Consider the following 144179-nt stretch of genomic DNA (forward strand, 5'->3'; position numbering starts at 1 on the left):
AAAGAAATGCTCTTATGAATGGTATGTATCCCCTTCTAGCCGAAGGACTACCTAAGGCTGCTCCAGAGATGCCAAAAGACTTGCCACCCCCATTATTTCCAATTAAGGTACATCCAAAAGGGCATCCCAGAACCGCAGAAGATGTTTTTCTTTCCTCATATCTAGACGACGCAGCTCCCGAGTATGCTAACGCCGCACCACATAGACCGTCTGGCGGAGGGGTTCAACGTCAGGATCAGGTATCTGTACCCGTGCAACAGCAAGTCCCGACGCAAGCGTCGGCAAGCACATCTGTTTCCGCATCTGTCTCCGCAGTCGATTCTACAGGGGTGTCGACGCCCATAGTTGCTGTGTCACGTTCAACGAACCCATTCACACCCGACGCCCCAGATGGGGCCACGGGAGGTGCTAGCAGTACCTTTACACCACCCAGAATAAATAAACTTGTCTTTCAAGAGTCAGCACATTCACGTACACCTAAATTCGTAAGTGAACGTACGCTTAAAGAACTCCTTGTAAATTGTAGATATGACCCGGTGGTTGGTAAAGAGGATGAAATGGTCCTGGCATCATTACGTATCAGGCGAGCCGCAGAGTATTTAGCGAGGTTACCAGGGATGATTACGCATCTAGATAACATATATCATTTTGTTCAAACAGGACGAGATCCAGGATGTATTAACAGAGCTATGGAATTCCAGAAAGTAGAGATACAGGGGGAACTGTTACGTTTCCTCATAAACTGTGTGATCAGAAATCAAGACCGCCCGGGGGTAGACCCGAATGCAATACTTATTCTTACAAAATGGAGTCAGAATATATCAGAAGGGAGACACGATAAGCAAAATTGTATAATAGCCATGTGCCGAAAAATCCGTAAAGAAATAGAGCGTATTCATGAAGAGAGATTGGGAACAGACGAGTTTGAGCAAGATGAAGTGTCCGAATCAGGGAATCCCGCAAGACAGTCAGAGACCATAGCCTATGTAGGCAGAGGAAGATCCTGTGAAAATACTAGATGTTTTTCTGATCCCATACACTCTGTATGTCCAAATAATAGCAGAACGTATCCGACGCCTGTAATAAATCTGAAGTCTCCTGAACATTCGTTTCAAGCCGCAGATAAAATACTACGAGAACGAAGGGGTTACCACCTCCTCGATTCCATGGATGAGCAAGATTTAGCCAGATCAGCCGTTCACTGGATTGACAGTCCTGAAAAATACGGTGATGAGACCATAGCACACACGTTTTTTAATCTCAGTACAGATGAACAACGTTTAGCTGGAATATATATGATTCAGCAACTCCTCATATTATATAAGAGCCAACATGCTGACCCTGGTCCTTTACCTGATATATTAACGGAACTACTCACGAACAGATGGAGAGGTTCTAGTAACAAGCTAATTAAAGAGATATTAGTGTCACGTAAGCAGTATGTCCTTTTTGTAAGTCCGGATTCTCTCTCGCTGCCCCGCAGAGAGAGAGCGCCGTACTATATGGATAGACAAAATCCCTTACGAGAAGTGCACCCAATAAAAGGCGAAGACAATGAGTTTCACCGTGTATTTGTTTACACACCCATATCAAAAATGGAATTATTGGAAATGAAGAAAGTAGTACCTAGTCATGATAAAGACCCAGCGGGTTTCCACCGAGAAATTAAAGACATGTTACTAATGGGAGAGTACACCTTTCCTGATATTATGACGATATTAAAGGTGCTTTTGCCTGCTGGCATTTATGAAAAACTGAAAGAAAAAGAGTGGGAAGTGGGAGACCAAAAGATAGACTGGACAGCATTAGCAGAGGAAGAAAGGGGCCGAACTGCAGGTTCAGGGCTCGGGGATAAAGTTAAACTGTTACCAGGTTTACTAGTACAGGTACTGCCACGTTTATTAACTACAAAAAAGGAAGATTGGGGTGCAATCACAGCCTGCAAACAAAAGCAAGATGAAGACACAAGCGATTATTATGCTCGATTTGAAAAATGTTTTGGTATAAATAGTGGTATAAAAGCAAGTAGTGACTCATATCCACATCTATTTGTGACAAAATTAGTGGAAAATGCATTGCCCCCAGTGAAGAATAGAATATTGAAATTCGAGAGTACCTGGCAAAGTAACACTCCGTCGCAAATGCTACAAATGTTACAGTATCATCACAATAGAATTAGGGATGAACAAGAACACGAGCATAGACGCATGAAGGATACAAAAATGAAAATGCTAGTTTCTCAGACAGTACCAGCAGATGGTCACAAAAAGGGTGTGACACATTCTGGTGATTCTGCAGTTCCTGTAAAGGGAACCTGCAATTACTGTAAACAACTAGGCCATTATGTACACGATTGTCCAGTCCTGAAACGTAATATAGCTACAGGTATTGCAAAGGAGAGACCACGATTAGTTAGACAAGATCAGAATGAACAAGGAGCTATGCAGCATGGACAGTCCATGCCAGTTCAACAACAGTCCATGCCAGCCTCACAGCAACCCATACAGTTTGTGCCAGCTGCACCACCGTTGCCTGCTACTGCCACACAAACCACAACACGACAAATGTATCAGACTGCACAGTATGAATACCCTGAGTATCAGCGTTACGCATGAACAAGCCTAGAGAGGGAAGTTGACTTACCGCTTATCGAGATTCCTGTAGATCAAGAAGGACCTTATGTACATAGTGAATTATTAGGTCAAGATAGAAAATTCTTACTCGATACAGGGGCAAGTCGAACAACTATAAAACGTAGTGAAGTTCCAGGGGCACCCCTCTCAGGCTCTCAAAATGTTTCCCTTGGTTTTTCGGGAAAACCTATTGTTAATGAAGTATCACAGCCTCTACCACTTACGATAGGACCTTTGACACGAACTACAGATTTATTGCTTACTAAATCATGCCCAGAAAATCTGTTAGGAATTAAAACTCTGAAAGCACTAGGAGCCATAATATGTTGTTCTCCGGAAGGAGTAAGGTTGTTTTTGCGTGATTTTAAAGGTCACTATGTGTCTAGAGACATGGATCCCCGACTACAGACTTTACCAGTACATCTATGGGCACAAGGCCCTACGGATGTTGGCTGCATGAACATTACACCCTATCGAGTCACACTGAAAGCAGGAGTGGTACTACCACGAATGCGACAATACAAGTTACCGCATGATGCTGTAGTGGCTTTGCTGAAAATCATTGATGAGCTGATTGCCCAGGGAGTAGTTGTAGAAACAGACTCCAATGTATGTAATTCACCGATAATTCCGATTCTTAAACGAACTGATCCTACTGCCCCACCAGTGTACCGATTGGTTATTGATTTGCGTGAACTAAACAAGTGTATTGTACCACAATTCCCTGTGGTCCCTGATATATCATCATTGTTGACAGCAATTGATTCCGAAGCAACATTCTTTACTGTAATCGATCTCAAGAATGCCTTTTTCAGCGTCCCAATAGATCCGGAAAGCCAATATTTGTTCGGATTCAGTTTAAATGGGCGCAGCTTTAAATTCTCACGCGCTCCCCAAGGATTCACAGAAAGCCCCAGCATTTACAGCCAAGCACTGAAACGAGAACTTGACAGTATCCACATGCCAGTCAATACTGCACTGCTTCAATATGTCGATGATCTGCTGATCACAGCGAGAAGCGAGCCAGAATGTGAAAAAGCTTCTCTGACAGTTTTACATTTCCTAGCCGACAAGGGGCACAAGGTGTCTCCTTCTAAGCTGCAATTCTGTGTCCAGCGAGTTATTTATCTTGGTCACTCGCTGTCCAAGGAGGGAAGGCAGCTTACACCAGATCGCATCCAGTTAATTGCTAACATGTCAATACCCCAGACACAAAAGGAGGTGCGGGCTTTCATAGGCCTCACTTCATATTGTAGGCAGTGGATCCCTCAGTACGCATTTCTAGCAAAACCACTCATTCAGTTAACCACACAGGAGGCAGCCACATCGACTGTTCTCCCTTGGACTCAGGAACATACACAAGCTTTTGAAAGCCTAAAGGAAGCTTTATGTCAAGCACCGGTTTTAGCAACACCATGTTATAGCAAACATTTTACACTCTTTGTTACAGAACGCGAAGGTACTGCCTTGTCAGTACTCACTCAGGATCAAGCAGGATCACGCAAGCCATGTGCTTATTTTTCCAGTACATTAGATCCCGTAGCTCAGGCTTTGCCTGCATGCCTGAAATCAGTGGCAGCGACAGCTTTAGCAATCAGACAAAGCGATGCCATAGTGTTAGGACATCCATTGACAGTACAAGTACCACATGCAGTAGAGGTTCTTGTGAACCGAACACAAACACAACACTTGACCATAGCAAGACTTACCGGTTATGAACTGACATTGTTTCAACCACACATAGAGATCCGACGGTGTAATACATTGAATCCTGCTACACTATTACCTGTAATTGGAACAGACCCACTAGCTCATGATTGTGTTGAAATCATTGAAATAAAGACGAAACCTAGACAAGACTTGACAGACGTTCCATTGTTAGATCCAGACCTGACGTTGTATGTAGACGGATCGTGCATGAGAACAAGTACAGGAGATTTAGTGGCCGCGTATGCAGTCACAACAGACACTAAAGTTATTGAGACAAATTGTATAGATACTTTGTCAGCCCAAGCAGCAGAACTTATTGCTCTAACACAAGCCTGTATTCAAGCCACAAATAAGAAAGTTAATGTATACACTGACTCACGTTATGCATTCGGAGTTGTACACGACTTCGGCGTGCTGTGGCGAGAGAGAGGTTATTTAACTTCCCATGGTGCCCACATTCAGCACGGACCCCTCATTCATGCTTTATTAGACGCAATACATCTACCCACTGCTATATCGATTATGAAATGTAAAGCACACACGAAGGTTACTGATACCATTTCTCAAGGCAATGATTTAGCTGACAGAACAGCTAAACAGACTGCTCAGAATCGCACATTAGACATGACAAAGCCAATAGTTCAGACACCAACACAGTGTATGACAATTAAGGATCCCGCACTTGACGTAATTGACATACAGACACATGCCACAGCAGAAGAAATAAAGAAGTGGACTGAACTAGGAGGGATCCAGACAGATCAAGGATGGATGACGAAGGAGAAATCTGTATGGTTTCTCCCTGATTCCATGGTTCAAGCCATTATAGCTACAGTTCACAGTCCAGCACATTTAGGAGAGAAGGCTATGCTAGACAGCATTCAGCACATTTGGTTCAACAAACATTTACGAGCAGCAGCTAAACAAAAAGTTCGTACCTGTATGATATGTTGTCAGTTTAATCCAGGAAAGAGTGTTCCCGTAGAGCAGGGTGGATTTCAGCCTCCTGACCATCCTTTTGAAGTCCTCCAGATGGATTATATTCAGATGGAACGTTGTCGAGGATTCAAATATGTTCTCGTAGTTGTCTGCGCTCTCTCCCGTTGGACAGAGGCGTATCCCGTATCAGATTACACTGCCCCGACTACTGCCAAGCAGTTAGTTCGAGAATTCTTCCCACGGTACGGTTTACCACGTGTTGTATATTCAGATAACGGTCAGCCTTTCTCATCCGAATTAATGAAACATGTCTCACTTTTGTTGGGATATCAGTGGAAATTCCACTGTGTCCGACACCCCGAGGCAGCAGGTCTCGTGGAACGACATAATCAACTTTTAAAAATCAGATTGTCTAAAATATGTCAGGAAAAAGGTGTGGACTGGATAGTAGCCTTACCAGTTGCGCTATTTTACATGAGAATGGTAGCACACTCTCGAACAGGGCTATCCCCTTATGAGGTGATCTTTGGTAGACCACCGAATATGTGGGGGACGCCTATACCCCGTAAAATAACTGATGTTGACTGTAATATGCTGACAGATTACCTGGCTTCCTTGATGTCTGCACTACAATCTTGTCGTTCACAGGTAGTCGCAGCTTTTCCCGACAACACCGAGGTGAAACCTCATGATGTAATTCCCGGCGATTATGTTCTCGTCAGGAATTTCGATCGGAAAACCCAACTGGAGCCAAGGTGGAGGCTTCCTAAGTTGGTCCTGCTGACGACCAGAACAGCTGTGAAGATCGAAGGAAGAAAAGGCTGGGTGCATTCCAGCCATATAAAGAAATTTCATGGACTTCCTCCTGACACAAACAGTGCTCCCCGTGTGTCTTCCCCCATTGACTCAAAGCTACCCTTGGCTGAAGCCAGTAGCACCGAACTCTATAAGCAGAAACTCAGGTTCAGATCCAAACTGTCGGACGATTTGATTGTTTAAGTCCTCTCCAAGGTGAAGCGGTTGAATCTGTCCCGACATGTATCCCTTAGGTCTGAATGATGTAGAGTCCAGAATCATAATGAAACGACATGCTTATTGTAAATTACTGCGTAGCCACTGTATTGTGACTTTATTAATTTTGTTTTCCTTGAGTTTTTTAATAGTTACTGCAAGTATATGGTTGCATATGTATTATCCTGTTTCTAAACGTGCTTTCAATATAACTGATGAACATTCTTTTAGTGACCTACCCCCACATGAGTTGTCCTATAGACTTGCGCTGCGCAACAACACCTTCATTAGTATGTTACATCATTCCCATCAGACTAGTAATGCCACCAATTGTTGGGTGTGTGGCCGACTCCCTCCCTATCAGAATAACAAAGGAGTTCTGCCTTTCTTTCCACATCCGTTCACACACAATGGCTCCTGTGGAGCATGGTTTAGTTTATTAAATTCCATAGACCCAGACACAGCAGTTTATCAACAACATTGGATATGGGGAAATCTGAATCTAGTTTTATTCAAAGTCTGTCACCCTAATAAGGAGGGTCACCCCAGTAGAACAGGAACTGATTTAGAAAATGAAGTGTATAAATTAGGTAATTTTACGCCTAATCTTATGATTTTGAATATCAAAACCGAAGTTGAACTAATTCTGCCCACTATGTCAGTATTTCCAGTTAAGGGTGAATTATGTGTAAGAAAAGTTGGTTCCATACACATGGGCCATAGCCAATGCGTTACTACAGTAGAATATAGTGATCAAGGTAAATCTTCATTTAGAGCTTCTCGCCATTCTTACTTTATATGTGGTCAGACTGCATATATGCGTCTGCCTCTAGATTGGGATGGTACCTGTTACATAGCATTCCTTTTGCCACCTGTTTTTCTAGCTCCCCCTGATTATTATCGAAATGTTCATTTAGTACACAATAGAGAGCGAAGAGATCTCCCAGTTGTCGATTATACTGAGACGACATGGGACAAGTATGTAGATTTCAATAAAGGTATCTTTCCCTATATAGGTACAATATCAAATAGTAAGCTGATACGCAGACTCACCAAGACTCTTGAGGCTGTAGTAAACGAGACTATAGCCGCCCTAGGCAATCTGACAGAGGAACAATCAGTGATGAGAATTGTTGTTCTCCAGAATCGTCTTGTCCTTGACGTCATCCTGGCCGATAGGGGCGGAGCTTGCAGGGTCATCGGATCCAGCTGCTGCATATTCATACCAGAAAATTCGCCATCTGTATATAAAGCTATATCACGCCTTCATAAGATTGTAAGCCAGATACACGAAAATCCAGGCACTTGGACGTGGTCCGGGTGGTTTTGGAGTGTGATATCAGCCTGGGGATGGAGAGTTCTATCCTTCCTAGGTATTGGCCTTCTTATGATCTTCAGTTGTTGTTTATGCCTGCAATGTGGACCAGCGATTTGTGGTCTGTGTGCCACATCATGCATTCCATATCACAGTTCTCGTTCAAAATGCCGGAAGAAGAAGGAAGAAGAAATGATGCTCCATGAGCAAATCGATGGAATGATGAAGATTGATATCTCTTGAAGGGCAAGTAGGGGACAAGGAGGGAATGTGGAAATGTGGATTTTCCTGATCAGTTATGTCCCCTATCTTGGACCCCAACGGTTCTATATGCATGTTACAAGTACATGTATGTTCCCTCCAGTTCCAGTTTCTAAGACGCAAACATATGTGTGTCTACCGTCGACATGTTCTCTGTCAGATCCGCCATCAATGGGCTGGATATTCGATTCCTAAGTATGAAAGGCCACCGACTTTATATGGCTAAGTTACTCCATTTTTACAGTTCAGGCAAGTAGGCCCGATTCTGTCCTCAAAGCCTTTCCCTGCTCTCTGTCTCTGACAGCTTCAGCTTGAGCTCGCATCTGTATCCATGAACTTTGTCCTACTCCCTGTGCAGCTAACGGTGCCTGCCTCGGCCAGTTTTCGCCTGCCTGCCAAGAAGCTGTATTTCACCTTCGAATTATCTATTTTGCTCTCTAGCCGATGCATTCCTGTCTAGTGATTTAGGTAAACATTTCCTTTAGCTCACAAGCAAAGGACTCAGCCTTTTCGTCCTCCTGCAAGTGATTCATAGCCCTGCTGCCATGGAAAGTTTTCTGCCTCTCGCATCTCATATAGACACTTAGACGTTTGTGCACGCACACAGTCAGTATAGACTAGATTCTGTCCGAGAGTCCTTCCTTGTGGATAACATAGTTCTCTAAACATAGGATGTTAGATATGATTTGGGATTAGGTTGACTTGACCCCCCAGACTTCTCGTCTCCACATGTAGAGCTAAATGTCAAGTCCCCTTCACCCCCTAGTTGCACGTCACTCACACGTCATGCTGCTGCGCGCGCATCTATGCCAAGTATTATCTTATAGATCCACCTATGTCTGATAATCCTAACCAATCATGTTTCTTTTATTCCTTATTACGCCTAGTTTCGATTACGTACCTGTTTTGTCACTTTTCTTATCAAATGTTACGCCTTCTACATTCGTTTCATTGTAATGTACTTATTATAAAAATGCATGTCTGTCAATAAAGTATTGTACTTCACTTCCTGAACCCTCGTGGTGACGGAACCTGAAGGCCGCGACTCGAGTCGGCCATTTTTGATGGAATAAAGCCCATTTAGAAAACCTCTTATACCACGGATTCTGCCTCTTGTTATTTTGAGCTATTTTACTTTATTTTAAGATTCCGTATGAAATTCAGTCCGGTAAAGAAGATTTTATTTACCACAATGTGCCCAATTTCGGGACGCAGACCATACACAAATCTGTACACAAAATGACTCAGGTCCTTTTCTCCCAGACTGTCATCCCCACTAAACTGTTTGAAAGCCAAAATTAGCCTCTCATAGGACTGACTCTTTCGCTTCCTGATGTGTTCGATCTATTTTAACCCAGTCTGTTTCTTTTGGAGGCACTTTGTTTTTCAAAAATACCATGACCTGTTCATATTTCTTCATGACCTCTGGGTCTGGGGCTCCTGTTTTGGGATCTCTCGGGTATTCTTTGTTGGGCCAATCTATGACTATCTTACATTCTGCCCACAAGTCTGCTGGCACTATTATATCAAACAGACTATTCAAATCAATCCCCAGCACATTTGACAATTTCACAAATCTGTCTACCTGTCTGTACCACTCGACCGGCTTTTCCCGTATCGTAATCGAGGGAAGTCATTTGTAAATGACAAAATGTCCTGTCTGGTCCATGGGACATGCACATATCCCCCTCCTGGAATCTGTCTCAAAGGGAACAGCATTACCACCTTCTCCTTTTCTCTCACAGGAAACGCTGGAAATGTTCTGTCTGAGGTGTCATCCCGCTTCCTATACAACCTGCTCTTCCATTTGTCCACATCTCCCCATTTCCTTAATACCGTGATTATGTCCCTAATCTGCCCTATTCATCCTGCAGCGTTCAGATTCTCAATGTCTTTTTCTGTAAAGTCCACTCTGTATGGTTTCTGTAAAGCTTTTACCTTGTCCATGTCAATTCCCATTTCACTCGCTATTTCTGCTAGTCTGTCATGTAAATTCTTTGCTCTCCAAGTGACACTTTTACAGAGGAACAGTAGTTCCTCATCTTTGTAATTTTTCAGCTTTTCTGTGGGTATAGTCCCTACAATCAATTCTTCTAACACCATCCGTAATTTCGCCACATCAACATTATGAGATTCTTTTTCTTTATCCTGCAAGTTTTTTAGCCATACATTCAATTCTTCGGTAGCTATGCTCACTGATTTCTCTACATTCCGTGGTTCTGTCAATCTCTGTGGTTCTAATATTGATCCTCCTACCATTCTGCTTCTCTCGGCAGTATCTGAACAATAAAATGGGTTCTTTGACATATGCAATTCACCTTTACCCATAGTATGTTCCCAGAAATTCTCTTTTGCTCTCATCAGGGGCTGTTCTTCCTGTCTACTGTTTACATACGGGACTGTTAGTCCGTGCTCACTGTCTTTCTGCTTCTCAAAAATAGGCATAACAGGACCTATGGTCACAGGGACTGTAACTGCTTCTAGATTTTTCGTCAATTCTCTTATTTTCTCTCTCAGTTCTAATGTGGTTTTTGCTAATTCCTTAGAATTTTCACTCTCAGCTCTATTTTCCTTTCCCTTTTCCTTAAGAGAATTTCTTCTTCTTACTTCTGGGGTCACAACTTCGGTTTTAATGATTCTCAGAGTTTCCCTCACTGGTGTACCTGCGGTTGGCGTTTCCGGTTCCTGCCTGTATGGAGGCGGACTTTTGTAAAACATATCCTCTAGGACATCGTCATCCGTTTCATTAGCCCAATACCTCCGGGTTTCTACATGATTTTTCTTTTCTAGACATTTCCTTCCTCCACTTTCTCCTTCTGTTCTAACGGGAAACAATCCTTCAGTCATACTAGCATCTCGCCACCTTCTCATTCGGTCACAATGAGTTTCACGATCGTTTGGCCGTCCGAACATATACCGATACCTACTGCCATTTCTCTGTTTCTCTCGCTCATGCATCTCGTCTTCCCACTCTGTTAATTCCTCAAACTGCGTAGGCCTAGGTCGCGGATCTAAGCTCATCATCCTCTCCCGTACGTTCCTCAATATTGCCAAATTAAAGGACCCATCCTCTGGAAACGCTAAGACTCCATCTTCCTTCATATACTTTGCCCAATTGTCTAACCAAATGCAAGTATGGTACCCATATTTCGCAACCATGAAGGATGCGGGGGTCTTCGCTGGGGGAAGTAACTGTCCTTCCCTAGTCACAATCTCTTTGTCTTTCACAAACCAATTCCGCATTTTACTAAATAATGATTTTTTCTTCTTTTCGGGTGAATGATAATACATTCTCCTTCCTTTCGTGAACCCCTTTTAATCGTCCCTGCCACAGTACGATCTTTAGTCCAATAGCAACGCGACTCTTACTCCTGCACCAATCCTGGCGCGTCTACGTCACTGTCACAATTTCCAATCCTTGCGCGACTCACACTAACGCACCAATCCTGGAGCGTCTACGTCACTGTCACAACATCCAATCCTAGCGCGGCTCACACTAACGCACCAATCCCGGAGCGTCTACGTCACTGTCACAACCTCCAATCCTAGCGCGGCTCACACTAACGCACCAATCCTGGGGCGTCTACGTCACTGACTAACTGTCCCATGCCAGCGCGGTCCTCCTGACGTTAACAGTCGCTGCAGCAGCTCCTGCTCCTGTCTCCTGTCTACAGTCTACCCCTCCTTTACAAGACTACTCGGTAGACTTTGTTTCGATTTTACAATACTTGTTAGTTACAACATACAAACATCTCCATTGTCTGCTCCGCTAACCACAGAATAGTAAAAGATCTTTCCCACGAGAATTCTGTCTTCCCGAGAGCAGCGCTTACCTCTGCCCTACTACAGAATCATTATGCCCGTTGGCAAAGTAGCACATCCCTCTACTTCACCCCTCTTTCAAGCATCAATTAACTGTTTTCTTCGGTATTAAAACACATAGGTGGACACGCAATGCTCCTGAGAAATAAAACCAGAGTTCCGCAATTAATCCGAATGCTATTTCATTCACGCACTTTCACACAAGAAAATACCGTTCATTCACACAGAATCCGGCTTTCCTGAGAACGCAGCGCTTACCTCTACTCTGTCCTTCTAACAAGCTCAGAGAACACCTGCTACCTTTCAGTGATAAGCCTTATCGGCATACCAATTGGTTTCCTGGTACTTAAGACCAAGATTTCACAGGTAACTCTTTGCTATCATACGCACTTCTCTCACACAGAAATTGTCTCTAATGGCAACACAAAGCGATGTCACCGAATCGAACCCAGACAATGCGACGCGCAACTTCAATTTTTACGTGTTTTCCCCGTGTACCTACGGGCAACCACAATCCCGTCTTTCCCGAGAACAGCGCTTACCTCTCCACTACTACGGAACTGTCACCGACTTCTTACATCCCAGAAGCCGTACAGACAACATAAAACTCAATACGACTTCAACATATAGTATTAATACATACATCAATACCAATCAATAATCGATAAGCTATATATACATGCCAAAATCATCAAAGCAAAACAATAAAAACCATCATCTTGCTACCAGAAATACTGGTGCAGTTCAGAAACCAAAACCTCCTCCTGCTTCCACGGACGGAATGACTCCTCAGTCACACACACACACACACATCACACGCTGGTGGGGCCCATAACAGCAACATTCATACTCATCAAACTACCCGTGTCTTACAGAGGAGGGATATCCTGATCCCGAACTACAGTTTCTTCACTTTGGATAGAGGAAACACATCTATTGACTTACTCTAACAGTCCCTCCATCCGGAGGTCGAATAGATCATTTACTGGCACATGCATCAACAAAGACTTTTGCGATTCCTTAATTGCGATTTTTAAGGAATCGCAATTAAGGAATTGCAAAAGCCTATGCATGTAGGAATCGCTATAAAAATAGCGATTCCTACAAATTCCTTAATTGCGACTTGCAAATTGCGAGTCGCAATTAAGGAATGCCGTCCCATCCATTCCAGGCCAATAGGAATGAATTGGAGATTGCATGAGCAATTTGCGAGTACCAGTAGGTACTCGCAAATTGCTCATGCAATTTCAAGGGTGCAAGGGTGTCAAAATGACACCCTATTGCACCCCTGAAATTGATCTGTGCACATATGTTGCACACACACATGCTCTAAGGGCATGTGTGTGCACAACATGAAACTTTGAAAAAGGCACAAAAGTGCTTTTTTCAAAGTTTTTGCAAATTACAATGAAGTTCAACTTCATGGTAATTTGCTCCCCCTATTAGCGAAATCGCTAATTTTTTAACTTTCATGCATTGCATTTAAGAAATCTCAATTTGGGATTCCTTAAATGCAATCGCAATTTAAGGAATCGCAATTTAGATATTCCTTAAATTGCGATTTTTGCATTTGGGATGATGCATCCCAAATGCAAAAATACCGGTCGCAAAGGGGCAGATTCTGAGAATCTGCCCGTTTGCGACCGGTTTTTACATTGATGCATGTGCCATTAGTTGATTTGGTATTTGATAGAAAACACTTTAACTCTTATTTAATCAATAAAATATTACAAGAAATAATCACCCGACACAGTTCTTCAAATAATGACTTTCTTTATCTAATTAAATTGCAGGTTAAATCCTAACAATGCCATATTATCTTTTGTCATATATACCTATTCTGGCTATTTGTCGTTTTCTAAGTCAGCACCAGTCCTCGGAAGGATCATCAGAATTCTAACGTCCCGTCCTCTGCTGTCAGCGTGGAGTGTCGCATAGAGTAGCATCGATCAGGGTGCGTCTCAAGCTTTAGGGTGGTGACCTAATTTCCCTCTCTAGACTACTAATATTTATACCAAAATTTACATATGATAGTATCATTTTATTATTTCCAGGCAGTTGATTGGCTGAATTCAGTCCCGTCCCAATACTTTAAGAAACATTTTCAAATTTTCTCATACGGATGATGAATAAACTAAGCTCATGGTAAAAGTCGTTCCCAGGTCAGGAAAGTATCAGTCTATTTTTTTCTTTTTTTTTTTTAATTTCTCCTCATATGCCTCAAGAAAAGATAACCAGATTCCATTTGCACACCTAACTGGACATAGCCGTGGCCCTCTGTGCTTGCGTGCTGGAAAAACCGGAAACAGGAAGGGGAGGAGAGGATGCTCAGCTCTATCGCTTTATGGCCCGGTTTCTCCATTGCTTAATGTACTTTAGTGTGGATTCAGTCGGCAGCCATCTTTTAGTAGGCCGAAATAGTCAACTTAAGTAAAAGAAACACAAAATCGTAGTTAATACATGGAAATGAATAAAACAGTGTTATTCCCGTACTAATACCCTTATGTGTATGCATTTATCTAGCCATATGCAACATTTAGAGCCGTTAATGCTGGTTTATTTAAGCGCAAATTACATTAACACCGCTTAAGCCAACATATAATTTTTAATATGCGTACAACTTAGTTATTTTAGCTATGCAAATGCATTCCCACGTGTATTCTCTTGGTTAATAATATTGATTAGTTTAATATCACAACACTTCATTATTCATTAATATTAATATTTAATCATTTTAATATGACAAACATAAATGGATAGGGTATACTAATTTTTTTTATTTTACCCGCTCCATCAATGTTACATCTGCAGGATAATCCTACTCAGTATCTTCAGGTAGACCACCAGCCGGTGGTAGAAATAAAGGATCAGTAACTGTATGCATCTCGATGGCAACATCAGGCATGGTGTTAGGAGCCGGAGCCAAAACAGAATTTCTCAGCATCGCAGGGCAAGAGACCGCTGGAGTCATACTAAGAAGAATCGGCCACTCGCTGTAGTTTGACATTGTCAATGGAGATGTACCTGTTATCCTTGCGACCAGGAAGTGGAGGTAAAATGACTGTTCTTGTACCCTGCACGCCAAGCACTGGAACCGGGGCACGATAAGAGGGGCCGAACTCCTTCTTGTTCTCCACCTTCTCACGGACCAGGTCACCAACCCGAGGTAGCCAACCGACTACTGGAATCTGAAGCGCAGCATCAGATGTGGAGGGCAAGTGTTCCTTCGCAAGACTATCTCTAGTAATGATCATCATTTAGTCTTTATTCGATTAAAAATCATAAAAGACACAGCGTCACAATATGTAAGCCACATCAATAAATTAAGTAAGAGAGCATTAAATACACCAAGACTAGTATAATAACAGTGAATCAATAATAACAATATAATCTCATAACCCAATAATAGCTTTTACGTTTGCAGGTGATTCAGATGATTCCTCCTTATGACCCAACACATGGACCAGAACTTCGCCATAGCAACCACAATCACCTCCTTAGTATCACACTTAAGGATACGCAGAGCTGTTTGCGCTGAGCTTATGCCTAACTGTTTACACAGAGGCTTGATCCATTTCATACGAGGAGCTCTATATGCTGGGCATACAAATAACACATGTGGAATTGTTTCAGATAACCCAGGGCAACAATGACAGGAGGAATCCGCATTTGAAGCCAGATTGTTTCCCCATTTTTTAGTAAAAGATTTTAGGGGCAAACATCCAACTCTAAATTGATGGTACAACTTCCTGTCAATGGTTCCAATAATAATGTCCCAGTAGGGTTCCAATAAATAATCGACCTTATGGACCATAAAGAGATCAGATAATGAATCCCTGGGAATCTGGGCAAGGGACCTAAATTGGAGCATCTCAACATACAATCTCTAGTCTCTTGTAGAGTCTGTAACACAGCACAATGATCATCTATGTCAAAGGGCGCGGCAGACGCCGCCATGTCTAGACCATCAAGGTCCGGGACAAACATTTTTATGCCAAAGAGCATCATGTATGGGGTCCGCCCACCCTGAGACCTTCTATGGAGATTATTAAGTTCGTTAAGTGCAAAATGGGCTAGCCAGTTCCGACCTTTGCCTAAAACCCTAGCTGTCAAGGATTGCTTTAAGTCACGGTTCATCCGCTCCACTACACTATTAAACTTAGGTCGGTATGGAGACGAAAATTTGACTTGGACCCCCGAATTTTTCATGGCTTCCTTGTACGCCTTAGAGGCGAATGCAGGGCCCTGATCAGAATAAAAGGTACCACACGCAAAACTTCCCACAAAGACACGCACATCCATGATGACAGTACGGGAATCAGCACTCCTTTGTGGCCATACCCACAGAAAACGTGTGCACGAATCCACTGCAACTAAGATATACTTGTACGCAGTATCAGAGGAGAATGGACCGCAGTGATCCAAATAAACACACCCAAGTGGTTTATTGGATATATACAACTGAGTTTGTGGTGGACGCGCAGCAGTTGAAGGTTAAATCTGCTGGCAAATGTCACAATCAAGAACATACGTGTGAGCTTGTTTATATAACCCACGCCACCAGTAATGTTGTTGTAACAGAGAAACAGTTGCTGCAATGCCGGCATGGGCAGACGCCATACCCTCGTGAGCCGCTGATATCAGAGATGGTCTGCAGTCCGTGTTGGGAATCAATCTGTCACCAACGTCGTTAATTCTCACTAATGGGACTTTATCAGGACTTAAGTGATAATAGTAACGAGAAGGGAAACCTCTCGGGTAATTACTTCCCTTCTCTGAAGCAGCAATAGCTGCCAAGATGTCATCATTGATCTTACTTTTGGATCTTGTAACTGCTGCTACTAAATATGTCACCACTGCTGTTTTCGCTGCTTCGTCAGCTAAACTGTTACCGACAGCGTGGACACCAAATCGCTGGTGCCCAAGAGTGTGAATTACATTCACGAGAGGCAGATGTTCTTTAAGTTCTGCCACTCGAACCCAAAGCATTTTATGCTTGATTGTGCTACCTTAGGAATCACGATATTCTGACTGTACACAGTAAAATGAGTCACTTACTATGAGAGTAGTGACTCGAGGATCAGCAAACTCCAGTGCAAGCACCAGAGCATGTAGCTCCGCCAATTGTGCTGTACAATGACCAAATGACTGCGTATGCACGATATCAGATTGGAATTCACCATTTACGAAAGTACCTGCTACAATTGCGCAAGCTGCTGAATAGGCGTGCTTCGACCCCGTCGCCGGTTGCGCCGAACCATCAGTATAATTGACACAATGGTAATCTTTAAGCGGGCACAAAGACAGAGGAGCCGGATGAACAAATTCATATTGCAAGTACTCCTGGGTCTGTAATGAGGCATCAAAGATGTAAGTGACATCTGGCGATGTCAGAGAAGTGGCCCATTGTATCCAACGTGGATGCAAAGCTTTCGAATTGGGTACACTGGCTTTCGTAACTGCCTCTAGGGCAGGGTACGGTGTAACCACTAACATGCGTTTCCCTTGCTACAGCGCTCGTTCTTTAAGGATCGCCATCTGCACCGCAGTCAAAACTTTTCGACAGAGGAAAAGCGCAGTTCAGCCGAAGTGTACAGGTGTGATTTGTATGCAATAGAGACTGTATCGCCCTCATTGAACGTTAAGTACGTGAAACCCACTGCGCCTGGCACAATTCTTATTACCAGTTTTGTGTGGTTATCACGCGTCAGTAAGTATTTTGAAGCAAGAAGATCAGCCTGCAATGATTGCAAAATGGCTGAATGCTCTGGCAGCCAGCTCGATTTGGAAAAAGTAGGTTGTACCAAGGCATATAGCGGCTTGATACGCTGGTCATAATCAGGAATGTACGTACGACCGAAATTCAGAAAGCCCAGTAAAGACTGTAATTTTTTCAAGGTTGTAGGAGCATGCAGACATGCGCACTTTTCCAGAAAATTAGGAGCTAAACCTCGACCCTCATTGTTAAGCTCGTAGCCCAAAAACAACACTGTATACTCTGCAATGTGAGACTTCGCAAAGTTGAATTTGTAACCGAAGTCTGCAAACATGACAATAATGCGATCAACGCGACACAGATGCGGCCACAACTCGTCATCCGTGAGATAGATATCATCAACATACGAGTACGCATGCGGGTCAATGCTCTCCAACAGAGAGACTACACGTGCCGCAAAGACGCCAGGGCTATTTTTATAGCCTATGGCTAATCTTTTAAATAGTTTTTGCTTGCCGCCTGATGTAAATGCTGTCCACTGACTAATAATAGAGGACAGGTTATGGCTGTAAAAGCCATTTGATATGTCAAGTGTGGTTTTAAACCTTTTACGCACAAGACTATCAACTAGGGCTGAACTGTGGGTATTCTGTACCGCGCACGTCCGGCAATAGGAGTTTAGGTGCCGGTAATCCAAAACTAGGCGGTACGACCCATCTGGCTTCGTTACAGTGAATAAAGTATTATTCATTGGTGACACACATGTTTCAATAACACCCTGATATTCCAATTGATCAAGGATTTCCGCGACGTGAGATCTAGCTTCGCGGCGCATGGGATATTGGGGTTGTGGTTGAGGCATAGACTGTAAGGGAATCTCATTGCTGGGGGACAATTTATCCCAGCCTACCTGAGTATGATACAAAGCCGGTGCAAGCACCTGAGCCCACTCCTCGGCAAACCTTTCAGCATGCTCCTTCGGCACAGTATACGCAAAGGACGGGAGGATTACCTCCTCCCCTCTAGGAGCATCGAAAATGAAAGTCGGGGCCAGTCGCCTCTTCCAAGAGAATGTCATAGGAAGAGGTCAGATTATCCCAAATAATCCCTTGTATTGTACGTTGTATGTCACCTTCAATTAAGAGGACTATATCATATAGTCTGTCAGGGGGAGCCACTCTAGTGTCCGCAGTTTCTACAGTAACGAACATGACAGTTGCTGTCGCGTCCAGATATGGACGTAGTGTTTGCCGCACTACTGTAACCTCCGCTGCGCTGTCGAGCAGCGTTATCGCCCATGTCAGGTTCCAAAGCTGCATCCGTACTATCTGTGGCATACCTCGCTGTTAGCGCAGCAACCTTCTTCTTTTGAAACGGGGGACGTTGACGTGCAAACTTGTCTTGCTTGCCTCTACCTTCAGCCTGACGGGGTTGCTCACGACCTTGCTGGGCACCCCGACCTTTGCCACGTTCTCCTCCACCGGACTGCGAGGCCAATGTTTCCTGTGAAGAACGAGGAGAATGTTCAGAAACCTGAAATCTATCAGGTGACTTAATACTAGTGCGATCGCGCAAATCACATGTGCGCTCACTAGTTGGCTGTGTGGGAGACGCAGGGCGAGACCCCTGTTTCTGCTGCTGCTTTCCCTGTTTCTTTTGTCGCCAATTTTGCTTTGGAAAATTTGGACGATCGTCTTTAACAGACGAGCTCACCTTAGTTTGTTGTATCAGGTCAGGAAGGACTATAGTTAGTTTAACCCCTAAACTACTGCGGCCAATTGTTCTATACGCCTCTGCAATAATTTTAGGCAACTCTTTCGGCTAATCGAGTTCATCGATGCGGGCTAAGCCATTAGCCACTTGGAATTGTACCACATCTCCCTTGAGGTTACCAAGGATGAGAGAGGCAACTACGTTGAATACTCCGACAAGTCGCATTCCCAACTCAACAGCTGCCTCCGGACCGTGGTTATCTTGAACATGTTTAATGACGGAGGGAAGCACAGCCATGGACGGAGTGCCAAAGCACTTCGAGTAGACCGCGGCAAAAACCTTACCTCAGTTGTCACAATCGGACACTTCTGGGACTAAGTCTTTCGGCAAACTAATGGTGAGTATTCTGCGTTTCTCCACTGTCGTAGAGTGTGGAAACACTGCTTCCAGTTGGTCAAATTTCTCAGCAAGCCAATAAGGCAAATCGTCCTTCTTCTGGGGGCGCTTACCCATCACCGAATTAACTATGACTGGGCTAATAACAACCGCAGGATGACCAGCTGGTAGTCCCGCAACAGCAGGTGCCCCCACCTGCACATTGCGCGAAACGTATTTCACCAAAGCCCTATAAACTGTAATTAGGGCAGTATGGAGTGTACGCAATTCATCCACCGCAATAGTCAAATAGCGGGGGTGAGGCATAAATCCGGCCAGCACCGGCCACGTGGCCCCTGGAATTGACAAAGGGCCGAGTCTAGCCGGTGCAACCGCATGGGGAAGGGCACCATTAAACCAAATGCTATGCTACCAGGCTGACAGGGGAATCTCCAGGGTCCTGTATGGCGTATAATTGCTGGGACCCGTGTGTGAGTATATGAGTGAAACGTCTTATCATTTGCATTCACTTCCGGCAGCATTACCCAAGAGTAAAACAACTCATAAGGGTGGGACGCGTCCGCACTCACCACAAAAATTACGGCCATCCCATCGTCCGGTACCCCATACTGCGTTAAATGGCGCCGCAAAGGAGTACGACTATGTGCTGCAATTTCGACCGCCATAAGGACACAGAGGAGAACAACAATGGATTTTACAGTAGCACATGGGTTCAGAAATATAAAAACACCTTTTTAATTTACAAGCTTGTATGAACCTATTAGGTTACTAACAGGTAGGTGAAATCCGTCACTCCCATTATCCGGAAACAAGAGTGAGGGTGTTGTGGACTAATATAAGCACTACTAAGGCGTTTCAAATCAAAAGACCAAACGTTAGGTGCGCCATGTTGCAGGGATTCTGCTCATGCACAGAACTATGTGCAGGAACCCAGGACCTCAGTGAATTTTGGTGTACCAAAAACTCACCTCAGTACCCACAACCCCTATCCGACCATCATCAGTGTCCCATTCGTTATCCGTATTATCTCAGAGGTCCCAATGTATAGACAACCCAGAACAAGCGACTTAGAGTATTCTCAGTAATGGTGGGAATCAGAAATACCTGTTCGCTATTATTCATATATCAATCCACAACAAAGTAATCAGAGACACGGTAAAGTTTAAAAGGTTTATTTTATAAACTACGTGTTCTAAGATGCAGTACTTTGGCTAACATAAGCAGACGAATGATTATAGTGAAAACCATCAGCATTGTTACAATACCATAAAAAATGAAAGGAGAAATCATAGTATAAATGACAGTGGAATGCAGCCACCTTCCTTTCGCTAGTAAACTAATATTATTAGACTAGTAGAAGGTCTCTAGGCTTGAATGGGGAACCCCATACCGTAAAGATAAGCTTAGGTGGATCACATCAGCTTTGCTCTGCGCCTGGAAATGTTCTTCTCCAGAATGTGTTTCAAACGCATGCAAACTGTAATATTAAAGGCTCTCGATATTCAGGTATTTGCAGCTGTGTGCATATTATGACTAGAGAGTGGGCCGATCAACCTGGACTCAAAAACATACATTGTCTGGCGGCTCAGAGTGTTTTGCACACAATGTTCAGACCAAGGTCGCAGTGCACGTCTAGGGAGGTGAACAACAGACAGTTCTCATGTGAAGAAAAGGCAAGCAAGAAGTTCTCAAATAATAACATGTCTCAGCAGTGTCGTGTGCAAAAGTGGCAAGATGGCTTTCTAAAAGCTAACGCGCTTATGCTAACCTAGCAATGTATGCATCTAAATCGCTACCTTCACTACACCAGGTGTATAAATGTGGTATCTGGCGTGGAGCATCTCACACAGTTTGCATCGGCAACTAGGCCCATTTTGTGAAGGGCTAATGTAGTGTGGTATATTCTATGTAAGAATTTGAGCTATATCTGTCTCAGTCTGTAGTTAGGGGAGAGTCTTTCAGTCTGCTTGCAGCAGTATTGCCACTGGTCCTCGGTCAGCCCATTGGGCAGGTCTGCCGCCCAGGTACCATGGGCACATTCAATGTTTGCTGGGTAGGCTGCCAGTGTAAGCGAGTAGAGCCTTGTAATATGTTTGCAGGGTGATGTGGTTATGTATATATACTCAAGGGCCGTAATGACCGGAGGGGCATGTGGGAAGTCCTTGTTAGTGTGCCTGCAGGTTGCCAACATTTGTTAGTAAAGTAGGGTGTCCAGGGGGAAGGACGTGGTTTCAGCCATGTGTGCAGGGGGGAGAAAATGGCCATCTGGGTAGAGGTCTGAATGTGTGCGTATGCCCAGTGATGCGGCACGCCATCCCTTTGTTGTGTAGTGGAGGGATTCTAGCATGTATTTTAAGGGCATTCCACAAATTTCGTGATGCCTTGGAGCAATTGAGTTCGAACCATTTAGTAGGCTTTGCGAACTTTTAGGAAGCAAGATTAAAAAAATGGTTTCTAATGCAAGTTGAAATTTTGCTAAATGCATGCACCACTTGTAAGCCACTTGTTTGTGGGTCTAAACATGTTTGGATCTCCTGTAACATTTCCTCTACAACCAAGGGCATAAAGGAGCTAGAATCAATTTTTTCCCATTTTAAAGTAAAATCGTTCGACCCAGATAAAAGTGGTTTGTGTGCATATAGTGGGCTTGATTTACTAAAATATGACCGCAAAATGGTATAGTGAATTAAGGCAAAGATCACTAAATTCTTTCAGCTGCACCAGAATATTCTTCACATATCTCTTAAAGTTTACAGGGAAAATTATAAAATCTATAGTCAAGGTAAGTCCTGACCAGTAAAAAGTTGGGCTCACTTGTCCTGTGGAAAGATTTAATAGATTTTTTTAAACTAAGTTCCAAATCAGCAAAAGACTATTTAAAGTATTACCTTATTTGTGATGATTGAAATGGGTGATCATAGACTCACGCAGGTCAGTTACCCCACAAATTCATTGATCAGTTTTACTACAAATATGCTTTTTAAAATCTCCTGCCCAGATAATAAAAGTTGAAAATAACACAATCATTATCAATGTTTTAATGTTAGGCCCTGTCCAAGGGGTCCTACGGGCCATGATCAGGTGATTTTGGATAAGATTACCTATGTTTTAGGCTTGTGACAGCCAATGCTGAGCTTTGGCCATTAACTGCATTGATGAATCACATTGATTATCTCGAAGTAAAGGGACATTAAATAATATTAGTACGAAAGGACAAGCTGCGGGGGTGGTTCACGTAATGATGGGTGTTCCTTATTGATAATGAGGGTGAAGAGGGCTTAGTTTTAGGCTTACTCCAGAGATATGCTTCTTAAGCGAATTCTCTCTGCAATGTGATTGAGAAAAACTGCGTCTTAGGGTTGTTTCTATATGACTAGAATTTGAAACCAACAATTTTGTAATATTGGGAATGTTAGAAGGAGTGACATCCATTGGAGGACCTCACACAGGATATGAATATGGAGATTACATAATTTACAAAGTGTAGCTGGGGTAATTGAAGCAACAAGTGCAGGGTTAACATTAGCAGTATTACAGTTGATACCCCCCAAAGAGTGTTGTGGGATCCTGCAGGGTATTAACCCTTCAATAGAACAATCTATAGCAACCAATCACTCATGAATCGGCAGAAATAATTGATTACATTTATCTTGGAATTCATGCCAGTTTATAGTCAGTGTTATGTCATCCTGATTTTGGCTGTTGCTATGTGGCGAAACCAGTACTCCCAATGATGGAGCATCCTTTGTTGTTTCTTTAGCAGGGCATGTGAGAATTGGTTTAGCAGGACCTCTTTTCCAGATGGCATGAGTAGGAGAGGGGTTCCATTAAAACAAAAAGCTGTAGGCAATACCACTGTGGGTTGAGAGACAGGCAGAGTGTCTATTAGCTGTTCTTGCAGCTTGGTTCCCGGAAGGCCATTGACCCCCCCATTAGGATAATAGGGGGCCATGAGTTTCCCGCCCCGACCCCACTCCCAACAAGAGCCTTCTTTGTGTAAGAACGATCTCCTTTTCCAGAACAGTTGTCGCCTTAGCCAAATGGTGTCCAATTATGTAGTAGTTACCTCTGCAGCAGGAACAGGGGTGGCTTTCTTCTGACCCATGCTGTGTCCCTGATTGTCAGCGTTAGAGGGGGGCCTAGCTCGGCAGACTCCAATAGGCATGGACGGGCCCGCCTTTGGCCCAGGTACGTCCCCTCATGCGTCCCGCGCCACGAGATTGTGCCGCACTTTAAGGTACTGTCCTTCTGCTGATGGGAGATGAAGTCCCCCCCATGCGGAAGTGAAGCAGGACCCCACGGAGCGGCACCAGGAAGCAGCAAATGGCTGGCGGTAACACTGACCGCAAGATTGTGGTGCGCTTCAAAGTGCTGTCCTTCTGCAGGGGCTGATGAGAGATGAAGTCTCCCCCAGCGGTGGTGAAGCAGCTCTTCCACAGAGCAGCACCATGAAGCAGGTGAGTGGCTGGTAGCAACACTGACAGCGAGATCGGGGCATGCATTAAAGCGCTGTCCTTCTCCAGGGGCTGATGAGAGATGAAGTCTCCTTCGGCGGCGGTGAAGTGGCTCCCCCACAGAGCGGCACCAGGAAGCAGATGAGTGGCTGGTGACTGGAGACAGCATGTCCTAAATCAACTTCCCATAAGGATTCTGATGATGATGTAGGTCTTAAAGATGGGGAAGAAATTAACAATTAATACATGCGAGTAGCCTCAGGCCTACTGGATAAAATTTGGAGTAAAGAATGAATAAATGGATCTTCAGAAGACGTTTTAGATAAAGTTGCCTGAATGTCTAAAATAAGTTCAGTAATATAGAAAATTTAGATTGTAAGGATTGAGGGCAATTACATTTTTGCTGGATTTGGGGAAATGAGAGTAGAGTATCACCATCAAATAAATTACCAATCCAGCTGATTCCTTTATTTTTCCATTCCTTTCAAAAAAAATAGGCCTATTATTAAGTTGGATGATCTTATTATATGGTTCAAACCTAGGTATATGAGACAGGGGTCTGAGGCAAGATGGCGGCCGCTTGTTCGGCCGACTAAGCTGGATATCAGCACTCTCCCGGAATCACCCCCCCCATTGTTTTCTTTGAAATGAGCAAATGATTTTAGTAAAACGAAGGATACACTGGAAAATGCGAATTTGCGTAAAGCTGGTATGCTGCGGCAGTATCTCTCCTGGTGTTTGACTTTTTTACAATGTTCTAAACACGTCTTTACTGGCTCTCTGCTTTGGCGGTGCCTGGCGCTATGCGGAACACCGGCTACGATGCCTCCGAAGAGTTTGGCTAAGTGCGCTAGGATCCGGGCACCTCCGGCAGGCACAGCTCCAGCTGCAGGGAGTCCGTCGAAGGGCAGTCTTGGGAAAGGGGACGGCGGTGCCCGCCGACACATAAACAACTCCCCGCCAGCTTCGGCAGCAAAGGACGGTATGTCTAACCGGAACCGGCATACGGTCCCAAGTTTGTTAAAAAAACAGCTGGGTAAAGGCAAGATCTCGGTGAAAGTTGCTGACACGCCGTTGGATGGTGGCAAAAATACCGCAAAGAGTTCTGGAAACAATGTTGCCGCGGGACTGACACGCAATGCAATACAAGGTATTGAATCTATCTCAGGGAAGACTTTGGTTGAGGTAAATGGTGGCAGGGGGGCAGCCCTGGGTTGTCTGGTGGGCTCGAGAAGTGCTGTGCAGCTCTCGGGGGTTATAAAATGAGGAGACAATCAAGTGGTTATTTCTTCTCCAGAGGATGAGCTTGGACTGGCAGGAAATGAGACTTTTAGAGTCGGAGCATTTGAAAATGATACTAAGGTTTCTGTCTCTGCAACAGCCCCTAGGGCTAACTCTTTGGCGACCGCTCAGGTGAAGGATACCAGTAGCCATAATTTGAAGTTGAATGGTAGCCACCCGGAAAGGGGGGAAGAAGGTATTCAGGGCTTGCACAATCTGATTCAGTTAACTACCGTCGGCACTAAAGAGGCAGACTCGGGTGACAAATTCTACTCTATGTCGGACCCCTCTAATTCTTCTGGGGATGAGAGCCAGGGGAAAGACTGGGCAGATGATAGAAGTGATACAAGTAGCCTACGGCTGGATGAGGAAGAGCTGAGTGAGGAGGTATCTGTAAATGATGGGACTGTCCAGAAGCAAAAGGGGATGCGTGACTCTTTGGCAAACGCAGGTTCTTTAGTCTGGGACTATTCTTTTTCTCCACAAAATGTTGATGAGGTGGGGCAAAGGGAGACCCCTAAAGATACTGCCGGGTCAGGCATGCCACAGGAAATTACCCTCGATGCCATTTATCAAAGAATAATGGCTCATCGAGAGGAGACCAGGGTGGAAGGGTTCTGGACCCAGGGGGCAGTGTGCAAATTGCAGAATGCTGTGCTCAGAGTTGTTAAAACTTGCTCAGACTTTGCAAGTAGAATCGGAGAAGACGAAACCAAAATATCAGCATTGGAAGACGAATTGGCACAGCAGAAGGTCATTACTGAATCCTTGAAGGCTCAGAAAGATGATACAGCTTGGAAGCTGACCGAATTGGAAAACCGATCTAGAAGGAACAATTTGCGGATTTTGGGAGTACCCGAAGGACTGGAGGGAAATGATGTCCGGCAGTTTGTAGTTGAACTTTTCTCACAGGCCCTTCCAGAGCTGCAGCACTGGGACTGGAAAGCTGAGTTACAGAGAGCTCATTGGTTCCCAGTTAATCAAACAAGGGGGGATCAATTGAAAGGCCAAAAACAATTTTGATTTGTCTTAACAATGTTTTGCTACAGAAAGCAATATATAATTTGGCACAACCGGACAGGAAGAGAGGGGGCAAGGGATGCACATTTTTTGTCCGCCCTCATTTCTGTCAGGTCACAGTCCAAAAGAGTTGGTACCTTCGGCAAATAATTTCTTTATTTCAGGCTAAGGGGGCTCAGGCATTTGTACTAAATCCAGCCAAATTGAAAATCATTCATAGTAGTCAGACACATTTTTTTGTGTCTAAAATTCTAGCTAAGGATTTTCTGAGTACAATCCGAGATGGATAAGTGGCTGTGCTTCTATGCTTTGCTTCTATGCTTGCTTCTATGCTTGCTTGACGTCTGCATTGCCCTTCCCCATTTTCTAGCGTAAAATGTATCTCTTTTTTTGTGCTGATTGCACTATTTTTCTGATTATTTTAGGGGGGGGGCCTGGGGGAGTGGTCTATTATTCGCTGTCAATCACAGAGGACCATGGTCCTGATGCCTCATGTGGGAGGGAGGGTGGGAGGGGGAGAAGATGGTTGGGCTGGGCTTGGGGTAGGGTGGGGGTGGAGGAGGGGGGAGGCACTGGTGGAGTAGGGTGTTGTTTTCTTATTATGGTTATGGTACATGTTTTTTTGTGAGCTAATACAATTTCTTTCATGTTCAAGTTCAAGGCACTTAGCTTTCGGTATGGGCTGGTCCGACCTGAGTTGATTTCCTTCAGACGCAATGGTGATTGGTAGTCTATGTATCTGTTCTTGGAATATATGTGGTTTGAATGATAGGAAGAAAAGATGGGTGACTGCTCAAATTTTACAGGTTATGCACATCGATTTGCTCTGTTTACAAGAAACCCATATCCCCTGGAATAATCAAGGGTGGCTGAGGGATTTGGGTTTGGATGTGCTTGCCTGCCCTAGACAAAGTACCACGATTAGAGGGGTAGCCATACTGTCTAAACAGTCTAGGTCTAGGAGTCTCTAAACATGTAAAAGAGAATAGTTTGGGGCGGTGGGCTATAGTTGAAATTCTTGTTAACGGCTCTTTTTTGTCAATCTGCTCCGTTTATGGATCTAACCTAGATGACCCGGAAATGTTACATTATTTGAGTGTGGAACTAGCATTATGGCCTCATCCCGTAATCCTTTTGGTGATTTTAACTTACATTTAGATAGCTGTTTTGACATAGCGAGCAATCTTTCATACAGGGGAAAAAAAGCAAAAGTTTTCAAAGCTACACAAGGGTTAGTTAAGGAGCTTGGGCTGGCGGATGTGTGGTATAGGCACAGAAGGGATAATTTTGGAGCTACTTATTATTCTGCTCCCCATAAAAAATTTGTGCGCCTTGATTTTGTTTTTGTTTCTGTGGAAAAAGCTGAGAAAGCTAAGATAGAGATCGTACCCAGGGTTATTTCTGAACATAACCCGTTAACTTTCGAAGTTCCAGTCAGTTCTAAGAAAAAGCCAAAGTCTTGGACTTTTGAAAGAAAATTACTACTTGATTCGGCATACTGCCCGCATATGGGAAATTGGATTCAAGAATTTTTTTTAATTAATAGAGACTCAGCTCCTGATCCTATGTTTGGGACGCCTTTAGGGCCGGGGTACGGGGGGAGACCCTCAGTTATTCTTTATCTACCCAGCGGAAAATGCTTGGAGAAATTAAAGGCTGGATCGAACAATTAAGATTATTAGAAATAGAGCTCATGGGGAAAATAATAAGGCGTCAAAATGATGAAGAGACTCACAAGGCTACTACTATTTGAAAAATGAAAATTCATCAACACTTGGCTGAGAAGGTGGCCGCCAAACTTTCCCTTTATCGGGCTCAACTGTGTGAAATAGGGGAAAATACTGGTAGAATACTAGCAAAGAGATTACAGCAAAGGAAAGTGGCTAATCGAATTGATAGAATTAAGGATCATGGTGACCAGATTCAGGATTCCCCGGAAGCAGTTCTAGGTGTGTTTAGCAGATATTATCACCATTTATATACAGAGGGAGAGATTGTTGAAGGAAACGATATGGTGCAGGAATTTAGTTTAGGAGTAGAGACAAATAAGGTAATATCTGACCAGAATGTGCAACTGGCTGCACACATTACCTGGGAAGAAGTGGAGGGAGCCATCGTGTTTTTAGCTACTGGAAAAGCGTTAGGGCCGAATGGTATCCCCCTTAAATTCTTTAAGACGTTTCAACAGGTGCTGCAACCAGAACTTATGTTACAATTCCAAGCTGCTCAACGGGGTTCAGTTCCAGATTCCTGGCGTAAAACTTCTATTATTGTTTTTTTTTTAAAAGATAAACCAGAGTTGCACCCTTCTTCATACAGACCTATTTCTTGGATTAATTCTGACAGCAAGATTTTTTCAAACATTCTGGCTTGTCGGTTGGGGAAGATTATTACTTCTTTAGTTTCTGATTATCAGCATAGGTTCATTCTCGGAAGGGATACAGTCGACCTGACCACGTGAGACGTGTAATAGCGCTGTTAGACTGGGCTCAGGCTACGGAGTCTCCACTGGGAGTGATCCGGTTGGACTCCGAAAGGGCATTCGACAGGGTCTCCTGGCGGTTCCTGTGGGATGTTATGCACTGGAAGGGCTTTTGCTTGGAATTTCTACAAGCAGTAAAAGCTTTATATATCAATCCAGTGGCGGTCATACGGATCTCTGGGCAGGAGTCAAGCCCATTTAGTATTAGCAGAGGCACTAGGCAGGGGTGACCATGCTCCCGCTTGCTTTTTGCACTTTATATTGATTGATTTCTTAACAATCTTAATTTGAGCGCTAATATCAAACAGGTTAGAGTTCACCATACTGAACATAGAGCATTGGCGTATGTTGATGATATTGTGGTTCTCACTTGTGAATATAGGTAAAACTCAGATGCTTCATTCATGCACAAAGGCTCCGGGTAGGTATATCGACAGAGATTGGAAACATTTTCAGATGACCTTGATATGTGGAATGTTAAATGGGAGAATAAGCTGGGGATTGCCGGTATAAACGTAGAAGAATCTTTAGGTTTGGCGAACCAGATTTTAATGACCGGTAGACTAAGGAGTCAGCATCTGATGTCTCTTTTTGATTTATACTACAACCCAGGGAAGATTGCTAAATGGGGGGCATCAAAGGGGGATAAATGTAATAGGTGTGGACTACAGGCTGCAGACTCGGTCCATATGTTATTCTCCTGCCCTAGATTAGGGATTTTTCTGAAAGAGATTGAGAATTGTTTGGGCATGTTATTTGGGACACCGATAAAAATTACCGTGGAATAGGTAATTTTGGGTGTGGGATTTGATAGGGAGGGTAATTCAAGGCCAAGGTCTATGATCGGTTTATTGTTTATCGCTATGGCCTTGGTACGTTCATGTATCACCAATGAATGGATTAGCCCCGATCCACCCACCTTTATTAATTTAGAAATCTCAATCAATAAAACTAAGGGGAGTAGAAAAAGGGCCTTGGGCTATAAAATTGGGGCTCCTGTCACGGATTGGGTACAGTATATTTTGAGCAGGCTGTATGACAAGGTGGTAAGAAGGCTAGGATGCCCGTATCTGCTTATCTGTGCAGAATTTTTTTCTTTGAAGGATGTCATGTTTATGCTAATAATTTACGGGAGGGGTTTAGGAAACAATGCTAGGTACTATAGTAATACACAGTATTCTGTGGTGGATAACCAGCCCAAAATGGGTAGTGATTTCTTCATTCTTTTTTTCTGTTGTTTATTGCTTCTGTTTATTACTGTCTTGATTGTACCATAAACATGCTTATTCGGGTTGTGCCATGTAAAAATGAAAGCTTGAAAACCTAATAAAACTAATTTAAAAAAAGGTTGATCTTATTATACCACACAGGAAATTGATAATATATGACATTATTAATAAAGTAAGCAGAAACTGGGGAGCGAGCACCGTAGACGTGACAAAAATTCAGAGAAGATAAATGATAAGGGTGGGAGCATTGGGTGAAATATTCTTCAAAAGAAAACATGCAAATACGAGAATTTTCTATAGTTATAGCTTGACTAAGAGAGAAAGCCTTGTGGTACTGTTGGAAGTCAGGAAAGTTCACCCCTTCATTATTTTTACTGCATTTTGAGTTTAAGTAAAGTGATTCAAGCTTTCTTTTTCTTCTATAAAAATTTCCATTTGGTAAGAAGCAAGTACATTTTAGAAAGGAGGTCCATGAGATTATGGGAAATAGAAGAAGTAAAAGAATTGGTAATCCAAAATCCAATCCTAAAACCCCAGGCAAAGATCGAAGAGCTTATTGATTGTTTATTACAATATTTGTTCCATGGTAGAATTTCTGTTTTATCAAAAATAATTTTATATCCTCAGACATGTGAGAAAGAAAACATTTCTTGAGAAGGAGCTGGTAAAGAGGTTTCAGAATTAGAGATGAAAAAGAAAATGTTGTCAGCATATGCAGCTAGTTTTATGATACAACTTACATTGGAAGCCAGAGATCAGTGCGTTTTGTTGAACTTTTTAAAGAAATGGTTATTTCGCCAGTATAAATAAAAGAAGAGACAAAGAACGGCCTTGTCGGACACCTCTTTGAAGTCTGCAGTATGAAGAGATGAATCCACTGACTGTAACAGAATTTTTGGGCGAATTGTACAGTGGGATATGAGGGTAAGAATCTTTCATCCAAATCCATTCAATTGCAAGACTTTAAACATATATGACCAATTAAGTCAGTCAAAAGCTTTTTTTGCATTGATATTAATGGCAGCAAGCAGGGAATTACGGGTAGAGGCATTAGCTAAGATATTAAAAATAGCCTAGTATTGTCAAAATCCATATCAACCTTAATATAACCAGGTTGCTGTGGGCCAATCAATTTGGGTAAAAAGGATTCTTACCATGAAGCAAGTATTTTAGCAAAGATCTTATAGTCTAAATAGCTAGGGAAATAGGGCAATAGTTTTTACAAAATTTAGCAATTTTACCTTATTTTGGAATAAGGCAGATAACTGCTTCTAAAAAGGTGCCTTTCAAAGTGGTATATGGAAAAGAAGGAAATAAGTGTAACCGTTTGGGTGAGAGTGTAGAATCAAAGTGAGAGTAACATTCAAAAGAGAAACTGTCAGGTCCAAGAGTTTTGCCCTTCTTTAAGAGACAATTAGCAGAAGTTTATTCAGCAAGGGAGATATCCTCTTCTACACTGGATACATCAGGTGAAGAGGAGGTCGATATGGTTGAGTGTTTGAACAAAATAATCTATAGCAGATTCATTAGGTTGATGATCTGGGGTATAAAGTGTGTCATAAAAGGATGCAAATTCATGTAGACCATCAAAATATTTGTAGATCTGATTATCTGAGCTAGGTTTTAAAGATTCTACTTTTGCACTATATTTTCGTATTTTGAGATAGTTACTGAGAAGTTTATCTGATTTATTACGACTACCATAATAACAAGTACTACTTCTTAGTAAGTATGAGTAGTCATCTTCAGAGGAAATTTTATTAAAGCAGAGTTTAGCTGCAACTAAATCATGTCATACGGTAGGTGCTCTGGAAGAGATAAATGTTGTAACTGTTTATTAGTAGTGAATATTTGAGTGTGTTGTTTATGCAATGATTTATTTTTGTGAGAAATATAATCGATAATAAAAACCAAGTGAAGTAGCCTTGTGAGTATCCCATACTAAGTGTGGGTAAAAAAGAGGATCCTTATGAACTGAAAACAAGGAACTAGAGGTGAATGCAAGAAAGGAGGAAGAGAAGTAGGTGTCTTTCAGTAAGGTGTTATTAAATTACCATTTACTAGGTGGTTTGTGAAGGGAAACAAGTCAAGGTCGGCTAACACAGGAGCATGATCTGAACCCACTATTGGAGCAATTTCTACTTCATGTAGGTTTTGGGTGGGTGGTTTACTAAGGAATAAGTGGTCAAGTCTTGTAAGGGAGTTATGTGGTGAGGAAAATAATGTGTATTCACCAGTTGTTGGGTTACATAACTGCCAGGATTCGACTCATGACCTGTGGCAGATGAAAGAACAGAATTATTTGTGCATTTTATGAGGTATAGATAAACTTAACTGGGGATTGTCCATCCAAAAAGGAATCAAATAATTGATTGCAGTCACGAGCCAAATGAAAGTATTCATCATAAAATTGAAGGCTGATCTCAATATTAGGCCAAAATAAAAAAGCATTTTGAGTGAGGCCATACATATTAAAAAAGTTTAATGGAATTTTGTTAACAGTGAGCTTAGTTACAATCCATCTACTTTCATTATCATTTTCTTGTGAAAAAATAGAGACATCTGTATGCTTTTAACACAAATGATAATAACACCATATGTTTTGCTTCTAGTGGGGAAACTTGCATAGTACCCACCCAAGATTTCTTATGTGTATGCGCTTCCACACCTGTGAAGTGACGTTCTTCAAAAAGTCAGGAGTATATTTTGCTAAATGGGAGAGAATTCTCTCACGTTTAATAGGGTTGTTCAAAGCATTAACATTCCTAGGCATAACTCTAAATTATGACAGTTTAAAACATGGTAAGACAACATGATGATCCAAAATATGTGTGCAGATATACGGAGATGGTTACAAGAAGAAACAGGGTGAGGGCATGGTAAAAAGCGGAGAAAGTAAGAGTATAAAAAAGGAGACAGAACAGGCCGCAAACATGACAACTGTAGGGAATACCTGTTTGGATTGAGAAACAAGGAAGAAGGTGGTGACAGCACATCACAAGGACAGAGACGAGGAAGTCCGCATGTCAAACCACCATTGACAACAGGATAATGAAAATAGAGCCCCATACAACCTGTAACAAAACAATATATATATTAATAAAGTTAAGGAGATAAAGGTAAGTAAACAATATAGCAGCAAATTCCTTAGTATTAGAAGAAATATCAGCTTATGTGTAACAAATACAAAGCATGCAGAAGAAAAGGGGACATAGTAAGTTAATTCAATGACTAAAAGGACCAGCAGTCAACATTGAACCCGGTGAGTTGTTCTGAAGAAATTTCTCATGTTTTGCCGAATCTGTGAAGGTTAACAAGTTATCCTTATATGTGACTTTGAAAGTACAGGGATTAAGAAGGTAAAAATGGGCTCCCATGTTCCTCTAGGTTGGTTAAAGAGAAATAAATTATTTCCGCATATCAGCAGTAGACTTGCTGACATCCTGTGTAAAAAATTTTTATGACCAGACCAAAAGGTTTGTTTAATAGATTTGGTAGCTTGTAAAATTTGGAGAAGATCCATCTACTTTAAGAAAAGGATGACCATCCTGTAGGTTTGGCTGAAGCAGAGCTTTTCACGACCAGTACATTGTAAACTGAGTTTGGGCAAAGAAGGAAGGTTTACATTGTGGCAAGAAAGTGGTGAAGAAGGAAACTGGATCTTTGCCCTCAATATCTTCAGGACGACTATAAATGTGAAGATTATTGTATTTAATTCAATTTTCAGGATCTTTGGCATGATGTTTAAGGAGGGTAATCTCTTTCTGCATTACAGCAATCTTGGCAGTTTCATTTTAAATGTCACTGATTGTTTGTTCAGTTTTTGTAACTCTAGCTTCCAGTGAAGACCATTTTACATCCAAGTTCTATATCCTGATAATAGTTTTCTGCACAAAGAGTTAAAGAGCTCATATATCATCTAACAACATTTTCATAGATATGGAGTAAGAACATCTATCAGGAGAAGGATGATCCTGTTTAAGGTGGGTGGACGAATCTGTTTGTTTGACAGCTGAAGGAATAACATATTTCCAAGGATGCAGAAGTTGCCATTGGTTTAATGTTTTGCAGTATAGTATCGACAATAAGACGAGCAATGTTTCATTTATTGACAGGTTTAAGTTTCCTCAATCTCCCCAGTCCAAAAAGAACAATTTCATTAGGAAAGCAAAATAATATTCATATCACATGTAAGGCATGTAATATTTCTAGTAAATGTTGAGCCCGGAGGTCCAATACACAAATAAACACTGTTATACGACCAGCAATATTTGAGCAAAAGGTACATGATTAACAATACCTGTTTTAATATGATGCAGACATTAAAAAATGTTAGAAAATGCTGGAAGAGTATAGCATGAAAAAAATCAAAAATATCTTTAGTTTAGTGACATATGTCATGATAAAACCATAGTTCTGTGGTAAGTTATATGTAACATGTTGGAGAGAAAAATACCTCAGTCAAAGAAAGAGTTACATTTGCTTCAGGACTGGCAGGAGGCACTGTCAGCATTGTTGAAGGGAAACAGGCTGGCCACCGCAACATTGAGGAGAGATGCAGGCACGATTAGGAGTACTTTGCTTGAGACCAGTAACAAAGCAAGGCAGGCAGCTGCATCTCACAGGTGCTGATGATTTGCATGCATAGTTCCTGTCTGTGGTGAACAGCAGAAATGCAGTGGAAAGGTGCATAAAACAAAATATAAGTGGCATAGAACTGAGACTCATTAACCCGCAGCAATTCTCCTGGTCGACGAACCCTCCTAATGGTAATTTTACATGGCTCATTTAACACTCCATGGATGTGTTATTAAGTGTTAGATCTGTCAGCCTTGCGGTGGTCTCCCCCCAAAATGTTGCCGTCTTCCTCCATTTTTTCTTACTTTGTTTTTGCTGGCCTCAGGATTCTGCACACTTTACCACAGCTAATCAGTGCTAAAGTGCTTTTGTCTCTACTCTAAACTAACCCTGGGCAGAGCTTGGGTAGTGACTCCGCAGAATTTCAGAGTTACTGGAAAACTCTGTGAAATTCAACGGAGTTCCGTGGCCTCGCGGAGTAATTTATTCCACTCCCCACCCCCGCACCCCCTGCTAATCCCCTGGCCTCCTGCCGCCCCTCCCACTAAACACCTGTTCCCCCGCCCCCCTCCCACATAATAAGGCCTGCTGGCTGGTAGACTTACCTTCCTCAATCGGTGTCCTGTTCCTGTTGCTGGCTCCACTTGGCTTCCGCTGGTCTGGTTCAATTAACAGGAAGAACTGAAATGGGCATGGCATACATCGTGAAGGCATGCCTTACCGTATGAAAACTCATGATAGGGTCAGGCATGCCTTCACATAGCATGCCATGTGCACTGCAGTTCTTCCTGTTAAATGAACCGGAGCAGCGGAAGCCAAGTGGAACCAGCAGCAGTAACTGGACACCGATTTGGGAGGAAGGTAAGTCTCCCAGCAGCACCGGTAACTCTGCTCTGGAGTTTTGGAAAACTTTGCACTCCAAACAGAGTGAGGAGTTCTAAAACTCCGTAAACCTTGCTGGCATAGCAGACTTAACTGCCCAGGATTATTTGAAACATGATAACATTAGCTTATACCCAATTGGCATATTTAATTTACATATATGTCCATAGAAACATGGCACCACATGTTCCCAGGGCCTGTAAATTAAATGCTACTCGTGGGCCTGCAGCACTGATTGTGCCACCTACTAAAGTAGCCCTTTAAAGATCTCTCAGGCCTGCCATTGCAGCCTGTATGTGCAGTTTTAAACTGTCATTTCAAGCAGGCAGAAATTAAAACTTTTCTCTGGCCTTCGTGTTCTTTATTAATACATATAAGTCTGCCCTATGGTAGGCACCGGACAGCCCAGAGAGCAAGGTGCAGTGTATCTAAAAGGTAGGACATGCACTTGTAAGTACATGTCCTGGTAGAATTCTAGAATGGTAGAATTTGTTTTTCACTCCTGCAAAGTCTGTCCCTCCCATGCCATAACATTAAAAATGCCTTATTACATTTTATAAGTGTTATTACCAAATGTGAAGAGATGGCCAATTCATGTTTGGTGTATCTGTAATCACAATTTGAAATCCTAACTTATGGTGAAGTTGAATTTTGAATTGCAATTCTGAAAATGCACCTCTTAGAAAGCTGGCATTTTTCTGCCTTATCCCTTTAGTGCCCGTAGCCTGTCACATGACCTGGTAGCTGACAGTTGGGCATTGTGCATTCCTCCTAGACAGTCACACACAATAGGGAGCTTAAGTGTGCCTGGAATAGCCACCACTGCAAGATGGGAGGGATAAGATGGGCAAAGTCCCACTTACACTTCAAGAGGGTGTGTCCTGCCTTCACACAAAGGGCTGTATACCCCCCGTTGTTAGCCTGGAACCAGGACAGAGAAGGCAGGATGCTTGGGGGTTTTAAAGGGAAACATCTAGAAGCTTTCCACCCAATTTATAGGCACAACTGGTTATAAATACTGGACTTCAGACACCACCACCTCTGGACCTGTGGATAACCTACTAGGATGAAGGATTGCTCTGCTGCTGAAGGACTGCCACTCTGCTGGACTGTTCTCTGCTGGACTCCTGCTGCACTGTACTGACCTATTTCATGCTGCCCTCTTGCCTGAGTGAGAAGGGCTGTACCTGCATCTTTTGAACCCAGAACTCAAAGTGACTCCTAGGGCTAGGCGTCTTTCCTCATGATCTGAAGCCTCAGGGACATAACAGGATTGCCACAACTTTGTATCTGCAACTGAACTCTGTCATCTGCGATTTTACTTAGCCAAGTGGTGACACTCCAGTCCTGGACCCTTGGAGGTGGCCTTAAAGTGCTTACCAGCCTTTATGCTTCCAGCAGAACTGATGCATCTCAGCTGCCGGATGAATTGGACCCATGGCAAAGACCCTCATTTCCGCTGCAGCCTGCTTCACCTTCGGGATCACTGCACGATACATTCTCAGTGCAAGTCCACGCATTCTTTATAGACAACCGTCTGGATGATGACACAAAACTCTGCATCACAGATTGGTTGCTGTTTGGAGCTGATGCATCAATCCGACAGTGCTCCGCATTCTCAGTGCTGGATTTCACAATGCTAGCCCTCGTTGATGGGATCTTTGATGCAGACACAACAGGGCCTCGCACGGCAGACTCGCTGCATCTCAGAACCGACGCATCACTTTGGCTGATTGAGACATCTTTAAAGGGGATCCCCGCAACACTCCACCACCCAGGATTTAACGTACTTTTGATTAGCGGGCCTCAATGGCTCCCTAGCCAAACTTAGCTCCATCGCAATCGGCCTGAACTTGTGACCTTGTCCCGGTGTGGCACGACAAGATATCCACTGTTGGTGCTTGGTGCCTTTTGGTGCAATTTTAACTAAAACTTTAAAATTCAATATCTCAGGTTCTGCTAATTGGATTTTTGTTGCTTTTGTCTTGTTTTATTTATTAAAAATGACTCTGTTTTTCTAACTCTGTTATGGGGTGTTTCCACTGTGTCACTGTTTGAAGTGTTGCAAAAATATTTTACACATTGCCTCTGAGTTAAGCCTAACTGCTTTGTGCCAACCTACCTGAGGGTTGAGCACATGTTAATTTAGGTTTTGCTGGGACTTCACCCTGAGAAGAATTGTGGTTGCTGTTTGAGAAGGGATTTACCCCCACCAATCAGTAACCTAATTTCTTACATTAGGCATGTAATCTAGGATGTGGAGATTCATTTTTAATTCGATGGTCGGAAAGGTGGTGGCACACTATGGTGATGCAATATCCTAGCTATTACTGAGCAAGTGATGTGTGCATAAAATGCAGTCAGAGACAGAATTTGACAAGTGGAACACTACACCAATGTTCTTGGCTAGGGGTGGGGGGAGCTTGAGAAGTCATACTATGCAAAATTCAGCAGAATCGACAAAAACTGCACCCCACTATGCGGAATTTAGTTTGCATGCTAGGGTTGCCGATTTGCCTATTCGCATTGCGCAGGGAATGTGGAGTGCGTCAGTATTCCAAAATGGTGCATGAATGGCACTACGCAGTTCTCAAGTGTGTTGTTGCATTCTAAATCAGGTGCCTGCATGGGCACAACCATCTTGCTTTTCTGCTCTGTGTTATGGTGCCGGGCCTAATTATTATCGATTCTTAATCTTTGTAATACTCCTCCTTTATTACTTTTCTACCCCCAATTTTTATTTTTTATAATAGTGTGTGTGTTTGTGTATTTAATGTTTTTGTTTTACATTTTCTTGTGTTTTTGTGACTGTTTGACTTTATTTCCCCTTCTTTCCTTCTTTCTTTCTCCTTCACTTTCCCTTCCTTTTACTTCTTATTATTTCTACCCCACCCTGCGGCATGGCAGAGGGATGACTTCCTTGCGGGCACCACCATCACGTAGGTGGGCACACCTGGGCACTCTTTGGAGAGGAGGAGGTGGCAGCACTAGTTTTTTTTGTGCAGCACCACCTCCCCTCTATACTGGCACCAGGCGGCAGGCCAAGTAGTGGCTACCCCCTGCTGGACCATTGGTGGCACTGGGGTATGGTGTGCCAGTGTGCGCAGTGCACCAGCCAGCTGTGGTACACTGTACAGCAGCTGACGCACCATTGGGCGAACATTCTGGACCGGGAACAGAGCTTGCTCAACCTGATTCTGTGGCTCAGTGAGTATTAATTTTTTGTTGTGTTTGTGTTCTACAATAATAAAACTTTTTTTCCGAATAGCATGCTGTTCACACTCTGATGTGAGTTATGTTTAGTTTACGCTGGTATATTATTATGTGATCCAGTCTCTAGTTTCTGTTAGGCAGGTGCTCAGTGCTACCTAATCACACTGACGCACTCATCAGGTACTCGCTTTGAGTGATTAATTTTAGAAGCCAAATGCAGACTGTTCCCTTTTCACTATAGTGACTCAGTGAGCAGCGTGTTCTCTCTGTGACTTTGTTTATGTAGCTCGTACATTTGCAAGTTATTTAATTGAATTCCCAGTTATGTGAAGTATGCATCTATGCTTTGCAAAAAAGGGCGACTGATTTGGTCCATCAAGGGTGTTTGGAAATGGGAATACAATCAAAGATTATTGACTGTAAAACATTAGTTCCAAATGCAGTTTTTTTAAAGGAAATTTGGAATATGGATTTAACAACAGTCATAAGACTTGATTTGAAACTATTAGTACTATAGGTAATCTGCTTTACCAAAGTATGTGGCTGCGTTTGCTTTTCATAAATTATTTTGTTGAGATGATTGACTGAATGACTAATCTATTTCTCTTAATTTCTTTCATCAGCACCCAAGGGCAAGAAGAGGGATGTTTCTGAGGGTCCATGAGAAGCTGGTCATTCGGCACTGACCACCAGCATAACTGCAGAGGGTTTTACTGATTCCAGTAACTCTTTATATGATTGTTGTGTACTTCTTAGGGAAGAATCTTGGGGTATTAGAATGTTGGTGCTGTCTATCATGAAGATTTAGATAGCAACTAGTATTATAAATAAAAATCACCATGTATGTCTGTTGAGAAGGCTTTCCTTTTCATGCTTATGCCTAGCTCTAACACATAACATCTGTGATGCTGGCTTCATTGCTGCTCCAAGAAGAGACGGGTCAGTTGGAGGGGGAGAAGCGTAAGCAGTGATGGGCACTGATAAGTCACATAATTTCCTGCAATTACTATGCTCTCCAGCTATTGCCATGGTGTCAATAGTCGTCATAAAAAAATTACAGTGAAGTGAAATGCCCCCCACCTTTACCAGCCACAGTGATGGTTGAGTTATAATGGCCTGTTCTATCTGCAACTCAGCAAAATCTCACATAATGAGCTTTGATGGCTTGAGGGAGACATGAAAGAACGGAAGATAATTTAAATGAAAGGAAATGATATATACATGGAAGAGTGGGTGGGTGAAGGTGTGCGCGGGTGGGTAAAGGATGGATGGGTGAAAGGATGGTTGAAGAAACAGTTGCTATTGAATGGTTGGATAATGGATTGGAAGTTTTGGTGAAAGACTAGATGGGAGAAAGTAAAGCTTAATCATGGTGCTTATGGCTGAATTTGACTGAAAGGATGAATGAATATTTGTATTGTTTGGATGAATAAACAAGGCGTCCCTCCTTCTCATAAGGCGCATGCTGCTCACCTACTTTGTTTACTTAGTTTATGTAGGGTTATCAAAATCATTCAAAGCAATGGTTCTAAGTGGGGGTTATTTATTTGTATTCTTTATTCTATTCCCTTGACTTGCTGTATTTGTTAAGTGAGCCAGATCTATCCTACCTATCATTCATCATCCCCCCTCCCCACCCATGGCATTTTTGCCAACTAGGACCAAAGTGCTGTATGGCTCAATCTATTTGTGACTGCAGTGTTGGCTGTGTAATGTGTGTCTGCTTCAGTTAATGCAGCATTTACAATGTTGTCAGTACATTGCAAACCAAACACACAAGGTGTGCTGTCCCTTTGCCCTCACAGTCATCTCTTAGTATTTCACTTCCTTCATTGTTTCTATGGTCTTCTGTCTCAGCCTACCAAATTGGAAAATCCATTCTTGGCATGTGCCGCTTTTAATGTGATACCCATGTGAAGTGATTCCAGAATATGTTTCATAGTTTCTCCTAGCAAATGTAATTTACACTTGTTCAGATTTTTCACCTTTCAAATTGCACCATGACTGAATAGGTCAAAGATGATGAATTGATGATCACTGTAGTGGCCCCCTATTATATATATAAAAAAACTCTACACTACCTGTCTAATCCCTCTACCCTATTCCTGCACTAGAGATAATCAAGGTTTCTTTCATTGGTTACTGCCCAGCAAATTATGGAGCAGAGTCTGGACCAGCTCGGGACTGACATCCATAATGCCCTCTACTAGTCTTTTTTAAAAAAAAATTGCATTGGTGGAGGGACTTTTGTTTGTTGGGGCTTGATGGAGAGGGTGGAATGGGAGATAGAACTGGAGAGACTATTTCTTGGACATTTTGAGTTCTGGGATGTGGGTCAATTTTGCTTGGGGAGAGGGATGGACATGTTGTTTGGGTGAAGAGGGTGGTTTTCTTTCCAAACAATTAAAGAGGTAAACTATTTTATTCAATGTAAATCTATGTCTGAAGTAGTTTTTTTAACTTTTACTTTGCACTACTGCCTTCAGGTACTTTTAAGCAGCCAGTATATGTGTTTGTAATTTAAGAGACAGCGTAGCAGTTACTTATAGCGTCTAGATTTATACTTTTCTAACTATTTTGACCATTATGGCGAATGCGGCCATGATGACCTATATTGTGTACAACTATCTAGATAAAAGCAGTAGCAGTTAATGTATTTTTTACTAAGTTAAATGTCATCCATGCTAGTTGTGTGACCTGAATATACATGCAGCAATAACAGGGGAGGCATCACAACTTCACAAGTGAGTCCCACTTCCGCTTTCACCCAGGTGCGCTCCAACTGTAGGATTCATCTGAATGATTGAGATAATATCCATTGTAGGCAACTAAATGGAAGTAGAAAGACTGAGTGGGGAACAACCTTTACAACGCAACTTTTACAACGCACTACCTTTACAACGCATTTTTTACAACGCATAATCCATTACAACGCATGACATTACAACGCATGACACTACAATGCATTTTTAAAAACTACCTTTACAACACATTCCATTACAACGCATACTACCATTACAACGCATACCATTACAACGCATAATATTACACTACACTATCCAACACTTACCCTACTGTTGCACCCCCTGGAGTTAGAATAGTAATTTTTACCCCTATACTATCCAACACTTACCCTACTGTTGCACCCCCTGGAGTTAGAATAGTAATTTTTACCCCTATACTATCCAACACTTACCCTACTGTTGCACCCCCTGGAGTTAGAATAGTAATTTTTACCCCTATACTGTCCAACACTTACCCTACTGTTGCACCCCCTGGAGTTAGAATAGTAATTTTTACCCCTATACTATCCAACAGTTACCCTACTGTTGCACCCCCTGGAGTTAGAATAGTAATTTTTACCCCTATACTATCCAACAGTTACCCTACTGTTGCACCCCCTGGAGTTAGAATAGTAATTTTTACCCCTATACTATCCAACACTTACCCTACTGTTGCACCCCCTGGAGTTAGAATAGTAATTTTTACCCCTATACTATCCAACACTTACCCTACTGTTGCACCCCCTGGAGTTAGAATAGTAATTTTTACCCCTATACTATCCAACACTTACCCTACTGTTGCACCCCCTGGAGTTAGAATAGTAATTTTTACCCCTATACTATCCAACACTTACCCTACTGTTGCACCCCCTGGAGTTAGAATAGTAATTTTTTCCCCTATACTATCCAACACTTACCCTACTGTTGCACCCCCTGGAGTTAGAATAGTAATTTTTACCCCTATACTATCCAACACTTACCCTACTGTTGCACCCCCTGGAGTTAGAATAGTAATATTTACCCCTATACTGTCCAACACTTACCCTACTGTTGCACCCCCTGGAGTTAGAATAGTAATTTTTACCCCTATACTATCCAACAGTTACCCTACTGTTGCACCCCCTGGAGTTAGAATAGTAATTTTTACCCCTATACTATCCAACACTTACCCTACTGTTGCACCCCCTGGAGTTAGAATAGTAATTTTTACCCCTATACTATCCAACACTTACCCTACTGTTGCACCCCCTGGAGTTAGAATAGTAATTTTTACCCCTATACTATCCAACACTTACCCTACTGTTGCACCCCCTGGAGTTAGAATAGTAATTTTTACCCCTATACTATCCAACACTTACCCTACTGTTGTACTCCCTGGAGTTAGAATAGTATTTTTTTCCCCTATACTATCCAACACTTACCCTACTGTTGCACCCCCTGGAGTTAGAATAGTAATTTTTACCCCTATACTATCCAACACTTACCCTACTGTTGCACCCCCTGGAGTTAGAATAGTAATTTTTACCCCTATACTGTCCAACACTTACCCTACTGTTGCACCCCCTGGAGTTAGAATAGTAATTTTTACCCCTATACTATCCAACAGTTACCCTACTTTTGCACCCCCTGGAGTTAGAATAGTAATTTTTACCCCTATACTATCCAACACTTACCCTACTGTTGCACCCCCTGGAGTTAGAATAGTAATTTTTACCCCTATACTATCCAACACTTACCCTACTGTTGCACCCCCTGGAGTTAGAATAGTAATTTTTACCCCTATACTATCCAACACTTACCCTACTGTTGCACCCCCTGGAGTTAGAATAGTAATTTTTACCCCTATACTATCCAACACTTACCCTACTGTTGTACCCCCTGGAGTTAGAATAGTAATTTTTTCCCCTATACTATCCAACACTTACCCTACTGTTGCACCCCCTTGAGTTAGAATAGTAATTTTTACCCCTATACTATCCAACACTTACCCTACTGTTGCACCCCCTGGAGTTAGAATAGTAATTTTTACCCCTATACTGTCCAACACTTACCCTACTGTTGCACCCCCTGGAGTTAGAATAGTAATTTTTACCCCTATACTATCCAACAGTTACCCTACTGTTGCACCCCCTGGAGTTAGAATAGTAATTTTTACCCCTATGCTATCCAACACTTACCCTACTGTTGCAGCCCCTGGAGTTAGAATAGTAATTTTTACCCCTATACTATCCAACACTTACCCTACTGTTGCACCCCCTGGAGTTAGAATAGTAATTTTTACCCCTATACTATCCAACACTTACCCTACTGTTGCACCCCCTGGAGTTAGAATAGTAATTTTTACCCCTATACTATCCAACACTTACCCTACTGTTGTACCCCCTGGAGTTAGAATAGTAATTTTTTCCCCTATACTATCCAACACTTACCCTACTGTTGCACCCCCTGGAGTTAGAATAGTAATTTTTACCCCTATACTATCCAACACTTACCCTACTGTTGCACCCCCTGGAGTTAGAATAGTAATTTTTACCCCTATACTATCCAACACTTACCCTACTGTTGCACCCCCTGGAGTTAGAAAAGTAACTTTTACCCCTATACTATCTAATACTTACCTTAAATGCAATTTAATATTATGCGTTGTAATGGTATGCGTTGTAAAGGTAGTATGCGTTGTAATGGAAATGCGTTGTAAAGGTAGTTTTTAAAAATGCGTTGTAGTGTCATGCGTTGTAATGTCATGCGTTGTAATGGATTATGCGTTGTAAAAAATGCGTTGTAAGTGCATGCGTTGTAAAAGTGTGTGTTGTAACGACATACATCCGACTGAGTTAGTGGGTTGTATATTTATCAATGATTTACAAAGAATTGACACCACCTGAGTACTACACGATGATACAATGAGAATGCCTGATTGTGCTAAAATAGAAAAATAGCAATACTAATAAGTTAGGGCTAATGTGGAGCTAGCAATTTTATTTGTGAAATGTTCAAGCTATAAAAAATGAACTCAAAGTCTGGAGTGGAGAAGCTTAGGTGTTTATGATTAGGAAACACAAGGCTTGAAAGATGATGCTGACGAGTGATGTTCTTCATTCTTTATCTAAAATATGGATAATTTTTAATGCGCACGTTGGTAATGGGCTGATGTGGGATACTGCTTAGAAGATTCTACAGTAAGTTGCTGTAGCTTTCACTACATCTGTAAATACTTAGCAAAAATGAGTTAACCTTTGTGTTCCGCTCCTATTATCCTTCTGTTTTTTTCATCATCTAGCATGGCTTCCCAAGACAATCATTTTGTTTACTAGACTTCCAAATTGCAATCTGTTGCTTTCATTAAAGGGGAGAAAGTGTACCTACCACCATGCTTGGAGTGGAACCGGTAACCATTGCACCAATAAGTGATCAGATTATCGAGTGACTGTGAGTGATGATTTATATGGAGGCTCAAAGTGAGGGAGGGTATGTTTACCTGTAATATAGGAAATTTCTGGAGATGATTATTGATTTGCATTGTTTGGGGTTTAAGTAATGTGTGCTCATTTTTTTCGTCTGTAGGTGATCATCCCCTTTACACTAAAACTATGAAGAGTACTGCAATTCTGTTTTTCTACTTGTTCTTCAACATAAGTGTACTCCACTTCTATCTTGCTCGGGCCATTATGATTCATGATGATGATGACTTGTGTGGGACAGCATTAATCAGAGTCAGGAGGAGGATCTTGGAAGAACTTAGGGCGGGAGCTGCAGGAGTACCTCATCAACAGCTAGAAGCAAGACGTTATTGAGTATCGACTTCAGTTCAAAGTTAAACCAAGAATCTGAGGCCTAGTACTCAGCTGTGTGAAATAGAAAGAGGCATGTATGTATAATGCTGCTCTGTATGTGTATATGTGTGTATATGTGTGTGTGTGTTTGTGTGTGTTGGACTTGTGGCAAAAGTGAAACTCTGAGTCCCTCTTGTTTTTTTTGCTCTACCTCTGAGTCTTCTTGATACACTCCACATAAAGCTTACCTTCTTTCTTTCCAGTTCCTTGACTCTAAACTACAGTTTCTATTTTACATTCTGCAAGCCTTCTTCTAGTCTCCTTCATGAACGAAAGGCGAAAGCTAGCGGAATTTACCAACACATCTGCTTACATACCGGACCAGTGCAGAGAGGTCCCAAAGAATGGACATTCCCGAGGAGAATATAGATGCACCACCCACTTTTGCAATACAGTATCATTGTTCCTTCAACAATCACATTAACTAAGAGAAGTGGGTGGATGGGTTTGTTCCCAAACCTAGAAGACAGAACATTTAAATATCTGAAAACTTGGGTCACAGGGGCAGAAGGACTCTTTGCATTTCATTTATCTGTACTCTGTCACCCATTGAAGGACTCTTTGCATTTCATTTATCTGTACTCTGTCACCCATTACTTTGTTTCCTTCTAACAGATTGATGTAAAATGATGTGCTGCTGCTTATTGCCCAGAGGAATGTTGTCCTTGTGTTGTAGTGTTTGTCTTTGTTAAACCTTTCCCCAAATCCCCTTACCCATCCATTTATCAAACCCTTAACCCTCTTCCCCCAAGCTGTGTGATTTTTTGAGGTGTGGCTTAAATTAAACCATTAATGGATTACACACTTGATGGGCAGATGTAGTGAAAGCTACAGCAACTTACTGTAGAATCTTCTAAGCAGTATCCCACATCAGCCCATTACCAACCTAGCTTTCCCAATTTCATCCCCACCTCTTTGAATGCCATAGTCATTGATTTGTTTGTACAACTCAAACAGACATTGCAACATGTAAAAGGTGGAATTCCAATGTGTTGGGACCTCCTGAATCAGGGCTTTAACTGGTGCTCTATTATTACGCTGAATAATCTGCAGCCGCTTCCGTGCTTTAAAAGAATGCTGTGCAGATTCTTTGGCAGGTGGTCAGTTTGTTGCTGACTATGTCTTTCTTTTTGAGGAAGTCTTGCACCACCAGGTTTATGCAATGTGCCAAACACAGGACCCTGAAATAGCCTCCGTCTTACATGGCCTTACCTATGTTAATACCATTGTTCAAGGCAACAAACCAAATTCTAAGACCACTTGTTTGCAGCCATTCATACACCTTGCTGTTAAATTCCTCCAAGATGTTTACAGCTGTGTGCGATGTCTCCATCGCAAACATGGCCATTGTTGCATGCCACCAAATCTTTTAAAAATGTCTTCAGGGCCAAGACCTGAAGATATTTTTTGTTTTATCCTTGTAAAAGAGACCCAGTGTGCAGTGATGCACATATAATCAGTCGCCTGACAACTGTTCCACATGTCTGTCGTCAGGTGGATGGTGTGAGCAACTCTTTACTGCAAGGCTTGTCCAACCAACTGCAGCACATCATGATGCAGTGCTGGAACAGCCACTCTGGCAAAATAGGTGCTACTTTCTATCTTCAATTTTGGGCAGATGGCTGCCACAAATTTTAAGAATGTCACTTCTTCCACAAAAGAAAAATGAAGGTGGTCCAGCACTAAAATGTTTGCCAACTTCCCATTGTACAAATGTGCAGTTGGGTGGTTTTACTCATTGGGCCCCTCCTACCTAAACATGACCACAATAGTAGCCTAGATTTTCTTCTTTTCTTGAGGCACTGACACAGTCGTATTTTGAGAAGTAGATACTAGTGGTAGACTCAATGTGTGTCATAGTGGTGGGACAGTCACTGTAGACAGTGGTGTCTCCTTCTCACTCTGACTCTTCTTGTGCCATTGTGAAGTCAATGACTTGGGTGAATCTGCTGGCCCACTGTTGGGGACCAGTCTGCTTTGTGTGAAAATGTTACCCTCTTCTTCCTCATCATCACCTTCCATCATGATTGGAATAGTAGCTGATGTTCACCAGCTTTCACCACCCCCACTACCATGTTCGGCCATTGTTTTAAGCTGCTCCTCACACTTAATTGTGTGGTGTTTTTTTCATATGGGTCGTCTATTCTCCAGTACCATAATTTGTACCAGGCTTACCTCAACGAAAATTTGTGTTGCAAATGGTGAATACTGCTGATGTCTCCTGGCCTCTGTTGGTGCAGTAGTACCCTTCCTATTCCCTGCATGAGATCTGTGCGCCAATGTTTTTAAAAGAGGAGGTTCAACTTCTAGTTCAGAAGGAAGCTCAACCTCCTGTTCTCCTCCAACATCAGACAACTGCTGGCTGTGGCTGCTGTCCACTTTGGAACATGATTGCACTGGTTGCCTCACTGACAGAGATAGTCCTGGGCTAATGTTGAGGTGGTGGTGCTGTTGATGTAGGAGTGCTGCTCTCAGCTTGCTTGCCGGAGACCAATGCGGCAGGTACAAACTTTCTGAAAAAGGTTGCATACCGACATGCCAGTAGTGGAAATCTGCTTCTTCTCCTCCCCACTAGCCACTTTCTTGGCAGCACCTTTCTGTGGGGCCATCTTAAAGCTGTCAGATGGCAGTGGCACTTAGTGTCACAACAATCTGAAGAGATTACCGTGTTGCGTAGCCAGTCACATGTCACGTTGTGCACAGGCCTTCAGTCTGACAACACTGTGGGTGATGTCTCTTCTCTTATGCACCTAAAAGTAAACAAGCAAGAAGAAGATCACTGAAACATGGCATTGTTGCAGTTCAAGTAGTAGTACAAAACAAACAATATCATTTAGTGTGGTGACTTAGCAATAATACAGTCTAACTATCCTATTGTAAGACCACATCAACATAAACTGTCATTGTGTGCAGTTAGCTCAAGAAGGACTAGAAAGAGCATCAACAGCAACATACAGATGTAACTTTTTGCTTTATGTTCATTCATGAGGTTGATGCCAGATGTTAGGAAAATGGAAAAAACATTTTTTAGCTCAAAATAAAAAAAAGTAAAAAAAATATTATTACATTTTTTAAAATAATTTTTGAAGAAAAAAGGGAAAAGTTTAAAACAAATTAAAATAAAAAAAGTTAAAATAAAACAAAAAAAATTCAAATTCAAAAAGCAAAATTCAAAAAAATCACACAAAATGGCTGCCAGCCAGTGCCAAATGATCATCAACAACAACTGACACTGAGCAAGGAGGCATGGCCATAAACAGTGAAGACATTCTGCCCATGGAGAAAGAAAACTGTCTGGCTACACAAAATGGCCACCAGCCATATTGTCAAACCAACAACAACAACATGCAGGGAGACTGCTCAAGTGAAGAGCGAACCTGTACCCTTGACGAATGTGTGACTACAGGGATGGTCCACCCCTGAATCTCCCTATGAAGTAGGTAAACTTACCTAGACATCTTTGACCATACAAGAAAAAGGTCCTTCATGTATGGTCTGTATAAAAACGTGCATGGCTTTTTGAAAACAATACAATTGCACAAGCTAATAGGCTTTTACTAATATATTTGGCAAGGTAAACGAAGTTCCTGAAGAAAGCCAAATGACCTATTGAGGCAGTTAATTGGCTGAAAGATGTCGACCTAAATCAACACCTGGGATCATTATATCTCTTTTCGAATATATTTGCATGACAGAAACAGAGAATGGGAGAGAAGCACAAAGCATCACTAATTAAAGGTGCCACATATAAAACAGAAAAAGCTAATTACATAAATGTAAACACAAACAGAGATATCATGGGTCTAGCAAATTATTAATCCCACTGGAAACTACACCACACCCTTTTAAAAATTAACCAAGAGTGTGGGCCTCTAGCTTTAGCTAGTGCTAATTCCATTTCATACATTTCTCTTATTAAGACCCAAAATTCATTAATAGTCGGGCTCTCCCTTTGAATCCATGCTCGGGCAATACATAAACGGGCACGCACTATAATAATTGAAACGATTGCTCTTGAAAGAATACCCCGATCTATCGCTACCCCTAATACTATTTCTTTCTCTGTGATCTGGTTATAATGACCGACCAATATTGTAAGCGCCTAGGTTATATCAGTCCAAAATCCGCTCGACCTAGGACAGGTGACAAACATATTATGCAGGTCAGCAGCATATTCTTGACATTTCTGGCAGTATGACCTAACGGACGATTGAATCGTAGCCCACTTAGAAATAACCGCTGGAGGGTCGTAAAGTGTAAACATAAACCTATATTGCTGAAGTTTCAGATTAACTGATGAAACTGCAGCGTCTATAGTCTCCAAAGAATCCTGTACATCCTCCTTTGTTAGATTAACTGCTATCTGTATGCCATCGTCGCTAACAGCAGCTAAAAGTTTCTAATATGCAATACCGATAGTTTGACGACCAGAGGTTTGAAAAAAAACAGATAGTACCTCAGAGGGACTCAGCATTTCTAATAAGCCTTGACCACGTATGAAATAGTCCCTTAATTGCAAATACTTTAAAAACATATTCTGTAACAACCCAAACTCTTCTCTCAGGGCTCGAAACGATCGAAATCCTTGTACATCATACAGCTGACCAAGCTGTACTATGCCCTTACACTGCCATCCTCTCCCAGCGTGATCATGAAATATATCGGACAGTATAGGACTCCCCCACAGCATCGTGTATCTATGCAACTCTGACAATGTATACACTTTACAAATATTGTGCCATATCCTGGTAGTATCTCTAATTACCTTAAACCGGACCAGCTTGTAGTAATTATACAATAAGAACCCCGTATCAAGTCCACAGGCTAGTTGATATGATAGCCACACTGTGCCGGTGTCAAGCCCTTTAAATAAGCTTTGAAGTTGACCTACAAATGCAGCCCAAATATACAATTTAAAGTCTGGGAGCTTAAGACCACCTTGTTTATATGGTAATTTAATATACCGAATAGATCTCGTTGCGCGCCGGTAGCCTCATATAAAGCTGCCTACGACACCATCTAAACTCTTAAAAAACATCAATGGCACCTTTAGCAGGATAGTGCGATATAAATAAAGACATTTTGGAAGAATATTCATGTTTACAACATTGTACCCCCCAGATATACTAAGTGGAAGCAGGCGCCAACTACGCAATTTCGCCACCACCTTTCTTAACAATGGCTCGTAGTTTAATGTGACAACATCATCAACTTGGCTGCTACGGCAAACTCTAAGATATGTTGCCGTTTTAGTAATCCCTAATGTTGCTGGGGCCCCTACAGGTTGAAAATTTTGAATTGTCTGGGTCTTGTTCAAATTTAATTAATAGCCAGAAAAAGAGCCAAATCGCTGAGCCTCTTGTGCAATTTCTACTATAGCTTTTACTGGTTTGGAGGAGAAGATAGCAATATCGTCTGCATACGCAGGTCATTTTAATTCCAGACCATTAAAAGACATAGGGAAAATCCTAACATTCTGCAGCAAGTGCTTTATAAAGGGCTCAATATAAAGAGCAAATAATAATGGGGACAGTGGACACCCCTGCCGCGTACCCCTTTGAACAGTAAAGGAAGATGAAGAGAGACCATTAAGTTATACTGCCGCTGTCGGGTTGCTATAAAGCCTCTGGACCGCCGAGAAAAACCTTTGGCCGAGACCGAGTGATGGCATTGTCAGCCATAGTGTTCCCCACACCACACGGTCAAAGGCCTTCTCGGCGTCCAACTACAACATCCCAATTTGCTGGATTAATTGACTAGAGACATCAAATGCAGCTATAGCCGTATTAATGTGGGCAGGCGTGTCTCTACCAGGGACAAATCCATGTTGTTGCTTCAAGACTAAAAGATGAATAACTGGAGCCAAACGGGAGGCGAGTATTTTTGAGAAAATCTTTGGGTCCACTTTAATCAGCGATGTAGGCCGATATGAGCTCATTTCCTCTACAGACTTCCCATTTTTTGGGAAGACTATAATATTAGTAATATTCCATGAGGAAGGACCATCCTCCCCTTGAAAGATTTTATTACATAATACAAGAAAGACAATTGCCAATCCTTCTTTAAAGATTTTATAAAATTGCAACGGAATACTGTCTTCACCAACAGCCTTACCTGTTGGCAAAGCACTAACCACTTCCTCAAGTTCCCCGAGATCTACATCCTTTTGCAAAGGCTCTGAAAGCAATGGGTTCAAGACCGGCATTGCAATTTCTTGTATATAGTCTGAAGAAAGTTGCTGACAAAAAGGTGTTGAATCGCCATATAAGTTAGCATAAAAAAGCCTAAATTGTTCCACAATATCTATTGAGCTAGTATAGTCTAAACCGTCTACTCCCTTAATTAATTTTATATGTGCTCTAGCCCTTAGGTCAGAAATCTGATTAGCCAACAAATGACAAACCCCTCCCTATATTCATATTGCTTGGATTTATACTTGTGATAGTTATTGGCTACCTTGTCCCTCAACCTTCTCTTCAATTTGGCTCTTACATCAATAACCTATTGATAAATCTGCTGCTCACCTATGTCCCTTAAAGCAATGGCTCTAGCATGTTGTTGCTCCAAATCTAAATACAGCCTATGTTCCTGCTCCACCAGTCGAGCATCCTGCCGATTCTGTTTAATGATTTATTGCAATGTAGCCCCTCTTACATAAGCCTTCAAACAATCCCAAATTGCCGCAATGGACGCTGTCCCCCAATTTTTCCTCTATTTACTCCCCTAATGTTCTTCGCATAAATTCCACATAGTCTGAATTACTGAGGAGATGTATAGGAAAAGGAAATACCCTGACTGCTTCTTTAACCCCAGGTAGGAGCTGTACTGGGTTATGATCCGATATAATTTTTGGACATACCGCTATGGATACTTCTTCAAGCTGAGAATCTTTAGTAACAATCATGTCAATTCTAGAATACTGTTCATGCGGTGATAAATAAAAAGTGTATCCTGATACCGCTGGATATAATCTCCTTCAAGCATCCTCCAATTGATGCAGATAAAGAAGTTCTAAAATGGCTGACCTAGTTCTACCCATTCTGACATGGGTTGAGGTACTAGTGGTGTCAGTCTTCTTATCTAAAATACAATTAAAGTCTCCCATGAGGGATCATTATATCCTAAGAGCATCGTAAATAATGTTTTAATCTAGCCCTCAATCCTACACCATTAAAAATTCTAAGTAGGATTCAGAGGTTATTTTCATACACCCAGGGTCACTGCCTTCAAATATATTTACCATTTCAAAGACCTCCACTTACAAATGTGTTGAGTCTACTCACACACATTTCATGTGTGGGTGAGTGTCCAATGATAAAGCATCCACGGGTGGTACCTGTGGATGAGGACCCTAATATATATATATGTTTAATCATGTCTTGATCTGATGATATAACATTTAAAAGAGTCTATATGCGTATTTCTGCATATTTTTACATTTATATATGTTCCATCTTATTTATCTTGAGCTTCTTGTGTTCATTAGACCGTTTTATTCATTTGTACATATATTTGTATATTTGTATATTTTCTCTTGCTTTATATAATTCAGATCCGTTTGAATGACTATTTGTTACACTATGCACTTTAAGAACTTGGTTATGTTACTTTACTTAACCAGCGCAGATTTTTCCTTACACTTCCTTACACCTCTTTTGTCATATATATAACAAACATTTATTTATGACTAAATAGCACTCTTCAATAAGATGATGAAATTTTAGAAATGAATTTTATATGATTTTAACAATAATTATCAGGATTGTAGTTTTTATTGTTACCAATATTTATTCATTCTTATTTTAATCTTACTGTTTTGCGATATTTGCACATATTCCTTATTATATTGCACTTTCGCACGGTTTTTGCACAATCATTGATAATGCTGCTATGCACCTCTTTGTACTTGTACAGATTTTGAGTTTTCTTACTTGTTGTCAATCATACGGTATTTATATATACATGGCATTGTTTGATCTTGTTGTTAGGTAGGTGTTTTTAAGGATTTATCCGGTTATACCAACACTTACGTATTTACATATAAGCTCAGTCATGTGTATCAGCTCTATGCTGGCTGCCTATGCTAGTACCTATTATTGTATTTCCGTATTTCACATTGTATCCAATATCTACAATATTCATTGTAAATTGTGTTATGTTTTTAGAACTATCCTATAATGTGAATTCTATGAGTACTACACGAAGTCTGTTTTCCAGGTCTAGTATCATATGACCTGGAAGTGGGTGTACACTTTGCAGCGCATATAAAAAAACATTCAGTGCAATCTGTCTCCGCATGTGAACAAGGGTTTTCGAGCCTGAAACGCGTCATGTGTTGCTGAGAATGGTCGTAATGGTCGAATAAACAATCTTGCCTGAAGATTCCAGTGGTCCGTCTCTCCTTCTTCGCCGTCTGTTCGGAGGTTGTGGGAGTTCTTGCACTTCATATATATATATATATATATATATATATATATATATATATATATATATATATTCAACAAAGGTTAGCCCGAAAGGAGAGAAACCACCGGCAGTGCAGTAATTCAATTTTATTCAAAAGCTTGCAGACAGGCTCCCAACAGCAAATGAAAAACCATCATAATGCCAAACACGTTTCAGGAAATTCTTCCCTTCCTCAGTGACTGTCAAGCAACTAGTGTCAAAGCTGCATTTCTTTTGCACATTTTAAATCCAAGTCCTGCCCCATTGGGCGTGGCCACTCTCGTAGGCTTCAGGGTCTAGTAGTGCCACAAGGTATTTTCAAGTGAGTCAGCTTTGTACACTGAGCCATAATAAAACAAAAAAGTATCTTGCCCATGTGGGTTGGTGTTCGAAGCTGTTGGGTTACCTGTCCCGCTTCCCAGCTGCCCGATGCGAACACATGTTGGAACCGGGCCGGTCCCAACTCTGCCTCCCATAGTGTCGACTCCAGTTAAGCGTCAACACGAGCCCGCTCACCGGTGGTGGGCATCTCTTCGACGGCTGGGCTCCAACCTTGTGGTTAAATGGTGTAAATCTGTTCAGTAGTTCCTGGGAGAATCAAAAGTAAAATCATAGATATATCTGGGCGGAGCCTAACCACACATCTCATCGTGAGATCTGATTGGCTGTCAGCACTTCATCCAAGAAGTGTTGGCAGCCATCTTGGGACCAATATACATGATAGCACCTCATTAAAAAAACATTGCAGTTAATAGAAGGTTTTAAGACTTTAGTTACATTATTTATCATTTGTTGATGATACCATGCTCATTTTAGGAATTGTGGTGTGTTCTAAGGTGATTTTACCATGTGAAAAAGCCTTCTGCTGGGATATCATGAATCATGTTTGAGAGAAAACTATTTTCTCATGCTTTTCCCACAGAGGTTTGGAAGGTGATCTATAAGCTAAACTGATAGCATATTTTCTGTAAATTCACATTATCTTTCTCAGTCATGTTAGAATGAAGTCTGAAATTCTCAGTAAAACATGTACATCCAAGAAGGGCAGAGACTGTCAGTTGATTCCTTTGTGTTCTACTGCAGCTTCCCAGAGTGTTCTAAAGAACAACTAGAGCACTAACAGTCCTACTTATGACAAACGCATGGCACACCTGAAGCCATCTTGATTGGAATAAAGTGGTAACTCTTAAAACATTTAATTTAAAAAGGAACACAATGAGGGGGTTCATTTTGCCATAGAAAGTATTTTTAGTGCTGCAGAAAGAAAAACTAGGGCACCTTTTGAGTGACTTCTCAAATCCTCTTCTATTTCATTAAAAAATTCAGACATGCAGACTGAAACATGCACTTTCAATACCAGCAGCAGACTTCCCCGGTGAGCAGTAGCTTTACTACAGTGATCTAATGAGCAACTAGAGTGCTAACATTCTGAATTTATGGCAAATGTGTGACACATCTGAATGCCTTCTTGATGGAATCAAAGTAAAAAACTGAAAGTATTCCTACTGAGGAGACTGTAGTAAATGAGGAAATTAGGAAACTTCATAACAAATAAGTCTCCTAAGATGGCCACCAGAGACAAACGAGCCCAAATGTAGCACAAATATCATCCAGATGTAGCCCAAGTATAGCCCAATGACAGAATGTCCCAGAGTGTTCTAAAGAAGAACTAGAGCGCTAACAGTCTTACTTAAGACAACAGTATGGCACACCTGAAGCCATCTTGATTGGAATAAAGTGGTAACACTTAAAACATTTAATTTGCAAAGGAACAAAATGAGGGGGATCATTTTGCCATAGAAATTATGATTAGTGCTGCAGAAAGAAAAATTAGGGCACATTTTGACTTCTCAAATCCTCTTCCATTTCATAAAAAAATTCTGACATGCAGACTGAAACATGCACTTTGAATACCAGCAGCAGAATTCCCTGGTGAGCAGTAGCTTTACTACAGTGATCTAATGAGGAACTACAGAGCTAACATTCAGAATTTATGGCAAATGTGTGACACATCTGAATGCCTTCTTGATGGAACCAAAGTAAACAATCATTGAAAATGCAATAGGTCTCGCCCTCGTTTAAGTTAAAGCAATTCTGTTTGTAATTAGGTAGCTTTTTTAGCTTTGCTTTAATTAGTGTTTTTCAAACTTTCATGTAGATAACATGCATATGTATGCATATATGTATATGTATATGTATGCATGCATTTATATTTGTATTTATATAGATATGCAGATTATATATATGTGTATATATGTATGTATATATGTATACAGATACTTATATATAAATGCATATGCATATATATGCATATATGTATATGCATATGTGTGCATGTAGAGAGAGGTAGAGAGAGGTAGAGGGGTAGAGGTGTAGAGGTAGAGAGGTAGAGGTAGAGAGGTAGAGTAGTAGAGAGAGAGGTAGAGAGTAGAGGATGAGGAATAGAGAGTAAAGAGTAGAGAGTGAGTAGTAGAGAGTAGTAAAGAGAGTAGCAGAGAGTAAGTAGTAGAGAGTAGTAGAGTGAGTAGTAGAGATTGAGTAGTAGAGAGTAGTAGAGAGTGAGTAGTAGAGAGTGAGTAGTAGAGAGTAGTAGAGAGTGGGTGATATAAAGTGAGTAGTAGAGAGTAGTAGAGAGTGAGTAGTAGAGTGAGTAGTAGAGAGTGAGTAGAGAGTGAGTAGTAGAGAGTGGTAGAGAGTGGGTAATATAGAGTGAGTAGTAGAGAGTAGTAGAGAGTAGTAGAGAGTGAGAAATAGAGTGAGTAGAAGAGAGTGAGTAGAGAGTGAGTAGTAGAGAGTGAGTGGTAGAGAGTGAGTAGTAGAGAGTAGTAGAGAGTGAGTAGTAGAGAGTGAGTAGCAGAGAGACAGTAGTAGAGAGTGAGTAGTAGAGTGAGTAGTAGAACGTAGAAGAGAGTGAGTAGTAGAGAGTGAGTAGCAGAGAGAGAGAAGTAGAGAGTGAGTAGTAGAGAGTAGTAGAGAGTGAGTAGTAGAGTGAGTACTAGAGAGCAGTAGAGAGTGAGTAGTAGAGTAAGTAGTAGAGAGCAAGTAGTAGAGAGTGTGTAGTAGAGAGTGAGTAGTAGAGAGTAGTAGAGAGTGAGTAGTATAGAGAGTAGTATAGAGTAGTAGAGTAGTAGAGAGTGAGTAGTAGAGTGAGTAGTAGAAAGTAGTAGAGAGTGAGTAGTGGAGAGTGTGTAGTAGAGAGTAGTAGAGAGTGATTAGTAAAGAGTGAGTAAAGAGAGTAGGTAGTAGAGAGTGAGTAGTAAAGAGTAGCAGAGAGTGAGAAGTAGAGAGAGAGTAGAAGAGAGTAGTAGAGAGTGAGTAGTAGAGTAGTAGAGAGTGAGTGGTAGAGAGTAGTAGAGTGAGTAGTAGCGAGTAGCAGAGAGTGAGTAGTAGAGAGAGTAGTAGAGAGTAGTAGAGTAGTAGAAAGTGAGTAGCAGAGAGTGAGTAGTAGAGAGTGAGTAGTAGAGAGAGTAGTAGAGTAGTAGAGAGAGAGTAGCAGAGAGTGAGTAGTAGAGAGTAGTAGAGAGCGAGTAGTAGAGAGTGAGTAGAAGAGAGTGAGTAGTAGAGAGTGAATAGTAGAGAGTGAGTAGTAGAGAGAGAGTAGTAGAGAGTGAGTAGTAGAGAGTAGTAGAGTGAGTAGCAGAGAGGGAGTAGTAGAGTGAGTAGAAGAGAGTAGTAGAGAGTGAGTAGTAGAGAGTGAGTAGGAGAGTGAGTAGTAGAAAGTAGTAGCGAGTGAGTAGTAGAGAGTGAGTAGTTTAATTTAAAAGGAACAAAATGAGGGGGTTCATTTTGCCATAAAAATTATGATTAGTGCTGAAAAAAGAAAAATTAGGGCACATTTTGAGTGACTTCTCAAATCCTCTTCTATTTCATTAAAAAATTCTGACATGCAGACTGAAACATGCACTTTGAATACCAGCAGCAGACTTCACTGGTGAGCAGTAGCTTTACTACAGTGATCTAATGAGCAACTAGAGTGCTACCATTCAGAATTTATGGCAAATGTGTGACACATCTGAATGCCTTCTTGATGGAACCAAAGTAAAGAAGCATTGAAAATGCAATAGGTCCCGCCCTCGTTTAAGTTAAAGAAATTCTGTTTGTAATGAGGAGGTTTTTTAGCTTTGCTTGTATTAGTGTTTTTCAAACTTTCATATACATAACATGCATATGTATGCATTTATATTTGTATTTATATACATATGCAGATTATATATATGTTTATATATGTGTGTATATATACACACATACAAATATATAAATTCATATACATATATATGCATATATATGCATATATATGTGCATATGTGTGCGTGTAGAGAGAGGTAGAGAGAGGTAGAGAGAGGTAGAGGTGTAGAGGTAGCGGTGTAGCGGTAGAGAGGTAGAAGTAGAGAGGTAGAAGTAGAGAGGTAGAGAGTAGTAGAGAGAGAGGTAGAGAGGTAAAGAGTAGAGAGTGAGTAATAGAGAGTAGAGAGTAGAGAGTGAGTAGTAGAGAGTAGTAGAGAGTGAGTAGTAGAGAGTAGTAGAGAGTGAGTAGTAGAGAGTGAGTAGTAGAGAGTGAGTAGTAGAGAGTATTAGAGAGTGAGTAGTAGAGTGAGTAGTAGAGAGTAATAGAGAGTAGTAGAGAGTGAGTAGAAGAGAGTAGTAGAGAGTGAGTAGTAGAGAGTGAGTAGTAGAGAGTAGTAAAGAGTGAGTAGTAGAGAGTGAGTAGTAGAGAGTAGTAGAGAGTGAGTAGTAGGGAGTGAGTAGCCGAGAGAGAGTAGTAGAGAGTAGTAGAGAGTGAGTAATAGTGTGAGTAGTAGAGAGTAGTAGAGAGAGAGAAGTAGAGAGTGAGTAGTAGAGAGTAGTAGAGAGTGAGTAGTAGAGAGTGAGTAGTAGAGTAGTAGAGTGAATAGTAGAGTGAATAGTAGAGAGTAGTAGAGAGTAGTAGAGAAAGTAGTAGAGAGCAAGTAGTAGAGAGTAGTAGAGAGTGAGTAGTAGATAGTGAGTAGTAGAGAGTAGTAGAGAGTGAGTAGTAGAGAGTGAGTAGTAAAATAGAGTAGTAGAGAGTAGTAGAGTAGTAAAGAGTGAGTAGTAGAGAGTGAGTAGTAGAGAGTAGTGGAGTAGCAGAGAGTGAGTAGAAAAGTGAGTAGTAGAGAGTAGTAGAGAGTGAGTAGTAGAGTGAGTAGTCGAGAGTGAGTAGTAGAGAGCAAGTAGTAGAGAGTGAGTAGTAGAGTAGTAGAGTGAATAGTAGAGTGAATAGTAGAGAGTAGTAGAGAGTAGTAGAGAGAGTAGTAGAGAGCAAGTAGTAGAGAGTAGTAGAGAGTGAGTAGTAGAGAGTGAGTAGTAGAGAGAGTAGTAGAGAGTGAAAAGTAGAGAGAGTAGTAGAGAGTAGTAGAGAGTGAGTAGTAGAGAGTAGTTGAGAGCGAGTAGTAGAGAGTGAATAGTGGAGAGAGTAGTAGAGAGTAGTAGAGTAGTAGAGAGTGAGTAGTAGAGAGAGAGTAGTAGAGTGAGTAGTAGAGTAGTAGAGAGTGAGTGGTAGAGAGTAGTAGAGTGAGTAGTAGAGAGTAGTAGAGTAGTAGAGAGTGAGTAGTACAGAGTGAGTAGTAGAGAGAGTAGTAGAGAGTAGTAGAGTAGTAGAGAGTGAGTAGTAGAGAGTGAGTAGTAGAGAGCGAGTAGTAGAGAGCGAGTAGTAGAGAGTGAGTAGTGGAGAGTGAGTAGTAGAGAGTAGTAGAGATTGAGTAGTAGAGAGTGGGTAGTGGAGAGTGAGTAGTAGAGAGGGAATAGTAGAGAGTGAGTAGTAGAGAGAGAGTAGTAGAGAGTGAGTAGTAGAGAGTAGTAGAGTGAGTAGTAGAGAGTGAGTAGTAGAGAGTAGTAGAGAGTAGTAGAATGAGTAGTAGAGAGTGAGCAATAGAGAATGAGCAGTAGAGAGTAGGAGTAGAGAGTAGTAGAGAGTGAGTATTAGAGAGTAGTAGCGAGTGAGTAGTAGAGAGTGAGTAGTAGAGAGTAGTAGAGTAGTAGAGTGAGTTGTAGAGAGTAGTAGAAAGTGAGTAGTAGAGGGTGAGTAGTAGATAGAGAATAGTGGAGAGTAATAGAGAGTGAGTAGTAGAGTAGCAGAGAGTAGTCAGTCAATGTCAGTCAGTGTCAGTCAGTGTCAATCAGTCAGTGTCAGTCAGTCAGTGTCAGTCAGTCAGTGTCAGCTAGAGCAGGTCTGCTGACCTGGTTCTCTGGCTCTAAAACAGCTCTGCTGACCTGGTTCTCTCCCTCTAAATCAGCTCTGCTGACCTGGTTCTCTGCCTCTAGAGCAGCTCTGCTGACCTGGTTCTCTGGCTCTAGAGCAGCTCTGCTGACCTGGTTCTCTGGCCCTAAAGCAGCTCTGCTGACCTGGTTCTCTCCCTCTAAAGCGGCTCTGCTGACCTGGTTCTCTGGCTCTAAAGCAGCTCTGCTGACCTGGTTCTCTCCCTCTAAAGAGCTCTGATGATGTCAAAGCCCAGCTCACCTGAGTTTCTGTTCAGTTCTGATGGAGGTTGAAGACAGTCCGACCCCACCCTGAAAAAGCTTGTTCCAGCACACTAGTGTAAACAGTGCACTAAGAACCAGAAGCTCAAGGGAAGGGGGGAAGTGGATAAAATAAAAAAAGAGAGAGACAACACCGTTCTTGCGTTTCCACTGTTGAAGTGCCGTTACAAGCTGTGGCCCTCTCTGATTTCTGTAGAAACGGGTGCCTATTGGAATATAAACAAAGAACAGATTAGTGCAACCTATCCCTACATGTGTTCCTGACTAACCCTTAATCTATTAGAAATTCCCTTCTACAAGTACCTCTTGGATCCTGGTCTTTAGCTTCCAGGTTTGGTATGTGTTACTGTTCTGGGATGTGTTTTCTATTACTGTAAAATTCCTATATTCCTATAAAAATCAAACGAATATCATTATCAGAGTTGTCAACATCTAACATTCACCTTAATATAACTAAAGCCGAAGTTCTTAATTGTAAACTCACTTTTCACACATTTCCAGACTTTTATAAAACAAATACTGTACTTTTACATCAAGATAATGCAGGTAATTAGTTCAAGTCCTTGCTTTACTTTTGGCCTTGCTGCCAATGATTTCCTTTGTTCGATTTTCAAAAGTTCCAAGTAAAACAATGTTTATTTCACTAAGTTCCACAAAGTATTCTTCCACAAGTTCGTGGGAGCTATCTTGTTCCAAATTGTCTATACATGAATCCAGAAATCGCCGTCAAAGTTCTTTCAGGTAATAAAAGGTTTTGCACTTACTTGTTGCTGGAATGGGATACTGATCAGTCTAACCTTGTCCTCTTTCTCTTTTGCAGGTTGATTGCAGTGGGCAGAAGAGGGACTGAGGCAGGAAGGAGCCGGAAACCGGAAGAAGGAAGGGCCAGCAGTCACGCCCGTTGAAGCCAATGAAGGTCAGGAGAGAGCAGGAATGCCAGCGCTGAAGGATACGTCCTCAGGTAAGCAGGAGGTAGACGAGCACAAGCACTGGATGAGGCTCAGGGGCTGTCTTTTATAGACAGGACTGGGTGTGGTTCGAAGAGCTGGGTGTGGTTCAAAGAACTGGGTGTGGTTCTCACATGCCGGTGTGCAGAGCTTCTGTTATTATGCTAATGAGTAGAATTAACACCTGGCCTAGGGAGGGGTTTTCTAAATAAGCCTTGGTAAATGCAAGGTCCAATGTGCAATCAAACAGAAAAATCCAAACTTGTGAATACATTAAGCAACAAACACAGAAGCCTAGGGAGGGGGCTGAGATAACAAGAAAGGCTTTCAATAGTATGTTTAAAAGAGAGCTATTACTAAGACCACTAGTGCAATGAGAGGGGACATGCTCTTTGCTGTGCACAAACCCTAACAGTCGCCCTCCTCAAAGGCCCTCCTACTGGAAGGGGTGTCCCTGGATTTTTGAGATAAAACTGTCTAATCAACCGCGGGGCATGTACATAGGATGCTTGTTCCCATGAATTCTCAGTTTCGTCATAACCTTTCCATTCTACTAAATAAAACAGATGTCCCCGAATTCTTTTTGCGTCTTTTATGCTTTTCACTTCATATTCTAGATTTCCCTTAATTGGTATGGGTGGAGGTGGTGCTTCAGGTCGGGTTTTTGGGTTGTTCGGCTTAAGCAAGGACACATGGAAAGTAGCATGTACTGGGTATTCTTTTGGTAAATCCAATTTTACTGTTACCGGGTTTACTATGGCAGTTACACTAAAGGGTCCAATGAAACGTGGTTGCAGCTTTCGGGATCCCTCTATATTTGGGTTCTTTGTAGAGAGCCATACTTTGTCACCGATTTTATACATTGGGGCCTCAGATCTGCGTTTGTCTGCTTCTTTTTCATGTTTTCTTTGTACTTTAATAAATGTTTCCTGCCCTTGTCTTGTATGTCACCTAATCTCGTTAGTCTATCTGTGACTGTAGGCAACAGGGAATCTTCTAACAAAATGGGTCTAGCTCTTGGATGATACCCCTGCATGAAATAGAATGGTGAACAAAGTAGAGCTGCATGTTCAGTATTATTATAAACAAACTCCGCTACTGGGAGAGCTTCCAACCATTCACTAGAATAATCAGCCAATAAACAACGTAGCGTTTGAAGTAAGGTTTGGTTCAGTCGTTCAGTTTGTCCATCTGTTTCCGGATGGAAAGCAGTGGATAAAGCCACATCTATTTTCAGTTGTTTGCATATGGTTTTCCAAAATCTAGAGTTGAACTGGCTACCTCGGTCTGACACCACTTTACTTGGCAAACCATGTAAACGCACAATTTCTCTTATAAAAATATCGGCAAATTCTGCCGCAGTTGGCAATTTCCGTAATGGTGCAAAATGTGCCATTTTAGACAAAAAATCCACTATCTCTAACACTGTGGTGAAGGATTTTACTAGTGGTAAACCTACAATAAAGTCTACACTCACAGTGTGCCAAGGTTGTTTGGGTGATGGCATTGGTATTAACAAACCTTCAGGGGCCTTATGAGAAGATTTATGCCTTGCACAAACTGGACAGGTAGTGACAAATTGCTTAATGTCCTTACTCATATTATCCCACCAAAAGTGTTTTCGCGCAGAGATTTTACCCAGCCAGGATGACCTGCCAACGGTGAGGCGTGATGCCACATTATCACCTGTGTTTGTAATTCTGTGGTGGGCACTAACAACATGTTGTCGTGATACAATAAACCTCGTTGTATTGTGTTATGGGAATCCTTTAACCAATCTTGAGGTGCTATTTGCATGTGTGCATTATATAGATCTGTGATGAAATCCTTCTGTTGTACTGGTGCCAAAAGCTTTTGGGGAGGAATAATGGGTTCTCCTATTTTGTCTTGTTTCATGTCTGAGGTATGTCCGTATCTAGACAGCACATCAGATTGAATTTGTTGTGCACCTGGTCTATAGGATATAACGAAGTCAAAAGTACTAAAAAAATTTAACCAGCGCATCTGCCGTGGAGTTAGTGCTTTTAGTGATCCGAAAAACTGTAGGTTCTTATGGTCAGAAAAGATGGTAATAGGGTACTTAGCTCCCATTAAATGGTGCCTCCACTCCGAAAAGGCTACTTTGATAGCTAATAGTTCTCTTTCAGCCACAGTGTAATTTTGTTCAGCTGGTAATAACTTTTTGGAATAGAATGCTATAGGATGTAATTGGCCATCTAAAGCATTCCGTTGAGAGAGAACTCCTCCTAAAGCTACTTGTGAAGCATCCGCTTCAACAAAAAATGGCAAGTCAGGATCAGGATGTGTCAGAATTCGGGCTAAAGTGAACTTTTGTTTCAGGAGTTGAAAGGCGTGTGCTGCCTCATCAGACCAAAAAATTCGTTGCCCTTTCCGCAACAAGGTGGTTATTGGGGCTGCAATGTCTGCAAAATGAGAAATAAATCTCCTATAAAAATTGGCGAAACCCAGAAATTTCTGAACATCTTTCACAGATGATGGTTCTGGCCAATCAGTGATAGCACTAATTTTCTTTACATCCATAGTTATTCCTTGAGGTGACAGGCAGTATCCTAAAAAGTCCACTTTGCTGACATTAAAAGTACATTTTTCTAATTTTGCAAAGAGATGATTTTCTTTTAACTTTGATAATACTGCACGGACATGTTGGGTATGTTCTTTCGGGTTCTTAGAGTAAATGAGGATGTCGTCTATGTATACTATGACACAAACGTCCAAGAATTCGTGTAGGACCTCATTTATAAAGAATTGAAAAGCCGCAGGGGCATTACACAACCCAAAGGGCATTACTGTGTACTCAAATAGACCAAACTTTGTTTTAAAAGCTGTCTTCCACTCATCCCCCTCTTTTATTCGGACCAGGTGGTAAGCTCCCCGCAGATCAAGTTTAGTGTATACAGTAGAATGTCTTAATTGATCCAATAACACAGGTATTAGCGGAAGAGGATATTTATTTTTTATTGTAGCCTTATTTAATCTTCTATAGTCGATACACACGCGCAAAGATTTATCCGGCTTCGGGATAAAAAAAAGTGGAGATGACACTGGAGATGTGGAATGTCGGATGAACCCAGACAGCAGTAGGTCGTCTAGATAGGTTCTTAAATATTTGGTCTCTTCGTCAGTCAAAGCATATACTCTGTTATTAGGTAAAGGGGCCCCTGGGATAAGATCTATACGGCAGTCATATGACCGATGTGGGGGCAATACACTAGCCTTCACTGGGTCAAAAACGTCTTTAAAGTAAGAATATTCAAGAGGGAGACTTGGTTCATCTTGTGAAACACTAGCACAGTGTATTACCGTGCTTTGTTCTGTACCTGCTTCTTGATAGCAATTGGTTCTACAGAATGAGGAATCCAAAGTAACTGTTCGGTTCACCCAGTCAATTCTTGGGTTATGAGTTGTTAACCAGGGTACCCCGAGAATCAAGCCAAAATGAGGGGTATCTATTAGATCAAAGTTAATCATTTCTGTATGTCCGTTTTGACAGACCATGACAAGTGGACTTGTTTATTTTGTGATTAATCCTGAGGTCAATTCTGACCCATCCACTGCACATACTGCTTCGGGACAAGGCTTTAAACAAATAGGAAGACCTAACGTTTTAGCTAATTTATTGTCCACAAAATTTCCTGTTGCTCCTGAGTCCAGTAGGACAGGGAGAGAATGTCTAACTTGGGTAGTTACAATTAAAAAGATCTGAATTATGAAATGTCTAGGTATGTGTGGTACCATGAAGGCTGCAGAATTAGAGGTTTGAGTAGGATGCTTACTCGACCAAGTAACCTCCCCCCTTGTCGAGCTTAATCGTTTCCCGACTCAGTTGAGGAGATAGAGGAAGCAGTACCCCTTCATGAAGTTTTAGGTTTTACTGGACATTCTCTGGCAAAATGTCCTGCCTTACCACAATATAAACATAATTGAAGTTTTCTCCTTCTTTCTTTTTCCTCTGACGTGAGTGGTCCTCTGAGTATTCCTATTTGCATAGGCTCAGGTTCAGGGAGTTTATTATCTATGTCTTTCTTCTCATGTCTAATAAAAGTTAACCGTGATTCTAGTTTAGATTTATCTCCCTTTCTTTCTCCTAGTCTGTGTTCCAATTTCACGACTAAATCTTCAAAGTTAGAATAGTCTTCTGGCAAATCAACGATATGAGCCAACGCGTCTTTTAACTCATCTCTCAAACCTTTATAAGGCTTTTCTTCTGGCCACTGTGTCTCGGTGAGTAAACGATTAAAACTAGTGAGATAGGTCAATAAATCCTTGTTACCTTGCTTAAGATTTAAAAGCTCATTATCACTTGCCTGCATAAAAGTGTGTCTTGCAAAAAGGCCGGTCATAGTACCTTTAAATTGATTCCAATTATGGAGGATGGGATCATCTCTATCCACAAAAGGAATTGACCAATTGGCTGCTGTACCACCCAAATAAGACAAGACGAAAGCCACTTTCGTAGCGTCTGTGGGGAACTGTTGTGGTTTACAAACGAAGTGTAATTGACATTGATTGATAAAAACATGGAATTTGGTTACTATCTCCATGAAAACGCTCAGGTGCTGCTAAAGGCACAGCATTAGGTACATTAACAGTAACCTCAACTGGGAGAGGGAAAGTTGCATGTCTAGATTGCGCCCCTGTCTCTGAAGGGGGTTTAAACAACGGCGTAAAAGCTGTGTTCCACTGAGATTCCCTACGTTTATACCTGCTTAAATCCTGTTTTAAAGAGGTGTTCTCCAACTTTAATTTCTCTATTTTCTCTTGCATATGTTGTAAGATGCCAGACACAGATTCATTATGGGTCAAGTCCTCGTTTAGGGCCTGCGCCATATCTGTGGCGTCAATGCCCTCTATTCCTTCCCCGGCGTTCATCGTCCAACAGAACTGAATATTTTAAATGCTTGTGCTTCTGTCAAAGCCCAGCTCACCTGAGTTTCTGTTCAGTTCTGATGGAGGTTGAAGACAGTCCGACCCCACCCTGAAAAAGCTTGTTCCAGCACACTAGTGTAAACAGTGCACTAAGAACCAGAAGCTCAAGGGAAGGGGGGGAAGTGGATAAAATAAAAAAGAGAGAGACAACACCGTTTTTGCGTTTCCACTGTTGAAGTGCCGTTACAAGCTGTGGCCCTCTCTGATTTCTGTAGAAACGGGTGCCTATTGGAATATAAACAAAGAACAGATAAGTGCAACCTATCCCTACTTGTGTTCCTGACTAACCCTTAATCTATTAGAAATTCCCTTCTACAAGTACCTCTTGGATCCTGGTCTTTAGCTTCCAGGTTTGGTATGTGTTACTGTTCTGGGATGTGTTTTCTATTACTGTAAAATTCCTATATTCCTATAAAAATCAAACGAATATCATTATCAGAGTTATCAACATCTAACATGCACCTTAAAATAACTAAAGCCAAAGTTCTTAATTGTAAACTCACTTTTCACACATTTCCAGACTTTTATAAAACAAATACTGTACTTTTACATCAAGATAACGCAGGTAATTAGTTCAAGTCCTTGCTTTACTGTTGGCCTTGCTGCCAATGATTTCCTCTGTTCGATTTTCAAAAGTTCCAAGTAAAACAATGTTTATTTCACTAAGTTCCACAAAGTATTCTTCCACAAGTTCATGGGAGCTCTCTTGTTCCAAATTGTCTATACATGAATCCAGAAATCGCCGTCAAAGTTCTTTCAGGTAATAAAAGGTTTTGCACTTACGTGTTGCTGGAAAGGGATACTGATCAGTCTAACCTTGTCCTCTTTCTCTTTTGCAGGTTGATTGCAGTGGGCAGAAGAGGGACTGAGGCAGGAAGGAGCCGGAAACCGGAAGAAGGAAGAGCCAGCAGTCACGCCCGTTGAAGCCAATGAAGGTCAGGAGAGAGCAGGAATGCCAGCGCCGAAGGATACGTCCTCAGGTAAGCAGGAGGTAGACGAGCACAAGCACTGGATGAGGCTCAGGGACTGTCTTTTATAGACAGGACTGGGTGTGGTTCGAAGAGCTGGGTGTGGCTCAAAGAACTGGGTGTGGTTCTCACATGCCGGTGTGCAGAGCTTCTGTTATTATGCTAATGAGTAGAATTAACACCTGGCCTAGGGAGGGGTTTTCTAAATAAGCCTTGGTAAATGCAAGGTCCAATGTGCAATCAAACAGAAAAATCCAAACTTGTGAATACATTAAGCAACAAACACAGAAGCCTAGGGAGGGGGCTGAGATAACAAGAAAGGCTTTCAATAGTATGTTTAAAAGAGAGCTATTACTAAGACCACTAGTGCAATGAGAGGGGACATGCTCTTTGCTGTGCACAAACCCTAAGAGATGACCTAGTTCTATCCCTCTAAAGCTGCCCTGGTTCTCTGCCTCTAGAGCAGCTCTGCTGACCTGGTTCTCTGGCTCTAAAGCAGCTCTGCTGACCTGGTTCTGTGGCTCTAAAGCAGCTCTGCTGACCTGGTTCTCTGGCTCTAGAGCAACTTTGCTGACCTAGTTCTAAGGCTACAGAGCAGCTCTGCTGATCTGGTTCTCTGGCTCTACAACAGGTCTGCTGACCTGGTTCTCTGGGTCTTAAGCAGCTCTGCTGACCCGGTTCTATGGCTCTAAAGCAGTTCTGCTGACATGGTTCTCTGGCTCTAGAGCAGCTCTGCTGACCTGTTTCTCGCCCTCTAGAACAGCTCTGCTGACCTGGTTCTCTCCCTCTAAAGCAGTTCTACTGACCTGGTTTCTCTGGCTCTACAGCAGCTCTGCTGACCTGGTTCTTAGGCTCTAGAGCAGCTCTGCTGACCTGGTTCTCCGGCTCTAAAGCAGCTCTGCTGACCAGGTTCTATGGCTCTAAAGCAGCTCTGCTGACGTAGCTCTCTGGCTCTAGAGCAGCTCTGCTGACCTGGTTCTCTGGCTCTAAAGCAGCTCTGCTGACCTCGTTCTCTGGCTCTAAAGCAGCTCTGCTGGCCTGGTTCTCTGGCTATAAAGCAGCTCTGCTGACCTATTTCTATCCCTCTAAAGTAGCTCTGCTGACCTGGTTTCTCTGGCTCTAGAGCAGCTCTGCGGACCTTGGGGATTATCAAGCATGGAGTTAAAATTATCGCCGCTTTAGCGGCAGAAAACCCCCGCTAAAGCAGCGATAATGGGCTTGATAATATGCACTTGTGAAATCCAATAGAAGCCCATATTTTCACCAAAACATGGGCTTCTATGGGAATTCTCAAGGGCATATTATCAACCCATTATCGCCGCTTTAGCGGCAGTTTTCTGCCGCCAAAGCGGCGATAATTTTAACTCTGTTTCTTGATAATATGCCCCCTAGTTCTTAGGCTCTAGAGCAGCTCTGCTGACCTGCTTATCTGCCTCTACAACAGCTCTGCTGACCTGGTTCTCTGGCTCTAAAGCCGCTCTGCTGACCCGGTTCTAGGGCTCTAAAGCAGTTCTGCTTACCTGGTTCTCTGGCTCTCGAGCAGCTCTGCTGATTTGGTCCCTTGGCTCTAAAGCAGCTCTGCTGACCTGGTTCTCTCCCTATAAAGCAGCTCTGCTGACGCTCTCTTGCTCTAGAGTAGCTCTGCTGACCTGGTTCTCTGGCTCTAAAGCAGCTCTGCTGACCTGGTTCAATGGATCTAAAGCAGCTCTGCTGACTTGGTTCTCTGGCACTAGAGCAGCTCTGCTGATCTGGTTCTCTGGCTCTAGAGCAGCTCTGCTGACCTGGTTCTCTGGCTCTAAAGCAGCTCTGCTGACCTAGTTCTCTCCCTCTAAAGCAGCTCTGCTGACCTGGTTCTCTGCCTCTAGAGCAGCTTTGCTGACCTGGTTCTCTGGCTCTAAAGCAGCTCTGCTGACCTGGTTCTATGGCTCTAAAGCAGCTCTGCTGACCTGGTTCTCTGGCTCTAGAGCAGCTCTACTGACCTGGTTCTCTGACTCTAAAGCAGCTCTGCTGACCTGGTTCTCTCCCTCCAAAAAACTCTGCTGACCTGGTTCTCTGGCTCTAAAGCAGTTCTGCTGACCTGGGTCTCTGCCTCTAGAGCAGCTCTGCTGACCTGGTTCTATGGCTCTAAAGCAGCTCTGCTGACCCAGTTCTCTGGCTCTAGGGCAGCTCTGCTGACCTGGTTCTCTGGCTCTAAAGCAGTTCTGCTTAACCTGGTTCTCTCCCTCTAAAACAGCTCTGCTGACCTGGTTCCTGGTATTGGTGTGTCAATGGTTTAAAATATGGTACCAGATTGTCACGTGGATGATGTCATCAGTGATGTCATCAGTGATGTCATTTGAGATGTCATCAGTGATGTCATCAGTGATGTCACTGACCATGTCATGAATGATGCAATATGTGACATCTTCAGCAGTGCATTGCGGGCGTGTGGGTTATAGTTAGCAGAACTAACTATAACGGAGGAATTTCTATGGTTTTGTAAGAGTGAAATGGCCAGCTAACTATAACACCCCTGAAACCTATGGTTTTTTCTGTGAATATATATATATCCACAGTTATAGCTCCATTCACAGACCCCTGGCGCTTCTCGTTCCGGTGCGGATTCCCTGGCAGAGCCAAGCCAGTATTCAATGTCCTTAAATCCAATTAGGATAGTGAAAATGCACTCGCAGGTTCATAGATTTCCCCATTCCTTCTTTATTTCCAAACACAAATTCCCAGGTTGAAAGAAACACCGACACGTTTCGTTATCCCCGATAACTTGATCACGGTTCAGTGACCAAGGCGGCAAGTCCGTCGAAACGCGTTTGGCTTTTGGTGTGTGAATAAAGCATTTTCTTGATGAAATCTCCCACGGAGTCAGCGCCTTTTCAGTACTGCTTGAATTGGATCGTTAAATTGAATATATATATATATATATACATTTGTTTATATATTTAAATACTATTTTTATATATAAATATATATAGCGTCACAAGTTCAGAATTAATACCATTACAATACGTAGATCTGAGATAAATGTAAGGTGAGCACCGACTTACATGGGTGACGTTACTCACCAATCGTGGATACGTTATACAAATTAACTTTATTATTCTCTAGGTATCCCCTCCCATCAGTTTGTTGAAGCTTAGTATTTGGGTAGATGAGGGTTTATGTATAAATAAGACTTCTCACTCCTCCTTTAGTCGTGACACAAACAGAGAAGACATGCAGGGCTATGGGAAAGGACATTGGCTGGCTGAATAAACTGGCCGCCAGCCACATGGTCAGAACAACAAGAATCAGCAAGGAGGCGTGGCCACAAACAGGGAACAAATGCAGGCCGCTAGTGAAAGCACAATGGCTGTCTACTCAAAATGACCTCCAGCCACATGGTTAGAACAACAACAACCAGCAAGAAGGCATGGCCCCAGAGAAGACATGCAGGCCTAAAGGGAAAGCACAGTGGCTGGCTGCACAAAATTGCCTCCAGCCACATGGTCAGAACAACAACCAGCAAGCAGGCATGGTCACAAACAAAGAAGACATGCAGGTCTATGGGGAAATCACACCGACTGGCTACACAAAATGCCCACCAGCCACATAGTCACAACAACAACAACCAGCAAAGAGGCAAGCCCATAAACAGAGAAGACATTCAGGCCTATGGAGAAAGCACACTGGTAGGCTACACAAAATGGCTGCAGGCCACATGGTCACAACAACAAGAAGCAGGCCTGGAAAACAAAGAAAACATGCAGGCCTAATGTGGACAGTGACTATTCAAAATGGTTCCTGGCCACATGGCATGGGGAACAACAAATGCAAATGGTGGCCTATGGCAAACACGCATACACACATACCAGCCGGACAAAAGAGGCATGGTAACACAGAGAACACAGCATTAATTCAGCAATGCCAAAAATGTCAATTAACAGGGCTAAAAATGTTTACAGCACACGTCCTCCAAAGCCCTTACCCCACCTATAAACTGTTTGCACATTTAATAAAACACATTTTGTATCTTAATCCAATGTCATCCATGGCCTAAATGATGTTTCAATTCAACAGACACCACAGAAACAGTTGATTCATGCAGCCATGAATCGTACAGGGCATACTTGCTGGAAGGCCCATTGGCAGACTAGGACACATAGTGAATTAAATCACTATTGCAAATTCATTAACAAACATGTAGAAAATCTGTGCATCATTTTTTCTTCCCCAAAGAAGAAAAATTAAATGCAAAAACGGAACTAGGCGCCTACTAAAACTGCAGGCCACCCACCACAATAAATTATAAAAATTGAATAAAAGTACAAATAAATCGAGGTGCATGCCCCCAATCAAACAAACAACACCCCATGCACCGGTTTTTCACAGTTTTTCAACCTACTTATGATATCTCAAAAGCAAATTACTTAAATCCAATTGTATATATGCAACAGATAAGCAGGGTGAGCTTTCTAGCTCCAAATCAGGATTTGGACAATGTACTGGAAGGAGCCTGCTCAACAGTAACAGGAAGTTGAAGTCTCTGGTGCAACTCCTTCTGGTTTGAAAAACGAAGTTAAGAAAAATGGCTTCTCGCACAAAAAACAACAACTCCAACTGCCAGTTTGAGAAAACAATCAATTCCAAATGCCTCTCAGTTGTATTCTCAAGCAGAAAAGCTGCTCAACCGATCCATTTGCGATTATGATTGGCACTAAAGATTCTAGATTGGCGCCATTGTGACCACAAGCTGTGCTAGTGAGACATGGTCACTAGCTATGTGAGAAGACTTGCCCGAAACTCTTGGCCCTTGCAGTTGAGAGCCAAACAAAACCTCAAGCGCGCAAATGGAAAACAACTCCACTTCGCGCCCGAATGGCAGAATTTAGGAATTCTGTGCTCATCCACATAGCGTGGAGTGCCCAAATTCCGCAAACTTCCAGAGCGGAACGGATTTTACCATCTGGGCTTATTCTTCACTAGCACATAGAAATGCTCATTCAGGAGGTGCCATTTGATGGTTGGAGTGGCTAAAGGTTTATGAAATGTATCCTTTTTTTATATTTTTGATGATGCTTTTATTGCACATATTGATAAGACTTGCTTGCGGAGGTGAGAGAGTAGCCTAATATCACAGAGAAATATTGTGGTGTGTGCTTACACCAATTGAAATCCGTGTTTAAAATCCATAGGAGTCTAACTTACACCTGGAAGTCAATGGTGGGGCCACATATTTCCACAATATATATAGAATAATGCCAGAGCAAGGGAAGATGTGTATGTTAAAGAAGACTCGGGAAAATACAGAACCCTCTTTAGCATATGCTTCTTAGAGGCCACTAAGGAAAGAAAAAGAGAGTCAATTAAAAGGAAAACTCGCAGGCTCTTGATGTGTTTCGCATTATGAATATATCAGTGAGATTATGCAGCAGTCAGGGAAGGGAGTGTTGCCAAGTATATTTATGTTCTATGATTGAACTGCCACTTCAGCCAGTCTGGATTATTCTTGCAGGTAAATCCAGAGACAATATTTATGTATTCTTGTTGAAAAATGCATGTTGCTGTACGCAACTTCAAATAATACGTTAAAACACTTTTGATTGGGATCCTTCAAATCTAGGATTGTTGATGTAGAGTTGAAGGAAAAGTTGATTCTCATGGTTAACAGTTTGGGGTTTTACAAATGAAACTGAAAAAGGCTGTAGGAAAATATGGTAAATATCTTTAAGTTCGGAGAGGGACAGATGATGGTTTCAATAACCTTGCAGAAGGCAGAGCAGCAGAACTCTACCCGGGAAGGAATATAATCTCATCACTTCTGTTTTTTTCACTGCAAAGGGTCAAGATCTTCAGCTAAACCTTCCCCACTTTATAATATCAACTGTACCAATCATAAACTCTTGTAACATTGGACAGACGCCTTGAGAAATCATGGAGAAACAGCAAAACCCCGGAAGATCGGACCACCTACAAGAACGCCAAGACAAAATACCACCAACACATCAGATCCACCAAAAGGACCTTCATCCATAACAAAATCTTCCCCAACTCCAGTAACTCGAAGGAACTCTACAGCATCATTCAGGAATTCACCAAACCCCCTAGCCAAGCCTCAGACGTCACACCTTCCAGGACCTCTGCAACAAACCCGGCTCCTACTTCCATCTCAAAATCAAGTACCTCTATGACAATTTCAACAAACAGACACCAGTCAACGAAACCATACCTACCTCCAGCAACGCCAGCCAGCCTACCATCTCTGCCCAGACCCCGGTCACCAGCAAAGACACCGTCATGACCATAAAGAGCATTGACTCAGGAGCCACCACGGACCCCTGCCCGCCACCCATCTTCTACAGAGACGCCGCCATAGCACCCAAGCTATGACGCACCATCAACACCACCTTTGAATTCGGCACATTTCCCGATAACTGGAAACATGCAGAAGTCAAGCCCCTCCTCATGAAGGCCTCTGCAGACCCGACGGAGCTAAAAAACGACAGGCCCATCTCTCACCTCCCCTTCGCGGCTAAAGTCACAAAGAAGATCTTCAACATCCAGCTAATGATCTTCATCGAAGACAAATCCATCCTTCACTCTTCCCAATCCAGATTCCGCAGCAACTACAGCACCAAGACCGCCCTCCTCACCACCACAGATGACATCCGCACCCTCCTCGATCAGGGCCACACCACGGCCATCATCCTTCTAGACGTCTCTGCAGCCTTTCACACCGTCTCCCACTGCACTCCCACCGCCAGACTCCACAACACTGGCATACAGGGAACCACCCTCAACTGGATCCGCTCTTTCCTCAATGGTTGAACCTAAAGAATCAGACTCCCGCCTTTCCTCTCTGAAACCACAGAGATCAACTGCGGGTACCCCAAGGATCATCGGCGATCGCTAAGCCCCACGCTCTTCAACATCTACATGTCCCCCCTTGCCACCATCGTCAGACCCATGGACTCAGCATAGTACTCTATTCAGACGACACCCAGCTCATTCTCTCTCTCATGATGGAACCCAACACCACCAGACTCAGCATCCAGGAAGTAATGGAAGACATTGCATCTTGGATGAGCAGCAGCTGTCTGGAGCTCAACTTGGAGAAGACAGAAGTCCTCGTCCTCGGACCTAACACCTCTGCCTGGAACAACACCTGGTGGCCCACCACCCTCAGAAACCCCCCACTCCCACAGGCCACGCCCCGAACCTCAGCACCATACTCGACTCCTCCCTCATCATGACCCGACAGATCAACGCCGTCTCCTCCATGTGCTTCAACACCCTACGCATCCTTCTCAAGACCATCAAGTGGATCCCCCCAAATCCAGAAAGACTGTCAACCACGATCTCATAACAAGCAGATTGGACTACAGAAACATTGTCTATGCTGGAATCAATAACTCCCTGCTCCACAAACTCCAGACTATCCAGAACACCACTGCCAGACTCTTCCTCTGCATCCCACTATATGAACACACCACCCAACACCTTTGAGACCTCCACTGGCTCCCCGTCGGAAAGAAAGTAACTTTCAAGCTACTCACTCATGCCTACAAATCCCACCACAACACCGGACCTCAATACCTCAATGAAAGAGTCTTCTTCCAAGTACCCAAGAGAGACCACCACTCCGCCGACCTTCTCCGTGACAAAACCTCATGCATCTGCAGAGCCAGAGCGGGTGGAAGAGCCTATCCCTATATCGCGGCAAAGACCTGGAACGAGCTCCCACTCAACATCAGATGCTTCCCACTCTGCACACCTTCAGGAAGAGCCTCAAGCCCCGGCTCTTTGGCAGATTCAGAGCTGCACGCCCCCCCCCCCCCTCCCCCAGTGCCTTATGACCCTCACGGGTGAGTAACACACCTCACAAATCCTTGATTGATTGATTAGGAAAATTTCCCTTCTTTGCACACTCTCCTTTTTGTCAAGCAACTCTGGATTCACAAAGCCATCTGAGATCATTTATTGGCACTTTATGGGGGAAATAGGTGCCAGGGTTAATGTATATAAATCTCTGAAGCAAAAGCTGGTCTTTAGGACACAATGATGCTTTGCTCACATGAAGTAATGGTCTACAAGTTACTTTTGGGAAGGAAAATCTATCTTGTGTAGAGTCAAGAAATGATGATAAGCTGAAAGTTTTGTGGCTAACTAATTATATAAGTTGTGCTGACTTTCCTGCTTCAGGGAGAAGCTGTGGAGATGATGATCATTAGTGGGCTTCTGTGATTTTTTTCTTCATTGGTTGAAAAATTTAGTAGTAACTTTAAGTTGTTGGTAATACTGTAAATGTGTTTTTATTTAAGAATAGTGACAGTTCACCCAATCCACATCTTCATCTTAACTCCTATCAGAAACGTTCTTATGCCCTCTGTATACACACATTCTTTCATCTGAGATCAATACTCACAAATTAACTTATGTCTATCACACGCTTGTGACACTACAACCAACTGGGATGCTGATATGTAAGCTGAACTTACTGATCAGTATATATTATTATATCTGTTACTTGGTAGCTTGCATCAATCTTGTCCTGAAGATAGCTTGATTGTGTATTAGGGTGGAAGCATCAACCTTTGACAAGTGCACTGAGAACTTTTATTTCACTGTAGATACAAAAAGCCTGTTTATGGACTCCTAGAGCCCTTATGCAATTTCTCTTCACTAACACTTCCTTCAACTGGAGGTGTTGCACATTTAAAATATTTTAATAGAATTGATTGTCTTGGTCACAGATTCAGCAGACAATTTCAGTTCATTATAAAGTTTTCTATGTATAGTAAACGATTACATCAGAACTAATATTGTTTTAAAGATGATTGGATTTGTCAATTTATTCAACTGTACTGTTACAACCAGAACACTGCTGGGGCTGGTCTGGCAACTGCAGACTGGAGTAGATGTAAACCCACAGGGTTCTGCCCTCTGCCAAATAACTGTTCTAAATGCCAGAAATTCAGTAACAAGCTGAAGCATTAAGAGAATCTACTCAATTGCAATTGAACAATCTTCACATGGGCCCATTGAACTGAAGAGGAGGTTGCTGTCCATAGGAGATCCCCCTCTACCACTGCAGCTTGATCTAATGGATAGGCAGACTGCCAGTCATGGAAGGGGCCATCCTCCTTCAGGAGTACTGCCTGGTAAGCATAGACATCACAATTAAAGGAAGTGAGGAGCACATCAAGCACCTGCCACTGACATTTAGATAGCCGTTGTAATCATTTTCTCCCAAGCACAATTACCGCTGGGTGAAAACTGTTGCCTTGGGAGACCCTGAGCCACATCAACGAGGGCAAATGCACATTCTGATGCACAGGAAAAGGCACAGGCTCCTGAAACTGTGGACAGTCTTGGAGTTGCATGGCATGTGGTGATTCCAAGCTGTTGAAATAAGAGGTGAAAGCCTTCTCCTAACAAACTGTACAGTATAATGCAGTGACTGGAGCATCATGAATATGACTCCAGAGTACCACTGATGGGTGGGCAGAAAGACTGGAGGAAAAATAACCCTGGTTTGGATGCACACCTGAGATTCAAATAAATCAGGTTAGGCACCTAGTTAAACATCATCCAGTAAAAACGTTTCAAGCTGCCAGAAACTCTTGCAGTAAGACAAGGGCATGAGTTTTGATGGATGCAGCCACCAAATGTGTAATCACTTGGCTGACAGACACTTCCAAGATGAATGACAATGAATAAAGACAAAGACAGACACAGTCCCGGCCTATCCAAATGGATCGGTTTACCCACCAGGAACAAAGAATTCTGGGTCCTGAAACCAGGCAAAGGTCACATGATGAAAGGGGACAAAAACAACAACTGAAAAGACAGCAGTGAAAGCTACCAGAGGCTCACTTGTGCTGAAGACCAGTGACAAGTTGTCAAAATGCCCTCATGACATCGAAACATTAATTCTTGTAGTGATTTCTCACTTACAAAATAGTAAGGGACATCACTAATTGAAAGGAATTCAAGTACAGTGGAAGTTGCTACCAGCAATCAACTACAAGGTAAGTAGCTAATGCAGGTTTGTAATGGACCTTAAAGCAAAAAGCTTAGAGGAGATGTTATGTTATGTTATGTTGATTTGTATAGTGCCCTTATACCCCATGAGCATATCCAGGCAAGGAGTGTATGTATATGGTCCCAAGGTGCTTACATGAAGAGCCAGGTATTCAGCTTCCTGTGGAACTCAATAAGTGAGGAGATGGCTCTGATGTGCTAAGGGTTGTCTTTCCATGTCTTGTGTATGATGTAGAAGAATGAGCAACCTCAGTTTTGCTTTTTCAGTTCGGGGCATGTGTGCAATTTAGAGTGAGCATAGGTGTCTGGTGGGTTGATGAAAGTGATGTGGCTGTTCAGGTGTTCTGGTCCTGTGTCGTGCAGGGCTTTGTATGTGTGTGTGAGAAGTTTGAATTGACTGTGCTTGTGAATGGGGAGTCAGTGAAGCTTCCTGAGGTGCTGTGTGATGTGGGTGAGGTGTACATGGTGGAGAATGAGTCTTGTGGCTGCATTCTGGATAGTCTGTGTAGGAGTTTGTAGATTCCAGCATAGACAATGTTGCAGTAGTCCAGTCAGCTGGTGATGAGTGCTCGTTTGATGGTCCGTCTGGTGTTCTGAGGCAAGCATTTGAAGATCTTTCCCAGCATTCCTAGGATGTGGAAGCAGGAGGTGCACACTGCATTGACTTGAGTCGTGACATTGAGCTTATGTCTAGAAATGATATTCTTTGCCTGATAGGTTCCCAACAATGATACTAAGTGACCCTATTTCTCACGGTCCTGTGAGCATGCTAGACACCACCCTCTAGCTAAGGAACAATAATTCCAATGCTCCAGAGGGGCAGCCATATGACCCCTATGTACCACGCATGCTCTGGCTTTAAATAGAGGATGCCCTCCCACTCTAGCTGCACCTGTGGCTGGGGACATACCATAGGCATTACCATTCAATGGACTACTTTATGACCTGAGTACCAGAGGGTTCTGAATGAGTGTGCAATACGGGCCTTGGCCTACCAGTTTCTTCTGATTTTCTTTAGATTTCCTTTGTCTATTATGACCACTTGAAAGTGGGCAAATGTATATGTCAAAACTAGGAGGGTACCATAAATGTACTGGTACTCAATTGATATTGGCCTTCTCTAACGTGTGGACAGATTGTTTTCGTTTTGAACTGATATAACTGGACATTGATGTGTGTCGATCAAATGTCTGTCAACCAAAATAAGTAGACAGGATACTACTGCTGATGGTGTATTCGTGGATGGCTCATATCATATTAGTGTATGACAACAGAGGACATCGTCCCTCCCTAGGCTGGATAGCAGGTATCCCCTTGGTGACGGTAAGAATCGGGACCAATCTAAATATTGTGCATGTTTCTATGTCACTTTTTACATGTGTGATCTTGTTTGTCGTTTGTCTTGCAGTGCTATTTCATGGGTGACCCACAATGACGTCCCTGACATCTGCATGTAACAATTTTTTTAATCTGCCAGGTTCGGTTGATAAAAAATTCTTCGCTTTTCTGTTTGTCTATTTATTTTTAGGTAAATTAGTAATGAGTTCAGAAAGGAATTTATCCGGTCTCTTCAGTGATTAGCTTTTAATATCTGCTAGGCTAATTTATTTGGGATCAACTGCCCTGACAAATGCCCTGAACCAGTATAGGCGAATAAATTAGGGCAGAAACATGTTGGCACAAGCACGATTGCTCGAGACATTGTGCTCTCACTCCATCACATAGTTGTTTTTAGATACACCAGGGGCTGCCACTATTAAAGGTGAACACTCGGTTACATCCAGGTACTTATAGTATTATCTGGATCCTGTGTTTGTTCAGAAAATCTAAGAACTCCCTCCATCGGGTCCATTAAGAGGTTGAGTCTGACCCGGTGGTATTGTCCTACTGGCTTGGTGAGAGGTTGCCTATGATGAACTATGCCACATCATGTGGGTGAGGCTTCCTCATCCAATAGATTGTACCCCTTTTCAAACAAGGATCTTGGTGAGCCCAAATAGGGAGCAAGTGATTTATATAAATACACCTGACCTATAAGGTATCATATGGCCACCTTACTTTATTGTGTTTGGGTGTTAAATTACCTAGTCAATGCTTGATTCTGGAGTCCCTGCCTCTACCCCAATGACAGGCCACATTTCTTTTTACCAACAGGAAAGCGAGTGCAATGAATTTCCTATGAGGTGAGATAAGATTTTCAAACCAACCCAACTGTGTAATTATGGAATCAATAACAAAATCACAGTCCAACATAAGAGATAAGGCTGCCAATAGCTCTCTCCACAATCCCTGGTCACTACTACAGAGCTCTGCCTGATGTATAAAACTGACCTCTGGAGAGCCATATCTAGCACTATAGGTATCTTCCCAAATCTATGGAGAGCTTTGGAAATTTAATAGGCCCTTTGTATGAATTTGTGATAGATGATTAGTAGTCTACTACTGGAGGATACCACGCCCATTTTTATGCAGCAAAATTTACATTGTTCATTGATATTTCCTGACCCACTTCACCCTCCCAGCCAACCTTGCTGACTGTACCATAGTGAGCATTTCCTACTGTGCAGTACGGTGTAGAGTTATTGAATATTTAGTGTTGGTAGCATCCAGTAGCTTCACCAAGTCACCAACCAGCGTGGACTTCATGAATAACAGGTAAGAAGAAGTGGTAGCTTAGGGGCAGGCAAGGGAAGTAAATATAGCCTGTTCCTACCTTCTTTCTTAGCTTATCCATGCTCTGATGGTGCAGTCGGATGTGGCCACATCCTGTGCTGACCCAGCATCAAGTTTACCAAGAAAAGATAATGGTAGAATAGGAGTCATACTGTCTATTGCAACTGCAATGTTTGGGAGATATGGTGATGGTGGATGGTGCATAAGTTTAATAGCTCAAAGTCCAGTGCCTCAAAAACACCTCGGTAGAAGGGATGCGTGAGAGCCTCCCTCCTGACTCTGAGTTGTTTATCCACCCATGTCAATTTAATTATCTGAGACTTAAGAGTGGTGAAAAAGGAGTATTTAATGGGCAGAGATATATTCAACCGCAGATAAAGCAACTTCAGAACAATGATCATTTTCATGAGGCTTATGCATCCACCTGCTAAGAGGGGAAGTAAAATCCCTGTCCCTGTGTTATAAAATATTTAAAAAGGCTTGCATGCCAGAGTAGGGAACTCTGAGGTGAACCATGATGTACTATCCATTAGGGAAAAGATCAGAGATTTGCTCCTGTTTACATAAACTCTAGAGAGGGACCCAAACGTGATGTACTCTCTCATAGTATCACTAAGGCATATTCTAGGCTCTCTTATATCCAGTTTTTGTATAATATGCATATGAAGATAGTAAGATATGCTGCCTGTTATATCGCAGTGCATATTGAGAGTTGTGAATTCAGAGCTTGACAGCAAGTGGCTCAATAACCAGGACAAAAAAAGGATATGTTGGAGGTGACAGCCCGAAGCTTTCCACGAGATACAGCCATTAATGTGTACTTTAACAGTCCGCAGTGTATAAAGCAGACATATTTAGTCTACAAAGTTGTGCAGCATGCTCATTCTACTCAGTACTGCAAATAAATACTCCTACTTCAAAGAGAAAAACCCCTTAAAGGTGTCTCAAAATAAAGGCGCTGCATCAAGGTCGGGATTTCTATCATGTAATAGGGCAAATAGGGTATGCAGGTTATGGGCCGTAAATCCCGTGGGTACAAATCCCGACTGATTCTGATTTACACAGAAAGATAAAAGGAGAATAGATCTATTGGAGTTCAGCTTAGATGAAACCTTATCATCACAGACCAGCAATGATAAAGGACACTATGAATCACTTGTGGGCGGGTTTCTCCAGGTTTAAGAGGGTCACTATCACAGCCTCTCAAATGGAGGGAGGCCGATTGTGAGAAGTTGGCCTGGTATATGCTGTTCACTAGTTCTAGTGACCACCTTGTACCATGCCAAGCAACCCTTATGGTGTGGTTGTAAGTCAACCTTTTTGGACTAGCTGCCCTAGTGGTAGCGTAGGCTAAGCAGTCTTTGAGGCTAAACCCGTGATGCGTGTTAAGCAAGCTGTTTTACCAATAGTAACCCCCTTTTATACCAATGAAAGGACACCACACAGATATATATTCAAAATATATATGTATTTATTTCTCAAAGTAACCCCTAGTCTCTTTATGAGCACTGGAGCACAAATCGTCAAACAAGATTATCACAGAATACACAGAAGTTGCACTTTATATGGATAGGCCCTGGTGGCCACTCAAACCATATACTAAAATAGTGGTATAAGTACCACGAACAGAAAAGGGAAAAGGCCTAGGGCCTCTAGAATCGCTGGGCCTACAAGGAGCTAACGTCAGTTAGTGACCAGGAGGTCCACGGGTGGCGTGTGCAGAGCAAATAGTCACACGCGTGCTCCCATAGGTTTCAATGGGTGCGTAAAAAGTACAAAGTTACTGCAAAAGGAATCTTCCGGATGACCTAGGAACTTAAGATTTGGAACACAGGCACTAGAGATGTAATACTACACATGGGCACCGGAGTACCAGCTTTACCTCACCCACAGGAAGCGGGTGCATAGGCCTCGAAGTGCGTCGGGTTTCTTCTATCGGTTCCGTGGGGCCTGTAGACAAAAGTGCTGCAGGCGGTCGGTCGGGAAGAGATGCAGGGGATCCAAGAGTGGATCGGAGATGTTGAAGACCTGTAAGCAGAGGGGACAGTGTTCACAGTCACTAGCCAGTGACCAGCGTGGCACCAGGTGGGTACCAGGCGATGTCGGGTGCAAACAGGAAGGAAGGTGTAGCTTGACTCTACAGCCACGTGGTCCCTGAAGGTCGACGACGTCCAGGAGTCGAGTCACGAGCTGTCCCACGCAGGCTCTCGCTGTCGGCGGTGTCGGCGACTTGATCGAAGCAAACAAGCCTTGGCAAAAGCAATTGTTGTAGGAAAGGAGATAAGCTGATGGTTCTGACCAGCAAGGTCAGAGGGACTACTCCTTTGGAGGGGAGCAGGGGCCAGTCTGGAGCAACCAGACCAGCGGTGTTTGTCGTAGATTTCGTCGCCAAGATGGCCACTAGCCAGCGGGCCAGCAACCGGTTAGGCGCGTCGAGTGGCAAAATACAGAAGGGCCCCACGCAGATCGTGGAGATGCTGGAGGGCTCACCTTTGGTGCAGATGCTGCTCGAGGGTTGGGCTTCTCAGGACCCAAAGCACAACTTGGAGGGAGCCTCGGTTGTTGCGCTGGTCAGCTTGTCGTAGTTGTTTCAAGATGGCTGGCTCCACGTGTCTCGGTGCCTCCACGGGTCTCCTCTTTGCAGGGACTGTGGATCGGGCGGTGAGAGGTCTGGAGGTCCAGGTCTTGTCAGTCTCTGGGCTCGGGCTCCGGCGGGAGGCGGCGGCAAAGCAGACGTTGATTCGCTGGATGGTGCTTGCGTTAGCAAGGTGGTCACTCCCTGACCACAGGGGAGATTGGCTTCAGTCCTCTGTGCAGCAGAGCGTCGAAGTTCCCGTCTTCTTCTTAGTTTTAAGTTGATTCCAGGATGTCTGAAGTCTTAGGACACAGCTCCTACCTTTAAGCGGATTCTAGGGGCCGGACTACCTGCTAGGTCCCTCCCTATGGGTGGGACCAGGAAGGGGGGTGGTTACACCCCCAATCCTTTGTCCAGCTCGCCCCAGGCCCGGGACTGGTGTGCCCCAGGACCGGTTTGAACTGGCATATGCACCGAGGCTCCTTGTGAGCCACAGGCATGTCTGGTTTCTTTCAAGCCCTACCTGACCAATACACAAAATCCTGTCTGGGGTGGTGCATGCACCTCCCCTGGCAGGAAACCCTTTGTCCACACCTCCCAAGCTGGAAGGACTCCCAGCAGCAGGAGGGCAGACTTGTGTCTGTGGTGGCAGCATCCATTTTGTGGAGCTGAGGCTATGTCTGATTTTACCCGGGTTTCAGGTACTGTACATGTCGTGTCCCTCTAGAAGGGTGGAATGCTAACCCCGTCGCCAGAATTGGCGAGGGGTTAGTATTCCAATTCGTATGACACCTTACTCGACATGTTTTGATAAAGCCAAACCAAAGATAGCATTTAACCGCGAGGTTCATAATGCACTTAAGAGTATATGGTATGACGATATCTGGAAACAGTAGAAGGAAGTTGTTCCGACCACTGCAGACAGGCTCAGCTCATGCCAGAGCACCATCTCACATGGAACCAAGCACTCTGCCTTCAGGATTGTTAAGGCCTGCCATAGGAGTGACTTATAGGTTACCAGGTGTCCCATTTAAGGTTAGGTATAGGTATACTACACCTAAGTAAGTGGTGATTACACCAACTTACCCCAGCTGAGTGATCAGCCAGTTGTGTCAAATTGTTAGGCCAAGCCTGGGGTGGCACAATACATGCTTCAGCCCTTGGCAGGCCTTGGGTACACCAATGCCCTGGGTACCTAGTGTACACTGGTACAGGGGCTCACAGGGTGATCCAACCAATTGGGTATGTACCTAGGGTACATGGAGTCCATTTTAAAGAGAGAACAGCCAGGCTGAGATCCTGAATAGCAGGATCTCAGGCCAACTAAGTCGAAAAACCAGCTAGACACTAGGCAAAAATTTGGGGGTAACCATAGTCAGATATCCACCTTCCTACACAACCCCCCCCCAAACGAAGGGAGATAAGGCTGACCTTGACCAGGTAAGCCTATATTGCCCAAGTGGCCATATAAGGAGGAACCAGCACTGGCATGGTTACCCCCTGTCTCATGGTCCACTAAGCAATCCCTCACCCTAAGGGTATCAGAGGGTCTCCACCATAGGGAATCTCTACCTTTGGTGTGTCTTGGCAAAGTAAAAGGCTGGTGTTGAGATGGAGTACTGAAGTGAGTGTCCTCAAAGTGAGGCCTCAGCTTCCTCCAATCCCCCTCCACCATGGATGCCTTTCTTTCCTTAACTGAGTTGCACTGTGCTCTCAGGGTCAGCCTCTGGCTACCTAAAGCTGGAGGCTGGGTCCCTTTTGTGGGCTTACTGGAGGGACAGGTCAGGTCTGGGGCCCTAAGGTCCCATGTTTGCCTGTACCCAACAGAATCCCTCTGGGGGAGGTCCCTAACTACCTGTAAAGGAGATCCCTCAGGAATGTGTTTACCCATCACCTGACTAGGGCTACTAGCCAGGCAATCCTCATTCTTTTGATGGGGGGGTTCTTGTGGACAGGGGCCCTCTTGGGGTCCACTGGCCTCCCTGACCTCTGCAGCCCTGGGCTGACTGAGGCAGGGTAGAGAGAGGCAGGCTACCTGCACCAGACTGGGTCCCACCTTGGAAGGGGCCACTGACATCAGAGGCTCTGCCAGGCCAGGCCTGGCTACCTCTGGGGCAGTTCCTTCACAAGGGGTGAGGTCAGCTCCCTGAGGAGGCTGACTTTTCCCTAATGTCTGGGGAGAGGGAGACTTTTCTTCCTCCCCACTACTCTCTGTTTGTGTGGAGTGATCCATAGTTTCAGGCTTCACTACACCTATGTCAGTCTGAGTATAGGCTGAGACCATTACAGCCTTGCCAACCTTTTCAGGGGGGCACTCAGTTTGTGTTTGAGCTGTGACTGTCACAGCTCTGCCAGTCTCTACAGGGAAGTCTGTCTGTGCCTGGGCTGTGGCTACCACTGCCCTTCCACCCTTTCCAGGGAGGAAATCTATTTGGACAGGGGTTGTGAATGGCACAACCCCACTACCCTTTTGTGAAAGGCCTACCATTTTAGAATGGGTGTCTTGTTCAACTCCAGCCCAAGCTGAGAGTTCTAAGTCATTCCCCAGTAAGCAGTCTACAGGCAAGGTTGGGGACACTGCCACCCTTTTAGGGCCAGTGACACCTCCCCAGCTGAGACATACCTCTGCCATGGGATGACTGTTCTGTTTGCCATCAATGTTGGTCACCTGGTAGGAGAAACCAGGCAAAAGCTGCTCAGAGGGAACTAGCCAATGGGCCACCATTGTGATGCTAGCTCCAGTGTCTCTGTAGGCCTCAGCTTTTGTACCATTGATGTAGGGCTCCTGTCTGTACCTACCCAAAGTGTTGGGACAGGCAGTGAAGTTGGCAAACCCCATGCCACCATCACAGACAAGAGTATCTGCTGCAGGGGAATTGGCTAAGCCAGGGTCCCCCTGTGTTCCCCAAGTAAACCCACCCAAATTTTTGGGGGCGCTCCCACCACCTGGGGGATTACTGCTGACAGTAATAGGTGGTGTGACAGGAGTAATTGGAGGAACAGTTTTGTTTGTAGCCCTTGGGCAACTGCTGTCAGTTTTCCAATGCCCAGGAGTTTTACACTCATGGCAGTAGGGCTTTTTACCTGTGGTAGAGGAGGGAGCTTGGGACCCACCACCCTGTGTGGAGTTTTGGGGCCCTGAGGAAGATTTCTCTTTTTCTTTATCCCCACCCTTCTCTTGAGGCTTGGTGGTATCTTTCTTTTGGTCACTGTGGTAAATAAAAATTCCTTTACCGGGACTGAATTTGATACAGAAACATTATAAAATAGCTCAGTAAAATGAGAGGCAGAATCCGTGATATTAGAGTTTCGGAATGGGCTTTATTCCAATAATCGATTATAATCGGATGCTCCAAGTTCCATCACCACGGGGGTTCAGGAAGTGAAGTACATACTTTATTGACAAGAAGTAACTTTTATAGTACATACATTATAATGAAGTGAATACAGTAGGCGTAACAATTGATAAGGACATTGACGTTTGGTCTGCGTAACCGAAAATGGGTGTAATAATGAGTAAAAAGGAACATGATTGGTTATGATGTAATACATAGGTGGATCTATAAGATAATACTTGGCCTAAATGCGCGCGCAGCAGTATGACGTGTAATTGACGTGTAACCAGGGGGTGACGTGGACTTGACATTTAGCTCTATATGTGGAGACGAGAAGTCTGGGGGGTCAAGTCAACCTAATCCCAAATCATATCTAACATCCTATGTTTAAAGAACTATGTTATCCACAAAAGAAGGACTCTCGGACAGAATCTATTCTATACTGACTGTGCGTGCGTGTACAAGCGTCTAAGTGTCTACACTAAATGCGAGGGGGTAGGAATATTCCATGGTAACAGGGCTATGAATTACTTGCATGAGGACAGAGAAGCTGGGCCTTTTTGCTTGGTAACTGGAAGAATGTTTACTTAAACTACTAGGCAGGAATGCATCGGCTGAGGGGGAGGCAGATAATTCGAAGGTGAAATACAGTTCTTGGCAGAGAATAAGCTGATGTCAGGCTTCGTGAGCCGCGCAGAGAATGAGACAAAGTTCATGGTCACAGATGCGGGCTCGGACTGGAGTTTTCAGAGGCAGAAGGCAAGAGGAGTTTTGATGACAGAATCAGGGCCTACTTGCCTGGACTGTAAAGTGGCATAAGTGAACCATATAAAACCGGTGGCCTTTCATATTTAGGAATGGAATATCCGGCCTATTCATGGCGGATCTGACAGAAGACATGTTGACGGTGGACGCACATGTATTTGCGTCTTCATAACTGGAACTGGAGGGAACATACATGTACTTGTGACATGCTCATGTAACCGTTGGGGTCCAAGATAGGGGACATAACTGACCAGAAAAATCCATATTTCCACATCACCACCCTGGTTTTTAGGCCTGATCCTGGTCCTGACCCATTTATCTGCCCTCTTTCCCAATTCTTGGGGAGAGGTCAAATCTGAGTCTACCAGGTGTTGATGGAGAAGCTGGTTTTGACAATTACTTAAAATCTGCTCTCTCATCATCAAATTGTACAATCCTGTATAATCAGACACCTTACTTCCCAGCAACCAACCCTCCAAAGCCTTAGTGGCACATTCCACATATTCAGACCAGTCCTGAGTCTGTGTCTTCTGGGTGTCTCTGAACATTAACCTGTACTGTTCAGTGGTTAAGCCTAACCCATCAACTAGGACACTCTTCAGGACTCTGTAATTTCTGACATCCTCTTCTCTAACAGTGAGGAGTCTATCTCTGCCTCTCCCCTCAAAGGAGAGCCATAAGATTGCTGCCCACTGGTCTTCAGGAACCTGCTGCACTTTGCAGGCTCTCTCAAGAGCAGTCATCCATTTGTGGATGTCATCCCCACTTTTGTAGGGGGGCACAATCTTGGACAGGTTCCTATTGTCAAAGACCCTATCTTTGTCCCTAGGGACATTGCTGCCACCAGTGGGTATAGACCCACTCTCTCTATGCTGCCTAGCCTTGCTCAGTTTCTCTTCCATCAGGGCTACTTCTAGCTCCTGCTTCCTGATCCTCAGCTGGGCTTCTTGCATTCTGGCCTCATGTTCCCTCCTCTGAGGGGTGGTCATCCTTCTCCTGGAGTGACCTTGAGAGCCTCTAGAGCCATGGGAAGCATTGGAGTCACCTGAGCGATTCCTTTGCCTTCCAAGCCCTGTGTTAAGTCCACTGGGGAGAGCCAGTGGGGTGAACCCACTGTCAGTCCCAAATAGCCTTGGTTTAGCTGGGCCAAGTATAACACTTGGCACTGGGCTAGTTCTCCCTTCATCCTCACCACTGTCTGTATCCCCCTCACTTTCCTCCTCTGTAGTATGGTTTTCATCTAAGGGGTGGCTATTGGAAAGGGGTACCTCAGTGGCATCTTCAGAAGGGGGGCCTCCTGTCCCTGTCCCTAAGGGGGCTAACTGGGAAGCTCTCTTGAGCTCTCTTTGATTCTCATCATCTTGCAAGAGTGCTCTGAGCACAGCAGAGGTAGGGTTCTTGGGCTGTTTAAGGCCTCTAAGAGTTGCCAACTGCCTGAGCTCATTCTGATTAAGGGTAGCAAAGATGGATGGTGCCCTCGGGGGGTCACTCTCAACAGAGATGGGTACAGTGGACCCCTCTGCCCCAGCCATTGCTCTTAAGTGTGGGTGGATGTGTTGCAATCTACCTACACTTGGGTTTACCTACTAAACCTATCTAGTAGTTGTAGTCAGGGTGTGCTACTCCCTTTGCTCTACAACAACTAAGTTCAGTAGAACTTAAGTATATCTAATCTTGTTTTATATGTACCTACAGGTACCTATGTGATCTTTCAATTGGTAACCAAGAGATTACAATGGTAAAACACAGCAAGCTCAAATCCAACCGCTGCTCACCAATGTGAGAAGTTGGCCTGGTATATGCTGTTCACTAGTTCTAGTGACCACCTTGTACCATGCCAAGCAACCCTTATGGTGTGGTTGTAAGTCAACCTTTTTGGACTAGCTGCCCTAGTGGTAGCGTAGGCTAAGCAGTCTTTGAGGCTAAACCCGTGATGCGTGTTAAGCAAGCTGTTTTACCAATAGTAACCCCCTTTTATACCAATGAAAGGACACCACACAGATATATATTCAAAATATATATGTATTTATTTCTCAAAGTAACCCCTAGTCTCTTTATGAGCACTGGAGCACAAATCGTCAAACAAGATTATCACAGAATACACAGAAGTTGCACTTTATATGGATAGGCCCTGGTGGCCACTCAAACCATATACTAAAATAGTGGTATAAGTACCACGAACAGAAAAGGGAAAAGGCCTAGGGCCTCTAGAATCGCTGGGCCTACAAGGAGCTAACGTCAGTTAGTGACCAGGTGGTCCACGGGTGGCGTGTGCAGAGCAAATAGTCACACGCGTGCTCCCATAGGTTTCAATGGGTGCGTAAAAAGTACAAAGTTACTGCAAAAGGAATCTTCCGGATGACCTAGGAACTTAAGATTTGGAACACAGGCACTAGAGATGTAATACTACACATGGGCACCGGAGTACCAGCTTTACCTCACCCACAGGAAGCGGGTGCATAGGCCTCGAAGTGCGTCGGGTTTCTTCTATCGGTTCCGTGGGGCCTGTAGACAAAAGTGCTGCAGGCGGTCGGTCGGGAAGAGATGCAGGGGATCCAAGAGTGGATCGGAGATGTTGAAGACCTGTAAGCAGAGGGGACAGTGTTCACAGTCACTAGCCAGTGACCAGCGTGGCACCAGGTGGGTACCAGGCGATGTCGGGTGCAAACAGGAAGGAAGGTGTAGCTTGACTCTACAGCCACGTGGTCCCTGAAGGTCGACGACGTCCAGGAGTCGAGTCACGAGCTGTCCCACGCAGGCTCTCGCTGTCGGCGGTGTCGGCGACTTGATCGAAGCAAACAAGCCTTGGCAAAAGCAATTGTTGTAGGAAAGGAGATAAGCTGATGGTTCTGACCAGCAAGGTCAGAGGGACTACTCCTTTGGAGGGGAGCAGGGGCCAGTCTGGAGCAACCAGACCAGCGGTGTTTGTCGTAGATTTCGTCGCCAAGATGGCCACTAGCCAGCGGGCCAGCAACCGGTTAGGCGCGTCGAGTGGCAAAATGCAGAAGGGCCCCACGCAGATCGTGGAGATGCTGGAGGGCTCACCTTTGGTGCAGATGCTGCTCGAGGGTTGGGCTTCTCAGGACCCAAAGCACAACTTGGAGGGAGCCTCGGTTGTTGCGCTGGTCAGCTTGTCGTAGTTGTTTCAAGATGGCTGGCTCCACGTGTCTCGGTGCCTCCACGGGTCTCCTCTTTGCAGGGACTGTGGATCGGGCGGTGAGAGGTCTGGAGGTCCAGGTCTTGTCAGTCTCTGGGCTCGGGCTCCGGCGGGAGGCGGCGGCAAAGCAGACGTTGATTCGCTGGATGGTGCTTGCGTTAGCAAGGTGGTCACTCCCTGACCACAGGGGAGATTGGCTTCAGTCCTCTGTGCAGCAGAGCGTCGAAGTTCCCGTCTTCTTCTTAGTTTTAAGTTGATTCCAGGATGTCTGAAGTCTTAGGACACAGCTCCTACCTTTAAGCGGATTCTAGGGGCCGGACTACCTGCTAGGTCCCTCCCTATGGATGGGACCAGGAAGGGGGGTGGTTACACCCCCAATCCTTTGTCCAGCTTGCCCCAGGCCCGGGACTGGTGTGCCCCAGGACCGGTTTGAACTGGCATATGCACCGAGGCTCCTTGTGAGCCACAGGCATGTCTGGTTTCTTTCAAGCCCTACCTGACCAATACACAAAATCCTGTCTGGGGTGGTGCATGCACCTCCCCTGGCAGGAAACCCTTTGTCCACACCTCCCAAGCTGGAAGGACTCCCAGCAGCAGGAGGGCAGACTTGTGTCTGTGGTGGCAGCATCCATTTTGTGGAGCTGAGGCTATGTCTGATTTTACCCGGGTTTCAGGTACTGTACATGTCGTGTCCCTCTAGAAGGGTGGAATGCTAACCCCGTCGCCAGAATTGGCGAGGGGTTAGTATTCCAATTCGTATGACACCTTACTCGACATGTTTTGATAAAGCCAAACCAAAGATAGCATTTAACCGCGAGGTTCATAATGCACTTAAGAGTATATGGTATGACGATATCTGGAAACAGTAGAAGGAAGTTGTTCCGACCACTGCAGACAGGCTCAGCTCATGCCAGAGCACCATCTCACATGGAACCAAGCACTCTGCCTTCAGGATTGTTAAGGCCTGCCATAGGAGTGACTTATAGGTTACCAGGTGTCCCATTTAAGGTTAGGTATAGGTATACTACACCTAAGTAAGTGGTGATTACACCAACTTACCCCAGCTGAGTGATCAGCCAGTTGTGTCAAATTGTTAGGCCAAGCCTGGGGTGGCACAATACATGCTTCAGCCCTTGGCAGGCCTTGGGTACACCAATGCCCTGGGTACCTAGTGTACACTGGTACAGGGGCTCACAGGGTGATCCAACCAATTGGGTATGTACCTAGGGTACATGGAGTCCATTTTAAAGAGAGAACAGCCAGGCTGAGATCCTGAATAGCAGGATCTCAGGCCAACTAAGTCTAAAAACCAGCTAGACACTAGGCAAAAATTTGGGGGTAACCATAGTCAGATATCCACCTTCCTACACCGATCCTACTCTGTCGTGCCTTATTGATGACTGCAAGGAGATGCAGGGCCAGTATTTCAACATAGTACTTATAAAAGTTGCCTGGTAGCCTGACTGACCCTAATGTCTTACTAGTAGGAAGCTCACCTAGCACTCCATGTATCTCGTCTGTGGTAAAGGGTTGTTCTACAAAAAGGAAATGAGCATTGCTCAGCGAGTACAGAACTATGTCACCTATAGTCAACAAGGTTGGAAACGACTTCCGATCCAGTTGCAGAATGTAATTTCATGAAACCTATCAAGAATATGGATGAGATCTGAGCTATATCTGGCAGTAGGGTACCCGGTCTATCCTCAACATCTTTCATACTGCTAGATGCCCAATTGTGCTTAGTCATGACAGCCAGGTTGTCCTCCCTCACTGTACGCCCTGGCCCTTGCTTATTTGACAAGATGTTGCATTCTCTAGCTGCTGATTCATTTAATTAGGTGAGTTTAACCAGAATCTGCCCTGGGATGTGGCCATCTTCACTTTGTGCAAGTGTCTTTTCCAGGGCTTTTTTGCGTCATATTTTAGGTGTGTCAGGTGGGGTCGAAGTGTCCTCAGAAGTCCATTATGTCTTGCTATGCATTTACCCCTTATAGTGACTTTAAACGCCTCCCAGCCTGTACTTATAGCATGTACTGTGACAGCATAAAACGTAAACAATTTTAGTCTCTCTGTTTAAAGTTCATCCACAAAGACCGTATCTAATAGCGCCTTCGGGTTTAAGTTCACCCATATCAAGGCTGGTTCATTCTGGGTAGTTATAAGGAAAGAAGTACAGGTGCATGAAAAGAGAGCGTACATGCCAGTTGTGCTACTCCGCAAACCTAGTAACCCCCATCTTTCGATACGAGACAATAATCTTCTTCAGCCTACATTTACATTAAGTAATAGATGCCCTTTTAGCCAGCGGTTGTCTATTCCTCCAAACATCCAATAGGTCATAATCAAGCATTGTTGCCTTCAGATGGTTAGCTGCTGCCATTCTTCTACTGTTTATTATTATGAGACCTATGCAATATATCATGTAATGTACAGTTCACATTGCCACCCCAGAACAGCGATTGTGGTTCCATCAAGAGAACCCTTCCGCATAGTATGTCATAAAATTCTGGCTAGTGTACAGATGCTGCATCCAGTCCATCAACAGTGTGCCGTTTGGGACAATAGTGTCAGGTCGCTCACCTGCAATGCCAACTCCTCTAAAAGAGTACCTTCCTCCTGCACCAGTATCTTGCCTGCATGGTGATAGTTGACAAGGCCATCTGATACGAGAAAGGTATTTGGCACGGTGACAGACTGCCTATACCTCTGCAAGTCCTGTCTTCACTTGCCTGGTCTACAACTGATTGCAAAATCCAGCTATTTCCACACCTCTTGCAGGGATTTCTAGAAGTGGGACATTTTATTTTAAAGAATATACAGCTTTACCGGGTACATCAGACTTTATTTCAAGTCCATGTCGCACCTTGTTCTGCAAGGCTCAGGGGAACCTACTCGGATTCAAATATAGTACCAAGGCCTGCAATCGTCATGGATGCCAGCCTTCTTCCAAATGGTTAAGGCCCTATCTTTACCTCAAAATGTACTCAGGTGTGCTATTTGTTCACCTTCCACTCAATGCACTATTGTTCCGTGCAGTACTGCTGTGTGCTTTTGTACTTCTTGGTACACAAGTGGATGATGTGCTTCAGGGCAGGAAATTGTTGGTTTTTGTGACGATGAGATGGTGCTCAGAATAAAGAGGTTATCTTCATATGCACATTCCAACCTTCCCTCTCCTGAAGCAATTTATGACTAAATAGTAGGACCGTGAGAAAGGGAAGATTTATTGAACTTTGTCAGCGCATGTGTTAAAGTGTATTTCTTATTAAACAGAAAGGTTGGGAATACTATTATTTTTAGGTAGATTTCTAACTACCCTACCGTTATTATTCAGTCACATGAAGGTATTCATTGAAGTTATAATTGGAACAAATGTAAAATCTTAAATTAAAATTGAATAGAACACTGAATTAGGGTGTGTGTTGTGTTTTTGTGTGCGTGTCATAGAGACAATAGCACACTCACAATACATTGGAAGATAATGCATTTTAGTGCTATTTTGAATCGATTATGTGTATTTATAATTAAGGATGTGTGAAATTGCACCTGTGAGACATTTATCTCAACCACTTAGGTGGTGTAAAACATGACATGCCAACATGTCTACATGTCTGGCAACATTTTGTATATAAAATATGTTAGACCTGGCACCATTGGCGTGGGTCTCCCATCCATTTTTTCGCTGTTGCCTCATGTGTTTTTGCTGGTTATAGATGCTTTGGGCACTGTGCCACTGCTGTTCAGTGCCACAGTGCAAGTGCTCCCTATAGTAAATTGATATATGGATTAGTGACTCCATGATTGGCTTGATTGGTTTACTTGTCAGACCCTAGTACAGTGCACTGCGTGTGCCCAGGGCTTGTAACCAATGCTGCTGCTGGGCTTGCAGCACTGATTGTGCCACCCACCGGAGCAGCTTGTAAACAGTGTCTCTGGTCTGCCATTGCAGAGCTTGTGTGCAGTCTGGTACTGCCATGCTTACTGGGCAAGTGCACCCACTTGCCAGTCCCTAAAACCTTCCATTTTATACATATTAGTCACCCCTATGGTAGGCCCAAGGGCAGGGTGCATTGTAGGTAAAAGGTAGGACATGCCCTGGTGTGAGTGGCATGTCCTAATAGTGAATTACAGCCATTTTCGTTTTTCACTATTGCAAGGCTACCTGTTCTCAATAGGCCAGAATGGGCAGTTTGGTTATTACATTTTACAATCCTAACTGACTCAGGTAACATGGTAGAAATTCGAGTTTAGTATGCTTGAACTCAGAATGATAAAATACATCTTTTAGTGAAGTTGGTTTTAACATTCTGTGTTTGAAAATGCCACTTTTAGAAAGTAGGCATTTTCTTGTCTAACCATCCAAACCTGCCTCTGCTGGGTTGTGTATTCCTTGTCTGGAGTTTGAGTGACAGGGCTGGGGAATTCCAGGAGACAGGGTGAGGTGGCCCAGTGGTGAATAGAGAGATCTGCATCTAGATGGGAGTGAGGAGCTACACCTGGGACCTGAATAGGGCTGTGCCTTCCCTCCACAATGCTGGCTCTACCTCCTGTGGTGTGTCTGATGCCCCTGCCCTGCACTGTGAAAGGAAAGAAGGAGACATGTCAACAAAGTGCTCTAGGACTGACCAGAACTGGTTTGGACTAGGTAAAGGCCTCTCTGCTTTCAGAGAACAAAGGGAAAAGGAGTATAAATATTGGGACTCAGACCCAAGAACTTTAGATCACTTCTGGGAATCAAGACAAACCTTTGCTGAGGAGAAGAACCAAAAAGCTGAAGGAGGAGACTACCCCTGTGCTGTGTGTTTGGGGGTTGGCCTGCAGTGGTTGCTTCATTGTCAAAGAGAGGAGAAAAGGACTGGGGGTGCTTTCTATCAACTTGAAGAAGAATCTCCAAGGGCTTGAACTAGAACGTGCCTCCTGCCTGAAGTCTCAGGGATACAAGACTTCACCAGCCAGCTCCCCCCTGAATTCCCTTGCTGGGAACTGAAGTGCCTGCTGTTGTGCTGGGCCTTCTGCGAGACTGCGTGTCGCTGGGAGCTGGAAGTGCAACACAACAACGAGAAGCGTGTCGCCCCCGCTGTCATCGCATCGCTGAGGAAGTGAGCCGCCACTGCCACTGTCATCATCACATCGCTGAAGCGCGGTGTATCGCCGGAGAAGCGGGACGCTGCCACAGAGGTCATCGTCGCATCACCGGAGAAGCATGCCGCAGGGCCTGTCACGGCTCCAAAGATCATCAAGTCACCGCACGGCCGTCGGGCGTGACGCATCACACCAACGTTGTCTCATCGCAACCAAGACGCCATTTTGTCACATCACACCGGAGAAGAGTATCGCATCGAGGTGCCAGCGTGTCGAGGGCACGGGAGAGCAGTAAGAAACCAATGCACAGTAAGAAAGCGAGCATCAATTCCCCTGCGCAGCAGTAAGGAACCGACTCATCACCTTCCCTGCAACTCTTTTGCTTCCTTCGCGCAACACATCTAAAGTACAATGAGAGTAAAGAGTCGCATTTACAACTTGAGAGAACTGAGCTATTTTATAACATTTAAGAGACTATTTTTGAGTACAGTATTGTGGATTTTTGTCGTCTGGTCTTTTGTTAAGTCTATATAAAAATACTTATTTTTATAATACAACCTGTGTGGTGTCCATTTGTAGTGTTGTCACTGTATTACTGTATGTGTTCACAAATGCTTTACACACTGCCTCTGAGATAAGCCTGCCTGCTCGTGCCAAGCTACCAAGAGGGTGAGCAGGGGTTATTTTAGGAGTGTAGCCCCTTACCCTGACTAGACGCAAGGGTCCCTATTTGTCACAGGTATCTACCTATTCCAACTAGAGACCCCCAAATCTAACAAAATATGTAAATGAAATACCTCACTTGTGGGCGTGACCCCATTTTCACAATTCAAAGCTACCCTGAAACTCTCGATGAGGGCTCATTTGAAACTCTGAACCCACTCAGGACTTCAGGAGGTCAGATACATTTGCTTGAATGTCCCATTCTTTACAACAAACAAATGATGGACGGAATGCTGACAATGCAGACATTCTCCCCCAGTCAAGAGATCTTGGTTAAATCCATCGTTCTTTTGCCCACTACGCCACCCCAGTTCAGACATGGCCATATGCAAATCAGTCTTGACCCTGTGCCTCATGGGAACAGTCCAGCCCGAACTGCCAAGCCATGTCTTCCCTGGACCGGAATCAAGCATCCTAGGACCGGTTTCTGGCTATCAGCCGTCATCAGCCAGGATAGCTTGACTCCAGTGGCGTAGTGAGCACGGGACCCACGTCTGGGCATACCCATCCCACTTAGTGCGAAAAGCGTTACAACAAACAAATGATGGACGGAATGCTGCCAATGCAGACATTCTCCCCCAGTCAAGAGATCTGGGTTAAATCCATCGTTCTTTTGCCCACTACGCCACCCCAGTTCAGACATGGCCATATGCAAATCAGTCTTGACCCTGTGCCTCATGGGAACAGTCCAGCCCGAACTGCCAAGCCATGTCTTCCCTAGACCGGAATCAAGCATCCTAGGACCGGTTTCTGGCTATCAGCCGTCATCAGCCAGGATAGCTTGACTCTATGTTTGTTGTAATGAATGTCCCATTCTGTCACCCAGTGCTCCCAGATTGGAAGAATGGTTAGTGGATTTACAAAGGGTATGGGTGAACTGCTATCCATTTGGTTTCAAATGATGCACGGGTCCTGTTAGCATCATCTAACCAACATGTAAGAGCGGTAAGGGTCAGAACTCGTGTGCACAGGTGAGTATTCTAAGTAATTATTTCCGGGGTGATTATTCAGAGCAACTTTTAATGCCCACTTCTAATGATCCACCGCCCAAAGGTCATCTGACTAAAGATTCAATGTATACAGAAGGAGCATACAATTATTATAATTTTCTCCACAAATAGTTATCGAAGTCCATAAATAATCCAAGTTCCAATGCAAGCTTCCTTGTTCACTTGTCTTTATTGACACTTATTCATCTCAGTTGACACTTGTTCCAATATCTTCACAATAAAGATCAATCAGAAATTTCTATACAGCCAGCCTAAGTGTTTCGTACCCCATGGGACATCATCAGGGCTAAATTATTATCTTTTATTATTCTTATTTGGAGTTCCAATGCTGTGTTCCAACTTTATGTGACCTAAATTCTTATTCTTTAATAAATCTCAGAAGAGTTCTTTATCCTTTTTACTACCAGCCATGGATGGCAATTTTAACAATCTTTATTTTTGATCTGTTGGTGTCTTCTATTAGCATATGGAGCTCCTCTAGGAAGTTCTCTCCTCGCCAGCCTGGTCCGATAAATCCCACTGTGCCAACAGATCAAAAATAAAAATTGTTAAAATTGCCATCCATGGCTGGTAGTAAAAATGATAAAGAACTCTTTGGCTGTATAGAAATTTCTGATTGATCAGTATTGTGAAGATACTGGAACAAGTGTCAACTGAGATGAATAAGTGTCAATAAAGACAAGTGAACAAGGAAGCTTGCATTGGAACTTGGATTATTTATGGACTTCGATAACTATTTGTGGAGAAAATTATAATAATTGTATGCTCCTTCTGTATACATTGACTGCACACACCACTGGAGGTTGGCCGGAGTGCCAGGTTGGGTGAATGCATTAGTGATGCCAGGCCCCGTGTATGGACTATCCAATAGTCGGGAGATATTTCCAAATGTCCCACCACATAGTTGGGGTGCGCGCATTGCGAATTTGGAGAGACCACAAACAGTCGGTCTCTGGTGTGAGACGGGCAGCCGCTCCATCTTCAGTCAAGAACAGTCAGCTGGGGTGGACTGTGCACCCTTATTGTTATGAGGCACTGGGCAGCATGGCCCATGCCGAGCACCAGAAATCAACGGCAACATTGATTATCCACCAGATCCCATCTTGAAACACAGACCAAGGAGTCTAACTCCTGCTCAAGTCGAAAGGCCAATCAAAGCCCCATTTTGCAATGAAGTGGAGGGCAGTGCATGCCGGCGGTAATTGAATCCCACCACAAGGATCACCACTGTCCAACATAGACTGACCGCTCGGGGAGGTGGAGAATGAGTGTGTGTTATAGAACCTGAAAGATGGTGATCGATATCTGGGCAGGGTGAAGCCAAAGGAAACTCAGGTAGAGGTCTGTAGTGGTCCTGCTCTGCAAATTGGTCATCTGACTTGAGAATTGGACAAACAACTAATCAAATCATCTAGGAGCAGGTTCCCTACAAAGTTTTCCTCAGGATACCTGGCACACATAAACGCTAGTTTGATCTTCTAAAGCAAATGATTAGGGGTCTTGGGACCTAAAGGATCTGAACCTATTCTCAAACTTTAATTGAGAAGCCTAGCTCACTGGTGTGGTGCCAGGCATTGAATAAGATTAACCGAATGCTGAGTTAAGGTGCCCAATGCCGACACTCATCAGACCCCAGAAAAGATGTTAGTTGATATAGACTGCCAGACGGAGACTGTTGAAGTCAAAATCTGCTAACAAGTATGTAACAACTCACCTGCAGAATCAACCATCCATGAAAATAGATGGCACTGGAGCGTTGGGCTCATACCCAGCCACTGCCATGGCTGAGAGTCATGACAAGTAGGTGGGCTACTGCAATGCGCACAAAAGACAAGGGTCGAGGGCCCGAGTGGAGCCCTAACAGGTGCAGATCTTGGTGACAGTAGCAAATATTCAAACAAGGTTAATTGTAAAGGGTTCATTGGGAATAGCTATTGAATATGAGTCAGCCTGTCCTGAGTGATGGACAAGAGCCGTTAGGAAGGGATAGGCAATGGCTTCCATAGCCCATGGCTGAAAGAAAGGGAGTTGGGTTCAAATGCTTGCAACTAGAGGCTCAGAGACTGATGTTTAGTGTGAGATGCATACAGCACCAACCACTGCATGCCCCTTTGCCGCAGAAAACTGTGGCAAGGAGAAATATATTTACAAGGTGACAATATGCCACTCAAAGTGGATTAGCACTGCCTTGTAAATATGGAGCAGTGCACAGTGCCACCGTAGCATTGGAAAAAGTGAAGCTCCGGTGGCCCTAACTATGCCCCAAGGTTTCTATCATGGTTGTGACAGCAGAAAATGGTGAATCAAACAATCTCAATTTTGGATGGGGTAGTTCTTGAATATGAAACAACAACTGAATCCGGTGGTCTCCTTTCTGGGAAGAGGACTAAAGACACATATAACAGAAAGAGTACTATAAAAGGCCAGTATATAGAATGAGAGGACCCTTGCGAGAGATCGGATTCCCATCACTCACCACAGTGATCCGCATCATCATTTGGGTATCCTTCCTACCATCCACTGTACCTCTTCATCATAGAGGAAATTCTAGTGCATTGTATCTCGACCAGGTCATAAAGGAAGAACAAAAAGAGGAGAGAAACAAGCTCTCAATTTGAACATCGATGTGATCACAAATAGTAGGTGAGAAAAATAAGTGCATTGCAATAGTGTGAAAGTGAAGCTAAAAAAGGATTTAGAAGAGAGAAAAGACTTTAATTTGGATATCCCTTGTAATCCTTATTAAAAACCGTGCAAAAGCAGCTTACAAAAATAATGGCTGCTTAAAGGTGGGGTAGACATGTTTCATCCTCTTGGACTCCTAGTCTTAGGCTTTCATCAGGACCTATCTGGAATAGACATTGCTACTGCATTAAAAAATCAAGTGAAAAAGCAGTGATTATAACAGGAAAATAAGAGAAAAGGTTGGAATCAATACAACCTTTCGTACATCGTTCACATCGAAGTGGCATTTTCAAAAGAATAAATTAAAATCCAACATTACCATTTAAGAGGATTTGTAATTACAATTTTTCTGACACCAAAAAGAAAATTCTCTATCTGTTCCCAATCAAACATTAGCACTTATTAAATGTAATAGGGCAACCCAATGTTATTCTATGGGAGAGGTAGGTCTCACAATAGTGATAAATATATTTGTGAGTTTTTCACTACCAGGACATGTGAAATGTAAAGGTACATGCCCAACCTTTTAAATACAATGGACCCTGAGATATTTGTTACCAAGGTCATACCTTAGGGCAGACCTATGCAATAAAAGGGGAGTTTAAGGCTGGGCAAAGGGGTAACTATGTCAAGTCAAAATCACAGTTTTGAACTGCATTCAGGCTGCAATTGCAGACCTGGGACATGTTTTAAGGCGTTACTTAAGAGGGTGGCCCAATAAGTGCTGCAGGCACAGTGGTAGTATTTAACTTGCCAACCCTGGGAATTTGATTTATGGTAGACCTGCCACCCTTGGTGTGCTTTCCACTGACTTTTTACCTTCTGACCTCCTGTTCTTGACTGTTGTGATGACTTCGTTTTTGATGGCTTTAGAAATCAGTGCACTTGACCACTGCTAACCAGTGCTGTTTACTTAAAACATGGTAACATTGGCTTGTCCACAATGGATATATTTAATTAACTTATAAGTCCCTAGTAAAGTGCGCTGCATGTGCCCAGGGCCTGTAAATCAAACGCTAGTAAAGGGCCTGCAGCACTGATTGTGCCACCCCCTTAAGCAGCCCTTTAAACATGTCTCAGGCCGGCCACTTCACAGCCTGTGTGTGCAGTTTTAAACTGGCATGTCGATCTGGTAGGCTAACCTACCTGCCAGGTGCAAACCTTCTTTTTTATTATGTGTAGGTCACCCCTAAGGTAGGCCCTGGACAGCCCATTGGCAGGGTGCAGTGTATTTAAAAAGTATGGCATGTACTTTTAAATTTAGCCGGTCCTGATAGTCAAATATTCTTCATATTGTTATTCACTCCTGCAAGGCCTAACTCTATCATAGGACAACATTGGGATTGACATATTATAGTTTATATGTGTAATTTCCAATTGGGAAAAGATGGAACCCCAACATTTTTTGTCTCTTGAATCGCAATTTAAAAACAACCCATCGTGTTTTTTAAATTGCAATTCTGTAAATATCACTTTTAGAAAGTCAGCATTTTTGTACTGTAACCATTTGGTGCCTTCTGCCTGTCTCTGGAATATATGTCTGGGGTGGGTCACAGATGGTTTGGTGCATTTCCTCCAGACATGCACGCACAAAGGAAGGGTAGGTGTAACTGAGTGGCCATCTGCATGCTGATGGGTCATCCCGAGCAGGATGGGAGGAAGGAGCTGACAAACTTGAAAGGGCTGTCCCCACCATAGGGGTTACATACCCCCTTGCAGTGAGTCTGGAGCCAGGGCAGGAAATGCAAGATCTTGTGCACTTCAAAGGCATTTCTTTGAAGTCTCCATAATTCAAAGACTCAAATGGGTATATGTACTGGACCTCTGATACCACCAAATCAGAACACTTGTTGAACTGAGGACATTCTACCAGGAAGAAGGACTGCTGTACTACCACGAGGGACTGCCACTTTTCTGAACTGCTTTGCTGTGTTGGCCTGCTGTCTATTGCCTGGGAGTGAGAAGGACTGGACATGCATCTCTGCATCCCAGAACAAAAGTATCTAAGTATCTACAAGGGCTTGTTGGCGTGCCTCCTGTTTTTGAAGTCTCAGGGATATTAAAGACTTCACTCTGCAATATGCAACCATCACCTGGACTATGTCTGCTGCGAGTCCTGCTCTGCCAACTGGTGCCAATTCAGTCCTGATCCATTGGAAGTGAGTTTTCTGAGCTACAACCTTGAATCCCCATGCACCCACAACAATGCTCTGATCAGAACCAGCGCATTTGACTGGACACCAATGCATTGCTGCTGCTGCACAAACCATGGATATCACATTGCTGACTGCGCTACACATTGTCCCCTGCTGTCGACACATCTCCGACTTTGCGCAGCTTGGCACCAACGCATCACTTTGTGCTGCTCTCATCGCATACAGGTCAGCGGTTTGACAACGACGAATTGCCCTTATGTTCATCACGTCTTGACTGTCAACTCATCCTTGACATTGTGCAACTCGGAACCTAGGCATCTGTGAGATTGAGATCAATGCATCGATTTCCTTTCTCCATGCATCATCCTCAGCATTGACGCATCTAAGGTACTATTCAGTGGGTCAACGGTGGTCCCGGTATCGCCCCGTGCTCTTTCGCGGTTGGCTTGAACATTTGTATCTGCCCCAATCAGGCATGACCAGATCGCCTTGGTTGGCAGTATGTGTTTAAAAGAACTACAAAACTGTTTATTCTTACAAAATTCATATCTTGACTATTTGGAATTTTGTCATTTTTGGTCTTATTTTGCTCATAAACATATTATGTATTTTTATCTAAACTGGTTTGGTGTGCTTTTGTGGTCTTTTCCCTATGTTACTGTGTGTTGTGTGCACAAATTATTTACGCATAGCATCTTAAGTTAAGCCTGACTGCCTCGTGCCAAGCTACCAGAGGGCGAACATAGGTTAATTTAAAGTGTGTAATTGACTTACCTTGACCACAATTGTGGTTCCTGCTTGGACAGGGTGCATACCTCTGCAACCAGAAACTCAATTTCTAACAGTATGCCTCTTAACTAGGGACGTATAATTAAATTAAATGTGCCAATCAGATGTAAGCCAATTTTACTTCAGAAAATAAGAGGGTAAAGTCAGGTTTTGAGGGAAGTCCACCCTAAGGTTGACAGGTCTAATAGTCACTGACCAATCCAATGACAAAAAAGCTTATTGACCAAAAATGAGCTTACTGGAAATATGCCAATGAGAAATACAATTGCAGTCATTGTGGAAATGTAAGGGAACCTTCAAAGAACTTAAAAGACATGTACTCTTCTGAAAGAAAGGGATACATCCTGAAGCTTTGGACTCTGTGACCACAAATGGGCCTGTTCACGCCGAGAGTCTGCTGCCTGCGACAACTGCCAATGCAAAGCTCTGGTGAACCCAACTCTTCATGATACAGTGACCACCATCGATGACTGGTAACATGAGAATGCACTTTGCGCTACTGCAACATCAGTTTGTGTTGACTTACAACACAAAGCTCCAGCAACGACTGCTGCTCCAATCCTGCTAATTATGCCACAGTGGGGACCAATTGCAATGCTCTCCATGCCCCTTGCGCCTCTTCCCGAATTAATTGGACTATTCGTCCCTGAATTTGAGAAGGTAACTTTTTCAGTGAGACTAACCTGGCCCCGGTATCCGACCCGACTTCATTGCTGTCAGCCTGAACTTGTGACTTTCCCCTGCTCTTGCATGACCAGATGATTGTGAGTTCAAGAAAAAATAGGGGAACCCTACTCACTAAGGAAACAGGGTAATAATTATATAGGAAAAACAATGGTTCCTGCGGAATAATATACTATGAGGTTATGATACATGAGCACAATCGCGATATAGACAATGTGGGGTCTCTTCAGGACTATTGATGAAGAGACATCTGAATATATGGTTGCGCAGCCTTGTGAAAATGATGTGCCACACATGAAGAAAAGAGGAAAAAGGTTTATTCACATGAGGACCCGTCCGGGTACTCAATGTGAGGACAGGCTGTCAATCCAATGGGGTATGTAGGTGGGCCAGAGGGGCTCAATTAATTTTACGCCACAGCCGTAGCGTTGTAGAATCCTTTTGTGGATCATCAGTGACAATGCACTGAGAGTATTTCCCGGTAGAAGAAAGGAAAAGCGGGACAGCGCTCCGCATGTAGATTCAGAAAAAGCTGCGTCAGTCAGCTTGATCGTGTACAATGACGGTCATTGTTTTGAGGGTTGAAACGCCGTTGACATATAGAAGAAGCGAACCATTTCCCCAGCACATATCACTGTATATAGCTGCTGTTCACATGGAATTATTATGATAATGGTCGACTTGTACAAACTGTGGAAACCTTGTATTTAATATTCACATTGTCACTTAGGTTTAGGTTCCCTTTGTCACTTGGGACACTATGCACAAATGTTGTTTTGATGTATAATGTTCACTCCTAACTTTATTGTTTAAAAAATCCATAAAATATACTACACTGTAATCGGTGTGTTAGTGGTTCCTTCGCGCTCTGCCATTATCTAACCCTCTATATCGCGATTGTGCTTATCTATCATAACTTCACAGTATATTATTCCACAGGAACCATTGTTTTTCCTATATACAGATGATCGTGAGTGGCACTTTGTGCTTTTAGGCTGTATACTTACCTAAAACTTTGAAATTGCATGTTTCTGGTTCTATTTAAAGAATTTTTGTTGGTATCATTTTATTTATTAAAATCTACTCTATTTTTATAAATTGACGTGGGATTTTTCTTGTGTTGTATTTTTAATTTATTTCTGCTTGAGTTCTTCATAAATACTTTCAACATTGCCTCTATGCAAAACCTGACTTTTTTTTCGAGCTACTAGAGAATTAAGCACAGGTTCATTTAGTGATGTTTGTGGTTCACCTTGACAGGGATAGTTGTTGATGCTTGAGAAGGGTTTTCACGACCCTCAATCAAAAACCCAATTTCCTACATGGAGGAACAGTGGAAGGCCCTTAAGCCACCCGTGAAATATGACTACTCATAGTTTTTGTACTTATCCAGTGAGAAGGAGGCTGTCTCCATTGCTCTTAGTGCCTTGCTTGTTCGTAGGGCAGCTAGTCAATGATCATTCATAGGCGACCTGATACTGGATCAGAGTTTCATAAGTAGCAGAACAGTTGTCTTTCTGTGATGCATTGAAAGAAACCCTCTGAGCCAAGCTTTTGTCTCCATCCTTGGGCGAACCACCCGTGCCTTCTGCCACTGGCCTCTACCATGTGCTGCGCAGCACAGGGCCTCCACCCCCTGTTCTGCACAGCGGGGTGAAGATTTAGAGTCTCATTTCCTTACAGGTCAGCAGGATCAGCAGATGACCAGAGCAGTCACTAGTACTGTTGCTAGGAGGGAAGCGGCAGGTGACTATAGGAAGAGTCTCCTGAGCGCTGGTCTCAGCATGCATGACCACTGTTGTAGTCGACTGCCAGAAGCCTGGGAACTCTGGTCACTAAGGGGACCCAGGCTATCCGGTTTCCAGAACAGCCCAGGTCACCTAGTCGCAGGGGCAGCCTGGCCATCTAGTCACTGGCTGACCAGATCCATCTGCTCTGTGGCTGTCCAACCAGTTGATCAGAGGTCCAGCTGGTGTAGCTAACTGAAACCTGTGTCCCCCCTCCCATGGATTCTTAGTGGGCTTGCTAGTTCATAAAAATGGATTCCCAAGCAAGCCTAAGGAGAGTATGGATTGTTAAGGGGATTACCCACCTTAGCTCTTCAGGACCCGGGCTCTAGGAACGTGGAAGGCACCTTCCTGGGACACACTGAGTTAATGGACTGGCGTGACATTTCCCAGGGCATAGTAGCTGCGGACTGTGGAGGATTCCTGTACTCCTCCAGGATGTGGAGCAGAGAAGGGCCCATTGTGAAGGCCCAGATTCCTGAGTCAGGTTAAGAAGCAGTTCTGTCCAGGTCTTGGGTCATAGCTGGCCCGCAAGTGGAAGCCCCCAGCTCTGGGCTCCATTCTCTGGCCCGTGGTGTGCCTTACAACCCAGGATCAGGTCCCACAGGCCTAGGGAAGGCTACCCTATGTGGCTTGGTGAGGAAGATCTGACCGGACCCTGGGCCAGAGCTCAGGTTAACCGGTCCATGGAAGCCCTAATTTCTGGGCTGCATTTTCCCACTTGCTGTGACTCAAACTACCTGGGAAGGGGTACTTCAGGCCCTGAAAGGTCTCCCCTGCTTGGTTGAGTTAAGAAGCAAATGAGCAAGTATGGGTGCGCCACCTCAATGAATTATGTCATCAGCTAAGATGTCCTCATTTAAATTTCATGCTGCCGTGATTTTTAACCATATTCCAAAACAAGTTTTCAAGAGCTGATGCATTCTAATCATTTAAAATAGCTTTGTCAAAATCATCACAAATTAAAAACGTTGAAAGAAATAGGTCAAGCAGAGTCTTTAAATTATCTTTTGAGAAAATTTAACAAAAAAATATAAACATTTATACTCATACCAGGTGTGGAGAGTTACATTGAGTAAGAACACAGGATTTACAGACGCGTTTCATAGCCTTTCATTGAGAACTAATGGTACTTTAAGAAACTAAGTCAGTGGATTAATGGCTAATGGAGGTCCAAATATGCTGCAGGCACAACTAAATTATGCAGCAAGTACAGGCAAGTTATGCTACACAGAGCTACACATTATGCAGCAGTATTATTGGGGATTCCTTTATACACTTCAAAAGCTGTAATTCCTGACTGAGATGATCTGTCTGTCATATTTAATACCTCTGGAATGGTAATGACCAATCCTCTTCACTGGTAAAGTCAAATTTACCATTGCTAATTTAATTATGCCACTTTTAGAAAGCTGACATTTTTCTGCTCTCAGCACTGTGTGTATGCGGCCTGTCTTCAATACATATCTGGGATGGGTGATTGCTGGACTTCGTGCATTCCCTTTAGACACCCACACACAGAGGGAGCTTAGCTATGACATTATGGGTCTTCCTGGGACGATGGGGGGAAGGATCTGGGCACAGCCTCACATTGACACCTGAATTGGCTGCGCCCTGTTCCCACACAAGGGTCCGTTTATCCCCCCTGTGTAGTGAGTCTGGACATAGGGCAGGAAGGGAGGACCTCTGTTCACTACACTTCAGAGAACGTCTTCAAAATCTACCCTACTTCAAAGTTGTCAGTGGGTATAAGAACTGGACATCTGACTCTACCACTTCAGTACACTTCTCGACCTGAGGATACCATGCCAAAAGGAAGACTACAGTGCTGAAGAATGGCCACTTTGCTGGACTGTTGCTCAAGAAGAACTGCTTTCTGCTGTGCTGAATGGCTGTCTGCTGCCCTCTTTCCCTATGTGAGAAGGACTTGTCCTGCCTCTCTTGTCCACAGAACCCAGAGTGACTCCAAGGGCTATCTGGCAAGTCTCCTGATCCAAAGTCTCAGTAACATATCAGACTTCAACTCACTCTGCTCTAACACCTAGGATCATTGGAAGTGGGCTTGAGATGGTCTGCTACAGCACTGCTGCATCCTTTGCTGCGAGAGTAGAATCAACGCATCGCCACTGTTTCAGGTCCAGGACTGGCACGTTGCACTCGGAACCAGGGCATTGCCATCAAACGGCTGCATCAGAACCATCACATTGCTGCCACTGCAGAGAGACGATCGACGTATCCCCTCGACTTCGTGTAGTAACCTGATGCACCGGCTTTGGAACCAGCGCATCATCTTTTGAACTGGCACATCGTTGTATACAGACAATAAGCGCGTCACCTACATTGCAGGTTCAACATTGACACATTGCTCGACTGCACCCCGCATTTTCACTGTGGCGACATGGATCAAGGAACTTTTGTTCAGAAGGAGACGCTTGGTCCCTGTATCCGGCCTGCACTCTGTCGCCATCAGCCGAAACTTTTGAATTTGTCCTGGTCCAGAGCAACCAGAAATCCCAAATAGGTGCTGTTTGCTTTTAAGCACTATTTTCACATTTAATCTTAATAAATTAATATCTCCACTTCTACTGATTGGATTTTTGTCATGTTGGTCTTGAATATTTATAAAATTGTGTTTTATTTTTCTAACCTGTCTCTTAAGTTAAGCCCCACCGCTCAGTACCAAGCTACCAGAGGGTGAGCACAGGGAAATTTTGAGTGTGTTAGGACTTACCCTGCCTATGTCTGTGGTTCCTGCTTGGACTGGACAGGGTGAATATCTCTACCAACCAGAAACCTAACTTCTAAAACTTTTTGAAGGACCTTTTTATCTGCCTCAGCTAGAAACATGAGTACGGGGAAAATGCTGTGGCTACATAACTGCACAACCCCATGACAATGGGGATAAGTAAAGTGGAAATACTCGAATGTAACTAGTTGCACCAAAAGCAAAGTATAATCACTGCTTCCTATTATAGGATAATTCATTTTTTAGAAAGAAATTGTTCTTTTGTCATCTACTACGCCTCACATAAATGAAAGGTTGTGACCCCATTTTCTGCTTCACACCAGCAGTTGTAATGTGAATGCACCAGCGCCAGGACAACTATTTGGTAATCGCGCGCTATACAAATTACGATAACATAACATAACATAACAATGCTCTTTAGATCAATGTGTGCACTGTTGATATTGGGGTGAAGACATCGAGTGCATATTAATGACCGAAGTAAGGAAGAGGTGCTACACCCTTACGACGTTTTGGGGTCTGAGGTACATTGCCCTCTTAGCAAATCAGAATGTGTAAATTGCACACCGACTTATTTGCAGACAACTGCATTGTGCGATTTCATTGATGTACTCACAATTGCATAATTGCAATCGCAGGGGAACACAAAGTCTCCAGTCCTACGAATATTACAAAGGTATGATACATTTTGAGATGCCCCCTGAGAATGGCTTCATTTACATTACCTGCCTGAAAGCCTTTTTTAAAGCAACTCATGTCCCTTAAAATCACAGGTGCTGCCTAAAAATTAAATGTTTATAGGCAGGGGAACCACTGAATGCTCCCCTAAACAACTTGCTGCTTCCCAAGGCCGCCCGCAGTGATGCTTCAAGGGAAGCCGTGCAACAGAGAGCTTTCTCTTTGAGGACGAGTTACGACCTCAACTCGGTGGCCAGTAACTGATCATTGTTTTGCAACTGCAAACTGGTCACAAACTATTGATACTAAAACTTCGAAAGACATATACCGCATGTTTGTTTAGCAAATCATGGATTTGAGCTTCCAGCAGGCAATGTTCGTTTTTATTATGTCACACTGTGGTAACTGTTCCTCAAAGAAAAGGGGGAGGGTCAGAGACCGACTAGGTCGCTGAGATAGAAAGAAAAAAATAGTAGAGTCTCTGGAGGTTGTGTGTCCTGCCCTGGGGAATCTTTCCTTTTGGATACTAGTGCCCTCACACACCCTTGCGAGTGTCATGCTTCAACAACGGGCGTTGCTCCTTGTGGGGGTGGCGCTGCAGTCCCCCACGGGCCCCGCAGGAGGGCTCTTTATCGGAGATCTTTTTGTGTGAACGCTGCAGTTGTGCATGTGGGTGTGAGGGCCTAGGGAAAGGAAGGGGTGATGGTAGTGTGTGTGGTAGTGTCTTAAAATTAACCTCCGGAACCTTGAGGATAACTTTATTTGTAGGTCCGGGGGTAGGGTTAAAAATAACAAAACGGGGCTTTAAGGAGTCCTCTATTAATAGATGGCATAGAGGACGGGGTATGCAGCAACAATTCTAAAATATGCGGTAATAATAAGATATATCAGGCGGCCATAGAATGGAAAGTGATGAAAATTAGGTCTAGGGGCGAATTGTTTATGTTTATTTTGCATCCTGAAAGAAAATTCATTTAAGAATGTTTTAAAACAAAGTATAACTATTTTTTTTTTACACAAGAGTGTTATCCTAAGCTATTGTTGTTTTACAGATACTATTATTTCGCAGAGGGTAGATGACCCTGTAATAAACAATATGTTGGTCACTGGATTGATCAAGTTGATGAACTACTCATCTTTACTGTGCTTGAAGTTGAACCACCTTGAAAATATGTTTGTCAATATTTAGTATGTGTATTGTCTAAATAAAGCAAAAGGTAGACAAGAACACTAAGATTTGCTTCATAGCACCTGAGGCACCACCGTATTTTGTAAGTTAACTTCATTTTGTTCAAAGCATTGTCACTCAATTTTTTAGCTGAGATTTTCAAAATACACATAAAATGAATAATTCATTATTTGCACATGCATTATGAATGTAGAAATAAATTATGCAAAAGCGTGCACTTATGAATTAAAATCATAATTTCTTTTTGTAGCATTCTCGCATTGTCAAGGACTCGTCTTTTTGGTTCACAGAACATTTTATGATAAAAGTTTATTTTGTTTTACCCCCTTTGGGAACCCTCCGGAGGGTTCCCTTTTTTAACATAACTTTGGTAGACGACCCTGCGGGTAAAATACAGAATTCTACCTGCGGATAAATTAATATTCAGATTCATATATTACAGAGTGTTTAAGCCCTTCTAGCTCTCGAACCAGGCAGATTACTAATATTAACATATTCATGCTATATACATTTTCATACACAAATCTGACATAACCACCTGCAAGGTACCATAACTGACAGAAATACCCTTTCTGATTTATATTTGAAAAGGTGGTATTCCTTTGGCATCACGCATTTTGCTTAATTTCTTCAGACTGCCCCATTGGAAACTGCAACTCGTCCCTTCCCTCTACAATCAGAAGGTAAGTGTTACTCTTTCATTCTTTATCAGAGGTAGTAATAAACAACAAGGTAGCTGACAGCATGACTTTATTGAGTTCGCAGAGAAAAATATAGCTAACAGTGGAGAGATAAAAATGAGCTATAACATCTATAAGAGGAATACACCGCATTTAATATTAAAATGCCTTTTTTTTACTTTTTACAATACATTGTACTTTGTGCTGTGGTATTTTTTTACTTTACAGAACAGCGATTATTAGTCATGGTAAATTCACTTAAAAATATGACTGTTGGATGTACAAACTGTTTCTTCAATCAGCCACTCTATAGCTAGTCTTTCCTTTATATCCATGATGAGTCTCTATCAGTGGAGTGTGGAAAGCCTTGTTTTTGTAGCCATGGTTGTACAAGCCTCCATACACAAAATTACAAGTATTCTCTATGTATAATACAGGTAAAGAAGAATTTACATACACATCATGGGTAGAGATAAAATTATTAATCGACACGAAAAAATTCTAAACATAAATAAATCCTTCCATCCTAATAAGTTTATCCGGCATGCATTTCTGTGTTCCACAGAGTGAAGTGTATTTAAATCTTATGACTGTTAGAGTCTTCACCACAATTGATTCTTCCCTTTAATAATGAGTTCACTTTAATTTTAGGTGTGTACAGGGACCCATGCCATAGCAAATGTTTGCAAGACCCCCCCACCCAGCACATTCCCTTGAAGCCTCATACTATCGGGTTCCCAATATGCTCCTGAAGCCCCCACACCACGCAATGCTGATTTAAGAGTTCTTTTGCTCCAGTCTGGCCGCACTGGGCAGCTAACTAGCACAGACAGCAAACAGTTTGCTTGTTTCCTGTCATGCCATTTTGGATCAGCTATCCACTGGCACATTCTTTCATTCTTTAACCTGCACCTCCCCTCGAACCCTAAGCAGCATTCTAGTCGGCTGGTAAATGAGACATCATCTCATTTAAAAGAAAGAACACTGGGATATGAGCAACAAAGCAGTGGAGTTCAAGCCTTACTGAAGTTTTATTTGTAACCCCGGTGTCTTTATTGGCAGTGGATTTACTCCCAAGCAGGATGATATATTCAATATTCAGACTCCAAAAGTCTGAGTCTCTTCTCCCTGTCCCCTCAATGTACATTCTTCAGAACCCTGTTGATGCAAAAAAGAGATAACAAATCAGCATTCTGGTTATAGACTCTTGTCCAATGTCAGGCACCTGGATAATTGATATTTGCTTTCTTAATAGCCCTATAATGTTGTATAACTCTCTTCTTCACAAAACATATGGTACTGCCACCAAACTGATAACCTCTCGGATATTGCAGCATATAGACCACATACTTACTCTAGCATGTGATGAATTTGTTTATGTGATGTGTTTGACCCATATGTACTCTCTTAGAGCACAAGATTCAATGATGTAAGTGGTGATAAGCCTGACCACATGTGGGTCCTGTTGACTTTTCTCCTTTTGAATAACCAGATATTCCCTGGAAGTCTGGGCCGCATTGCTGTTGGCGGGTGTTTGAACTTTATACGGATAGCCCCTAACACTGAATCTGGAAGTCATACACCTTTCCTCCTCACTGAAATCCTGTGTAGTGCTACAGGCCCGTCTGGCCATCAAAATCTCCCCATATGGGATGTCTCACTACAATTTATGTGGGTGATGGCTATAAACTGGTTTGTATATTCGCATCAACAATCTTGATCGACACATCAAGCAAATCAATCTCAGTTGCATGGATCTTTTGTGTAAAGGCAAGGTTAAAATTATTCTGGGCAATATGAGCCAGGAATTGTGTTGGGGACTCTCCAAAATCATAAACAAATAGTCTATGTAACAAATACAAAATGCAATATTTTTGGTCCATTGCTCATTTTCTTTCACCCACATATACTGTTCTTCCCACCATCCCATAAACATACAGATGTAACTTGGAGGAAAACAACTTCCTATAGCAGTCCCAACCAACAGATAGCACAGTACATCATTAAACACAAAGAAATTGTTTTCTAAACAGAAATGCAGCATCTCTAAGAACATCATCCAGTGGTCAAACGTATGTATAGGTTTATCTCAAAATAAATATCTGCAAGCCTGAATGCCCAAGTTGTAGTCAGTACATGTGTATAAGGATACCACATCTAGAATGTCAAGGGTGTAACTGGGCTGCCATGGTATTTCTGAGATTTTGGTGATCAATTCTGTACTGTCCTTGCAACACGAGGGTAAGGCAAGAGCATATGGGAGAAGATGAAAATCAAGATAGATGGCAGTTCGTTCTAGGTGACTCCTATTGGCAGAGATCATGGGAATACCTGGGGATTCTGTGCTGTACTTATATACTTAAGAAAACATATAGAAATGGGTAATCTGGTTTCTTGACATATAAAAACTGATATTCATCAGTACTCAGAAGTACCTTTCCCTGCCACTCATGTAAATGGTCAGAAAATGTGCTGATGGCCAAACAGTAGAAATTGTAAGTACTCTTTTCATAGCTGTTGGAGTAAAGTTGTTTATGTGCTTCCCTCAGATATTTATTCACATCCCAAAGAACCACATCACCCCTCTTGTCCAAGGGCTTGATGATGATATTTTGGTCATATGCTAATAAATATACATACACACACATATGTATATAAACATATATATTACCTACTGGCAGTTGTCAGTAGGTAGGTATAGGTAGGACCTAGTTTCTGTAGGAAAAGCATTTTTTACCTTGGCCATTACTTTGTCGTCATTTGACCAATTGGCATGAAAGTTTCCAAATAAATTGTCAAGGTAGGTTCTGGTTGTTGTGGAAAGTTTGGGGGTGATCTGTGCAGTGTTGACCGACAGTTTGGGGCATGAAATAAGGGTGCTTATAATGTTAATTCCCATAGGAAACTTTAGCCACATCTACGGCCCGAACTGCTGAACTAACTTAAACCAAATTTGGCAGGGAGGTAGATGTTGATTCAAGGAAGTGCCTTTTGCTTATTTGGTGTAAATCCATTCAGTAGTGTATGAGAAATTTAAGTTTAAAATGATAGCGAAATCTCTGGTCACTAAGTCTTCGCGAACAAAGAGAGCATGTGCAGGTAAATGCACTGCTCTGATTGGCTGCCAACACTTCAACCAGGAAGTGGTGGCAGCCATCTTGAGACTTCAAGCCAAGTCCCCTGTAAAAGTGAAAATAAAGAAAAGGGGCAGGGTAGGAATACCCTAAACCCCACGCTATGGACTTGGGGTCCCCTGGGACCCAGCCAGGACATAAAACTATTTGAAAAAAGAAAATCGAGCAGCAAACACATTTTTAAACAAGCAGGTGCAGGCTCCCACACGTTCTTTACAATAGCCCTTGGGTGGGCCAGGTCCTGGCGGCATATAATGTATGTAGAAGGGGGTGCATGGGCCCCCCTCCTAGGGCTTATTAAAGCATCAGTGTCCTGATATCTGTCAGGTTTTCTAATATTATCACGGTTTCTGAGATTCTATCTCATTTCAGTGCATTCCGGTTGAGGGGCTCCACTCCCTGATTGTCATTTATTTTGTTTATTTTTTGGTTGATTGTCCCGTTTCTTTTTAGAAGAATTGGGTGTGTGCTTTGAGTTGTCCTTTTCAGAATAACCCTTAACTACTGGTTTCCCAGGTCTGGCTCCCACATTATCCCTTGCCAGAGAAACATATGCTTCTTTGATTATCTTAGCAAACTCCCTCTCCTGTTGTATGGGAGTGAACTCCCTAAGGCATTGGTATATAGCCATCAAGGCTGCCTCCCCTTTTATGTTACTTAACATAATTACAGAAACTTGGGCAAAATTGCTTATAAGTTTCATCCCTAAGTCCAGAGTTTGTATGGGTGCAGAGCTAATAATACCCCCAAGGAACGATCCAACCCCATCACCTGATCAGTTAGAGTGAAAGACCCAGTCTTGGTCTCGAGTTGGACACCTCTCACGGAATGTCATACCGGTGCCTGGTGGATTCTTGCATGCACGGACCTTCAGTGTCAACAGAAGTGCCTCCTCTACCATACCTATTATTTATAATAAAAAGCAGCCTTTGCGATGTGCACGTTAGATTAGCAATGTTATGGATATGTAGATAGCGTTGCCGCCCCGTGGATGAAGATAGGACGACTTTTGTACCTAGTGCATAGAGAGACCTAGTACATGAGCATTTTTGCTCTCGCTTGCTGAAGGCACAGTGTTTGCTATGGCATGGCAGGAGCAGAGCAATCTGTGATGTCCCCGGTGGGCACCCCAGGACATTGCTTGAGCCGGCCCTGGAGGGATGGTGATCCCCAGGACCATGTAGGGCTCCAGGAGGGGGGCTGCTTGTCCCCACTCCTTTCTTTGTTTAAGCTTTCATGGGGTGGAGGTCTCGGGGGGTTGGCAACAGACCCCCTGCATTACGTTTTTGTGCCACAGGGAGGTGGTGGTCCCCGGGCCTGGGGGCACGGCATGTGGCCCTTCTGCACTTTTCTTGTGTTTAGCCCCCGGGAGGTGGTGGTTCCCGGGGCTGCGTGGGGGCCGCATGGTCCCCCGCATCACTATAAAATATTTAATTTGGCCTGGGGAGGTAGCAGTCTCCAGGGTGTTGGGGTTGCCGTTAGGGCAACCCTCACATAAATATTCAAGAATGCCCCGGGAGGTGGCGGTCCCCGGGGCTTTAGGGATTCTAGGAGGGGGACCCATGCTCCCCCTCTACATATTGAAATTTGCCCCTGGGACCTGGCCCACCTTGGGGCATAAATTAAACAAAACACATGATAGTGCACTTCATTTTTTTCATTTCGGTGGGAGTCGGGGGCCAAGGCATTTCTACCCCACTCCCTTTTCCTTTTTTAACGTTTTGTCTTGTGACTCGGTTCAACCGAGTCACAAGATGGCTGCCCACACTAACTGGTTTGAACTATTGGTAGCCAATCAGATCTAAGGCATGAGATCAGGAAGGGTCATGAATCCACTATGGCCTCAGTTGTATATCTAAAAAATCATTACATTTTTCAGCAACTACTGAATGGATGTACACCATTTTACATAAAGGGTGCTTCCTGGACCAAGTGCTACCTTTCTGCCAAATGTGGTGTAATTCCATTCAGCAGTTCGGACTGTAGCCGTGTCTAAAGTTTCCTATAGAAATGAACATGTAGAAAATGTGTTTTGCAATCCCCCGTTTCTCACGGCCCCCGCTGGACGGATCACCATGAAATTTTCAAGACAGCAGCTGAAGTGACTGCCAAAATATTTTTGACAATTTTGCAAAGATTCGTCAAAGGATGACTATGGCCACCTGGTACATTGTTGGTTGGGGAGTTAATTCCCCTTGAGTACTGAGGGTCCCTGGGGGCGAACTGGTCCACCAGATACCTCTAGTAAGCACCACACAGCTGGATTGTAGAGAGGTCCTGAGGACCTCAGGACACAAGTGGACTTCATCCCCCAAGCAGCAGTGCACCAAGAGGCTCGTTTGCAGAGTGGTGTGACACGTGACACTCTATCCGTGCACACATTTAGGAATGATGATGTGAGATAGAATCTCACTGACCTTACCCTACACAACAAGACTACTTGCCCCATGGGAGGAGGGGAGAGGAAAACCCCTGTAGTCAAAACCTGTAAGGAAAAACACACACAAACCGTAGTCAGCGTAAATGAGAGCATTGAAACGGTGATATGTTCTTTCAATCACAATCGCACTGAAAAAGCTTCAAAAATGAGAAGCAGCCCTCATATACCCATACACACTCTTACTGCATCAAGGAAAGTTTTCGACGATTCTCCTAGGTGACTGCTCCAGGTCCTCCCCGATGGTGAAATGAAGGAACAAGGGCTGTGGTATATATAGTGTCAATTAATTGGTTAATTGGTGGAATGTGAGCCGACAGCTTAATAAGTGCTGCCTGGTGCGCGAGCTCCGGTGTCCCAAAGTGCGCTGACTGCTAAAGCAAAATTATGCCTGATCTAAAAATGGCTGCACCCCGGGCATGCCCAGTGCATGAAAGTGAAGCAATATTCTGCCAGTATGTGGGCGCACACGTCTAAATGCAGTAGATGCCATCAAAGTGATGCCACCCACAGTACACGCGTCAGTCAGCTGGTATACGTCATCGTGTGAAAACGGCACTTGTGCCGGAGGCCATCCAACGTGACGGCGATGTTTAAGCAGGTGTGGGAAAAATGGGAAAACATTGGAAATGTCCAAATCCTGCATACTAAGTAAACACGATACATTGATGCACTGCTTTCCACATTTAAAAATCCACATGCGTTACGGGACCAAAATGGAGAGAAATTCTTTTTTAGGAGAGAATAGGCATAAAGCACACCGGAAGAAATAACTGTGTAAGAGATAATAAACCAGGACATGGGTGTTTTAACACATCAATGGCCAAGCTGGTCCAATTTAGCACAGTATAAGCCACAAAACTAGAGTGCCGGCTATGGAGTTCACGATAGTGGTGCACAGTGACTGTTAAGTGATGATAAAAACATGGCTAGATCTCAAAATAAGGCGAATGGCCAAATTACTAGTAATATTATTGTTCTAAGACAGCCAAAGTTGCAGAATGACCGGGGATCTTTTGATCATATCAGAGAAATGGTCTCGGTGGCAAAGACCACACAAAGGTAAATGCTGGAAAAGCAGAGTGTGCTGGATGCACAAAAGGTGTCATGCCAATCACAGGGGCACCCCAACCAGGGTATTCCGCATGTGATCAAGGCTGTATTACCGGCCGAAACGCGTCGTGACTGAAATATGAGAGAAAATAAATAGTAATCGCACAAGCAAGAGGAGTTAGTGAATTCTTTCTTACCGTCAAGGAGGTTAAGGAGTGCTATAAAATTGTATATATATATATATATATATATATATATATATATATATATATAGGGGTGACACATTGTCCACCAGGATTAGATATACCAGCCAAGGGGAAATTGCATAATGGAGGAAGAGGAGGCAAGAAGAGCGGCTGCTCAGGTCCTATTCACAAGGAGACAAAAACCTAAAGCCGCAACAACAGCGAAGACAGATTATTCTCAATCTCTAAATGATAAGATCAACAAACTGTAAAAACTAAAAAGAAATGAGATCTCTAAATGGTGGAAAGCCATTTCCCTACAAAAACCCCAGGGGATTGAGGATATTTACCACACCTACATACGAAACTCCCAACCCTACAATGCTTAAAGAATGGTCAGAGAATTCGGTTCTCAGCTCCAGGAGGATGCTAGATATTTTGGTGAAGTATGCCTGGATTGATAGAGAACTGATTCTTAAACAAATTGAAGAAGTAATGTAGGACCTCAAGAAACACCCTGAGGTCGATGTTGTAGAGAGACTTACAAGTGCCATGAAAGATCGTCTCACAAAATATGAAGACGATATTAAGGCACGTAAAGAAAGGAAGCTAGACCGTGACTATAATGACAATGAAAGTGGTAGGATCCTTACGTTTAGTCGCAAGTATGAGCACCTGTATAACTCAAAAGAAACATCCTCCACGACTCTTGGAGGATATGAAGAGAACCAGCCAGCCGCTATTTCGATAACAAGTGAAACTGAATCAGACATCTCTACGGATGGGGCTGATAATACAGAACATCTATCTTGACCAGCGAATCCTTTAGAGGAATATCGTCAGCTGCGCCGGACTCACTGTAGTAATACCAATGCACCACAAGTACCAGCAGGCAGAGCGGTCAGCCACGCCCACCAGGGCAGGTACTTAAAGAGAATCGAGGTGCTTTGAAAAATCTGTGTGCATGCCCAGTCCAGCCAAGCCCAAGAAGAAGTGCAGTAGCATGAAACGCATCGGCTCAAGGCTAAATCTACTTTGTATGTGCCACGCTTTGACTTTCACTCGACAACCTCCATTAAATATTTGAAGGCAGATTTACCTTTGTTGGCTCCTTCCGTTTTGGGTGATTTTGTTTGGAATTTTAACGTCTTGCCTACGCCGTGGAAAGGAGCCCGCTGCAGTGAAGCAGACCCTGGGGAACGCCAAACGGCAGAACCACTGAGGGACAGGAGCCGTTTATGGAGGCAGATTTACCTGTGTTGGCTCCTTCCGTTTTGGGTGATTTTGTTTGGAATATATATATATATTCTCTGTGGGGAAAATTAGGGGATTGGAGTCTATGTTTTAGCGGTATAGCAAGCACCGCTTTTCCGGCACGCCCTCCCGGTTTGGAGCTCCGCGCAGACTTGCTAGAACTTGGTACTGTATGAAACTACAGCGCGGCGCCCCCCCGTATGGAAAGGACACTCACCTGAGTTGGAACGCCAAACGGGGAGAGAGGATGCAGTATTTTGCTGCATAAGGTGTTTGCCAGATAAGACTTTTTTTCATTTTATTGAACCCACTTCCGAGATGCCGGGACAAAGTGCAAGCCACCACCAGCAGGACTGGGAAGCCACTTGGCTTTTTGAGTGAAGATTCACTGTATTTTTCACTCGCTATGGATTGCATGAAAACCCGACATGGACCAGGTGGGAGCAGCGCTAAAGTGACTGGGGAGGCTGGTTTACACACAACACCAATCAGAGTGGACTATTCTCCTTTTTTAAACCGGCCCCCAGGTGGAACAACAATCACTTGATGGAACATGGCACTGAGGAAAGCCGACAGGCTGAAACGCGTCTGCCTAGCGTTTCATCTCACATCTAACCCGAGCGCTTGAATGTTTGAAATAAAAAGCAGCTGACAACTCTGAGCATGTGTCGGCCCCGTTTTCTCTGTGGGGAAAATTAGGGGATTGGAGTCTATGTTTTAGCGGTATAGCAAGCACCGCTTTTCCGGCACGCCCTCCCGGTTTGGAGCTCCGCGCAGACTTGCTAGAACTTGGTACTGTATGAAACTACAGCACGGCGCCCCCCTGTATGGAAAGGACACTCACCTGAGTTGGAACGCCAAACGGGGAGAGAGGATGCAGTATTTTGCTGCATAAGGTGTTTGCCAGATAAGACTTTTTTTCATTTTATTGAACCCACTTCCGAGATGCCGGGACAAAGTGCAAGCCACCACCAGCAGGACTGGGAAGCCACTTGGCTTTTTGAGTGAAGATTCACTGTATTTTTCACTCGCTATGGATTGCATGAAAACCCGACATGGACCAGGTGGGAGCAGCGCTAAAGTGACTGGGGAGGCTGGTTTACACACAACACCAATCAGAGTGGACTATTCTCCTTTTTTAAACCGGCCAACAGGTGGAACAACAATCACTTGATGGAACATGACACTGAGGAAAGCCGACTGAAACGCGTCTGCCTAGCGTTTCATCTCACATCTAACCCGAGCGCTTGAATGTTTGAAATAAAAAGCAGCTGACAACTCTGAGCATGTGTCGGCCCCGTTTTCTCTGTGGGGAAAATTAGGGGATTGGAGTCTATGTTTTAGCGGTATAGCAAGCACCGCTTTTCCGGCACGCCCTCCCGGTTTGGAGCTCCGCGCAGACTTGCTAGAACTTGGTACTGTATGAAACTACAGCGCGGCGCCCCCCCGTATGGAAAGGACACTCACCTGAGTTGCTTGAATGTTTGAAATAAAAAGCAGCTGACAACTCTGAGCATGTGTCGGCCCCGTTTTCTCTGTGGGGAAAATTAGGGGATTGGAGTCTATATATATATATATATATTCACTGAAAAAACCATAGGTTTCACACACGTTATAGTTAGGAATTAGCATTTAAAAAACCTTGCAAATTCACTGAAAAAACCATAGGTTTCACACATGTTATAGTTAGCGGAAATTTTACTGATAAAAAACCAATGAAATTGCCCCGTTATAGTTAGTGCTGGCAACTATAACTCACGCGACCGCAATCCTCTGCTGATGCTAATACTGTATTTAGACACTTATTTGCCCATGTCTTCTTCCATACATTTTTAGCTATACATATATTACAAATATTTTTTTTTCATAAAGACACATATGTCATCAGCAGAAGATTGCGGTCGCGTGAGTTATAGTTGCCAGCACTAACTATAACGGGGCAATTTCATTGGTTTTTTATCATTAAAATTTCCGCTAACTATAACATGTGTGAAACCTATGGTTTTTTCAGTGAATTTGCAAGGTTTTTTAAATGCTAATTCCTAACTATAACGTGTGTGAAACCTATGGTTTTTTCAGTGAATTTGTACGGTTTTTTAAATGGTAAGTGACTTTACGCCATTCGTGGCGTGCGCGCCCACTTAACGCAGTTCGTTCCGTGCGCGCACGGTGCGCTTCGCGCACCGTGCGCGCACAGTGAGCACGCGGTGCGCTTCGCGCACCGCGCACCCACTTTACGCAGTTAGTGCCGTGCCCACGTTACGCTAGATGGGCCATGTACGCACGATGCGCTTCGCGCACCGTGCGCACATGGAGGACATATTATGCGCTTCCTTGTGATAGGTAATCTGTTGAAATTTTTTGGGAAATTTCTGTGCTCTGATATGCCATGCACAAATGGTGGCCTTCGGCCACCATTTGCACAAGGGGTGGAGAAAGTGTGGATAGTGTTTTTTTTATTTTTATTTTTTTACCGTACGCTTACGGTAAGCGTACGGTAAGCGTACCCCGCGAAATTGCCGAAAAAAAAATAATGCCGTTTTTGCTCTTGGGGGATGTTTGGGGACTCCCTCAACATGACTATGTGAGAGGGAGTTGTCAAAACATCCCCGTAACATGTTTTTGCCCATCATGTTTGATACATAACACTCAGTGCGGTAGACAAAATGGCGGACGCCGCTTCCTGGTTTCTGCCGATTCGAATGTTTACTAAGATCTAAGAGCCAATCAGAATCGTGCTCGCGCACGCCACCGTACGCTTACCGTAAGCGTACGGTAAGCGTACCGTAAGCGGGCTCAGATATATATATTGATTTAAAGGCTATTTTCTCAGAATCTACTGAACAGATTTACACCAAACCTACAAAAGGCACTTCCTTGACCTAGGGACTACCTCTCTGCCAAATTTCTAGTAATTCTGTTCAGCCGTTCGGGCTGTAGCTCGTTCTAAAGGTCCTATGGAAAAATGCATGGGAAAAACGCGTTTTGGGACCCCCCTTTTATCTCAGCCCCCGCTTGACGAATCCCCCCGAGACTTTCAGGGTAGGAGCGGAGCGTAGCGCCCCACCTATTTTGAGAAATTCGCGAGGATTCGTCGACCGGCGCCAAAGTTATTCAAAATAGAATGTTGAGGTTTTCCTATGGAAACGTGGTCCTAACTATAACTACCTACTGGCGACCGCCAGTAGGTAATATATATATATATATATATATATATATATATATATATGTATATATATATATATATATATTCACTGAAAAAACCATAGGTTTCACACACGTTATAGTTAGGAATTAGCATTTAAAAAACCTTGCAAATTCACTGAAAAAACCATAGGTTTCACACATGTTATAGTTAGTGCAGGCAACTATAACTCACGCGACCGCAATCCTCTGCTGATGCTAATACTGTATTTAGACACTTATTTGCCCATGTCTTCTTCCATACATTTTTACCTATACATATATTACAAATATTTTTTTTTCATAAAGACACATATGTCATCAGCAGAAGATTGCGGTCGCGTGAGTTATAGTTGCCTGCACTAACTGTAACGGGGGAATTTCATTGGTTTTTTATCAGTAAAATTTCCGCTAACTATAACATGTGTGAAACCTATGGTTTTTTCAGTGAATTTGCAAGGTTTTTTAAATGCTAATTCCTAACTATAACGTGTGTGAAACCTATGTTTTTTTCAGTGAATTTGTACGGTTTTTTAAATGCTAAGTTACTTTACGCCATTCGTGGCGTGCGCGCCCACTTAACGCAGTTCGTTCCGTGCGCGCACGGTGCGCTTCGCGCACCGTTCGCGCACAGTGAGCACGCGGTGCGCTTTGCGCACCGCGCGCCCACTTTACGCAGTTAGTGCCGTGCACGCACGGTGGGCATGCAGTGCGATGACAAAGCAAGAAAGCACGTCAACAAATCTGTTTCTGCTTTCCTCCGTGACTATGGTATGGGTGCCATTTACCACAACAACTTGCGTTATGACATGCAAGACATTTATAGAGGAGATGGTGTGCACTTCAATGATGAAGGGAACAGAGTCTTCCTCTTGAACCTTAGACTCTGCATCGGTACTTACTTGTAGGTACCACTAAAAAATCATTTCATAAACACAACGGCTCTTTTTAGAGCCCCCTAATATCTAAACACTTAAATCTGATTTTCATTTTTTTTTTTTTTTTTCCTACCGTACGCTTACCGTAAGCTTACCGTACGCGTACCCCGTGATTTTTTTTAAAATCAATAAATGTTTTCTTTGTACTTTTCTGTCCTTCTTTGACCCCCTTACAAATGTTAGGGGGTCTGTAACTCTCCTCATTGCCCCCTTTCCTTGTTTTCACTCTTTTTTTTCAGAGTGAAATACACAAAATGGCGGCCGCCGCTTCCTGGTTTCGGCCGATTCGAATGTTTACTAAGATCTAAGAGCCAATCAGAATCGCGCTCGCGCACGCCACCGTACGCTTACCGTAAGCGTACGGTAAGCGTACCGTAAGCGGGCTCAGATATATATATTGATTTAAAGGCTATTTTCTCAGAATCTACTGAACAGATTTACACCAAACCTACAAAAGGCACTTCCTTGACCTAGGGACTACCTCTCTGCCAAATTTTGAGTAATTCTGTTCAGCCGTTCGGGCTGTAGCTCGTTCTAAAGGTCCTATGGAAAAATGCATGGGAAAAACGCGTTTTGGGACCCCCCTTTTATCTCAGCCCCCGCTTGACGGATCCCCCCGAGACTTTCAGGGTAGGAGCGGAGCGTAGCGCCCCACCTATTTTGAGAAATTCGCGAGGATTCGTCGACCGGCGCCAAAGTTATTCAAAATAGAATGTTGAGGTTTTCCTATGGAAACGTGGTCCTAACTATAACTACCTACTGGCGACCGCCAGTAGGTAATATATATATATATATATATATTCACTGAAAAAAACATAGGTTTCAGGGGTGTTATAGTTAGCTGGACATTTCACTCGTACACAACCATAGAAATTCCTCCATTATAGTTAGTTCTGCTAACTATAACAGGCGCCCCCACAATGCACTGCTGATGATGTCACATATTACATCACTCATGATATGGTCAGTGACATCACTGATGACATCACTTATGACATCTCAAATGACATCACTGATGACATCATCCATGTGATACATTGATGCATCTTACACCCTATTATAACTTTTGATACACCCACTCTAAATTACAGACAACCATTCTCAAAACCATTGACACTCCAACACCAATACCTACATACCCACTCACTGATTCTTAGGTCTACACACACATGCACTCACTTTTCCGTATAGTCACTCATACTTATGGTCACTCAGTACAGGACTATCATATGCACTTATACACCTATATAGACACTCACACACCACCACTCATCCAGAGAGGTACTCACACATCTAGTCAGTTATGCAAATAAATAATCACACACCCATTTACTCACCTATACAGTTATACACACACCAGCTCACTTACTCATACAAATACTAGAACATTCTTATGCTCTTATACATTCACTGATACAACCACACACTCATCCATACAGCCACTCTCCCAATCACACACTCTCGCTTATAGCCATATAAATACTCTAACACACATATATACTGCCTTTTAAATATGTAGTTACTCGCACATGTACCACTGAGATATACATTCACTCACTAACACACCCATACACACACTCACCCACCTATGCAGTCCATCACAGGTGCACTCTTGAAACCATGTACCCAGTGAATCACCCACTCACACATCTATGCACAGTCACACACACCCCACCCACACAAACACTCAGCCACCCATACAGATACTCAGACAACCAATCAATAACTCATATACACACTCATGTAGCTATTCACAAACCCATGCAGCCGCTTACACACCAACAGACAGATGGATACAGACATTCACACAGTTTACTCAACAACCCATGCATTCAGTAAGATACGTTTAATCACTCACTTATAGACTCAGTTACACACCCACTAAATAAATCATCCATTCAGACCCTTATACACCCACTCATTCTTCAATACGCCTTTCCCTATATATATTAAACATAGTTAAACTTTACAGAAACACACAGTCACTGGATGATGTCATCAGTGATGTCATCAGTGATGTCATTTGAGATGTCATCAGTGATGTCATCAGTGATGTCACTGACCATGTCATGAGTGATGTAATATGTGATATCATCAGCAGTGCATTGCGGGGGTGCAAGTTATAGTTAGCAGAACTAACTATAATGGAGGAATTTCTATGGTTTTGTATGAGTGAAATGTCCAGCTAACTATAACACCCCTGAAACCTATGATTTTCTCAGGGAATTTCCAAGGTTTTTAAAATGCTAATTCCTAACTATAACGTGTCTGAAACCTTTGGTTTTTTCATTGAATTTCTAAGGTTTTTTAAATGGTAATTCCTAACTATAACGTGTCTGAAACCTATATAGCCCAAAAACATATTACATTCTCCCTTCAGTGATGCTTAGCCACTGCATGGGCAATGGTTTTAGTAAATTGTTAATTTCGATACTGACAAGTAGAACAAGCATTATGATCAAAAAATGCAAAGCCAAAGCACGACCCTCCTAATCCATTCCTTTTTTCACGGCCATCCGGTGCAATCTTGTCACTTTGAATGTTTCAGGGAACTGCCAGGCCAAGCACCCCTGAGTTTAAATACCCTTGTAAATTAAGTAACCCAAATCAGCTGTGTTGTCAGTCGGCCGGAAGACAAACACTAGAACGTCTGTCCTGGGATCCATGTTGTGTTTGCCTGAGTGAAAGAGGCACATTTGTTTCTGGATATAATTCCTATTTTTATCACCATATTCCACTACGAAAACCATACACTTTCCATAAAATACTATTTTAACATTATTAAAACTCCGTCATTTTAGAAAACATTTGTATTCTAATTATAGACTTTCTCATTCAAATTGTAAAATACGAGAACTTAAACTATATTTTTGCATAATGCAGTTTCCCCTGTTCAACAAACTGTGCTAATTAGTCCTTATAGGATTGTAGTCACTGTTAGCCTATTGATCTATATAAATAGTCAATTTATAATCTAAAACGTAGAAAAAATATCTATGATAGTCAACTCTACAATAAAAGCCATTACCCAATACCTGTCTAAAAAAACAACAATACATGTTTTATTTAAAAAAACGAGTTTTGTGATAAAGCCGGGATACGAACCCTGCTATTGCGTGTTCAAGACAACCCTGTTCAGTCCAGTGTGCTATCCGTGTATTCTGGCTGAAGAGTCGCTCTTGGTGCTATAAGTTTGCATGCATGCTCAGTATTCATTCAACAAAATACTGCTGAGGAGAGTAATAAGAAAAATGAACAAGTCTACAATACACAAGTTATGGGCACATTTCCGTTCTCAAATTTGCACGATTTTTGTAGCTGACTTCCCGTTTCCAAACGTTTGTTTCTGCAAGCCAAAACCACACAAACAGAACTGAATCCTGCCTCTCGCCACTGGCTACCTATGAACTTGGCCTTCTGAGAGGTTTGCTTTAGGGCAAGTATTGGAGCAAGGCACGGCCAGCGACCCAGCAGCACGTTCCCTTCATCCTGTCTGACAAGAAGGGCAGGTAAGTGTGTGATTCTGCATGTGTTCCACTTCCTCCTATGTCACTGGGTCACCATTGTATGTGTAGAATGGCCCAAATGTTAACTCCCTGGACTTCTTTGCTGCAATATGGCAAACAATAGTCTCCCCCGTGATCACTCAACAGTGTTATAGGTGAGCGACTTAAGTGTTATTTTAGATCTGTATGCTGACAGATCACAGTCCAACTGGAGCACACACCCAGTGCCGCAGTGCAACTGCACTCCCTCCTAACTCACCATGACTTAGTCCACATCTGGCGAATTAGGCACCCAATGCAACAAAAAGGGCACCTGCGTGACATCTTCACAAGAAGCATGGGCAGAACAGACTCCTGGCATACTGCAGGGATGTCTGCATGCGCACTACAAATGCTGATCACTTAGTCCGAAGGCTGTCGCTTCACACGCTGATTAGGATAACTCTGTCTGCAGTTGGCACACCTGATCACAGCTTCGTGCAGTCAAGACTCCCCCCAAAATGCACCCTGATATCCTCCCTTCAATACCGAGCTACACAGCACCAGTGTTCATTTGTTCACACATAATAGCATCACTGTGAAGTGCTCTGTGAGGTGTACGGTGAGGTCTAAGGTGTACATTTAAGGAATATTTATAGGTATATCTAAACAGTCCGCGACTTGGGCACGCACCTGCACGCACTGGAGCGTAAGCTGTATTATAAGCTTAAACTAACTACTTTTACGGTTGTACCAACAGCAAAATCGCGGAGCAGGTCAGTGTCACTGCCCATGCTGCCTGCCACTGAGGGCCGCTCACTAGTACTCTTAGTCAATGGGGACACACAGCACAGCACCCTGGAACTCCATCCGGATCAAGGCTTCTGCAAAAGTGCCTCGGCTGGCCACCTTAGTATTAGTCACCCTTAAGGGAGTGAGTCCTGGGCTGCCGCAAACTCTGTCCTGGCAGCTGCTACAACCCACTCACTCCTCTCCGACTTAATCGGGCCTGGCTGTATTACCATTGGGGTGGGGGAAGGTAAAGAAAACGGCTAATAGCAGTGCACGCGGCAGCCACGGCAAGGCTGGTACGGGCTGCCCGCAGCACCCAGCGCGACGCTGCAAGCCAAGCGCTTATGTAATTAAATTTGCAAATCCGGGCGAACTACCGAGTTGTCTACAGGGGGCTGCAGGAGGACAGCTGCAAAGAGGTCAGGAGAGGCATAAATAGGGGACAGGGGTGAGAGCTGAGTTCAGAGGCAGATCAGGCTGGAAAGTGCTATATTACTCCATGCGAGGCACAAGATGGCTGCCAGCACTTCCTGGTTTGAAGTGTTGGCAGCCAATTAGAGCCAAGCTCGTGCTCGGAGGGTTAGGCTCCGCCCAGATATTGAAACTTTTTATTTTTTGAATAACTCAGGAACTACTGAACGGATTTACACCATTTAACAAAAAGGGATCTTTCTAAACCAAGCGCTACCTTTTTGCCAAATTTGGTGTAATTCCGTTTGGCAGTTTAGGCTGTAGCCGTGTCTAAAGTTATGGGAAATTGCATGGGGAAAACACATTTTGGGACCCCCTTTTTTCTCAGCCCCCGCTTGACTAATCACCCTGAAACTTTCAAGATAAGAGCGGACCAGAGCGCCCCACGAGTTTTAAAAATTTCACGAAGATTCTTCAACCGGTGCCAAAGTTATTGGGAATAGAATGTTGCGAATTTCCTATGGAAAATAGGTCCTAACTATAACTACCTACTGGCGACTGCCAGTAGGTAAAATATGTGTGTATATATATATATATATATTCACTGAAAAAACCATAGGTTTCACACACGTTATAGTTAGGATTTAGCATTTAAAAAACCTTGCAAATTCAGTGAAAAAACCATAGGTTTCACACACGTTATAGTTAGCGGACATTTTACTCATAAAAAACCATTGAAATTCCCCCGTTATAGTTAGTTAAGCTAACTATAACTCGCGCACCCGCAATCCACTGCTGATGACGTAACATATTATATCACTCATGACATGGTCAGTGACATCACTCATGACATCACTGATGACATCTCAAATGACATCACTGATGACATCATCCAGTGAATGTGTGTTTTTCGGAAAATAAAATATTTTTTATATATGTATATCTCAAGGTCGATGGAAGAATAAATGGGTATATAAGTGTCTAAAAGGATGATTTGTTTTTGAAAAATTGATTGTGTAACTGACTGATTAAGTGTATCTTAGTGAGTACATGGCTTAGTGAGTAATGTTTAAATATGTAATTATCTGTATCAGTCTCTCACTTTGTGTATAAGTGTCTGCATGGGTTGGTGAGTAGCTACATGGGTGTTTATATTGGATTTTAGGTTGTTTTTTGAGTATCAGTCTGAGTGTCTGCATGGTTCGGTGGGGGGTATTACGTAGTGCATAGGTGCATGAATGATTGACTCTCTGGTTGTATGTGTTAAAGACAGCATGTGTGCATGACTGTATGGTTGGATGATTGTGTGTATGGGTGTGTTAGTGAGTGAATGACTGTCTCAATAGTGTCTTTATGAGTTACTAAATATGTTTTAAAGAAGTATATTTGACTATTGGTGTATATAAGTGAGTATGTGTGAGAGTGAGAGATTGAAACAGTTCCTGTATGAATAAGTATGTGTTTTTATTAGTGATTATTTAAAAGAGTAAGTATGTGTAAGTTTCTGTAGAAGTACGTGTTGAGGTGTGTGTATAACTGAATATGCAAGTAAATGGATGTTTGATTCTTTATTAGCATGAGTGACTATGTGTGTGAGTAACTCTATGGATGAGTGGCAATGTGTAACAGGATGTATAGGTGTATGAGTACATATGATGAGTGAGTACATGTATGAGTGACTGTACAGGACTGTTGGTGAATGAGTGGATGTGTATGTGGATCTAAGAATTACTGAAGAGGTTGTTGTAACTGGTATTGGTATGTCCATTTTTTTGAAAATGTCATTCTCTATTTTTGAATGTTTGTATCAAAGGTTACATTAGGGTGAGAGGAGGTCTACCACTCTGTCACAAGGATGATGTCATCAGTGATGTCATTTGAGATGTCATCAGTGATGTCATGAGTGATGTCACTGACCATGTCATGAGTGATGTAATATGTTACGTCATCAGCAGTGGATTGCGGGTGCGCGAGTTATAGTTAGCTTAACTAACTATAACGGGGGAATTTCAATGGTTTTTTATGAGTAAAATGTCCGCTAACTATAACGTGTGTGAAACCTATGGTTTTTTCACTGAATTTGCAAGGTTTTTTAAATGCTAAATCCTAACTATAACGTGTGTGAAACCTATGGTTTTTTCAGTGAATTTGCAAGGTTTTTTAAATGCTAATTCCTAACTATAAAGTGTATGAAACCCATGTTTTTTTCAGTGAATTTGTATGGTTTTTTAAATGCTAATTCTTACCTATAACATGTGTGATTCCCATGGTTTTTTCATTGATTTTGTATGATTTCTTTATTACAAATTCTTATATTAAACGTGTTTTTTTTTTTTATTTGCAAGCTTTTTTTTTTTTTGCTTTTTTTTTTACTTTATATTCTCTTAAAAAACTATGCTTAATTTTAAAAAATTCTGCAATATATTATTTTTTCTCTTTTTTTTTTTTACCAAACAGGTAAGATATATAAGTATAACATAGAGATTCTTTTTTTCCTTTTTTTTTTGTTTTGTTTTTTTTAAGTGTGCGTACGGTAAGCGTACGGTTTGCGTAATGTTCGTAATATTTCTACTCTTTTTGCGTATGGTTACGCAATTTACGTAGCCGTGCGTACTGCGTACGGGGCGCGTAAGCGTGTACGCTACACGCGCACGTTACGCGGAAGTGTTGGGGAGTGCCTGTTATGCGCATGCACGCGAGCGCGTGTCTTTTTTACGCGCATGCGTACTTTTACCGTAAGCGCTCCGTAAGCGTAACGTAAGCGTAACGTAAGCGTAACGTACGCGCACGGTGGGTCATGTGATCATGAAACAAAACTTTTGATTGGTTCAAAGTAGTTTCAGTTCTAGAACTCTCCTACACCACACCCATTCCCCTCATTTCTGCTTGTGATCCCTTAGGAGAAGGAGCTGAGTTGTCTTTGGGATACGATGGCAGACCAGCACTCTTCTGCTGAGAGTGAGGCTAGCAGCACCACCATCAGGCAGAGAAAGAGGAAACAGAAGAGCTCTTTTATATGGGAGTATTTTACTTTTCCTGAGGGCGAGAAAAAAGTCAATGCTGCTTTGGTGACTTGTAAGCTGTGCCAGCGTGTACTTTCAAGAGGTAATCCTAACAAGAAGTATTCCTTCGGGAATCACACTATGTTACGACACCTTGAGGATGTACACCCTAGGACACATGCACGACATACTAGAGGAAACCCTTCAGTAAGTCAAGCAAGCACATCCACAGCAGCTCAGCCGAGTCCATCTTCGGAAGCTCAGCTGAGCCCTTCATCTGTGGGGGCAGATTCACCTTTTTCTGATCCTGTGGAAACAAACCATCGGTTTGCGAGGGTTACAATGCGGTGTTCATTTTGCCATGGTCTAATTGTTCATAGGGAGACCAGTCTTCCCCTCATTAACAACAAAATAGACCAGCACATTTGTCCTACCAGCTAATGTTCCCATTCTTCCTTTCCTCTGTCCCTGCATGAACACAACGGCTCTTTTAAGAGCCAACCTTACCTCTCAACTTTATTTAATTTTTTCTTAAAAACTTTTTTTTTTTTTTTTTACCGTACGCGTACGGTAAGCGTATTGTTTTTTTTTTTTTTTTTTTAAAAACACTAAAAATCAATTACCACATTACAAGGTCCTTGAGGGATTAATAACTAAATACTGAAAATCTGTTTGAGGAGAAGTGGAAGAAAGGGACCATCTAATTTCAGACTTACCTGACCCCCCCAACAATTTAATTTTTAATTAAAATTTAATTGAAATTACTTGTAAAAATGGTTGTTTTTTTTCGAAAATTTTCTTTCACAATCTGAAAAAAAAGAAAAAAGAAAAGAATTAATATTTAATAAATCATTATATAATACAGTACACGTATTTACATATTTTCCAAAAACAATGTATTGCCTTTGTTTGCTGTTTTCAGAATATATTGCATCTCACTATAAATCGGGAAAGCAATTGCATTCATCACTTAACAGCGGGCAAAAAAAAAATAACAATCTCAAAGATTGTTTTAAAAAAGCCCAGAATCTCTTTTTACTTAAACATAACATTATAGAAATGCATAATATTCTAAAAAAATATCATCTAATAACAATAACTATTTCTTTAAAATACCGTCTGACAATTTTGTTACAGAAGCATAATCACAAAAATAATATATCTCAAATAACTCCACAATACATCTGGTTACATTTCCTTTAGGCCAAATGGTAATTTTAAATTTCTTTTTTGATTAAATTTCCAATGGTAATCTAATAAAATTCCAAAATTTAAATTGTACAGATGTTACCGATTCTCTCTAAAATTTTGGTTTCCGAAAGATTAATTAATAATTAAATAAGTCCACAATACAATTGGTTACCTTTCCTTATGGCCAAATGGTAATTTTAAAAATCTTTTTTGAATAAATTTCCAATGGTAATCCAATAAAATTCCAAAATTTAAATTGTACAGATGTTACCGATTCTCTCCAAATTTTTGGTTTCTGAAAGATTTATTAGGAATTAAATAAGTCCACAATACAATTGGTTACCTTTCCTTTAGGCCAAATGGTAATTTGAAAAATCTTTTTATTTGAAAATTCCAATGGTAATCCAATAAAATGGTAAAATTGTTTTGTACAGATCTTGCCAAGTCTCTCTAAAATTTAGGTTTCAGGAAGATTAGATAGGAATTTGCTAAATCAAAAGGCAAACGTTGCTTGAAAATCAAATGGGAATCATTACACAGTGTCCAGCCTTTTTCACATTTAAGATAAACTGTGTAATATCCAGAAGTTACAGTAGGTCCTTCATGGAAAATTATTGCAACTGTTTCAAAAGTTTTTCCTGAAATTGATAATTGCTGTCCTATAAACTTCTTTATTAAAGTCTCCAATTTTGAACCATCAGCTCTACATCGTTGCATCATTAAAATTACATACTGTCCGTATTCCTTTAAAATTAATGTTGAAAACATGTCAGATTTACACTCACCGCATTCCATGCTATGATTAGCATCTTTAACTAATTTAGCAAAAGTGACTGTTTTACTGTCTGGCAATGTTAAATAAATAAACCTTTCAGATTCAACATTAGACCCACATGTATTGAAACAGTTTTCACAACTATGTTCCCATTTATAAGAGACACCAAACATATTTTCAATGTGTACCCCTTCTTCTTCCAGTACCTGAAGAAAATACATCAAGAATTCCTGTGCGTCTTGCTGTACATTTTGAGAAAACTGTGTTCGTCCTGAACACAGTTTTCTAATTTCAGTAGCACTTTCTATTTGAGTTTTATCATTACTCAGCTTTTGAAAAAGGAGACTCAACTCAGAACAGAATCTTTTTCTCTGATTTACTATTATCTGCTCTTGCAAACTTTCCAGATAAAATGCAACATTCAGCACTACATTAGCGTAGCAGTTGACACCAGAGCTATTTTCAAAATGACAACCTACAACCTCTTCAACATTTTCATTTTTCTTTTTGCTTGCAATTACATCACTCCTCTTTTTTTTCCTCCTCTCTACATCCTCAATACAGATATTCTCAATTCTCCTTTTTCGAGAAACTACACGTTTCTCCAACACAGGATACTGACCTAAATGAGGAGCATAGGTTCTTCTTAATCTATTATACTCCTTTGCACAGTTTGTATCAGCACTAACTTTTGAATCATCAAAGTCTATCATGAATAAACCAGATAATGTTTTCACTCGTGACAAAGCTACATAAGCCATACCTTCTTTGAACACAGTTGAACCAATGTTTACAAATGCACAATCTACAGTCAATCCTTGAGACTTGTGAATAGTTACAGCATATGCTAGAGAAAACGGAAACTGTTTCCTTTGTACATATAAGTCTTTCACAAGCATGAAACGAACTGTACAACGACAAATGTCTATAACTTCTTCTATCTGATCAAATTTTATTTTTAAACATTTAATTCCATCTTTTTTCTGATAATTAATAAAACCCACAACTCTTCCCATAGCTCCATTTACTAAACCTTTTTCAACATCCAAATTTCTCCTTAAAAATACTCTACAGTTCATGCAAACATATAGATTTTTTTCTAATCCAGCAGTTTTGGAAATGTTCTTCTCTAGTGAATCCAATTTATTTTTCAGTTTGCCTGTTAATGTGATAGTAATTCTTCCATCCTGAATTTTGTCCACTGCTTCCAATTTCCTAATCTCTTCCTTTTCCAATTTCAAAAGCTCCTCATTGAATATTGAGCATTCACGTAGAGTTGGCATTAAGCAGATGACACTTTTCTTTTCTGCAATGTTCTTGTATATCTTCTCTGCAACTATTTCTTCCTTTGGAAATAAATTATGTAGCAACCGACTCTGTAATGCTTTCGTGCCAGCTTCAGTGAGTAGTCCAATTCTGATATCTTTCAGAATACTTCCATATTCTTCATCGTTTGCTTGCCTCATATTAGTAGTAAGTTCCTTGTACTCAAAGAAGGACCAAATATTTGCATTACCAATGCTTCCCAAACACTAAGGTCCCAACAGTTTGAGCAGTATGAACCCGGTTTAATCAGGGGTGGGGCTAGTTATTTTCCCCTTTTGCCACCAAAAGCCCCGCAGTATCATAATAGAGGGAATATACAGTTTAATGAGGAATTCGGTAGGCAAAGGGACTACACCATTCCCCTTTTCAACCGTTACTCTGCCCTGTCCTCATTGGAGGAAAACGACTGACTGTCCAATATTTCTATGAACACGAATGAGAAATCAGTTAGTGGTATCTGCTCTGATACTGTAGCGACTATCCCCCCCTCACCTTTGCCTGAATCTAACAAGGCAGAAGTTGTTCTGGAGAACATAGGAACTAATAAGACACAGAATTGTCGTACCATTGCAGATCCTTCTTTAAATCTTGACATTACCCTGGTAGACCCAGCAAATGATCACACATGGGTTAAGCGTGATCTGGATACAGGTTACCACGTTGTCACGTGGAATATTGCCGGTCTGAAGAGGAAGTTAGACTCCCCTTGGTGGAAGGATTTTATTAATATTGGGTACGATATAATATGTCTTCAGGAGACGTGGTGTGAGGAACCTATTTTTATTGAGGGATATTTAGCATACAGCTTGAATGCAGTGAGTTCAATTGCAGGAAGAGCTAAAGGAGGCCTCTTGCTTTTAATATCCACCAAACTAAAAACCTGCAAAGTTAAAAGTTGTGTTTCAGTGGATGCCCATTCCCAGGTGTTACGTCTAGAGTTTGACAAAGGGAAAGATTTGTTGTTGATAAATTTTTATAATAATGTTTTTACTGCCGATAGAGGTAATATCCTGATTGATCTTGAAAAAGAAATTGAGAGGACTCAGGCAGTTACAGGCCACCAATCTATAGTTCTTTGGTTGGGTGACTTTAATATAAATCCCTGTCCTCATGCCCCGAGTAACTCATGTGGCTTCACTAGGGAGAGTGGTAACATGGAGGAAAATGATGGAAATGATGGTTTACACTTCCCACATTGTACGTATGGCACTATCCTTAATATGATGTTAGCAAAATTTGACTTGGATATGTTAAGTTGCACGAAGAATAGTAACAATGTTAACTGTCCAACATTTACCGGAAGAGGAGCTAACTCATATATTGACCACATTTTATTGTCCAACGATTGTGCATACTCCAACTTGTGTGTTAATGAACAAATTCTAAGTGATCATAACAGCATCTCTGTATCACTGCACTGTTGGGGTTCCAAAAACGTGGATGCTAATAATAGGATCAATTTTATCGAGGCTGTAAGACCCAATGGTTTCAGGATTAAATGGTCCAAGGTCGTTCCACATGAGTTGTTGGAGGAGGTTTTAAGAAAGTGTACCTTGGAGATAACCTATTGTATTAGCGACGAGGTACATTCGCAAGTTATATTGAACCACCTACGTACAATTAGTGCTACAATTGATAATTTACTCACAAAGCCGCATAAGGGGAAAAGAGTAATTAACACTGGCTGGTTCGATAAAAGTTGTACACATGCTCTTCATGCCCTAAAGCAGGCGATGAGCATTAAACCACGCGATTGTACAGCAATTAAATCTTGTCGTTTTGCTTATAAAACATCGCTTACTAGAAGGAAAAAAGCTCTTCAAGAGGAGGCTTGGTATAAACTCAGCTGTGCGGCTGAAATAAATGATAGCAAGTTATACTGGCAGACCATAAACAGTCCCTTCTTAAAAGATGACTCAGTGCCTGAAATTACCTCCCATGTCGACTGCCAATCATGGATGCACTACTTTTTAAATATTTTTAATCCGGATAGGTTAATTTTAGATTCCCATATGGACAATGAGTATACCTGGCCTAGATTGCCTTTAGATATTGGTCTTGATGAGGTTTATGAAGGCCTACGCAATAGTAAGGGCGGAAAGGCACCTGGCCCGGATGGAGTCCCGCTGGATTTGTATAAATCCGAATTAGATCTGTGGGCACCGATCCTGACTAGGTTTTTTAATGCAATAACGGAGGGCCAGATGCCAACTTCCTGGGGCCAGTCAATAATTATTCCTCTTTTCAAGAAGGGATCAAGGTCCGAGGCAAGTAATTATCGTCCCATTTCTCTATTAGACGCTTCGATAAAAATATTGAGTAGAATAATCTTAAAGAGACTTGAGACATGGGCCGAAGAAAACTCGATAATTTCAAGGGCGCAATACGGATTTAGGAAAGGTCTGGGGACTCAGGAACAGTGTATTAATTTAGATCTCTTAATACACAAATACACTGTTGCAAAGGAGGGGAATCTCTTCCTCTGTTTCGCAGACCTAAGCAGCGCCTTTGATCTTGTAGATCATAACATCCTTTGGGACACATTGTTAGATCTCGGAGCTCCCAAAGAGTGTGTTTTCTTTCTGGCTCGGTTATATTCTGACCTTTCATGCAAAGTACGCTTTGGTCCTATGGGAGAATGTACACCTTTTTTTAAAGTTGCAAGAGGGATTCGTCAAGGGTGCGTTTTGGCCCCGTTTTTATTCTCTTTATTTATAAATGAAATTGATTCGATTTTAAGTAAATTATCCTCAGACGCCCCCTTGATCAACGGTAGCGTTACCCCTATTTTATTATACGCAGATGACGCAGTTCTTATCTCACGTACACAGAATGGTTTGCAACGCCTCATAGATAGATTTGTGCTATTTACCAAAGAGAGGAAATTGATCATTAACAAAAGTAAGACTTTTGTTATGACCTGTGGAAAGAGGGCGAAATCCAATTCCTCCTTCTTTATTGATAAAGTTAAAATTCAACCGGTTAATAGTTTTTGTTATCTAGGGATAACATTTGCAGGCAACGGGAAATGGACGAATGAAGACGAGAATGTAAGGTTAAAGATGAATAGAAACACCAATAGTATTTTTAGATTTGCAGCTAAGCTAGGACAAAGGAGTGTGAAAGACATGCTAGCAATTTACAAAGCTAGGTGTATTTCATCTGCTTTGTATGGGGCAGGAGTCTGGGGGCATCATTCTGTTAATGGCTTACAGAATGATGAAAATAAGTTTTTGAAGAAACTGTTATGCGCCCCGTCCTCGGCTCCCAATATCTTAACTCATATGGAGGCTGGTATTGACTTCATTGCGGATTTAGCTGCATTACGCCCATTACTTCTTTGGCGCTCTATCTGGTCCAAACCTGAGACTGCATTTACACAAGCAATCATTAAGGATTGCTTGAAACTTGATAATCTATCTCGTATTCCCTGGTTGAGTTATATTTATCACTGGTTTAATCTTTTGTTTGAATGTAACATCTGTCTGAATCCCGAAGCTGCTGCACTGATACCAAAGAAAGACATTAAGTCTAAGTTCCTAGCATTCAAGAAGTTGGCTAGAGAAAATCAGTCTAAAAATCTAACAACAGTTGCTTCTTACCTTGACTTGAATTTAAGGCCAGGTTTTCAGACATATCTTGCCACCGTGACTTATAACTCACACAGATTTGTCTTAACCCGTTTAAGGCTTGGAATTGTACACCATCTAGTCTCCTTCCCAGATATTAAGATTAAATCTAATATGCTGTGTCCCTGTGATAACATGTCTAAACAAAGCTGCTGCCACTTTTTATTGTTCTGTAAATTTTATTGTCATTTTAGGAAATTTTACTTGAAACCTATCCTTTTAAAAAATAATATACGTTCCACTAAATCAGCAATGAAGTTCCTAATAACTCTAGAAAGTCCTGATACCTGTTTTTTCGTGGCATCCTATGTGCTGAAATGCATGAATATCAGGAAGTCTATAGTCTGCACCGATTAATTTTATCTAGTCATGTACCTTGTATATAGTGACATTGTCCAGATTTTGATATGAAATTGTAACTTGAAGCAAAATTTTTGATGAATTATGTATTGTGGGACTGTTACCATATTTAGCACTTTTGTACATTTGCACTTATTTGTTAACTTTCATGGAATTTACACTTTATTTCAACCACAATGTGGATTCTTAGATGGAAGACTATCAAGTCTAAGGAAAGAACTATGCACTTTAATAATGTGTAAATATGGTCTTTTGTTTCTGTCATTGTGTATAAGACATTTTGTCTTATATGTATTTTTAAATGTTGTTCTGCTTATATGGTTGTATTTTACATACCGAATAAAGCTTTTGAACTGAACTGACTTCTTTGTGTCTTCATGTGTCACAGTATTAAACACTGGTTGTCCTTTAACTGGAGTAAGCTGTAGTAGATCCCCAAAAACTATGACATGTTTTCCACCAAATAACATGTCATAGTCTGTCCTTAGAATTTGCTGCATTCTTAAATGCACAAAGGCAAGCATTAAGTTTGATACCATGCTCACCTCATCAATAATGAGAACTTGCATCTTCTTCAATACTCTTGAAACTTCCAAGCATGCTTCTCCAGTTAGCTTGTGGTATTGTATTTTGTTCTCATGCTCCACTGGTAACATTAGCAAACGATGTAAGGTGATTCCTTTTATGTTATATGCTGCTAACCCAGTTGAAGCAGTAACCACACAAGACAAAGTTGAATCCGTTTTTTGCTGTAGGTAGCTTCTGATGACTTTTATTGAGAAACTTTTTCCAGTTCCAGCTTGTCCGCTTACAGACATCCTGATTGGATGAAATGATGTGCATGAGCACTCTTTTTTTTCATGTAGTAATCCGTGATCAATTTTGTTTCTGATCTCTTCATAAATTTGTTGCTGCTCTTCATTCAGTTGTCTTTCCAAATTTGGTAAGTCTATAAATTCTTCTTGAGCTTGATTCATAGCCGTTTCCACTTCAGTCATAGATATTGCAGCTTCATTTTCAACGATTGGTTGTCCTAGGGGATCTTGACTGAGTGTTCCTGAACTTTGGCTGTCTTGAGAACTGTCTCTAGCTACTTCAGCTGCAATTGTAGTTTCCTGTTCAATTTCTTCATTTAACATTTGCACATAATTTGTGAAAGTACTGCATTCTATGCTGTCTTTGCAAGCATTAAAGGAATCTTCATAGCTTTGAAATTCTCCCAGTAGTTCGTCCTCTGAACGCCATGGTTTAAACAGCTGTAAAAGAGCCAAGTAGTAAAATTCCTTTTTGTCAGTAGTTTCGCAACTGAGCTTCCTGTGATTAATCAAACTTCCTTTTGTTTGCTTCACCAAACATCCTTCCTCACCAATGACTTTATATTTTCCATTGTTGATGTCTTCTGTGGCTTTCCGTGAATAAATGTAGTTCTGCAGCACTTCATAGAGACACATGGTCTCTAGATGAAGACTTCTCTTTGGGTAATATGTGTCCAACATGTTTGATTTCAAAATATCTGTACTTTCTGGGTCATTCTCGGCCAAATATTCAATTTCTCCAACAGATTTCAGTACCCGATTTCTCATTGCTGCAAGGCCTAAACTTGCCCAACTTATTCTTCTTGATTTCGAGTAGAGACTTGCAGAAGATAACCTATCTGAACATTCGTAGGATCCAATTTCTCGATGGGATAACATCTTTAAACTGAAACTGTACAGCTTCTTACTGACAGTCTTCTCGTGAGAAATCTCTTCCCACATTTCTTTCAATTCAGTTTTTTCTGATTTAGTAATGTAAGACGTTACATATCGAGCAACAGCAATGGAATTGTCAGCTACATACTGTAAATCCATGTTAGCATTCCACATGGATAAAATGACTGGGTTGTAGTCATTTATATTTTTTGATTCTTCTTTTCTTTTAAGGTTGTAGGTATTCTTAGGTGATTTTCTTGTAATAGTATGTCTCACAGATGGCATAAAACTGTTTACTCTTCCATTTGAAAGAACAGGTCTAGGAAATCCAAATCGACATTTAGTGTAGTATTTATCTTTGCTCTTGTATTTCCGTCGACAGTATTTTCCACACCGATGACTTTGGAAACGTAAGACTTGCTCCTTTAACTTTTTCTCTTCAGTGCTTTTTGGTATAACACATGTTGCATATTCTTCAATGAAAGATAACACTGCTTCATCAGTATCTGTTCCAAACTTTGGGGCATCCTTGATCCACAACAGCATATGAATATGAGGAGCACCTCTTGCCTGGTACTCTTTTCTCCAAAAGAAATCCACAACTTCTCCAAGAGGTGGATTTTTTTTGTTGCAGGTGAAGGACATCATAGCCTCAAATCTATGATTGAAATATCTGCAAACATTAACCGGATCCAATGAGCACAGTTCTCCTGCTGTCTTGTATTCGATGTTTTTAATGTTTGAATTTGCCTCTCGTAGAAAATCCAGTAAATCATCCCAAGCGTACTCAGCACAGCTTAGGGTAAGGAACCATGTTGGTGTTCCTAAATTCCGTAACATGTATTTTAATTCACCATGGCGTCGGTACCAATATTCATTTGTCCCACGCTGACAAGCCATCAAATTGATCAGTTGTGTTTCCAAATGATCATCTCGGTGCTGCACTTTCTCCATAAAATCCTTAGCAGATACATTTTGTAAATGTACTCCACTTTTTAAAATGTGATTTACTGCATATGATAATGCAGACAAGTCGCTTTCAAATAAAAGATGGAACAAATAAGGAATACTTTGTCGAAATCTTGGATCTTCTGCATATAGTCTTGTAGTCCGATACTCAGAAGCTGGAATCTGTTCTGGACGTTCATCGTATCGTCCTCCTTTTCCTGTAGGAAACAGCTGGGGAAAACATCGAGCTTCCAAGCTCTCCTCCCATACACTCACAGGAGTTCCTTTTGCTTTCTTCATCTGAAACAGATCAATAGTGTCTCCCATAACTTCTTTTAATGAAGAGGATGTATGGTAAAATGTTCATAAATTTCTTCTTCCTTTGACTTGTCCACTTTTTCAATTTGTCCAGTTTGTGTTTCTGTGTCTTCTTGTAAATCTTCTTCTTCTTCTTCTATATAAATTGATTCATGCCATTTGTTATTCCTTTTCAAATACAAATTTGCTCTTTGTACTTTCCGTACATCTACCAGCTCCTGTCAAATCTTCTTATTCTTTGTAGGTACACCATTAACCAGAATAACTAATGGTTCAGTTTCCAAAGTATCTGCATCAATAGTTTCCATATTTTTTTTCAAATCCAAGGGCAAATACACCACTCTACCTTTTAAACCTCTCAGTAAATCTGAAGGAGGTAATTTACCAGTTTTGGGCTCCATACGTACTATGGTCTGGAACGGATGAACACATTGAATAAGTATAGACTCATATGTATTTAATTCAGAAAGTTCGGCAGGAATAGCATCCAATTCTAAATTATTATGTACAGCTCTGGTCGGCATTCTATTTTCTTCTAACTTGTTGTAACAGTATTTACAAATACGCTGATCTTCACCCAATTCAAAACAATTTTCAAGAAATATATATGTGGCAAAATCCTTCCACTTATAATTATCTTCATTTTCACTTTTTCTGTAGAGATCAACATTCCTGGTTTGTTTTCTATAATGTGTTCTGCGGCAACAAATACAAGTAATATTTGGTCTTTCATTAGAGATTATTGCAAATTTTGTTATGTGATCATTAAATGTCTTACTTACAGAGGGTTCTACATTCTCTTCCACGTCTTCCTCATTTACTGTGTCCTTTTCTGCACTTTCTTGTTCTGGACCAAAGTAACAAAACTGAATTTCATCCGTAACCTTCTCTACATCTGATACCGATCCACGGAACAGAGCCTTATTCAATTCATCTAACTTTATTGCTGGACTTTTAGCAAAATACAATCGTCTCAAAAACTTTCTCATTTCAGTATGATGAACAGCCAGCATCCTAAAATGATGAAAAACACTTTTACACACTTTTCTAGATAGACAAGCCAGAGAATGTCCCTGCAAACCAGTATTCTCTCTCACTCTGCATGGATCTAGACTTTGAAGCACCTTAATCTTCTGTTTAACACTTTTTTTACTATATTCTCTTAGAAACTCACGAAATTTATCAATAGATTCCTGACGCACAGTGCAAATACTACTACAATTCCAAGTGTACACTGGGGCTTTAGGACGTCTCCCCATAGCCTCATCCGCCATCACTTGTACCTCATCTCTTGGAACCATTTTCTCCTTCTCCATTATACAACCATTTTTCACTTCATAAGCACGACCTCTGGTGTCAACTGCATGCAGCAAACTATTACTTTGAAAATAACTCTCTTCATTAAAAAAAGGTTCACTACTTGAACTATGCATCCATTCTCCAAAAAACACTTTACAAAAGTTTGTTCTTTTCACTAGTCTTTTCCTTTTGCTTTGTGATTTCAGTACATTGACCATTTTATCTAATGTACGCATCCTGTTCAAAATTAAAATGAATAGTTTCCTTTTTAATTCTAAAGCCTTTGCTGCAATGGCTTCAATTTCTTTTTTTCTCTTATAAAATTTAGCTTTTTTCTTATATTTTTTCACATCCTTTATCAAATTGGACATAACTCTTCTCTGAAACATTTTTCTACGAATCTCTTTAAACGCTGTTTTTCTTTTTAAGTTAATCTTTATTGTTTCTAAAGGTATATTTGCATTAACTAAATTCTCAATTTTTTCCTGTTGTTTTCTATTTAAAACATTCTTTCCAGTACAGACATTTTGTACATTTTTCCTTTTTTTGAAGATATTGTTTAAAAAATCTTTTGTCTGCTTACCAGAAGACTTTGGTGCCGATCACAATCCGGTAAAAAATTCCCCCGTGCGACTCGTATCGGGTCTTTTTACCGTACGAATCGTACAAGTGCCGTACGAACTGGCAATCACGATTCGCATGGTAAAAAGTCCATACGAACCGCACTGGGAATCATTCCCCACACGTCCTCGGGTCGGAAAATGTGTCCGACACGTCCTCGGACGATTTACCTTACAAACGTGAAAAGCCAAGTCCGACCGAGGAATCACGATCCATCCCGTGCGTCCGAGCGTACAACCGTATGGAAAAAACACCGTCCGCACCGAACACCTATAGCAACCATGGAGACATGTGCCCGCATACGCGCCCAACACTCCCCCCAGCCCCCGTACGTCCGACACGTACCCCCCGTGTATGTATACCCCCACCCGTCTAGGTACACCCCAGTACGTTCCAGTCGTACCCCCACCCCAGTACGTGTCGTACCACCGTCAATGTACACCCCCCACCCCTGTACGTGTCGTACCACCGTCAATGTACACCCCCCCACCCCAGTACGTGTCGTACCACTGTCAATGTACACCCCCCACCCCTGGACGTGTCGTACCCCCCGTGTACCTACACCCCAGTACGTTCCAGTCGTACCCCCACCCCTGGACGTGTCGTACCCCCCGTGTACCTACACCCCAGTACGTTCCAGTCGTACCCCCACCCCTGGACGTGTCGTACCACCGTGAATCTACACCCCAGTACGTTCGAGTCGTACCCCCACCCCAGTACGTGTCGTACCACCGTCAATGTACACCCCCCCACCCCAGTACGTGTCGTACCACCGTCAATGTACACCCCCCACCCCTGGACGTGTCGTACCACCGTGAACCTACACCCCAGTACGTTCCAGTCGTACCCCCACCCCAGTACGTGTCGTACCACCGTCAATGTACACCCCCCCACCCCTGGACGTGTCGTACCCCCCGTGTACCTACACCCCAGTACGTTCCAGTCGTACCCCCACCCCTGGACGTGTCGTACCCCCCATGTACCTACACCCCAGTACGTTCCAGTCGTACCCCCACCCCTGGACGTGTCGTACCACCGTGAACCTACACCCCAGTACGTTCGAGTCGTACCCCCACCCCAGTACGTGTCGTACCACCGTCAATGTACACCCCCCCACCCCAGTACGTGTCGTACCACCGTCAATGTACACCCCCCACCCCTGGACGTGTCATACCACCGTGAACCTACACCCCAGTACGTTCCAGTCATACCCCCACCCCAGTACGTGTCGTACCACCGTCAATGTACACCCCCCCACCCCTGGACGTGTCGTACCCCCCGTGTACCTACACCCCAGTACGTTCCAGTCGTACCCCCACCCCTGGACGTGTCGTACCACCGTGAACCTACACCCCAGTACGTTCCAGTCGTACCCCCACCCCAGTACGTGTCGTACCACCGTCAATGTACACCCCCCACCCCAGTACGTGTCGTACCACCGTCAATGTACACCCCCCCACCCCAGTACGTGTCGTACCACCGTCAATGTACACCCCCCACCCCTGTACGTGTCGTACCCCCCGTGTACCCACACCCCAGTACGTTCCAGTCGTACCCCCACCCCTGGACGTGTCGTACCACCGTAAACCTACACCCCAGTACGTTCCAGTCGTACCCCCACCCCAGTACGTGTCGTACCACCGTCAATGTACACCCCCCCACCCCAGTACGTGTCGTACCCCCCCGTGTACCTACACCCCAGTACGTTCCAGTCGTACCCCCACCCCTGGACCTGTCGTACCACCGTGAACCTACACCCCAGTACGTTCGAGTCGTACCCCCACCCCAGTACGTGTCGTACCACCGTCAATGTACACCCCCCACCCCAGTACGTGTCGTACCACCGTCAATGTACACCCCCCCACCCCAGTACGTGTCGTACCACCGTCAATGTACACCCCCCACCCCTGTACGTGTCGTACCCCCCGTGTACCCACACCCCAGTACGTTCCAGTCGTACCCCCACCCCTGGACGTGTCGTACCACCGTGAACCTACACCCCAGTACGTTCGAGTCGTACCCCCACCCCAGGACGTGTCATAGCCCCGTCTACCCACACCCCAGTACGTTCCAGTCGTACCCCCACCCCAGTACGTTCCTGGCGCACCCCCAACACAACCTCCTAAGTACGGAGCGCACCCCATGCCCCAACATCACAACCGCATGTACGAGTCTTACAAAGCCACACACAAGGACAAAATCGTACAACCAAATGGCCCATGTACACACCGTACACACGCTCAAAACGCACGTACACAACCAGGACAAAATAAAACAACACAAGAATACACCATTCGAAAGGCACACAGCCACTAAACATGGCCAACAACCACTTAAATAACA

Source organism: Triturus cristatus, chromosome 4_1 (genome assembly GCF_964204655.1).
Source record: "Triturus cristatus chromosome 4_1, aTriCri1.1, whole genome shotgun sequence".
NCBI lineage: Eukaryota > Metazoa > Chordata > Amphibia > Caudata > Salamandridae > Triturus > Triturus cristatus.